The sequence below is a fragment of the Schistocerca cancellata genome, chromosome 2, assembly GCF_023864275.1.
Source record: "Schistocerca cancellata isolate TAMUIC-IGC-003103 chromosome 2, iqSchCanc2.1, whole genome shotgun sequence".
NCBI classification, from domain to species: Eukaryota; Metazoa; Arthropoda; class Insecta; order Orthoptera; family Acrididae; genus Schistocerca; species Schistocerca cancellata.
The window spans coordinates 167446746-167590924 of NC_064627.1; the positions used below are offsets into that span (position 1 = coordinate 167446746).

The 144179-nt window shown below is 40.2% G+C and overlaps 1 protein-coding gene across 1 annotated transcript in view; it reads right to left on the reverse strand.

Moving 5' to 3' along the window:
• The window catches only part of LOC126144313 (uncharacterized), a 16795-nt gene extending 14232 nt beyond the window's left edge, over positions 1–2563 (reverse strand). Inside the window, exon 1 of the mRNA XM_049915484.1 lies at positions 2474–2563. Coding sequence (XP_049771441.1) covers positions 2474–2518 — 45 coding nt within the window. The 5' untranslated portion in view covers positions 2519–2563. The remainder of the gene's footprint in view (positions 1–2473) is intronic.
• Between the last annotated feature and the right edge of the window lie 141616 nt (positions 2564–144179).

A 144179-nucleotide genomic window follows, 5' to 3' on the forward strand; every position in this document is an offset into this window, starting at 1 on the left:
CCAAAGAGGATCCATACAGAAGTAAAGAGGTATATAGTATAAAGATAAACACAACTATGTAGGATGAAAAGATGCGTGAATGGCTAAAGAGGAGAGGGAAAAAGAAGAAGACTGAAGAGTAAATGGGAGTGAGGTTGGTTAATGTAGGTTCAGTCCAGGGGGATGATGGGATGAAAGGATGTGTTGGAGTGCAAGTTCCCATCTCCGCAGTTCCGAGGGACTGGTGTTGGGTGGGAGAAGCCAAATGGCACATACGTTGTAGCAGGTTCCTAGGTCCCTAGAATTATGCTGGATGGCATGCTCTGCTACTGGGTATTGGACATCTCCTAGGCGGACAGTTCATCTGTGCCCGTTCATGCGCTCAGCCAGTTTAGTTGTCGTCATACCGATGTAAAAGGCTGTGCAGTGCAGGCATGTCAGCTGATAAATGACACGTGTTGTTTCACATGTGGCCCTGCCTTGAATTGTGTATGTTTTACCAGTAGTGGGGCTGGAGTAGGTGGTTGTGGGGGGATGCATGGGGCAGGTTATTTAATTTCTCTACCCACCAGTTACCCAGTATGTACCCTAATCCTATACCACATTATTTACATTCATTCCGGAAACATGATTTCACCCTAGCCAAACTGCAGTCCCACATACTTTTCCTCCGGTCCTGCTTAACCTTTTCCTCTGGTCCTGCTTAACCTTTGGAATTACCCCTAAAGGACTTACCTTAAAAGTTCCCATCTCTAGGTGCAGTCCCTCCTTTCACCAGTCTCTCCTGGACTTCCAGAACCTTCAATCCTTAGCCCTTTCCCAACTTGTCCTGAATCTCTACACTACTTCGTGTAACCACCACTCCCAACAGCTCCCATCTCTCTTCAAAGTCCTCCACCTCTCAAACCCCTGCTTGGAGAACACACTCGGGAACATCATCCTAGAAAAAACCTGACCAGTGCTTTCCTCTCCCGTCCTGCAGACCATGTCCACAAACAGATCTCCTGAGCAATACATCCCTCCCTGCCCAACAACAATGTTCCTACCCCCAGACCACACAGAAGCATCCCCCTTGTCACCCAATATTATCCTGGCCTCGAATACATCAACAGATTGCACCGCCAGGGATATGACTTTCTCAAGTCAAGCCCTGAAATGAAATCATCCATTGACAATATTCTCCCCACACCACCCAGAGTTGCCTTTCGTTGCCCCCCTAACCTCTGTAACATCCTTGTCAAACCCTACAATGTTCCCAGACCACCTTCTCTACCCAGCGGTTCCTACCCCTGTAACTGACCCCGCTGCAAAACCTGCCCCATGCATCCCCCCACCACCACCTACTCCAGCCCTGCTACTGGTAAAACATACACAATTCAAGGCAGGGCCACATGTGAAACAACACGTGTCATTTATCAGCTGACATGCCTGCACTGCACAGCCTTTTACATCAGTATGACGACAACTAAACTGGCTGAGCGCATGAACAGGCACAGATGAACTGTCCGCCTAGGAGATGTCCAATACCCAGTAGCAGAGCATGCCGTCCAGCATAATTCTAGGGACCTAGGAACCTGCTACAACGTATGTGCCATTTGGCTTCTCCCACCCAACACCAGTCCCTCGGAACTGTGGAGATGGGAACTTGCACTCCAACACATCCTTTCATCCCACCATCCCCCTGGACTGAACCTACATTAACCAACCTCACTCCCATTTACTCTTCAGTCTTCTTCTTTTTCCCCTCTCCTCTTTAGCCATTCACGCATCTTTTCATCCTACATAGTTGTGTTTTTCTTTATATTATATACCTCTTTACTTCTGTATGCATCCTCTTTGGTTTGAAGCTGGCACAGTACTTAACAGTAGAATATCTTTGGCTTCCCTCTGACAACCATGCCTCCATCCTTGCTACCCTCCCTGTTTACCTTTCCCTGTTGCTTCATGACCTGGGTTATGAGTAACTAAATCCACTTTCCCTTCTTCCCCTTTTCTTCCCCTCTCTCCTCCATGATGAAGGAACAAAGTTCAGAAAGCTAGGAATGTAAATTTTCTGTTCTGTTTTGTGTTATCTATCGGCTGTACTGAGCTGAGGTAAGTACTGGCCAGCCCCTCTATCTCTTTGTTAGTATTTATATAACAGTAATGCACTGTTGACTTAATAGCTATGGCTATAGTTGTTACAGTAATGCACTGTTGACTTAATAGCTATGGCTATAGTTGTTATCATAAAGTCCATTATACAATAAAATACACAACACAGTTGTTCCTGCCTGAACTGAGTACAAAGCTTATGTCTTGAGCAGATATTAACTATATCCGTATCCCTCTTACCTTGTCCTCCTCTCTCTCTCTCTCTCTCTCTCTCTCTCTCTCTCTCTCTCTCTCTCTCTCTCTCTCTCATTTGTAATGGATCTAATTAAATATATTTCAAAATCAACAAAATGGACGATTTTACTGTTATTTTGAAAGCATCAAGATTATTTATACTTACTTTTTCTGATGTGTAAGGGTATTTAATGAAATCAGTTCCTTCCATGTTCCAAATACAGTTCAGAATTGACTTTAGTTTGGCAATTTCATCATGATTTAGACCATGTTGCTTATAGCAGAGGGATCTGTTGTTATACTGAGGTGTTCCATGCTTACAAAATGCTTTTCTTGGTACTCTATGATCTTTTGCATCTTTCAGTAGCTGGGATATACCACTATGTACAGTACTGATACTTTGCCTGTGCAGTTCAGAGTCCATTGAATCTAAGGGAACGGTTTCTTCACATTCTGTTTTAACATCCTGCGTTTTTACTTCTGTAGCTGGTTCTGAAAATGTGCTTCCTGCTGAATGCGCAGTTGTCTGGCTTTTTTCCATATTTGAATCATTGCATACTACGCAGCTCCCTTGTGTTTGCAGATCTGAATGATTTTCTGACTAGGAAAAAAGATAAATTATTACAAACTCAACTCAAATTCAAATATGAAAACAACTACACTTACTATAAATATCATTGACCTCATAACAAAGTTGCCACACTTAGTTCACAGTTTCAGTTGACCTATTTCTATTTTGCAATGGAATGCTCTTGTGGCAATAGTAAGTTATCAATAAGAGATGGACTATATCTACAAAATTATTCTTGTGAATAAGTTATAAACAGTCAAAAATAACTTGTACTAACTAGAGATATCATAGGAAAAGCAAGACACCATGTACATCACTAATATGTAGATGAAACATCGCCACAAGCAATGATGAAAGTCCCCGCTCCCCTTCTGACAGTCATGGTGCTGTAAGTAATGGCCAAGTATGAAGGTCTGTGGGATTTTTAGATTTTCATGTGTTGGCTTTCCAAATCAGGAATTTCCAATAGATCTTACTTTCATCTGTATGTCATGTAAACAAAAATTCTGCATCCATGAGGAGAGAAGAACAATGTATTCACAATCAAAACCAACATCCCAAGTGACCAATTGGACGTGAAATGCTTAATAATGGACATAAATTAAAACCAGACATTCTGAGCAGTAGAACAAGAGATGTTATCTTCTACTCAGAAAGTCATGAAAGAGGATTAGCAGAAATGCTATGATATCAGAATGGACCCAAAGCTTCAGTTTTATTAAACAGGGTGCATGTATGAAAGAAATTTTCAAAGACTAATTATAGTAATCAGGTATTGCAAAATTAGTTCATAGTAACATTTTGTAGTGCAAAATATATATACATACAAGCTTAGAGAAACTGCTCAAATACTGAAGACAGTCTTAAAGAGAATAAAATATCACACAGTTATTGTAATACAACTCACAGACATGATCTAATGAACTGTTCATGTGTAAACAAGGAAATCCAGAAAGCAAATATAGTCTACAAAAACATTGCAAAGCTATAAATAATGTTTCCTTTCTTAACACAATTGATTTGGAAAGAATGTGTTTCACAAGAAGTGAAATGAACTTACACAAGAAAGGCAAATCCTATTCATGTAAAAAACTTGGCGAGTTCATGAAAACTATCTTCGCAAACAGCAAAATAAATGATTGAACACCATGAAGGCAGCAGCAGATCCAGACAAAAGAGGCTACCCTCAAGAAGGCAAGCAGCAACTGACAAATGAAGACAACCCTGCCTTCCTCCTCAAGATGTCATAGAAGTAGCAGTTGCAAGTGGAACAATGTTGATATCATTTACAAAGGAGAATGGTATCAACAGCTACTACAACATCAAAGGAATGTGAAATGAGTAACAATGATGATCCAGGATGCAATGAAGTGGGCAAGAAAAGAACAGTATCCACTTCTCATATCACAGATGACCCAGGAGAAGCAATGGTAGTGACACCAATAACATTACCACACACAGCAGTAACATTAGCAGCAGCAACAGGAGAAGAACCAAACGTTGTGAGTAAAAGGACTGGCCTCCCTCCCAGTTGAAGGATTTTTTTAAAAGGAGAAAGGATGCAGAAGTGCCAAAGATAAGAAACATTATTTTACAGTGTTTCACCAGAATGTTCAATCAATAAGGAACAAGTGCAACAATTAGAACTTTAACTGGAAGCTATTGATAGCTTTGTAGTATACATTAATGAACACTAGTGTATAAGAACTGAAACCAATACATCTTATGAATTAGTGAGTTAAAATAGCAGATAATTAAAAAAAGTGTAGACTCACTTATTTATGTTAAGGATTCATAGTTAGAAGTGATATGATTTCTTTCAGTGAAGGAAAACATTTTGAGCTTTTGGTGGTAGAGTTAACGAACAAAATACACATAAGAAACTGACTATACTGTGCCTGTATAAATTTCCCAGTGCTGATGTCAATGTCTTTTTCATAAAACCAATGCAAGTGCTAGACAAGATATTTACTCCTACACAAAATATTCTAGTATATGGAGATTTAAATATCATTATGATGGAAGTGGATGAAATTAATAACAGGTTCTTGAATATCTTGTACAGTTACGGCATCTCACTGTGGGTAGCAAGCGTAACAAGAGTAACCAAATACTCATCCTCATTGATGCACTTATCAACTGAAAATATTGTGAGGTAGCTGCAGAAAACCTCAAGGTATCAGACCATTTTGTTGAAACTGCGAAGCTTAATATCACCACAAAAAAACCACATGGTTAGCAACAGAAGGGTGTACTTCATATTTTAAAAAGTTTGAATTTTCAGTGCAGATGATCGGCTTACCACAGTAAGGGGTATATTCAAGAAAACATGTAAATGAAAAGTTCTACAAATTCATGACTATGTTCACACTAAAATATGGTAAGGCATTTTCTAAAATAGTATATTCTGTTGACGAATCCAGTAATAAGACCTGGGTAATGAAACATACTAGAAAATCCTCTGAAACACTCAAATATCTCAGTTCTATCGAAGATAATGGAGTAACCCAGTCTTCTTACAGTTTGTTCTCAGATGTAAAAGGACATACAAGAAACAGCTGCAAGATGAATAAAGAATCAAAAATGATAAGACCATACAGAATTAAAACAATAAAATCAAAGCAATTTGGAATATAGTAAAACAAGAAACATATAGCATGAAACCAAAACAGATAAACCGAAATAGTGGAAATGTTCTATGTCTACATCTATACTCTGCAAACCACCATGAGGTGCATGGCAGAAGGTACATCCCATTGTGCCAGTTATTAAGGTTTCTTCCTGTTCCATTCACATATGGAGTATGGGAAGAATGATTGTTATCCATGACTAAACCTATGTGATTTTTCCATTTCATATCCCTTCAAAGTGTTTCACTCAGGTATTTGTAAGAGTTTGCCAATAGCAACAGTGACTCACTAATATTATAATCATAGGATATTATGGTTTTTGTTTTGTTTTGTCAAGTGCACAATTTTACATTTTTGAATATTTAAAGCAAGTTGCCAATCTTGAACCGCTTTGAAATATTATCAAGATCTGATTGAATACTTATGCAGCTTCTTTTAGATGGTACTTCATTACAGATAACTGCATAATCTGCAAAAAGCCTGATGTTACTATTAATATTATCTTCAAGGTCACAAATATGCGACATGAACATCAAGAATCCCAACACATTTCCCTGGGGCACACCCGCAGTTACTTCTAAATCTGACGATGGCTCTCCATCCGTGATGCTGTGTCCTCCCAACCGAAAAGTCCTCAATCCAGTCACATATTTCACGTGATTCCCTGTATGATCATACTTTTGACAATAAGTGTAGATATGGCACTGAGTCTAAAGCTTTTCGGAAACCAACAAATATTGCATCTACCTGATTGTCTTCATCGAGAGTTTTCAGAATGTCATGTGAGAAAAGTGCAAGTTGTGTTTCACATGATCAGTGGACATTGAGGAGGTCATACTGTTCAAGATACTTCATTATGTTTGGGATCAGAATATGTTACAAGATTCTGCAATAAATTGATGACATGGATATTGGACCATAGTATTGTGGATCACTTCTGCTACCCTTCTTTTAGATGCAGGAGACATGCTTCTTTTTTCCAAGAACTGGGCACAGTTTTTTGTTCAAGGGGTCTATGATAGATTATAGTTAGAAATGGAGCTAACTCAGCCGCAAATTGAGAAGAATCTGACAAGGATTCCATTGGGCCCTGACCTTTGTTCAGTTTTGACAGTTTCAGCTGTTTCTTAACACCACTGACACTAATACTTATTTCATTCATCTTTTCAGTGGTATAAGGATTAAATTGTGGCAACTCTCTTCAGTTTTCGTTTGTAAAAGAACATTTGAATTTTAAGTTAAGCACTTCAGCATTTGCTTTGCTACCCTCTATTTCAGTTCCTTTCTTATGTTTCTTCACAGTGATTGTGTACGATGGATGTTCCCTCCCATTACAGGCTATACTAGGGGTATGTATCTATACAATGCATGGGCAACTATTCTTTTAAACTTGAGCCACAGTTCCTCTACCTGCTCCTGTCCTCTGCTGAAAGTTTCAATTCCCTCATTCAGATATGACAATACTGATTTTTTATCCAGTTTACTGAACACATTTATCTTCTGCTTGTTTCAGGTGTCCTTAGAACTTTGGTAATCATTGTTTCCACAAGCACGTCATGGTCAGTGATACCAATTTTGATGTGGAAATCCTCAGTGAGGTCAGGTCTGTTTGTTCCCATTAGATCTGATACATTTCCATCATGACTGGGGCTCCTAACTATCTGTTCTAGATAGTTTTCAGAGAAGGCATTAAGAAATGTTTTGCAGTATGTCTTATCAGGCCCATCACTAACAAATCTGTAATTTTCCCAATTAACTGTTGGATGATTAAAGTCTCCACCGATGATTACAGTATGAATGGGGAACTTATGTACAAGGAAACTGAGATTTTCTCTAAAGTTTATGCTAACATCAGGTGATGAGTATGGAGGGCAACAGCATGATCCAATTATCATTTTATGCCCAACCCTGACACTGAGTCTTGCCCAAACAAATTCATATGCAGCTTCTGTTTCTTGGTGACTTTGAGTTTGTTGTCTGCTGCAACAAATACAGCACCTCCATTTTCCATCTGACTATTCTTTTGATATACACTTAAATTTTTTCTGCTAAAATCTAATTGCCTACCAATTTCAGGTTTCAATCAGCTTTCTGTATCTAGTATTATGGGGCCTCCACTGCCTTTCATGAGTGCTTCAAATTCTGGCACTTTGTTGTGAATGCTTCAACAGTTTACCATTAGTATTTTAATACTCTCACCTTTGAGAGGCACTGCTGTTGATCTTACACTGAAACTTCTGGGTTTCCTACAGCTGTTGTTATCTGGACTGGGTGGAGAGTCACCTAATCTAAATAACCCTTATGTGCACCCCACACACAGTCAGCTTATCACAGAGCCATCAAAGTCTCTGGTTCAGTCCTTCCACTCAACTCAGGGCCACATCTACATCTACATCTACCTGGTTACTCTGAAATTCACACTTAAGTGTCTTGCAGAGGGTTCATCGAACCATTTTCATAGTACTTCTCTATCATTCCACTCTCGAATGGCGCATGGGAAAAAAGAACATCTAAATCTTTCTGTTCGAGCTCTGATTTCTCTTATTTTATTATGATGATCATTTCTCCCTACATAGGTGGGTGCCAACAAAATATTTATGCATTCAGAAGAGAAAGTTGGTGACTGAAATTTTGTAAATAGATCTCACCGCAAAGAAAACTGCCTTTGTTTCATTGATTCCCTTCCCAACTCGCGTATCATATCAGTGACTCTGATATGGCCGTGTGGCATCGCCCGCTCTGCCTGTGAGTGGACATGTGGCTGCTCCTTCAGCAAGGTCCGAGCAGGCACACGGGGGAGGGGTTTATTAGTTATTGGGAGCTCCAACGTTAGGCGGGTGATGGAGCCCCTTAGGGAAATAGCGGGAAGGTCGGGGAAGAAGGCCAGTGTTCACTCTGTCTGCTTGCCGGGGGGTCTCATCTGAGATGTGGAGGAGGCCCTACCGGCGGCGATAGAGAGCACTGGGTGCACCCGACTGCAAATTGTTGCTCATGTCGGCACCAATGACTCATGCCGTCTGGGTTCAGAGGTCATCCTCAGTTCGTACAGGCGGTTGGCGGAATTGGTGAAGGCGGAAAGCCTCGCTCGTGGGGTGGAATCAGAGCTAACTATTTGTAGTATCGTTCCCAGAACCGATCGCGGTCCTCTGGTTTGGAGCCGAGTGGAAGGCTTAAACCAGAAGCTCAGACGATTCTGCGGAGATCTGGGGTGCAAATTTCTCGACCTCCGCTATTGGGTGGAGAAATGTAGGGTCCCCCTGAATAGGTCAGGCGTGCACTACACGCCGGAAGCGGCTACAAGGGTAGCGGAGTACATGTGGAGTGCACATAGGGGTTTTTTAGGTTAGAGAAACCCCTCCTTAGGCCCGACAAGACGCCTCCTGAGACGCGGCAAGGTAGGAGTAGGCAAAATGCAACAGGCAATAACAATATTAATGTGCTAATAGTAAACTGCAGGAGCGTCTATAGAAAGGTCCCAGAACTGCTCTCATTAATAAACGATCACAACGCCCATATAGTACTAGGGACAGAAAGTTGGCTGAAACCAGACGTAAACAGTAATGAAATCCTAAACTCAGATTGGAATGTATACCGCAGAGACAGGCTGAACAGTGAAGGAGGAGGCGTGTTTATAGCGATAAGAAGTGCAATAGTATCGAAGGAAATTGACGGAGATCCGAAATGTGAAATGATTTGGGTGAGGGTCACGGTTAAAGCAGGCTCAGACATGGTAATTGGATGTCTCTATAGGCCCCCTGGCTCAGCAGCTGTTGTGGCTGAGCACCTGAAGGATAATTTGGAAAATATTTCGAGTAGATTTCCCCACCATGTTATAGTTCTGGGTGGAGATTATAATTTGCCGGATATAGACTGGGAGACACAAACGTTCATAACGGGTGGCAGGGACAAAGAATCCAGTGAAATTTTTTTAAGTGCTTTATCTGAAAACTACCTTGAGCAGTTAAACAGACAACCGACTCGTGGCGATAACATATTAGACCTTCTGGTGACAAACAGACCCGAACTATTTGAAAAAGTTAACGCAGAACAGGGAATCAGCGATCATAAAGCGGTTACGGCATCGATGATTTCAGCCGTAAATAGGAATATTAAAAAGGGTAGGAAGATTTTTCTGTTCAGAAAAAGTGACAAAAAGCAGATTTCAGAGTACCTGTTGGCTCAACACAAAAGTTTTGTCTCAAGTACAGATAGTGTTGAGGATCAGTGGACAAAGTTCAAAACCGTCGTACATTATGCGTTAGATGAGTATGTGCCAAGCAAGATCGTAAGAGATGGAAAAGAGCCACCGTGGTACAACAACCGAGTTAGAAAACTGCTGCGGAAGCAAAGGGAACTTCACAGCAAACATAAACATAGCCAAAGCCTTGCAGACAAACAAAAATTACGCGAAGCGAAATGTAGTGTGAGGAGGGCTATGCGAGAGGCGTTCAATGAATTCGAAAGTAAAGTTCTATGTACTGACTTGGCAGAAAATCCTAAGAAATTTTGGTCTTATGTCAAAGCGGTAGGTGGAGCAAAACAAAATGTCCAGACACTCTGTGACCAAAATGGTACTGAAACAGAGGATGACAGACTAAAGGCCGAAATACTAAATGTCTTTTTCCAAAGTTGTTTCACAGAGGAAGATTGCACTGTAGTTCCTTCTCTAGATTGTCGCACAAATGACAAAATGGTAGCTATCGAAATAGACGACAGAGGGATAGAGAAACAATTAAAATCGCTCAAAAGAGGAAAGGCCTCTGGACCTGATGGGATACCAGTTCAATTTTACACAGAGTACGCGAAGGAACTTGCCCCACTTCTTGCAGCGGTGTACCGTAGGTCTCTAGAAGAGCGTAGCGTTCCAAAAGATTGGAAAAGGGCACAGGTCATCCCCGTTTTCAAGAAGGGACGTCGAACAGATGTGCAGAACTATAGACCTATATCTCTAACGTCGATCAGTTGTAGAATTTTGGAACACGTATTGTGTTCGAGTATAATAGCTTTTCTGGAGACGAGAAATCTAATCTGTAGGAATCAGCATGGGTTTAGAAAAAGACGGTCATGTGAAACCCAGCTCGCGCTATTCGTCCACGAGACTCAGAGGGCCATAGACACGGGTTCACAGGTAGATGCCGTGTTTCTTGACTTCCGCAAGGCGTTCGATACAGTTCCCCACAGTCGTTTAATAAACAAAGTAAGAGCATATGGACTATCAGACCAATTGTGTGATTGGATTGAAGAGTTCCTAGATAACAGGACGCAGCATGTTATTCTCAATGGAGAGAAGTCTTCCGAAGTAAGAGTGATTTCAGGTGTGCCGCAGGGGAGTGTCATAGGACCGTTGCTATTCACAATATACATAAATGACCTGGTGGATGACATCGGAAGTTCACTGAGGCTTTTTGCAGATGATGCTGTGGTGTATCGAGAGGTTGTAACAATGGAAAATTGTACTGAAATGCAGGAGGATCTGCAGCGAATTGACGCATGGTGCAGGGAATGGCAATTGAATCTCAATGTAGACAAGTGTAATGTGCTGCGAATACACAGAAAGATAGATCCTTTATCATTTAGCTACAAAATAGCAGGTCAGCAACTGGAAGCAGTTAATACCATAAATTATCTGGGAGTACGCATTAGGAGTGATTTAAAATGGAATGATCATATAATGTTGATTGTCGGTAAAGCAGATGCCAGACTGACATTCATTGGAAGAATCCTAAGGAAATGCAATCCGAAAACAAAGGAAGTAGGTTACAGTACGCTTGTTCGCCCACTGCTTGAATACTGCTCAGCAGTGTGGGATCTGTACCAGATAGGGTTAATACAAGACATAGAGAAGATCCAACGGAGAGCAGCGCGCTTCGTTACAGGATCATTTAGTAATCGCGAAAGCGTTACGAAGATGATAGATAAACTCCAGTGGAAGACTCTGCAGGAGAGACGCTCAGTAGCTCGGTACAGGCTTTTGTCAAAGTTTCGAGAACATACCTTCACCGAAGAGTCAAGCAGTATATTGCTCCCTCCTATGTATATCTCGCGAAGAGACCATGAGTATAAAACCAGAGAGATTAGAGCCCACACAGAGGCATACCGACAATCCTTCTTTCCACGAACAATACGAGACTGGAATAGAAGGGAGAACCGATAGAGGTACTGAAGGTACCCTCCGCCACACACCGTCAGGTGGCTTGCGGAGTATGGATGTAGATGTAGATGTAGATATTGCGCGATAACACGAAACGAGCTGCCCTTCTTTGCACTTTTCCGATGTCCTATGTCAATCCTACCTGGTAAGGATCCCACACTGCGCAGCAATATTCCAGCAGAGTACGGACAAGTGTAATATAGCCTGGCTCTTTAGTGGGTTTGTCTGCCAACAAAGCACAGTCTTTGTTTCGCCTTCCCCACAAAATTCTCTACGTGGTCTTTCCAATTTAAGTTGCCCGTAATTGTAATTCCTAGGTATTTAGTGGAATTGACGGTCCTTAGATTTGTGCGATTTATCGTATACCCAAAATTTATCAGGTTTCTTTTAGTACCCATGTGGATGACCTCACACTTTTCTTTGTTTAGTGCCAATTGCCACTTTTCGCACCATACAGAAATTCTCTCTAGATCATTTTGTAATTGGAATTGATCATCTGATGATTTTACTAGACAGTAAATTACAGCGTCATCTGCAAACAATCTAAGGGGGATGCTCAGATTATCACCTAGATCATTTATGTAAATCAGGAACAGCAGAGGGCCTATGACACTACCTTGTGGAATGCCACATATCACTTCTGTTCTACTTGATGATTTACCATCTATCACTATGAACTGTGACCTCTCTGAGAGGAAATCACGAATCCAGTCACACAACTGAGACGATACTCCATATGCACGCAATTTGATTAATAGTAGCTTGTGAGGAACAGTATCAAAAGCCTTCTGGAAATCTAGGAATCGATCTGAGATCCCTTGTCGACAGCACTCATTACTTCATATGTTGCACAAGAAAATATTTTCTGAATCCGTGTTGGTTATGTATCAATAAGTCATTTTCTTCAAGGTGATTCACAATGTGTGAGTACAGTATATGCTCCAAAATCCTACTGCAAATTGAGGTCAGTGATCTGTTCTGGTTCGAATTCTTTAATATTTACTTCACTTTCTTTCGTGAAGGAATTACGGAAAACTGTATTTAGTAACTCCGCTTTAGTGGCATCATCATTGGTAATATTTCCATCACTATCGCGTAGTGTCGGTATTGACTGTTTTTTACCACTGGTGTACTTTACATATGACAAGAATCTCTTTGGGTTTTCTACCATATTTTGAGGCAATGGTCTCAGTCAATAAGGAAATTGTAAGCTTCGTTGAAACTCCATGCACAAGGCTGGTCTTCTCAATCTCTGCTGCCATTCACTGGAATGACCCAAGAATGACCTCAGAGCCCAGACAACAGGCATCATTTGTTCCAACGTGTGTCACAATCTGCAGTTGGTTGCACCCTGTTTCCTCTGTGGCTGCTGGAATAGCCTCTATGAGGTCCCCAGGCATACAAACTGAGTGCACTTGGTGTTCTTTTCTGTCTCTTGCTGCCATTTCCCTAAGGAGTACTATCATTCACTGTAAATCTGAACTGCTGCTGATTAACAGATGCCTACACTTTTGCGTTTGCCTCCTCCTGACATCAGACAAAACAGGTTTCCCCAAAACAGATGAATTGAGTTCCACTGGCTCAGTTTCAGTTTCAGTGAAAGATAGCACCTCAAATTTCTTGGTTAGGGTGATCGGTACAATGCACTGAGTACTCCCTGGTTCCCGTCAAACCCTATAGAGGATGCCTAAATCTACCATTGGTATGGCACTCACAGTCAATTGGACAAGTAATGACAGATCCAATACTTCCTGCAGAGGGGACAGGATCCAGAGAGGATACTACTTGAGGTACCTCTGGTACCAGTATCACAGGTACATGATTCTTGGGAGCTCTTCCACAACACTGATTCACAACAGCTCCAATCGTTAGACAGTAGTCAGGGTGATTTTCATCTACTTACAAATGTCAACCAACACATCCCATATTCAAGAACAAAAATTGTTTAATAGATAACCCTAAGGACCTGGCCATTTTGTAAACTATTACTTTAGTTATTTAGCAACCACCGCAAGAAAAGCTTAAAAAAACATATAGTTACAAATAACTATGTATCTTATACAATGCTGCTGGTACCCACCATCGGCAATGAAAACTGGACAGTGCATATCCACAGGGTCCAATATGTCTACTAAAACATTGCATTAGCAGTGTAAAAGAACCCTTAACTAACATTATAAATGAGGCAGTTACATTTGGTTGAATTGCTTCCCAGGTTACCTGTCTTCTTTTTCAAACATAATTGAAACTATTATGAAAAACACACTTAGGGATTATTTTAATATGGCGCAAATGGCTCTGAGCACTATGGGACTCAACTGCTGTGGTCATAAGTCCCCTAGAACTTAGAACTACTTAAACCTAACTAACCTAAGGACATCACACACATCCATGCCCGAGGCAGGATTCGAACCTGCGACCGTAGCGGTCGTGCGGTTCCAGACTGTAGCGCCTTTAACCGCTCGGCCACTCCGGCCGGCTTATTTTAATAAATACCAACTTCCGTGCAAAGAACAATTCTATTTTAAATCTGAAAAGGGAACAAATGTTGTTGCAACAAAATTCACAATAGTAGTTTTAGAAGCCCTAGATAAAGGAGAACATGTAACAGGTATTTTACTAGATCTCAATAAATTGTTTGACATAGCTGATCATGAAATATGTATAGGTAAACTTGAAGCACTGGGGGTAATAGAGGTTATAAATAAATTGTTTTGACCTTACTTAGCAGTATCATAAAATGAAGAAACCATATAACAGATGCTGAATAAACATTTTTTTTTTAATTTGAGGATCCCCTCCCACTATCTTGTAACACAATGTTTTCTTTATTACAGTTTACACAGATGAGATGGAACTTCAAGTGTTCCAAAACCAGTTATGCAGACAATAAAAAATTGTTGTTTCAGCAACTGTTGTACGGTTTCTTCATTTTACAAAATTGATGTATAAAGTTGCAGCTTACCCACATAAAGAGCTCTTTGTGCTTCATTAGCAGAGTTCAGGGGGTAGGGATCTCTCAAATTACAAGTGGCTCACAATATATGGTAAATATCTTTCACATCCAGAATATTTTAACTCTGGAGTCCCTTAAGAGAGTGTGTTAGTCCCAGTACTGTTTCCCATTTACAGTATTGATTTCCCAGTGTGTATCACACAAGATGAAACAGTGTTATTTGTTTGTGACAGTAATATAGTAAATAAGATACCAGAAATGGTAGGACTAATAACATTAACTTCTATATAATTAAGGAACCTAATACAACAAGACTTAACGTACTTATGAGAGCATAGCATGTGTAGCCAGCACAAAAACATATCAGAATATGTGTAAAAGCAATTAGTAAAGTATTCTGTGCCCTACAAATATTAATAGCTCATGCCTAAGAGCAACATTCTTTGCACATATAAATTCTACCACATCTGTTATCGCATAATTTTCTGGGATTCAACTGCTCAGAATATGGAAAATGTTTTATGACTGCAAAAATGGGCCGTCAGAATAATGGGCAAGTCACAGGAGGGTCAGCTGCATTGAGCTATTTAAAAAATGGGAGTATTCTGACAGTTACAAGTGAATACATCTTTCGGACTACTCTTTTTATACAGAAAAACATTGGGTAATACACAGCAAACAGCTCCATACATCACCACCAAATCAGATACAATGGTTGCTTTTGCCTGGACAGAAGAAATAAAGTTGAAACCCAAACCTGTATGTTTTACCATGGAGTGAAATTATGTAATAAAGTGCCAAAAGATATCAAATACATGAGTGAACTGTGTAAATGGAAAAATGGAAATGAGCGTTTGGCGTCATTGGCCAAGAGACCCCTTATGGGGCAGGTCCGGCCGCCTCGGTGCAGGTCTTATTACGTTTGACGCCACATTGAGCAACCTGCGTGCTGGATGGGGATGAAATGATGATGAAGACAACACAACAACAAGTCCCTAAGCGGAGAAAATCCCCGATCCAGCTGAGACTCGAACCCGGGCCCCTTAGGATGGCAGCCCGTCATGCTAACCATTCAGCTATCAAGCTGACACTGTGTAAATATAAAACATATAATAATAAAGTATATTTATTAAAAATAATTTTTATTCAGTTAAAGGGTTCATGCAATAAAAATTATTACCAATAAATAATCAGGCTGATAAACAACAAAATAGCCAAAGTGGATCAAACATGTTTGTATGCAATGCAATACATATCTAGTTTGTATATTTTTTTGTGTAATCTAAAAACTGAGGTGTATTACGAGAGGTGTAGGGATTTGGTGGCAGCTGTCAAAGTGGAGGTATTCCTTGTGGTTGGTTGGTTTGCTCTGGACGGAGGTAGTTATGTAGACAAAGGTAGTGTTTAATAGTGGCAAGACCTTGGGCATTAGGGATGTTAGTGTAAAGGAAGGTGGCACCAATAGTGATGAGCAGGGCAGTGTGGTAAAGGAACAGGAACTGTAGAGAGTTCCATACCAAGAAGTCCCTTCCATACACCCTAGCCACCAGTGGCCATCGCATCTGTAGTGATGAGCAGGCCCTCTCAAAATATACCAAGGGTCTCACTGAGGCCATCACAGACTTTAATTACCCTCCAAACCTTGTACAGAAACAAATCTCCCATGCCTTATCTCTCCAGTCACCTACCATCTCCCAAAGTCATGCTGCCCATCTACAGAAGAGTTCCCCTCATCACTCAGTACCACCCAGGACTGGAGCAAACTGAATCACATTCTCCACCAGGGTTTCAATTACCTCTCGTCATGCCCTGAAATGAGGAATATCTTATCCAATATCTTTCCCACCCCTCCCGCTGTGGTATTCGACTGCCCACCGAACCTACACAGTATCCCTGTTGATCCCTACTCAACCCTTGCTCCCAACCCCTTGCCTCATAGCTCCTATACCTGTAGAAGACCTAGATATGAGACCTGTCCCACACATCTTCGTGAAACCAGTCATGTGATCTACAAGCTCAGCTGCAACCACTGTGCTTTGTTCTATGTGGATATGACCACCAACAAGCTGTCTGCATGAATGGCCACCAACAAACTGTGGCCAAGAAACAACCGGACCACCCAGTTTCTTAACAACAGAAAGTTCATCATTTCAATGACTACTTCACAGCCTGTGCCATCTCGATCATTCCTACCATCACTAGCTTTTCTGAATTGAACAGGAGGGAACTCTCTCTGCAATACATTTTACATTCCTGTAACCCTCTTGCCTTAATCTTTGTTAGTGACTGTCATTCCCATTGCAGCACTACACAGCCATCTACTGCACACCCACAGTCTTTTTACTTCTTCCCTCTTCTGCAACCCCCACCCCAGCCTCCCGCGGTCTAACCTCTTGACTGCTCCTCCTCTCCGCCCCATTACCTTCCTTACCAACACAACCCAGACTGCTTCTCCCATCATGCACTGTTGCTTGCAGTAGTCTGGCGTTGGCATCCAGAAACAGTGGTTATGTATGAGTTGTGTTCGCATGAATGTGTGTGTATTTATGTTGTCTAATTCACAAGATGGCCTTTCAGCCGAAAGCTTACTTGGTTAGCAGTCTTTTCCTTGTGCCTGCCTGTAACTCAACATCTGGACTATATGGTGAGTAGCAGCCTATCCTCTTCATAATAATCTACATCTACGTTTATACTCCACAAGCCACCCAACAGTGTGTGGCGGAGGGCACTTTTCGTGCCACTGTCATTACCTCCCTTTTCTGTTCCAGTCGCGTATGGTTCGCGGGAAGAACGACTGTCTGAAAGCCTCCATGCACGCTCGAATCTCTCTAATTTTACATTTGTGATCTCCTCGGGAGGTATAAGTAGGGGGAAGCAATATATTCGATACCTCATCCAGAAACGCACCCTCTCAAAACCTGGCGAGCACGCTACACCACGATGCAGAGCGCCTCTCTTGCAGAGTGTGCCGCTTGAGTTTGCTAAACATCTCCGTAACGCTATCACGGTTACCAAATAACCCTGTGACGATGATGATGATGATGTTTGGTTTGTGGGGCGCTCAACTGCGTGGTTATCAGCGCCCGTACAATTACCCAATCTTTGCTCAGTCCAATTTCGCCACTTTCCTGGATGATGATGAAATGATGAGGACAACACAAACACCCAGTCATCTCGAGGCAGGTGAAAATCCCTGACCCCGCCGGGAATCGAACCCGGGACCCCGTGCTCGGGAAGCGAGAACGCTACCGCGAGACCTCGAGCGGCGGACCCCTGTGACGAAACGCGCCGCTCTTCTATGGATCTTTTCTATCTCCTCCATCAACCCGATCTGGTACGGATCCCACACTGATGAGCAATACTCAAGTATAGGTCGAACGAGTGTTTTGTAAGCCACCTCCTTTGTTGATGGACTACATTTTCTAAGGACTCTCCCAATGAATCTCAACCTGGTACCCGCCTTACCAACAATTAATTTTATGTGATCATTAAACTTCAAATCGTTCCGCATGCATACTCCCAGATATTTTACAGAAGTAACTGCTACCAGTGTTTGTTCCGCGGGTTCGATTCCCGGCGGGGTCAGGGATTTTCTCTGCCTCGTGATGACTGGGTGTTGTGTGATGTCCTTAGGTTAGTTAGGTTTAAGTAGTTCTGAGTTCTAGGCTACTGATGACCATAGATGTTAAGTCCCATAGTGCTCACCGCCATATTTTTTGTTTGTTCCGCTATCATATAATCATACAATAAAGGATCATTCTTTCTATGTATTCGCAATACATTACATTTATCTATGTTAAGGGTCAGTTGCCACTCCCTGCACCAAGTGCCTATCCACTGCAGATCTTCCTGCATTTCGCTACAATTTTCTAATGCTGCAACTTCTCTGTATACTACAGCATCATCCGCGAAAAGCCGCATGGAACTTCCGACACTATCTACTAGGTCATTTATATACATTGTAAAAAGCAATGGTCCCATAACACTCCCCTGTGGCACGCCAGATGTTACCTTAACGTCTGTAGACGTATCTCCATTGATAACAACATGCTGTGCTCTGTTTTCTAAAAACTCTTCAATCGAGCCACACAGCTGGTCTGATATTCCGTAGGCTCTTACTTTGTTTATCAGGCGACAGTGTGGAACTGTATCGAACGCCTTCCGGAAGTCAAGGAAAATAGCATCTACCTGGGGGCCTGTATCTAATATTTTCTGGGTCTCATGAACAAATAAAGCGAGTTGGGTCTCACACGATCGCTGTTTCCGGGATCCATGTTGATTCCTACAGAGTAGATTCTGGGTTTCCAAAAATGACATGATATGTGAGCAAAAAATATGTTCTAAAATTCTACAACAGATTGACGTCAGAGATATAGGTCTATAGTTTTGCACATCTGCTCGACGACCCTTCTTGAAGACTGGGACTACCTGTGCTCTTTTCCAATCATTTGGAACCTTCCGTTCCTCTAGACTCTTCCGGTACATGGCTGTTAGAAGGGGGGCAAGTTCTTTCGCATACTCTGTGTAGAATCGAATTGGTATCCCGTCAGATCCAGTGGACTTTCCTCTGTTGAGTGATTGCAGTTGCTTTTCTATTCCTTGGACACTTATTTCGATGTCAGCCATTTTTGCGTTTGTGCGAGGATTTAGAGAAGGAACTGCAGTGCGGTCTTCCTCTGTGAAACAGCTTTGGAAAAAGGTGTTTAGTATTTCAGCTTTACGCATGTCATCCTCTGTTTCAATGCCATCATCATCCCGGAGTGTCTGGATATGCTGTTTCGAGCCACTTACTGATTTAACGTAAACCAGAACTTCCTAGCATTTTCTGTCATGTCGGTACATAGAATTTTACTTTCGAATTCACTGAACGCTTCATGCATAGCCCTCCTTATGCTAACTTTGACATTGTTTAGCTTCTGTTTGTCTGAGAGGTTTTGGCTGCATTTAAACTTGGAGTGAAGCTCTCTTTGCCTTTGCAGTAGTTTCCTAACTTTGTTGTTGAACCACGGTGGGTTTTTCCCATCCCTCACAGTTTTACTCGGCACGTACCTGTCTAAAACGCATTTTACGATTGCCTTGAACTTTTTCCATAAACACTCAACATAGTCGGTGTCAGAAGAGAAATTTTCATTTTGATCTGTTAGGTAGTCTGAAATCTGCCTTCTATTACTCTTGCTAAACAGATAAACCTTCCTCCCTTTTTTTATATTCCTATTAACTTCCATATTCAGGGATGCTGCAATGGCCTTATGATCACTGATTCCCTGTTCTGCACTTACAGAGTCGAAAAGTTCGGGTCTGTTTGTTATCAGTAGGTCCAAGATGTTATCTCCACGAGTCGATTCTCTGTTTAATTGCTCGAGGTAATTTTCGGATAGTGCACTCAGTATAATGTCACTCGATTCTCTGTCCCTACCACCCGTCCTTAACATCAGTGTGTCCCAGTCTATATCTGGTAAATTGAAATCTCCACCTAAGACTATAACATGCTGAGAAAATTTATGTGAAATGTATTCCAAATTTTCTCTCAGTTGTTCTGCCACTAATGCTGCTGAGTTGGGAGGTCGGTAAAAGGAGCCAACTATTAACCTAGCTTGGTTGTTGAGTGTAACCTCCACCCATAATAATTCACAGGAACTATCCACTTCTACTTCACTACAGGATAAACTACTACTAACAGCGACAAACATGCCACCACCGGTTGCATGCAGTCTATCCTTTCTAAACACCATCTGTGCCTTTGTAAAAATTTCGGCAGAATTTATCTCTGGCTTCAGCCAGCTTTCTGTACCTATAACGATTTCAGCTTCGGTGCTTTCTATCAGCGCTTGAAGTTCCGGTACTTTACCAAAGCAGCTTCGACAGTTTACAATTACAATACTGACTGCTGCTTGGTCCCCGCATGTCCTGACTTTGCCCCGCACCCATTGAGGCTGTTGCCCTTTCTGTACTTGCCCGAAGCCATCTAACATAAAAAACCACCCAGTCCACGCCACACAACCCCTGCTACGCATGTAGCCGCTTGCTTCGTGTAGTGGACTCCTGACCTATCCAGCGGAACCCGAAACCCCTCCACCCTATGGCGCAAGTCAATGTTGTTGCTGCAGTCTTCAGTCCGAAGACTGATTTGATGCAGCTCTCCCTGCCACTCTACCCAGTCCAAGCCTCAAAGCCTCTTCATTCCCCAATAACAACTGCAAACGACATTCTTCTGAATCTGCTTACTGTAGTCATCTCTTTGTCTCCATCTACTATTTTTACCAGTTGCACTTCTCTCCAGTACTAAAGTGGTGATCCACCGATGTCTCAGAATGTGTCCTATCAATTGATCCCTTCTTTTAGTTAAGTTTTGTGACAAATTTCTTGTCTTCCCAATTCTGTTCAGTACCTCTTCATTAGTTATGCGACCTTGTGACCTACCCATCTAATTCTCAGCATCTCCTGTAACACCATGTTTCAGAAGCTTCTATGCTCTTCTTGTCTAAACTGTTTATTGTCCATTTTTTCACTTCCGTATATGGCTACACACCGCATGAATACCTTCAGAAAAGACTTCCTATCACTTAAGTCTATATTCAATGTTAACAAATTTATCTTCTTCAGAAACACTTTTCTTGCCATTGCCAGTCTACATTTTACATCCTACTTACTTCAGCCATAATTAGTTATTGTGCTGAAGAATGAGATTTTCACTCTGCAGCAGAGTGTGTGCTGATATGAAATTTTCTGGTGGATTAAAACTGTGTGCCGGACTGAGACTTGAACTCGGGACCTTTGCCTTTAGTTATTTTGCAGTCCAAATAACAAAACTCGTACTTTAAGTGTCTCATTTCATAATCTAATTCCCTTGGCATCACATGATTTAATTTGACTATATTCTGTTATCTTTGTTTTACTTTTGTTGATGTTTATTTTATATCCTCCTTTCAAGATACTGTCCATTCTGTTCAACTGCTCTCCCAAATCCTTTGTTGTATCTGGCAGAATTACAATCACATTGGCAAACCTAAAAGTTTTTATTTGTTCTCCCTGAACTTTAGTTCCTACTCCAAAATTTTCTTTGGTTTTCTTTACTGTTTGCTCAATATATAAACTGAATAACATGAGGAATAGGCTACAACCCTGTCTCTCTCCCTTCTCAACCACTACATCCCTTTCATGCCCAACAACTCTTATAACTGCCATCTGGCTTCTGCACAAGTTGTAAATATCTTTTCACTCCCTGTATTTTCGCCCTCCCACATTCAGAATATCAAAGAGAGTATTCCAGTCAACACTGTCAAACACTTTCTCAAAGTCTACAAATCCTACAAACTTAGGTTTGCTTTCCTTAACCTATCTTCTGAGATAAGTTGTAGAGTCAGTATTGCCTCATGTGTTCCTACATTTCTCCACAATCCATACTGATCTTCCATGAGCTTCTACCAGTTTTTCCATTCTTCTGTACAGAATTTGTGTTAGTATTTGGCAACAATAACTTATTAAGCTGATAGTTCAGTAATATTTAAACCTGTCAGCACTTGCTTTTTCTGAATAATATCTTTTATCTTATCACACATTTCTTCAGTTTTGTCATCATATGTGGAGCTAGATGGCATATAAACATATATGATGTCACATTTGTACACATGAAAAATATCATCAACAGAATGTTGCTACCTGTCTGCAACTGCCATGCAGCTGACAATTAGTAGCTGCGGAAATGTGAACCAAGGAGGAATTTTATTTTGTGTCAGTACCTTTATTCTCAGTCCAGACTTAACCCTACAAAACATACTAGCAGCACAATAAAATAATTATAGATGATAAATAAAGAATTACGGAGAGAATATTGTTGCTCACCTTAAAGTAAAAGCACTGTTGACAGATATGTAGATGAAAACTGAAGTTGACTGCCACCAAACAATCAAATTTGCATTCTTCTTCAGAACAAGATGATAAGGGGTAATACAGTATGGTAAAGAATGGGTACATAGAGGTTTACTGTTCAGCAAACATGCAATCCCATAATATGAAACACAGTTTACTGCTGGACAGATGAATTTCGCTGGCTGTGAATGTCTAAACATTCAACCAGTAATCATCCATTCTCCAGACCATATACATGCATGATACTTATCGTGTAGTTAACATTAGGATTTTTGAAAATCAGTTAGTTTGTGGTAAATACAGGGTGATTCACGAGGAATGTCACTTGATTTGTAACATGATTCTACATGTGAAAAGCAACTGAAAAAGTCCTGTGAACATGTGTTCGTCCTTTGATCGTTGCAGAACTGCAGTGTGTTGAAGACTACACACATCCATGAATGGATATGAAGACAAGTGTGAAAATTACTTGCCAAAATGCTGTGTGTACACTGTTGTGAGCAGAATAATGTTGGGAGAGATGACTGGTCCATCCTACAAGAGGTATGGGAGTCCTCCATCTGATGGCATATCTGTGACATGGCACCTAGGCAGCAGCTGCATGCATATGCAGTGTGCAATCCTGGGTTGGATGAGTGAGCAGTCATGAGACCATGTGTGTGTCACGCCTGAGTCTTGTTTAATTGAGCATGTCCATAGTGTCTGTGAATACTAACATTCCATATACGTTCACCCATGCAGAATACGTAGACATGTTGGTTGTATACAGGTACTATAATGGCATGCAGCTGTGACAGAATACCAAGGGCATTTCCCTGATTGGTGAATCCCCTGTGCCAGGATATTTCCCAGGGTTTTTCAAACATTATGTGAATCCAGTGTACATGTAACATCAGTATGTGAGGCAGTCCAGTCAGTTGAGGAAAGGGATGATATTACTACAATGGTACAACAGAGTCCCACCACCAGCACACTTTGCATTAGTTGTCAGGGCGATATTCCACAAACAATAATGTGGCATATGATATATTTCAAGGGCTTCTACCCATTCTACGTGCAGCCCAAGCAACATCTGCAGCCAGGTTAATCAGTTAGTAGACAAAATGTTTGTGTGTGGTTGGCTGTACCCACAGACATCATGCAATATGCTTTATTTACAGATGAGGCTACATTTGCATGCAGTGGTATCTTAAACACCCACAAATCTCACATATGGCTGATGGAGAACCCACATGGCACTTGGGAAACAAGATTCCGAGTTAGTTATGAGCAAATATCTGGTGTGGTATGATTGATTGATGACCTGGTGATAGGGCCTGTGTTCCTGCCAAATCACGACAACCACAGCATACACACATTTCCTGATAGAAGATGTACCTGCACTTTTGGTAGACATGACATTATAGCAATGACAGAAAGTGCACCTCCAACATGATGGATCACTGATTCACTGTACCAGACAAGTATCACAGTGTCTGAATAATACACTTCCTCAATGCTGTATTGATTGTGTTAGACCCATTAACTGGCCTGCTAGATCACCTGATCTAACCCCATTAGACTTCTGTTTATGGGGCTGGTGAAAGGGGGATCTGTATACTATTAAATTGGATACAAGTGAAGAACTTGACACTCACATCACTGATGGTGTTGCCTGCATTAAAGTCCGCAGAGGTGATGTTCGATTTGCAGCACAACACATCCTCCAATGCATTGACAAGTGTAATGAGATGGGTGAGAACTTTTTGAAAGCCTCTTGTAGGCTGGGACAGTTATCTGTCTCACCATTATTCTGTCCACCACATAGCTTTTGGTAAGTAATATTTACACTTGTCTCCATAATCATTCATGGATGTGTCGATCTTCAACACGCTCCACTCCTGTAATGATAAAAAATTGGACACATTTTCATAGACCTTTTTTAGTTTATTTTCAAATGTACAGTCACCTCAGAAAGTATGTGACATTCCTCCTGAATCACTCTGCATATTTGATAAGGCAAGTCCACAGAATCTTCTTTACAGTCTGGATGTGACCATTGTCTTGTATAATGTGGGTAGCTTGCCAATAATTCAATTTTTAGTTTGCCTGCATTTCAGAACAGAAATGGAAACTGCATGTCTCTTTTACAACAGCAGTGGGTGACACAATGTGTCTGAAAAACATTTTAGAGGCCATGCTTCGAATGTCTCTGATGAATATGTATCCTTATTTATTTATTTTATTTTGTTATTTATTTATCTCTTGTTCTGGTGATCCATGTTGTAACACTATCACAGGATATGGAACATGTCAATTTTACTAGCTTTTGGCCAGAATTTATGGTACTACATAAACCAAAACAAAAAATACATTTTAGAGATAGATATAGATTACAAAACAAAAGCAGTAAAGAGTAACTTAGGTCCCACTACAAAAAATACATTTTAGAGATAGATAAAGATTACACAAATAATAAGTGTTACAGAGAAATAAATATTGCAAAATATATGTTTACAATAAAAATATTCAGTATTACAAATACAAATTTGGGCATACATTTGCAATTTGCAATACAAGAAATGTTAAACACTGTAGTTCAGGAACTCTTCTATTGTATAAAATGATCCTTGCAATAGGAACTGCCTTAAGGTTTTTTTTAAACAAGAGATCATCATCTACCAAACACTTAATTCTTGAAGGGAGAGCATTAAAAATCTTACAGCCACTGAAATGGACTCCTTTCTGCACCATACTTAAATTTGGCTGTTCATAGTGGATATCATGTTTCCTTCTAGTATTGTGACTGTGATATGCACTATTCAGCTTAAAGGTGGATTTTTCTTTCCTTATGAAGCACATCAAAGAAAATATATATTGCACAGTGGATGTAAGTATTTCAAGCTTCTTAAAAAGATTCCTGCATGTGGCTCTAGGATGGACTCCACACATGATCCTTATGGCTCTTTTTTGTATGCACAGTACTTTTTTAGCCAGTGGTTGATTTCCCCAAAATATAATTCCAAATGCCATAATTGCATGAAAGTAACCATAATACGCTGACTTCATGGTTTCCATATTTCTATAAAAAGAAACAATCCACAATGAGTATGTTGCTGAACTTAAGTCTTTTCATAGATCCAGGATGTGATTTGACAAATGCAGTTTGCTATCAAGATGCAAGCCTAGGTAGTTTGAGGAATCTACCCTGGTTATTGTCTGCTCACCTATTTTTACCACTATTTCCTCATCTTTGGATGTTGTGTGCAACTGAATGTAGTTTGTTTTACAGTAATTTAAAAAAAGACCATTAATGGTAAACCAGTTAGTTCACGATTTCATTTAAAAACTTATTTGCTGTTACCTCAAGTTTATCTACCGAATTATCAATAAGTCGTGTAGTGTCATCAGCAAAAATGGTGAATCTACAATATTCCGTACAGAGATGGAGATCATTTACAAATACACTCCTGGAAATGGAAAAAAGAACACATTGACACCGGTGTGTCAGACCCACCATACTTGCTCCGGACACTGCGAGAGGGCTGTACAAGCAATGATCACACGCACGGCACAGCGGACACACCAGGAACCGCGGTGTTGGCCGTCGAATGGCGCTAGCTGCGCAGCATTTGTGCACCGCCGCCGTCAGTGTCAGCCAGTTTGCCGTGGCATACGGAGCTCCATCGCAGTATTTAACACTGGTAGCATGCCGCGACAGCGTGGACGTGAACCGTATGTGCAGTTGACGGACTTTGAGCGAGGGCGTATAGTGGGCATGCGGGAGGCCGGGTGGACGTACCGCCGAATTGCTCAACACGTGGGGCGTGAGGTCTCCACAGTACATCGATGTTGTCGCCAGTGGTCGGCGGAAGGTGCACGTGCCTGTGACCTGGGACCGGACCGCAGCGACGCACGGATGCACGCCAAGACCGTAGGATCCTATGCAGTGCCGTAGGGGACCGCACCGCCACTTCCCAGCAAATTAGGGACACTGTTGCTCCTGGGGTATCGGCGAGGACCATTCGCAACCGTCTCCATGAAGCTGGGCTACGGTCCCGCACACCGTTAGGCCGTCTTCCGCTCACGCCCCAACATCGTGCAGCCCGCCTCCAGTGGTGTCGCGACAGGCGTGAATGGAGGGACGAATGGAGACGTGTCGTCTTCAGCGATGAGAGTCGCTTCTGCCTTGGTGCCAATGATGGTCGTATGCATGTTTGGCGCCGTGCAGGTGAGCGCCACAATCAGGACTGCATACGACCGAGGCACACAGGGCCAACACCCGGCATCATGGTGTGGGGAGCGATCTCCTACACTGGCCGTACACCACTGGTGATCGTCGAGGGGACACTGAATAGAGCACGGTACATCCAAACCGTCATCAAACCCATCGTTCTACCATTCCTAGACCGGCAAGGGAACTTGCTGTTCCAACAGGACAATGCATGTCCGCATGTATCCCGTGCCACCCAACGTGCTCTAGAAGGTGTAAGTCAACTACCCTGGCCAGCAAGATCTCCGGATCTGTCCCCCATTGAGCATGTTTGGGACTGGATGAAGCGTCGTCTCACGCGGTCTGCACGTCCAGCACGAACGCTGGTCCAACTGAGGCGCCAGGTGGAAATGGCATGGCAAGCCGTTCCACAGGACTACATCCAGCATCTCTACGATCGTCTCCATGGGAGAATAGCAGCCTGCATTGCTGCGAAAGGTGGATATACACTGTACTAGTGCCGACATTGTGCATGCTCTGTTGCCTGTGTCTATGTGCCTGTGGTTCTGTCAGTGTGATCATGTGATGTATCTGACCCCAGGAATGTGTCAATAAAGTTTCCCCTTCCTGGGACAATGAATTCACGGTGTTCTTATTTCAATTTCCAGGAGTGTATAATAAAAAGTAGGGGGCCCAGAACTGAGCCCTGCGGCATTCCAAATGTGATGGTACCCCATTCTGAAGATAATGGGACATCATCTTGACTATCTACTACAACTTTTTGTTTCCTGTTTGACAGATATGAGTCAAGCCATTTCCCTGCTGCACCACTTAAGCAGAGATGTGCAGGTTTTTGTAAAAGAATTTGGTGATTTACACAGTCAAATGCTTTTGTTAGGTCAGAAAATATGCCAAACACTTTCAGTTTTTTGTTGATAGATTCCTAGAGTTTGCCAGTAAATGCAAATACTGCATCTTCTGTTGACAAATCTTTCTGAAACCCAAACTGACTTTTGCTGAAGATATTGTGTTAACTGAGATGCTTAACTATCCTGGCATGCATTGGTTTCTCTAAAACCTTTGAAAAGCTGTCAGTAGTGATATTGGCCTATAGTTAGTTAAATGTGAATATAAATATCCCAGATGCCATGAAGATTCCCTTCAGGAGCTAATTACACATGTTTATATATTTATTTGTTGACAGCAGTATATTACAGTAGCCATACACAAGAGGAAGAGTGGTCATGCGCTTAATAGTAGCCCACTCTTAAATTAAAGTTACACCTGTCCTTATTTGGGCAAGATATATATATGTTGTTGTTGTTGTGGTCTTCAGCCCTGAGACTGTTTTGATGCAGCTCTCCATGCTACTCTATCCTGTGCAAGCTTCTTCATCGCCCAGTACCTACTGCAGCCTACATCCTTCTGAATCTGCTTATTATATTCATCTCTTGGTCTCCCTCTATGAATTTTACCCTCCACACTGCCCTCCAGTACTAAATTGGTGATCCCTTGATGCCTCAGAACATGTCCTACCAACCCATCCCTTCTTCTGGTCAAGTTGTGCCACAAAGTCCTCTTCTCCCCAACTCTATTCAATACCTCCTCATTAATTATGTGATCTACCCATCTAATCTTCAGCATTCTTCTGTAGCACCACATTTCGAAAGCTTCTATTCTCTTCTTGTCTAAACCATTTATTGTCCATGTTTCACTTCCATACATGGCTACACTCCATACAAATACTTTCAGAAACGACTTCCTGACAACTAAATCTATACTCGATGTTAACAAATTTCTCTTCTTCAGAAACGCTTTCCTTGCCATTGCCAGTCTACATTTTCTATCCTCTCTACTTCGACCATCATCAGTTATTTTGCTCCCCAAATAACAAAACTCCTTTACTACTTTAAGTGTCTCATTTCCTAATCTAATTCCCGCAGCATCACCCAACTTAATTCGACTACATTCCATTATCCTTGTTTTGCTTTTGTTGATGTTCATCTTATACCCTCCTTTCAAGACACTGTCCATTTTGTTCAGCTGCTCTTCCAAGTCATTTGCTGTTCCTGACAGAATTACAATGTCATCGTCAAACCTCAAAATTTTTATTTCTTCTCCATGGAAATAATACATACTCCAAACTTTTCTTTTGTTTCCTTTACTGCTTGCTAAATATACAGATTGAATAACATTGGAGAGAGGCTACAACCATGTCTCACTCCCTTCCCAACCACTGCTTCCCTTTCATGTCCCTCGACTCTTATAACTGCCATCTGGTTTCTGTACAAATTGTAAATAGCCTTTCGCTCCCTGTATTTTACCCCTGCAACCTTCAGAATTTGAAAGAAAGTATTCCAGTCAACATTGTCAAAAGCTTTCTCTAAGTCTACAAATTCTAGAAATGTAGGCTTGCCTTTCCTTAATCTATTCTCTAAGATAAGTCATAGGGTCAGTATTGCCTCACGTGTTCCAACATTTCTACGGAATCCAAACTGATCTTCCCTGAAGTTTGCTTCTACAAGTTTTTCCATTTGTCTGTAAAGAATTCGTGTTAGTATTTTGCAGCTGTGAATTATTAAACTGATAGTTCGGGATTGGAATTATTATATTCTTCTTGAGGTCTGAGGGAATTTCGCCTGTCTCATACATCTTGCTCGCCAGATGGTAGAATTTTGTCAGGACTGGCTCTCCCAAGGCTGTCAGTAGTTCTAATGGAATGTTGTCTACTCGCTGGGCCTTGCTCCGACTTAGGTCTTTGAGTGCTCTGTCAAACTCTTCGCGTAGTATTGTATCTCCCATTTCATCTTCATCTACCTCCTCTTCCATTTCCATAATATTGTCCTCAAGAACATCGCCCCTGTTAGACCCTCTATATACTCCTTCCACCTTTCTGCTTTCCCTTCTTTGCTTAGAACTGGGTTTCCATCTGAGCTCTTGATATTCATACAAATGGTTCTTTTTTCTCCAAAGGTCTCTTTAATTTTCCTGTAGGCAGTATCTATCTTACCCCTCATGACATAAGCCTCTACATTCTTACATTTGTCCTCTAGCCATCCCTGCTTAGCCATTTTGCACTTCCTGTCGATCTCATTTTTGAGACATTTGTATTCCTCTTTGCCTGCTTCACTTACTGCATTTTTATATTTTCTCCTTTCATCAGTTAAATTCAGTATCTTTTCTGTTACCCAAGGATTTCTACTAGCCCTCGTCTTTTTACCTACTTGATCCTCTGCTGCCCTCACTATTTCATTCCTCAAAGCTACCCATTCTTCTTCTACTGTATTTCTTTCCCCCATTCCCGACAATTCTTCTCTTATGCTCTCCCTGAAACTCTGTACAACCTCTGGTACTTTCAGTTTATCCAGGTCCCATCTCCTTTAAATTCCCACCTTTTTGCAGTTTCTTCAGTTTTAATCTACAGTTCATAACCAATAGATTGTGGTCAGAGTCCACATCAGCCCCTGGAAATGTCTCACAATTTAAAATCTAGTTCCTAAATCTCTGTCTTACCATTATATAATCTATCTGAAATCTTCTAGTATCTCCAGGGTTCTTCCATGTATACAACCTTCTTTCATGATTCTTGAACCAAGTGTTAGCTATGATTAAGTTATGCTCTGTGCAAAATTCTACCAGGCGGCTTCCTCTTGCATTTCTTAGCGCCAATCCGTATTCACATACTACATTTCCTCCTCATCCTTTTCCTACTGTTGAATTCCAGTCATCCATGACTATTAAATTTTTGTCTCCGTTCAGTACCTGAATAAATTCTTTTATCTCATCATACATTTCATCAATTTCTTCATCATCTGCAGAGCTAGTTGGCATATAAACTTGTACTACTGCAGTAGGCGTGGGCTTCGTGTCTGTCTTGGCCACAGTAATGCATTTACTATGCTGTTTGTAGTAGCTCACCCGCCTTCTTTATTATTCATTATTAAACCTACTCCTGCATTAGCTCTATTTGATTTTGTATTTATAACCCTGCATTCAGCTGACCAAAAGTCTTGTTCCTCCTGCCACTGAACTTCACTAATTCCCACTATATCTAACTTTAACCTATCCATTTCCCTTTTAAATTTTCTAAGCTACCTGCCAGATTAAGGGGTCTAACATTCCACGCTCCGATCCTTAGAACGCCAGTTTTCTTTCTCCTGATAACGACGTCCTTTTGAGTAGTCCCCGCCCAGAGATCCAAATGGGGGACTATTTTACCTCCGAAATATTGCACCCAAGAGGACACCATCATCATTTAATCATACAGTAAAGCTGCATGCCCTCGGGAAAATTTACGGCTGTAGTTTCCCCTTGCTTTCAGCCGTTCGCAGTACCAGCACAGCAAGGCCATTTTGGTTAGTGTTACAAGGCCAGGTCAGTCAATCATCCAGACTGTTGCCCCTGCAACTACTGAAAAGGCTGCTGCCCCTCTTCAGGAAACACACGTTTGTCTGGCCTCTCGACAGATACTCCTCCATTGTAGTTGCACCTATGGTACAGCTATCTGTATTGTTGAGGCATGCAAGCCTCCCCACCAACGGCAAGGTCCATGGTTCATGGGACACACACACACACACACACACACACACACACCAGATAACTCTTCAGTCTGAAGGAAACAATAGCACACTCTTTAGTGTCTAGAGCTCATGGCAACTCTTTGCTGCACATCAGTCTTACCAGTTCCATATTTCCCTAACTTGCTATGGCTGTCTGCTAATGCAGCAAGCTTCTTTCTTCATGCACCTACTTCCACCCCAAGCTATCAATCCTGCCATGCGACGGGACACCCACACACTATGGTCACTGTCTACCTGTACAAAGAGAATAGCTTGGTTCCTAGTGAGGCTTCCGTTGACCTAGCCTCATCCTCAGTCCCTGTCTTGTCCTCACAGCATCAATATAAACTCCAGTCCCATGTCTGCTGCTCAACAGACATGCCCTGCCATTATGTATTTCATACCAAGACACTAATCATTTTAAGACTTACCCATCCCACACTGTCTCTAAGCCTACTATGCAGCCCAGTGTGTACATATCAAGACATTCCGACCAGTGAGTGTGAGTGCTCACATGGATACAGTCTGTGTTCCCAGCTCCATCTGTTAGTGCTGGTACACTCAAATGACAACTGTGTGCCTTTTCTTCAGATCTTACCCTGGCATTTTCTCCCATTAGAGATGATTAATTCTGTGTCTCACATTGACAAGTTTATCTTTGTTTTAGGGAGAAGAGAAATTTGTGGCACATCGTGACTAGAAGAAGGGATTGGTTGGTAGGACATGTTCTGAGGCATCAAGGGATCACCAATTTAGTATTGGAGGGCAGCGTGGAGGGTAAATAGTAGATGGAAACCAAGAGATGAATACACTAAGCAGATTCAGAAGGATGTAGGTTGCAGTAGGTACTGGAAGATGAAGAAGCTTGCACAGGATAGAATAGCATGGAGAGCGGCATCAAACCAGTCTCTGGACTGAAGACAACAACAACAACAACATCTTTGTTTTATTGATTTACAGAAGGTTTTTGATAGTATTCAGTTAACAGATGTAGTAAAAATGTTCTACAATCAAGGAATCCCTTCCAACGTCAGAAAAACAATTGAGAACATTTATTCCAACAACTACATCCAGGCAAAAATCAATTCCAGGTTAACTAGCTGCACAGCAGTTAATAGTGGTATTAGACAAGATGACTCTTTGAGCCCATTACTTTTTAATATCATCATGGACAAGGTGTTAAAGAAGGTACTGGCTAGTAGTGATTATAGAATCAGGGACAAAGAAATAAAAGAAACATTTGTTATGCTGACGATGCAGCCCACAACCTAAATATGGTTGTATCCACTCAAAAAACCAAATGTAAGACCACATCTGTGGAACCAGTTAGATGCTAACTGGATGTAGATGGGAACATTATTCAGCTGGCACTGACATTTAAATATCTTGGTAAGGAACTGTCCAGGAGTGGAAATGTCATAAAGACAGAGAACACACAGCAAAACCAAATAAAGAAGATAGGTGTTTAAATAACACTATTTGGAAAAATAAACATATAGCAAAAGATGCAAAGGCAAGAATATATAAAACAATAGTGAAAAGTGAGAGCAATTATAACATACACAGCTGAGACAAGACTGGAAACATAAAAAATTGATTTACAGAATCAGAAATTTTGCAAACCATAGAAATAAAAATGCTGTGAAGGATTACAGGGAAGATACTGTAAGGTAGAAAGAGAAGTGAAAGCGTCAGAAAAGGATGTACAGTGGACCCCATTAATGAGTGGGTATATAAGAGAAAGCATGAACAGAAGCAACACACAGACAGGATAGATGAATAGAAGGTTGTGATAAGAAATAAATTACCAGTTGGTAAAATAAATACTGAATATCCAAAGAAAAGATGGAGTGACAACCTCAGAGTAGACCAAGTGGTGTTTACCCCTTGGGCAATCTAGAAACCATGGCTTCTGCCTCTTGCCTATCCAATACCTCGCCACACATGGTCCAGTGCCTCATGACATCATTGCCAACCTGATACAAGCCTCATGGAACTGGAAAGCTGCAACACTAATCTGCATGCACAACTTGGGATGCCACGATGGCCAGCAGCCCAGCCCCCAGTGCCAAACACCATATGGATGCCCGCACTCACCCTTGGGTCTGCTGCACTGCCATTCCTCCCGTTCTCAATGCACTAACACCTGATACCCCACCTGCTGCCACCACTCCCACTGCAGCTTATCTGTTACTCTTCAATCTCCAGCACCTATTCCTGTTGTTTACCTTGGCAATGCCATCTTTACTGGCTGTGTCATCACCAAGGATGCCACTAAGTTCACTGTGGTTATCAGTCAGCTCAAGCTGACATAAGCAATGGTGGTATGCCACAAGACACATAGTTACACCTTGTGATGCAATTCACATCTTCTAAGATGCAGCACACTTACTGCACCTCCACCCAGCACAGTCAGCTGGCTGTTACGCTACCAGCCACCCCACCATGAGCTCCTGCCCACCACTCAATGCAGCACTAATGATGTCACCAGCCACTCCCCTCCATACTGGCCCACAGCATAGTGCCCAGCAGCCAGTACTATACAGCATCCTTGTCTGCCTCAGTGTCAATATGGCAACACTGCAGGTGACTGTGGTCTGTCTCAACTGCAATTGCCACCATATGTGCAGCTCTAACTGCCAATGCAATGACAGCTACCACTGCCACAACTCAAGCCACCCCACAACGTCTCTCGCAATGTAGCCAGTCTCTGCTGGTATCGTGAGCGCTTTGGCCCAAATGCTTCTAACTGCAGGAACCCTGCACTTGACACCAAATGCCAACAGCCCCCAGGATTAGATGCACCCAGCTGTTGCTCAGTCTCCCAGCACCTGTTCGTCCATGATACTCACTCCATTATGCCATTCCTGACTGGTATCAGCTCCATGTTATCTATCTTCCCACAGCAGCTGGTATGGGATCCTGGCACTACCTCAGCCGTTCTCCTGACAGCAGTGAATAACTCCACCATTACGATCTATGGTATACGTTATTGCACCATCACCACCTATGGCGTGCATCACTGCATCACCATTGCCACCTGTGGCACACATCATTGCATTCTCGAATTCGGCCTAAAACAGGATCTCCCCTGGACCTTCACCATCACCATTGTCACTGATCCCATTGTTGGAGCAGACTTCGTCATGCACTGATGTTGCCAACCAGCACCTCATTGACAGCGATACCAGGAGAATAATGACTCTTTTCACCATTTTCTTCAAAGAGTCATATGCTGACCTCCTGGTGCAGTTTCCTGCCACCTTCACCCACAAGCCTGTCCAGCACGCCTCTGGAGGTTCGCCATTCAGCTATCCACTATATTGACGCCATGACTGTACCACCCATCTTCTGCAGGCCCGGCCCCAACCACCAGACTAGCTCAAGATTGCCAATGCCACGTTTGAGGGGTTACTCACTGACAGCATGCTGCACCCTTCAAAGACACCTTGGGTGCCAAGGAGAATGGCTCTTGGTGCTCATGCAGAGGTTTCCGGAAACTAAGACACCCATACCATTCCTTGCTGATATCCAATGTCACTCCCATATAGCAACAATAAAGCACTGGTGGGGCCTACAATCTTCAGCATGATAAACTGCATCAAGGATCTCTCCGAGATTCTGGTTGCACTCGAGGACACACAGAAGACTGCCATCTTCATGCCATTTGGCCTGTACAAGAGTGCATTTATTAACTTTGGCTTTTGTAATGCTGCTAAAATGTGGTATCATTTTCTGGATGGCATGTTGCACAGCTTGCCCTGGTGTTTCACCTATTTGGACAATATGCTCATTTTCTTTACAATATCCAGTGAACACTGCAAGCACCTATACATTATTCCTTAATGCCTCAAGGACACCAGCACCATCGCAAATGCAGTAAAGTGCATCTTCTGTGCCATTGAGAAGGTATTCCTGGGCCATACCATCTCCACTCCTGGCTCATATCCCCTGCTTGACAAGGTACAAATCATCCTCAACTTTCCATGCCCAGATACATGAGAGGACCTCCACTGCTTCCTCGGCATGTTAAACTTCTTCCACCACCATCCAACACATGCCATTGCTACGCACGAGCCACTCATAGCTGCCCTTTGTGGTGCCAAAAAAAGGGGAACAAACTGGTGCCGTAGACAGTTTATCTGCCACCAAACGCGACTTGGTTTGCCCATCCCCACCCCTCTTGACATTTTGGTTGACACCAGCCAGAAAGCCCTTGGCACTGTCCTGCAGCAGCACGTTGGCGACACCTGACAGCCACCCACTTTCTTCTCCAGGAAACTCTCTGTTGTTCAATGGTGCTGGACAAATTGGGCACATAGCACCACCCAGGAACTCGGCCTAGAACTTGCCTACCTCCACCTGGACACCACTTCCAGACTCCATCTTCAACATAGGATGGCCCCCAGCTCAAGACAGCAGTATCTGGTGCCCCAGCTGAGACACAGTATCTGGTGCAGTGTATCCACCACCTCACTGCACCTGTTCTTACCTGCTGCCTTCTGCAAGACCACATTTGACCGGTTACACAACCTAGTGTGTATCTGCCACTCTGGTGGTGCAGCGTTTCGTGTAGCCATGTATTCAGAGTGACAGTAGGGCTTGGACCCGCACTTGACTTGCCTCTCAGTGTGTCAAGGTCAGCCCCCAATTACATGTCCCTGTCACAACTTTACCAGACATCAGACATCACTTTGCCCATGTTCAGGTGGGTATCAGCCCTCTACCTTCCTCTAACAGCTGCTGCTAGCTCCTCATCATGATGGACAGTTCACCCACTGGCCTGAGGCCACAGAAGTACCCAATGTCACCCACAGTAGCCACTGCCTTCTTCTTCACATGAATTGCATTTTGGTTGCCTGCACCACTTCACAACATACCATAGGCGCCCGCCAATTTACATCTGCTCTTTTCCGTGCACTGACAGACCTCTGCAGGGCCGACCTGCATCCAACATCAAGCTAGCATGTGTCCACCAATGGTGTGGTGAAATGGCTCCACCGTACCTTAAAGGCTGCAACTGTCTGCCACAACAGTAGGTGGACCACTGCCCTGCTGCCCCTACTGCAAAGCCTCTGTGTAGCTCACCTGCCTGCCGACCTGCCCCACCTGCCTGCCGACCTGCCCATGGATGATGTCGTGCTTGAGTTCATCGCTGGCTTGCGGGACAGTATGGTTAGCCTGCAGCCCATGGTGAAAGCAGGGCATTCATTCATGGTGAGCTCATCTCATGCACTCATATTACACTGCACATCATATCTATGCTCACAAGCCTCCACTTTGCCCAGACTACTATGGCCACCACTAGGCCCTGAAGTGGGATTTCAAGACGTTTACACTACATCTTCATGGCACCCCCTACCACCATTTTCATTGATAGGCTGGAGTCCACCTACATACCACCCAATCTCACACCACCCAGCCTAACTACCATTTAAGTTAACACCCTGCAAAAGAAGCTGCTGTTGATGCCTGTCAACCACACTATGACCGAGTACATCTTGGGAAACCTACAGTGCTATGCTGGTGCGACACCCAACCCACCAACCCTTGTCAACACAGGCGTATCCCCAATACACAGAATGCTCACAACCTTGTCTCTCCAACTCTCCTGCAACATATACCCAACACAGCACCTTTGCCTTTTGTATCCCCTAGTGGAGTCTCTTACTCCCTCAGTGGCCAGAAGGCATCCTCAGCTGCCACATCAGCCAACTCATTACCCTAAATTCCCCTGTACCCTGATACCCTGAATGATGATATCTTCTCCTCCTTCTTTCTCTGGAATAAGTAAGCTGGTTAGCTTGCAGTATGTTCAAAGGAGACTACATTCCATGATACAAAAGTGACTGTGTTGAAGTTCACAAAAGAGAAATATATCCAACCAAGAGGAACATATTTGGTAAGAATAACTATCAATAACAGAACACAGCCCTTTGAATTTATCATTTTAACAGGCAGTAGCCATGACGTCATTCTCAGAAGGGACTTACTTCTTGCAGACATCAAAAGCAGTCATAGTCTGTGGAAGATTGCCACAGCTCTAGTTGCCAAAGTTATTTGAACACGCACACATAACAAAGATTCCTTTAGATGGTTGTTTGCCATCGAAGATGTTATCCCACCACCATCAATGAGACAAATCCCAGTCATCAATCGAGATGCTCAGTTAAACTGTGTGTTGTATTAATAAAAAAAATACGTACATATGAATGGAAAAAAATTGAAAGGATAATACAATTGCATTATTAGAAATGATCTGCTTGTATGAATTTATTAGGCTATTCTGACTTCCTCTCTTACATTTCAATTGTAGATGCAGGCAGCCAACTTCAAGGATGCCAGTGTGTATCAAAAAATGAAGAAAATCCTCCTTACTTGGCTCCACTTAACTTAAATAAAAATATATAATACTGCTGTTAAGTTGTCTCTTATTCATACACACATATAATACATAACACTTGTAATACTTCATACTTTAAGCAATACATGTACAAAATTATGTACTAAGAAAAATGAATGATTTTTTTTTTCATTTTCTGCACATTACTGCGCATTCACAATTAATGTATTTGCTGATGCTTATGGTTGATCGCTGTTTCAATAAATTTTGACCATACCATTTCTGGGGGTCTTTCACCATGTACCTACACAACTGCCAAGTTTTTGTTGATTGCAAGAAGCTATTCAGGGTCAAAAAAGAAATGTACATGCAAGTGATGATTGGAAGCACTGAAAGGACTCAAGAAGACCTAACCGTTATGAGCAGCCACAACTCATCCTTACAGGTGAGTACATAGGAACAGCTGAAATAGTCCAGAAAGAGCAGCTTAGTGTCGTCAATGAAGACTCATGATCTGATACCACTACAGACAACACAGGAGAAGAAGTTACTATCAAACTACTAATAGAAATTGTCCTGACTGAGGAACAGTGTCAGCAAGTGTTAGCCAATCTACGTCAGTTTCCAGATGCTTTCAAATCTGGAATGGAGAAAAGACAGACCAAATGGCTCATGGCAAAACACCATATCAACATTGGGGATCATCCACCAATTAGCAACCATTAATATAGAATGTCACCATCCGAATTATGGACAATCCAGGAGGAAGTGGAGAAGATCTGCAAGATGATGCATAATCCAGGAGGAAGTGGAGAAGATACTGCATGATAACACTGAAGCTTCAGTGTTATCATGCAGTATCCTTGTTCTTCTATGTGGTCCTTGTGAAGATGTTGAATGGTAGGTTACATTTCTGTTATGACTACTGATAACTGAACAAGATCATGAAGAAAAATGTCTTGGCTTTCCTGTGATGACTACTGATGACTGAACAAAATCACGAAGAATAATGTCTATCAGTTACCTTTCATTGATGACCCCATCAATGCTGCCTGAAAGGAGCAAAGTATTTTGTAACTATAGATGTGGACAGAGGCTACTGCCAAATCAAGCTGACCAGGAAAAGACTGCTTTCATAAATCCTGATGGCCTTTATGAGTTTAAAATTATGCTGTTTGGACTGTGTAACACTCCAGCCACCTCTGTATGTATGATGGACACCCTGCTTGGACACCATAAATAGACAATGTGTCTTTGCTATCTGGAAGATAATGTCATTTTTTGAAGACATTTGAAGAACACTAAGCAGCCTGACAGTTGTTTTGAAGTGTGCTCACACTGTGGGCCTCTGCCTGTATCTAAAAAAGTGCCTCTTCAAAGCCCAAGAAAATAAAAAACTTGCAGACTCTAGTGAATTATGATGGGGTCCATTTCAATTCAGAAAAAATAAGAGCAGTCATAGATTTTCCAATTCCTTGGCATATTTGTGATGTCAGAAGTTTTCTTTGAATGTGCTTGTACCAATGGTGATTCATAAAGAACTTCTGCAGTTTGGCTCATCCCTTGAAAGAATAACTGCAGGAAGCTGCCAGATATTCCTGGAGTGAGGTGCAAGGAAGAACTTTCCTTATCATTAAGGAGGTGCTGACATCTTCTCCAGTCCTAGTATAGTATGACAATAATGTCAAGACAGAGCTTCACATTGATATTAGCTGTTATGGGATAGGTTAGCAGTTATGATGTAGGTACAGCAGTAGTGCAAATTCAGGAAAGTGCTAGAAAGGTGATATCTTATGCTTCCAGAGTATTCTCCAAGTCAAAGATGAATTACTCTGCAACTGAGAAAGAGTGCCTTACAGTTATTTGGACCATCAAAAAGTTCCTGCCAAATTTATTGGCAAATCATTCATCACTATGACAGTCCACCAGTGACTAGCCTGAAGGACTGGCAAGATGGAATACTTGGGCTTCAGGAAAATGATGTCCCGGAGTATACAAAAGGGGTCACAATCACAAGATTGCCACCTGCCTTTCAAGGAATCCTTTGGTGAAACACAGCAGCATGTTTGAAATCTTAGTCATGACTGCATTAAACAACACTGTTGCTAAACAGAGGGAACATCCAACACTGCTGAAAACCATAGAAGCCTTGAAGAAGGAATAAGAGGTCAAAAGCAAAATTAAATTAATAAATGGAGCATTGTACAAGAAGATCTATGATCCAGTGGAGTGGAAATGGTTGCTTATCATCCCAGCTCCTCTGTAGCCATTATCCTAAAATATGCCCACAGTGCTCCTGGGATTCACAAAGATGCTAGAAATAATAGACACAGGTATCACTGGCCATGTTTCTACTGATCCATTAGACGCTATGTGAGCCGGGATGACAAGGTGAAGCACATGCCACTGTCACCTCTGGGACATTGGGTATGAATGCCAGCTGCAGCAGCATCATTCCACCAAGTTAGAATTGACCTCTTCGGGAGGTTCCCAGAGTCATCAAATGGAAATCAATGGACATAGCCTCCCCCTTACACATTCACTAATGCAGTTCTAGTTGCCAAAGCCCCAGAAATTACCTAGTTCCTTGAAGAAGACATCATTTTGAAGCACAGACCACCCTGTATGATGATCTCTGAGAGTGTAAAAGTTTTCCTGTTAGAACATGTTAATGAGACTTTAGTAGATATGCTCTTGATTTATGTCGGTGTTGAACAGAGGGGTTGGGATATGATACTGCCCATCATGACGTTTGTATGCAATAGTGAAGCAAGAAACTATGGGCTTCACAACAATGGTTCTGCTCCACAGTCAAGAGGCAAAATCAACAATGTACACACTGTTCTTATTTCAACTGGAAAGTACTCAGGACAGTTATGTGAAACACCTCATCATGAGTGCAGAAGGAGCAAGGAAACTGGCTCACATCTGGACACTGAACATGCTGGTGAAACACCAAGAGCACTGTCAGTGAGGTAATACCTGGGATGTGGTATGGATTTTTACACCTGTGCGGAAAGTGGGACTATCGGAAAGGTTACAAGTGCTTCACTTTGAGATATATCATATCCTTCATCGCTTGCCTGATGTCACACATGAAGTCAAGGATTATGACCATTCATCAGCAAAACATAAGCATAGAGAAGTCATCGATGTTCTTTGTATAAAGCCCTACTACAATCCAGAGTTGCAGACTGACCATGAAAGGTTCAAGTAAACAATCATGGACCACTGAGATCTATATCCATGGTGCTGTGCACTCCTACAGGAGGAGCAGTAATGCCACAAGCTGTGGATCTTGTAGTGTGACATAGTGGTTAGCATTTCTGGTAGGCATGTTGTGGGTCACCATTTCAAACCTGACTACCAGCAATTGTTTGTTATTAGTATGTATCATTTCTTAAAGTTTTTGATTTATGTTTTTAATATGTATTCAAAAATATTCTATGTTTCTATAACTACCAGCATTCTGAAATATTTGATGTTTGTATAAGTAGCTGCACACTCTGTCCAGGAGGTCAGTTCTGTTCTGGCTATACAATGATGTTCAAAATAAATGTGTTTTCGGTGCTGAGTGTTGTATTTCATTGACAACTATGCTTTTGGATTTGGACTTGAGTACAGTTATGAAATGACAAGAGCTTCTCATGGATGATATTATCAGAAGCATGAAATGTACTCAGAGTTGCACATATGGGCAACCATCAGCTGTGTAATAGAATGACAACAATGAAAATTTGTGCTGGACTGGTACTCCAACCTGGATTTCCTGCTTACTGAAATGGATCGCATTACCATTAGCCTATCCGAGCACACTCCACAGCCAGACCCAAACACCCATATGTTATCAATCATATGTCTACAACCTGCACTCCTACATTCATTACGTATATTCCCATACAGGGGAGACTTTTTAATTGACAGTCACTTGCCTGGTGTCGATGAACAAATGTGTTATTGCAGTGCCTGTGTTGTTCAGAAGTACAATGCATCATACTTTGCATCATACTTCTCAACAACACAGGCCCTACAATATCATATTTATCCACCAAAACCGAGTGAATGCAGTGTTCCTTTGGAAATGCGTGCATGTCTTTGGACATGCAAATATGGACAATATGAGCTTTGCATCATACTTTTCAACAATACAGGCACAGCTATGCCATATTTATCCAGGGCAAGTGACTTTCAATTAAATTTTTTCTTGGTAAGGGAATATACATAATGGATGTACAAGTGCAGGTTGTAGACACATGGTTAATGGCATACAGAAGTTTGGGTCTGGTCGTGAGTCGCACTCAGGTATCCTATGGTAAGGTGACCACTCACAATAAGTGAGAAATCTGGGTTTGAATCCCAGTCTGATACAAATTTTCATTGTCATCATTTATTATACACCTGATTGTAGTTCATATTCACAGCTGCAAATACATTTCATGTGACTGTTAATGGCTGCAGTCGCTGCAGTGCCTGTTCCTTCAGAAATGCTTGCATGTCCAAAGGAACATAGCATTGTACTTCTGAACAACACAAAACTGCAATACCTTATTTATTTGCCAACACCAGGCATGCAACTTAAAATTAAAATATCTTCTCTGTAAGCGGATATACATAATGAATGTATGAGTGCAAGTTGTAGATACATGGATGACAGCATATGGAATTTTGCGTCTGGCTTTGAAGTGGGCTTGGATAGACTAATGGTAAGGTGGCTGTTCATGATAAGCCGGAAAACCAGGTATGAGTCCAGGTCCAGCACAAATTTGATTGTCGTCTTTCCATTATACAGCTCATAGTTGTCCATATTTGTAACTGTGAATAAATTTCATATGTTTGTTAATGGCTGTGGTCTACACTGTGCCTGTTCCTTTGGACAAGCATATATGCATGTCCAAAGGAACATTCCACCATACTTCTGAACATGACAGGTGCTGCAATATCATATTAGCAGAAGTGGTAGAGGTAAGGGTGTAAAGGTGGAAACCCAGTTTGTTTTTGCTGTATAAAAGAAATTTTAACTTCTCTTTCAGCTTCAAAAATTAGCCAAAGCTAATTCATAATGTTTTAGCAATGAACGTAATATTATGAAACACAAAAACTAAATATGTTAAAAATTAAAAAAACATTTTCTGCTTGCACAACAACTCATTAATTTTTCAAGACGTGCGGGTAATGTGGAAACACCTTAAAATTGTGGGAAACTGACTACTTCAAACGAAAACTATTAAGAATGTTAGACACTATTTTATTTTATATTAAATTTAAATTACACAATTTTTTTGTTAAATGCAACTGTAATAGAAAAATGCTTCATAAGCTAAGTTCACTTGCACAAATCACATATGTAAATATCTCCATTTCTGGCACACAAAGAGTGACTCCACTCCTCACACACTACACACTTAATCTGCAACTCTCCCTGAACGTCTTTGGAAAATGCGCCTCCACAAAAAATACAAATGGCATCTTCTTACAGTAGGTTTTTCTTCCTCAACTGGGAGATCCAAATCTGACTCGCATGAAGAGACAGTTGGTGCATTGGGCTCTTCATCTGAATCCTCAGATAACTTAAGCCATTTTTTGCATGGTTTTCTAGGAGGAGCTTCACATTTTTTCTTGCTTTTGGCAGGTACCTTAGGAGGCTTCTGTTTACCCTTCAGTAAGGAGTCTTCAAGGCGTGTTTTATAAGGCAAAGATGTCAAAACAGCTGATAAACCTGGCTTATGACCCCTGTTGGAAACCGTCCTCTTTAGAGGAGGGATTGGCATGATATCTTGTGGAGACACACACGTGTTTGATGAGGTATTTGACAACGATGTTGACCTTCTGCTTACTCTTTGGCCATCTTCATTTGGGCTGTCAGTTGTCACAGGTCTGAATGTGTTCTGAGTGTCTTCTTGTCTGAGGTCATTCCTTCCACCTGGAGATGCTGGATTCTCATAAGTTCCTCTCAGATTTCTGATCTCACCTAAAGCTGATGTGGCAGCTATAAAGTCTATTTCTGCAAAAACAGTCCTGTAACATGGGAAATTTCCAGTCTCCAAAAATCCTTTTGCAGCAATAGAGCCAGTCTGGCACTTTAGGTAGGCTTTCCCAAACAACTCAGATATGCCATATGGTTCTAAGGGCCGGCTGCTGTGCTGAGACCATTTGTGAACATACTCAGCATAATAGGTTTTTAGAGTTCCCATAAAGGTCTTATCAAGTGGCTGAGATTTATGAGAGGTGTGAGGCAGGACGCTCACGATTGTAACATTTTTCTCCCTTGCAAGTTCTATAACTTGAAGGTTTCTTGCAAGACTGTTATGCCCATCCAGAATTAACAACACAGGAGATTCTTTTGAGGGATGTGCCTTAGAAATGAAGTGGTCAAACCACTTGGAGAAGTGCTCAGTTTGAATCCAGCCTGAAGGATGGCATTTACCAATTATTCCAGGTGGTGCTCCTTTCAACAGAGTATCAGTCCAGGTCTTCCTGGGGAAGATCATCATTGATGGTATGAAAGTACCACCAAAACTCCTACAGCATATGACAGTCACCAGGGATCCTCGCTCTGCTGATGTGAGGGCACCTACTTGACGTCTACCTTTCAGTCTAGTTACATGTGGTATTCTGCTCTGGACAACAGAGAGCCCAGTCTCGTCCACATTGTACACACGATCAACACTATAGGAGTATTTACTGTACTCAGCTTTGAAATGTCAGAAAACGTGTCTACAGCATCTTTGTTGAACCCGTTTGCTCTCGAGAATGAGGTCCCCATAGGTTTGTGGATTGTGCGTTTATTTCTGTGTTGTCTAAGAAAAACATCAAACCAAGCTCTATCTGCAGCCATTGAAGTGAAAGGATGATAAATATCATTTCTTTCCGCTAGCTTACATGCCATTATCTTGACATCTAATCTGGTAAGGCCATAGAAGCGATTGTCCATTTCAATGAGATACTGTACCAACTGTTTCTCAATAGCATCAATTAGTACAGGCTTACATCCAAGTCTCAAAGAAACACATTCTTCAGGTGACATATCACTATGCACAAACCTTTGAAGTGTCATCTGAGGAACACTGAAAGCTTTTACTGCTCTTCTTAATCCCATCTGCTTTTCCCTTAAGGCTATTATGCCTTAATCATGTTTTCAGCATCCCACTTCTTCACAATAACTCTTGGTTTCAGTTAGCTTTCTTGGCATCTATAAACAGACGCAAAATGTATTAGATGTAATGTATTTGATGTTGGTATAGTGGGAACGTTTCCACAATGCCATCGTATGTATGCTTCCACATTACCTACACAATGGCATTTTTAAATTTCGGTAGATTACATTAAGCAACTACCCGTTTAAGGTTGACAAAGGACTGCTAAAACCTTCTATGCACCTCCCTTTATAAGCCATCAGACGTACAGAAAGATAACTACAAACTAGATAAATATAATATCACAACTTACCTCGAAAAATGTTTAGAAAACGTGTGAACGTAAATTGCATCACTGTCATGGCGTCTGTTGCTCAACTGACTGCTAACCCTCTACTGTGACAAATAGGAACTATTGCAACAATTTCTGGCTGCCCCACTAGAGTGCAGCACTCTGCAGGCCAGATACTAGACGTTTCCACATTACCCACACGCTTCCACATTTGCACCTCTACCTCCATGTATTCTGCTTTTAGTAGACTATGCTTGAAGAACACTTGAAAATACAATATTAGAAGCCTTACTGGAATCATGGAGGGAATATTGCTACTATGATGGACATACATGTCCATATTTGTGGGAACATTGAGAGTGTATGTAGCTGCCAGAGTAAAAGAAAATGCGGGTAACTCCAAAAGAGTTGATACTGAGAAAATAGAGAATCATTAGAATAATGAATGCTTGAAGGTGTGCAAGATTTTTAACATATGGTGACTGCTATGAGAAGCTAGCCACTAAGTGACTCTTAGCAGAAATTAGAATGAAGGGATAAAATCAAAACTCTCTAAACAATTAAACTGAGTACAGTACCCATCATCTGTAGTTCAATTGAACTGAAAGTTATGTAACTGTGAAAGTCAATACATAATGTTTTTCCCCAAAGAGAACATGAAATGGTGAAAATTGTAAAAAGATTGGCAGTCTCACTGAAAAACATATTGGTGATTTGTAGTTTAAAGACTCTGAGGTGGAGCCACTCAAAATTAATATTAAAAAAATATATTTCTATTATGTATTAGAGAACTGAAATTGGCAGGAAGTGTACTGAATACTTTACACACTGATTTAAATAATGACGGTCAACTTTTTTTAGAACTGTTACTACACAGCAATGTGTTCTTTTTTTTTCATCTTCTTCAAACAGGTAGCAGTCAGCCATAAAGCTGCACCTTGAAATGCCAGTTAGTTTAATGTACCAGAGGTATGGGCCATGAGTTCTATGTGGTACAGTTCTTATGAACTTCTAAAACAATCAACTAGTCAAGCCTAAGAAAGTCATGCAAACCTTCACGATTTCCTTGGGGAAATGGCATCTAGGGATGGAAAGGAACACTAAGTACACTCACATGCTCTGTGTTCATGGCAGGATGCCTCATTCAACATGCTGAAGAGGATATTCCAGCAGCCACTGAGGGAAGATGGTGCAACCAACTGTGGACTGTGGCACATGTTGGAACAAATAATACCTGTCATCTGGGCTCAGAGGTAATATCACGCCAGCAACAGACATAGAAGGTTGACAGGACAGGCCTTGCTCATGGATTGTCAACAAAGCTCACAATCTGAAGCACTGTTCCCAGTATTGATTGTGGCCTCCTGAGCCAAGTGCAAGAATTGAACCAGAGACTTCAAACACTCTGTGACAAGCAAGGTTGTGACTCCTTCGATTTGTGCCATAGGGTTTAGGATAGTAGGGTTCCCCTATATGGGTCAGGTGCGCCCCTCCCTCTCCTCCATGCCACAGTCGAGAGTATACAAATTGTAGTGATAAACTTGATAAATTGCTAAAGCATTCAGAGCAAAGTGCTGGAGTTTGAATTGCTTCTAAAAAGCAGCAGAGGTCATAAAATAGAGGTATGGAAAGCTGGTTAAAACATGAAATTGTAGCAGTGAGATTTTTGGGGGAATTTTAAGCGTATATGGAAGGGATAGGCAAGGGTTAAAAGGAGCTAGCATATTTGCTGCAGTAGACAAGAAACTTAAATTCACCAAGACAAAAATTGAAGTTGCCTGTACAATTGTTGGGGAAAGACTTAGTATCAGGGGTGGGCACAAACTTGTAAATGGATGCTTCTATCGACTACCAGACTCATCCCCAGATGTAACTGATAACTTTAGAGAAAATCTCTGTTCTATAGTACGTAAGTTACCCAATCATATTGTCCTTGCCAGAGGAGATTTTAATCATCAAATGATCAATTGGAATAATTACAGTTTTGTATGTTGGGGGTGAGACAAGACATCTGGCAAAACATTATTATATGCCTTTCCTGAAAACTACCAAGGGGGGATAGTTTGGAAATATCATGGTGGAGAATGAGGACATGGTGCCATAGGAGAGGAGCTAGGATACAAGCCTAGCGAGGAAGAGAGCTGGTAAGTGTGAAACTGTGTCTTCACAACACTTCTCATTGGCCAACTCTAATTCCCCTAAGTAACAATTTACAGCTTTTGTATTGGCTGGTAGAAGGACACTTTTAGGCATCCCATGGTCAGCAATGCCTTCAAGATAGCATTCCCTGTCAGCAGTACGTGAACCGAGCATGGGCAGGGGCGAATCAAGTAACATCCAGTATGTAGCAGCCAATGCAAAGCCATTAGAGTGGAGATAGTGCCAAGCCTAAATGTGTGACGGGGTTGTGGCGGTATCCAACAGCGATGATGTTGCCACAGGAAGACTGGCAGGCATGGCAAAATGACCTTGAATGTGGCAAGGGACTGCCACACTCAATCATAGAGGTGCTTCAGCAGAGGCTTGTGGGGAAGCATCAATATGGGGGGTTACAGATAACTGTGGCATCAGTAGACTTACAGTGTTTCCTTCTGGGTGTTCAGTGCATAATAAACTAACAACCGAACTGGATCACTTTCAGTTACATTGCTTACCTATCAGAAATATATCAATCACAGTCCTGGGTATTACTGGTGAAAATAATAAATAACTGCTGCATTTGTCAGTGGCAGGGGAAACCTCTTCTTAAACAATCAGTTAACAAAATTTATGGAAAGGTCTTCAGGTGTAAACACTATATCAGGCTTCATGCAATTCTAACAATGGAGAATGTTCAAATATAATCACAAATCTTATCTAAGAAACTAGTGTAGCATCAACATCTTCATGCAAGGTCCAGGACTTTGCTCCTCTTCTCATGCAACAAGTGGAAATGCATATCCTACTGGCACCTTGCTAAAATATGAACCTCCTGCTATGGATGATGGATAAAAGGCCCCAGGTCTGCCATATTGCTGACTGCTTATAGTCAAAAAAATTGTTAGTGTTGCTACAAAAACATTGGAGGGAATATCCCATGTAATTAATGAGAAGTCTGGCCAAAATAAATTCATGACTGCCCCCCCCCCCCCAAAAAAAAAGAGAAAGAGAGAGAGAGAGAGAGAGAGAAAGGGCCTTTACAAATGTCTGCTTGTGTCTGTATATGTGCGGTTGGATATGTGTGTGTGTGTGTGTGTGTGTGTGTGTGTGTGTGTGTGTGTGTGTGTGTGTGCGAGTGTATACCTGTCCTTTTTTCCCCCTAGGGTAAGTCTTTCCGCTCCCGGGACTGGATTGACTCCTTACCCTCTCCCTTAAAACCCACATCCTTTCGTCTTTCCCTCTCCTTCCCTCTTTCCTGACGAAGCAACCGTTGGTTGCAAAAGCTTGAATTTTGTGTGTGTGTGTTTGTGTTTGTTTGTTTGTCTATCAACATGCCAACGCATTTGTTTGGTAAGTTACATCATCTTTATTTTTAGATATATTTTTCCCATGTGGAATGTTTCCCTCTATTATATTCATATCCATAGGTTAGTTATGTTTAAGTAGTTCTAAGTTCTAGGGAACTGATGACCTTAGCAGTTAAGTCCCATAGTGCTCAGAGCCATTTGAACCATTTTGAATGTGTACAAGTAGTGGAGGAAGGAAGTGTGTGTGTTGAAATCAGTAGCTTACAGACGGATTTGAGGGACCTCTGCAAAAATTACCCAGTTATTGAAAGTACACGAATATTTTGATCCAGTAGTCATGAAAGTACTAATTGAAAGAAAACTACAACTCATAAAAGTATGGTTAATGCTCACTATTTTCTGTAAATGCAAACACCGACAAGTGATAAAACGGATAACTTAATGATTAATGGGAAATCTCATATAAAGATGTGAAACAAATACTAACAAAGAGATAGAGGGGCTGGCCAGTACTTACCTCAGCTCAGTACAGCCGATAGATACCCAAAAAACAGAACCGAAAATTTACGTTCCTTGCTTTTGGAACAAATGTTCCTTCATCAGGGAGGAGAGAGGGGAAAGAAAAGGAAGAAGGGAAAGTGGATTCAGTTACTCACAACCCATGTTATGAAGCAACAGGGAAAGGAAAACAGGGAGGGTAGCAAGGATTGAGGCATGGTTGTCAGAAGGAAGCCAAAGATATTCTACTGTAAGTACTGTGCCAGCTTCAAACCAAAGAGGATCCATACAGAAGTAAAGAGGTATATAGTATAAAGATAAACACAACTATGTAGGATGAAAAGATGCGTGAATGGCTAAAGAGGAAAGGGAAAGAGGAGAAGACTGAAGAGTAAATGGGAGTGAGGTTGTTTAACGTAGGTTCAGTCCAGGGGGATGGCGGGATGAAAGGATGTGTTGGAGTGCAAGTTCCCATCTCCGCAGTTCCGAGGGGCTGGTGTTGGGTGGGAGAAGCCAAATGGCATGTACGGTGTAGCAGGTTCCTAGGTCCCTAGAATTATGCTGGAGGGCATGCTCCGCTACTGGGTATTGCACATCTCCTAGGCGGACAGTTCGTCTGTGTCCGTTCATCCGCTCAGCCAGTTTAGTTGTTGTCATACCGATGTAAAAGGCTGTGCAGTGCAGGCATGTCAGCTGATAAATGACATGTGTAGTTTCACACGTGACCCTGCCTTGAATTGTGTATGTTTTACCAGTAGCGGGGCTGGAGTAGGTGGTGGTGGGGGGATGCATGGGGCAGGTTTTGCAGCGGGGTCAGTTACAGGGGTAGGAACCGCTGGGTAGAGAAGGTAGTCTGGGAATATTGTAGGGTTTAACAAGGATGTTACGGAGGTTAGGTGGGTGACAAAAGGCAACTCTGGGAGGTGTGGGGAGAATTTTGTCAAGGGATGATCTCATTTCAGGGGTTTACTTGAGAAAGTCATATCCCAGGCGGAGTAATTTGTTGATGTATTCGAGGCCAGGATAATATTGGGTGACAAGGGAGATGCTTCTGTGTGGTCTGGAGGTAGGAACATTGTTGTTGGGCGGGGAGGAATGTATTGCTCGGGAGATCTGTTTGTGGACAAGGTTTGCAGGATAGTTGCGGGAGAGGAAAGCACTGGTCAGGTTATTGGTGCAATTGTTGAGGGATTCGTCACTGGAGCAGATACGTTTGCCATGAATACCTAGGCTGTAGGGACGGGAGCGTTTGATGTGGAATGGATGGCAGCTATCAAAGTGAAGGTACTGTTGTTTGTTTGTGGGTTTGATATGGACAGAGGTGTGGATGTGAGCTTCAACAAGGTGGAGGTCAACATCCAGGAAGGTGGCTTGGGGTTTGGAGAAGGACCAGGTGAAATTCAGATTTGAAAATGAGTTGAGGTTATGGAGGAAATTAAGGAGTGTTTCTTCACCATGAGTCCAGACCACAAAGATGTCATCTATAAACCTATCTATACCAGGCCAGGGGAAGCAGCTGTTGGGTCTTCAGGAAAGCCTCCTCCATGCGGCCTATGAAGAGGTTGGCATAGGATGGAGTCATCCTGGTTCCCATGGCCATTCCCCTGATTTGTTTGTTGGTCTGGCCTTCAAAAGTGAAGTAATTATGGGTGAGGATGAAGTTGGTAAGTGTGATAAGGAACGAGGTTTTTGGAAGATCTTCAGGTGGGCGTTGGGAGAGGTAGTGCTCAAGGGCAGAGAGACCATGGGTATGTGGGATGTTTGTGTAAAGCAATGTAGCATCTATGGTGACAAGAAAGGTTTCAGGTGGGAGAGGAGTGGGAATGGATTTGAGGCGTTCTAGGAAGTGGTTTGTGTCTTTGATGTAGGATGGGAGTCTGCAGGTGAGAGGTTGGAGGTGTTGGTCTACCAGAGCTGGAGTACTGATCTGAGGTAAGTACTGAGCTGAGGTAAGTACTGGCCAGCCCCTCTATATCTTTGTTAGTATTTGTTTCAAATCGGATAACTTAACATATTTGAAACTAATACTGTAAATTTTTTTTTTGTAGTTTATATTCATATTTCTTTTATGTGTGAATATTTGCATATTTTTACCTATATTTTGTCTGTTCATAGAGTGGGGGTTGAGAAGGGAATATTTGAACATTTGAGTATGCTTTTACCTGGCATAGATTGGGGGTCGCTTGATATTTATGGAGGACCATTTGAATTTGTTATTATTTGGACTTAGGTATGTGACAGCTGAAATTGTGTAGATAACCTTAATCACCCGTTTAGCATCATGATATTTGTTCTTTGATATTTGACACACCAGTGGAAATTTATTTGTTATGCATCTTACTTTACACAGTCAAGATCATACTATATACTTTAACAAACTTTATGGTGAGTACTTTAGCCCAGTGAAAGTGAAATAATAAGAGAAAATTTATTTTTTACTTTTGTTATCACTGAATATTTAAACCTTTTTTTTTAATTCTTATGAATTAAATAGTGATTTGAGTAGTTGAAATAGTTGAGAATACATTCTGTGCACTGTATAGTCAAGGCAAAATCTTGGGGTGAACATTTTTCAGTAATTTTGTGGTGAAATTTAACATGTAGGGGATCTGTGGTACTTTCATAGATACACCATGTGCCATATGGTGCCTTACCCCAACCAGTGACTCCACATTTATTTTCTGGGATCACTCCCCTTTTACTATCCTATATTGTTAGTAGAGCAGTTAGGATCCTTCTACTATCCTAGAGTATACAGTGTGCACTTTGTAAGACACAAGACTATATCTTGATCAGGCACTTAACATAGAGTAAGGAAGAACAAAACAACACTAATTTCAATGTTTTTAGCGACCTGTATCTTCAAAATTATACATTTTTCTTATTAAGATTTATCATGTAGTAATTTGCTTCTGTGTACCAATAAAATATGAACAGAGTAATTTAGTATATGGTTCTTCAATGAGAAGGAAAGGATTTATTACATGAAACTTTAAAAAAAGCCAGATGATGTGACTGACTGTTTGTGTGGTATGGATATTAAATATCTGACAGATGATGTTGGAAAATATTGTGTGATCCTATCAAAGCTATGAATTCTGAAGAAACATATAGTGACAAGCATAAAAATTGTGTGAGGACAGTAAGAACAGATGCTATTTCAAATGATGACAACTTCAAATCATTCTAACAAAACATTCCTCAGGAGGTTGCAAGCTCTTTTTGCAATTTGGGGGTGGCAAACCCAAGGCTCCGAGCTGGTGTGACTCTTTTCTTTTCATGTCACATCCTCTCTCACTTTTCTGAACAAACTCCCCTTCTTCCACTTTCTGATTTAGACAAATAGTTACAGACTGGATGCTAAAAGGAACTGGTGCACATATTTTATACTAAGCAAGCTGACTTTTTCTGGTTATCTGGATACGAGTAAAAACTTTGGGCGGGTTTAATTATGTATGGTTTAATAATGCAACATATGTAAGACTTTTGAGGAGAGTTGGTGTAATATTTACTTATCAAGTCTGTACAATTATTCTCACTATGCTGATAAAGTTATAATCTCATTGTGCTGATGATTTTGTGAAAAGTTGAGAAAATGTTTTGAGCTGGTGTGAAGTTTACTAAAGATATCTGTTCTGTTATAGTGACATTTTATCACTTTACAACTGAGATGTGATTAAAATTAGGTTAGACTGTTTGTACCCTTATATATATGTTCTCATTTGGATTGACCTGTTATGTGTAAGTCACTGGACAGAGGTTGATTCACTATCAAGTATGAAAATACTCTATGTCATTATCTTGTCCTTACTACTGTGTAATTGGCAAAGGAACATTTATCAGAAAGAAACTTATTATGTTTGTATTACTTCTGTAATCAGTGTTTGGAGCATAAAGAAAATGGAATTTTATGTTGGAAATAGTTATTGGGACAGAAGTGTTCTGATTCCCAAGATTTAAGACTCACACAGTTTTATTTTCATGTAATTTCTACCACTTCAGTGACCATTATGATCAACCATTGGTGGTCTTATTTAATTATTCTTTTGCCATCTTAGTACTGTAAGTACTATAAGATAGGGATGATGTTTGCTATATGTTTGGCATCTATATAAGTCATGCTATATCCTTAGTATAGATACAGTGTGTTCTTAGTCACAATGTCTACACAAATCTGAACTGTTCAATACTGCTGTATGTTACAGCAAGTCAATGCTTTTCAATATATACAAATGTTAGCTTACAATATTATTCTTAATGAAAACTGGTTAAATTTCTCCAATATCTTATTGAAAATACTCTGGTGACCACTAATGATTCATGAGTAATGAGTAGCAGAGTAGAAAACTAAAGATTGAGGATTTGTATTCATGGTATAGTTGTGGTTCTTGCAGACATCTACTTTCAATTGAAGACTAGTTGATTCATTAATATGTAATTGATGAGGGAATATATATTTATCATACCTTTAGAGGTGCTGAACCAACCATTTCACTCCTAATATTAACCCATTTATATTTAACCAGTGGTACTTTACCCTTTGCCTTAACTTATGTTGGAATTTACCTTATCTGTGCCCAATTTTATTTATTGTCTGATCTGATGTTGCTACATCATGTCTAATGTGGTGATGACCAATGAGAAATCTGTCAACTAATTGTTGAGCAGTATGTAACCTGCTAGTACTTAATATACCAATGTAAATCTGATTCTACAGTGGCATGTGGCCATGTTGGCTCTCAGTCTCTACGAGACTGACAAGTTTGGTTCTTTGTAGTTTTTTTGTTTGATGCTTATTTTGTGAGATATTGGCTCAGTCACGATCAATGGACCACCCTTTGTTTGTGTGTGTGTGTGTGTGTGTGTGTGTATTGTCTTTGCCTTATACAAAATTTTGTAACATTACGAACACATGAAATATGTCCTTCAACTTAATGTAAGACTTATACAGGGTTATTACAAATGATTGAAGCGATTTCATAAATTCACTGTAGCTACATTCATTGACATATGGTCACGACACACTACAGATACATAGAAAAACTCATAAAGTTTTGTTCGGCTGAAGCCGCAATTCAGGTTTCTGCCGCCAGAGCGCTCGAGAGCGCAGTGAGACAAAATGGCGACAGGAGTCGAGAAAGCGTATGTCGTGCTTGAAATGCACTCACATCAGTCAGTCATAACAATGCAACGACACTTCAGGACGAAGTTCAACAAAGATCCACCAACTGCTTACTCCATTCGGCGATGGTATGCGCAGTTTAAAGCTTCTGGATGCCTCTGTAAGGGGAAATCAACGGGTCGGCCTGCAGCAAGTGAAGAAACGGTTGAACGCGTGCTGGCAAGTTTGACGCGTAGCCCGCGGAAGTCGACGAATAAAGCAAGCAGGGAGCTAAACGTACCACAGCCGACGGTTTGGAAAATCTTATGGATAAGGCTAAAGCAGAAGCCTTACCGTTTACAGTTGCTACAAGCCCTGACACCCGATGACAAAGTCAAATGCTTTGAATTTTCGGCGCGGTTGCAACAGCTCATGGAAGAGGATGCGTTCAGTGCGAAACTTGTTTTCAGTGATGAAGCCACATTTTTTCTTAATGGTGAAGTGAACAGACACAATGTGCTAATCTGGGCAGTCGAGAATCTTCAAGCATTCGTGCAGCAAATTCACAATTCACCAAAAGTTAACGTGTTTTGTGCAATCTCACGGTTTAAAGTTTACGGCCCCTTTTTCTTCTGTGAAAAAAACGTCACAGGACACGTGTATCTGGACATGCTGGAAAATTGGCTCATGCCACAACTGGAGAGCGACAGCGCCGACTTCATCTTTCAACAGGATGGTGATCCACCGCACTTCCATCATGATGTTCGACATTTCTTAAACAGGAGATTGGAAAACCGATGGATCGGTCGTGGTGGAGATCATGATCAGCAATTTATGTAATGGCCTCCACGCTCTCCCGACTTAACCCCATGCGATTTCTTTCTGTGGGGTTATGTGAAAGATTCAGTGTTTAAACCTCCTCTACCAAGAAACGTGCCAGAACTGCGAGCTCACATCAACAATGCTTTCGAACTCATTGATGGGGACATGCTGCGGGAGGAACTTGCTGTGGGAGGAACTTGATTATCGGTTTGATGTCTGCCGAATCACTAAAGGGGCACATATCGAACATTTGTGAATGCCTAAAAAAACTTTTTGAGTTTTTGTATGTGTGTGCAAAGCATTGTGAAAATATCTCAAATAATAAAGTTATTGTAGAGCTGTGAAATCGCTTCAATCATTTGTAATAACCTTGTATATGCCATGAGAATTGGAAAGGGAACTTATACCAGGTGCTCAAAAAGTCAGTATAAATTTGAAAACTTAATAACCCATGGAATAATGTAGATAGAGAGGTAAAAATTGACACACATGCTTGGAATGACATGGGGTTTTATTAGGAAGAAAAAAAAAAACACCCCATATTGCTAGACCCGTGAAAGATCTCTTGCATGCATCGTTTGGTGATGATCGTGTGCTCAGCCACCACTTTCATCATGCTTAGTCTCCGAGGTCCCCAGACCTCAGTCCATGCAATTATTGGCTTTGGGGTTACCTGAAGTCGCAAGTGTATCAATGATCAACCAACATCTCTAGGGATGCTGAAAGACAACATCTGACATCAATGCCTCACCATAACTCCAGATATACTTTACAGTGCTGTTCACAATATTATTCCTCGACTACAGGTATTGTTGAGGAATGATGGTGGACATATTGAGCATTTCCTGTAAAGAACATCATCTTTGCTTTGTCTTACTTTGTTATGCTAATTATTGCTATTCTGATCAGATGAAGTGCCATCTGTCGGACATGTTTTGAACATTTGTATTTTTTTGGTTCTAATAAAACCCCATGCCATTCCAAGCATCTGTGTCAATTTGTACCTCTCTATCTGCATTATTCCATGATTTATTCAATTTCAAATTTATACTGACTTTTTGATCACCCAGTATATCACTTGGCTGAGATTCCAGTAACTTTAATTTTATATCTCTGATGTACCTCTTGCTTAATTTTGAAAATGTAACAAAAATTTTCTTTTGTCATTATCACACTTGACTCTGTGGTGTTTAGCAAATGTAGTGATGCATATGAAAGTATTTCACATAATGTAAACATTGTAACACTTGGATGATCTGCCCAATGAGGTAGTTAACTTTGTTTATTTTTGCTGTAATTCATTGCATTTGGTTACCTTATTTCTATATTATTATGTTTTATATAATAATTTATGTTTGAGTAGCAACAGATAATAGAGGAACACAGTAATTCTGTACCTCGCTTTAGTAATTTTCATGTATATGTCTCAGATATGTCACAGGTTTCAATATTTTATGCTTATGTAATTGATTATGTTTGATCGAACCCAGATACTAGAGGGACTGCTTGTAAGTCAGCTGGTAGGATCTAGCATTTGTTATTCTGTAGCTCGCTTTTGTAATTTTCATGTATATGTCTCAGATATGTCACAGGTTTCAATATTTTATGTTTATGTAATTGATTATGTTTGATCAAACCCAGATACTAGAGGGACTGCTTGTAAGTCAGCTGGTAGGATCTAGCATTTGTTATTTGGTTAACCAATACAGGATCATATTTGTCATTTACTCTGTCCAGCAAAATGCTATTTGTTCACCCTTCGTTGATCAATCAATAGGGAGTGTTGGGGTTAATTTTTGGGGACTGGGAAGGTGAAGCTGTGGTAAGCCCATTCTGCAGGGAATGCCGAGAACTCTTCTCCCTCTGGCACCACAGTGTAGTACTGGAACAGTGGGGGTCCTGGGTAGGGGGGTTTCCTGTCTTTGGGGTCTATCATCATTTCTTCTTCAACTCCAACACTCCAAACCTTCTATTTCATTTCTTACTTCTCATTAGAGTACCAAGCTATCCTTCCCTCTGTCCACATGCATACGTCTCTAATGCTGAGACCCTTCTAATTTACCATGTCTGCTTTATGAAGCGACTAAAACCTATTTTATAGGAGGATCCGGGGAACGAGCTAGCATTTCTGCATTATTAGATGTAACAATGCTCTGTCATACTATTATGTCTGATTTTGTTCTATGTTATCACAGAATTGATAAACATTTTACTTATGTATTTATTTTGCTACATACCAGCACTCAAAGTTGTGAACATTTACTAATATTTGTAATTATCGTGAGGAATGGCTCACTTACACTACTCTCTATATTTATCAGTGTCTAAGGTTGTTGTATGTAATTTCTTTCGCTTTGTACCAGCACTAATGCTGTTCTAATCTGTGGGGTGTATCATCTTTTCTTCTTCAACTCCAACACTCCGAGTTTTCTATTTCATTTCTTACTTCTCATCAGAGTACAAAGCTATGCTTCCCCCTGTCCACATGCATATACCTCTATTGCAGAGATCATTCTAATTTACCGAGTCAACACTTTTAGTTGTTGACTAAAGCCTATTTTATAGGAGAATCTGGAATACAAGCTATTTCTGCACTGTTGAAGATACTGAATTTACTGAAAATACTCAAACCAACTTATCAATGTGTAAAACCTATTCATATTATTGTCATGATGTATGTGTCACTTGTGTACCAATTTACCAATGTATAATACTCAACCATAATTCTTGTGATGTATCTATAACTTATGAACCAATTACCATCGTATAATGTTCAAACATATAATTGTCATGATGTACTAATTATTTATGATTCATTTATCATGCATTCACACCTAAGTAGTGAACACTTACCAATGAATAATACCTAACCAAGTTTTGTCATGATGTACCAATCATTTAAGATTCATTTATTGTGTATTCAAACCCAAGTGGTGAACACATACCTATATATAAGGCCCAACCACATAGTTGTTGGTGCCGTTTCAATCACTTATAAAACATAACTAATGTGATGTATCAGTCACTTATTCAAGTTATTGTATATTGTCACTCAAAGCAATACATAACTGCACTCTTATGTCTCATTCTGTTGTTAGCACTTACTGTGAAGGGAAAAGCAACAACTGTGTTGCACAAATATTCCTGAAAAAATACATCAACTAATGTTTGAATGATTGTAAAGATGAGAAAGTGAACTGTTGGAAGTGTCTGGACAAATGAAAAATGGAAAGATTGGATATTGCAAGTGTCTGGACAAATGAAAAATGGAAAGATTGGACATTGGTCAGACATTTCATTCTATATAAGTAAGGTGAATTATGTTAACTGCTGAGGAATTGTATGCCAAGAATTTACTTGTACTATATTATAATAATATATTTGTTATTCAGTACTATATGTAAAAGAATTTACTTGTACTATATTATAATAATATATTTGTTATTCAGTACTGTATGTAAATGTCAATATAAACTGCAGAGAATAGTGCCTTAGCACTTAAAAATCTTGTACTAGTATGATTTCAGTGATATGTTATCAAACAACAAGTTAAAATTACATTATGGGGTTTAAGACAGGAAATGTTTAAGTATGAACAGTTGGAATTTTGCTGAATTGAACTATTCTATTAAAAACAATCAATTACACAATATACTGATGGTCATAAGGAGTGGAGTATGAGCCACATTTCAGGTTTTGCAATGAACTTCCGACAAGCAGAGATCTACAGTGTACTTCAGTTCAGTGCTCTTCATTGCACATAGAGGAGATATAACACTTTGTTATATTATGGTCTAATACTTGGTATACTTGCCAAAGATAGGAGGTGGCTAAATACAAACTAATATGGATTTTGAGTATGGTAGTATCCGATACTAATATTCGTTCCACAATGCTTCGCCAATATTGAGAAAGAGTTATACACGCCAGTGTCTCCATTGCACTCAGCAGAACCTGGAGGATCTAATGACAGACATAAATATACAGAAACAAGACCAATTCAGCTAACTTCTAATAGATAATTTTTCTGATTGAAATAGATTTACCTCATATTCATGTTGTAATACATGCTACAGACAAATTCTGCGAATTAACTTGTTCTTCCTTTGTGCTATTAATTAATATTTTGTTTAATCTAGTTGGATCTGATACAAAACAATTTATGATAATTTTACATATTTTTCGCAAATTGTTTGTTCATCCAATTGATTGTAAAATGAGGACTGTTACATAGGTCTGTCAGAAAAGGTTTTGTTCTACTTTCAGTTTCACAAATCCTTTTGGGGGTTGTTGAAATGTAACAGTCTAATTGAAACTAATTTAAACACGTAAATTTTAACTACAAATAAGTAATTTCTGAAATTGAGATGTATGGAAATATGTACTTGTGAAAAAGTTATGAAGAAAATAATTATGAAATCTTAACTACACTAATGTGTAGAAGCTCTGTAAATGAAGGGAACATTTTCCATTAAGGGAGTCTCTAGTAATTAATAAAAAATGTAGATGTATTATTGTAATTTCTTATTCGAGAATTTATTCTTGAATAAAATAACAGACGTACTACTATTGAGGTGTAGTAGCTGTTCTGGAGTAAATATACAATCAGATATGTATTTTCAATCATTTTATGTCCATTTTAATTGTTAATTAATGAAAAGATGTTTCTAAACAATGCCCAAGATTGTTTGGGATTGTTAAGAAAGTATAAATAGTTACAGCCATGTTGGCAAGGGAGGTCAGTACTTTGATTTTGAACAGAGATCATGTAGCTTGTTGTCCATAGTTTATTTCATTATTGTAAGTATGTTACAACTTATTTCAGATTTGTCAAGGTGCCTTTATTTTGAAACTGTAATAAATATTAAATGAAACACTACACTTGATTAAATATTGTTTTTGCTTTATAGTAAAAACCTACAGTTACTGTTCCAGGACATCTGCCGCAACAGATTACCAGCTACAATGAGTAAAAGTAACCCATAAGAATGTTATAGTTCCTATTAGGAACTCTATTTTTCCAATACTATTTCCATTAAATATGTTACGTAACAGCACTAATGAAATCAGAACATACCTTAATTGGTTCCCTAGTTCACAAAACAGATGCTGTCCACCCATAAAATCATTAATTAGTGTCTGTATGAAAACCTGACCATCACTAAATTGTTACATTATGTACTGATCATTTCTTGTATGAGGACTGAGAACTGTGTTGACTCCTTCAATTAATGTTTCATAAATTGCTCTCTAATGTATTCAAATACGTACAGCTGTTCTACCTGATTTAATCTCAGTGGTCATATTTCGAATAACTATTTTATTCCTTTTTGGTGGCTATAAATGTGTGTGATGATTTTCATTTTTACCAAATGAAACAGGAAATCCCAATAGTGTGATTTCTTTTCCTCCACAGTCTAATACTGCTAAGTAAGGTTTCCCTTGACAGTATGATACACTCTCTAAAAGCAAATTATAAACCGTGTTATAGTGTGACTTCACATACACCATGCAGATGCAGATGAGTGAAAGGCAGAACAGCTTAGTCTTCTAAAACAATGTTGTGTTTAGTAAGCATTTCAGCAGTGATCAAGCAAAATAGTGTAATCTGTTTCCCTCTTGTTTTTAAGGTTTTATGAGAGGAGCAAACTTTGGTGAAGTCTCTGGTAGTGGCCAACACATAGTGTTTGTATATAGGTGAGTACTTAAGGGAAACTTTAGCAAAAAATACTTATCTTTATATACATTTTGTTTTAGGTAAGCATTTGAGAGTCACTGCATTACAAGTTTAAACAACTACCTTTTCTTAGAACTGTACAATAAACTGATATTGCAAAATGTTCATCTGTTTCAGAGGTATTCCCTGTATCACACAATTTTTAACTAATTAAACTCAAATTTTAATACTGAAAATGAGTGTTTGAAGACCTAACTTTCATGGTGCATAAACTATACTGAATGAAACTCAATTTTGCTCACTGTCTACCATATTATACTGGTGTGTTGCCTAGCCTACCTCCAGTGTCCTTTTACTGGTTTACTTCAACTCCTGTTTGTGTAATTCTGATGGTAACTTCACATCTTTTTCCTCAATGGGATGAAATCAACATAATACAACTGTTTGTATCTGATTGCTTGATTGTTCTTTACTTAAGTTGTTACTTCTACTTCACACTGAAACAATTGCATTAAAAATTACCACTGCCTGGTTGCTGACACTTAATAAAACTTATAGTAAGCACTGCACACTTTCACTCTATAGGGCAGTGCAAACAGTTGTCTAGCAATCAAAATAACAAAATCAGGTAACAAGTCACTTCAACTGAAAAGAACGCTGTCAACCTAACATATTAGCTCTGCAGACACAGAATGATAAATGCAAAATGATTAACTGAGACACAAAAACAAAATAATACCCTCATACACTATCACTACTCTTCATACCCACTAATGAATCATTTCTCAACACTTCCACAAATCTGACAAGAAATACCTATTCTGTACACAAAATGCAGTTAGTCACTGGACCTCAGGACATGGGGATGCTTCTTTCCTAAAGCATACCTGGGCCCTTTGTTGTTCTTCACCTTCTTCACATTTTCCTTACCCTCCTCTGAAGTATTTGAAAAGAGGACTTGGTAAGGACTTGGTAGTATTGGATGGTGCGCACAGCTGTGCCATTGTATGGCTTTTTTTTTTACCAAAATGTACTACCAAAGTATGATCAGACAACTGGATCTCTGCTTTCACAGGAGAAGTTACCCATGTAATAGGATAGAGGCCCTCATACTGAGGTGTGAATTTCTTACTTTTTCCTTTCTTGACCAGCAGATTTCAGAGCAAAACAAGGCCTAAGGGTTGTACTGGGAAGTGTAGTTCCTTTATTTCTGTGTTGCAACTGTTTCTGAGTAGCCTCAGAATTGTTTTGTTTACCGTGTTTCCAGATGGTGTTAAGGCAGTGGGGCAGATCAACGCCAGGTGCAACTTATCAAGTTCAAACGGGGAATTCATGAGTCTCCCATAAATTGCCTCACAGGGCAGACATCAAGTTAATTAGTGTATACGACTATGGTATGCAGAAGCTACATATCAGTCCCAGTCCAAATGTGCTACATTTACATAACAGAACAGCATTCAAATGACTCTTTCGTGGACACTTTCAAGACAACCGTTAGCTTTGGCTTGAAAAGGCGTCATGTATCATTTTTTGACTGTCAACAATTTGCACACTTGTAAAACAAGGCAAACATGAAACTGGCTCCTTGGTTAGTCAAAATAGTGTCCAGATTTCCATATGGTAGATGTAAATGATTGACAAAGGCACATGTAATAGTTTCTGAAGTCATATCTGCAAGTGGTACTAATGTAAGGTACCTGGAGAAGTGATCTATGATAGACAGGAAGTATTTGTTATTCTGGGTGATTTGGGGAAAGAGGTCAGTGATGTCTAGGGCACCATTTTGGGATGGTTTATTGGTTTCTGAGAGAGAAATTTTGGTCCTTGGCGGAGATGCATGGCAAACAATACTGTATGTATTTCTGAATATCTGCCTGTCTAGCTTTCCACCAGAAACAGGAAGCTATCCTAGTATTTGTGGACATTGCCCATTATGCCTGGAAACTTTCACGAGTGCACCTTGATGCACTATTCTGTTACCCAGTGGGTTCTTACTGTATAAGATAACATCCTTGATGGTGAAATCTGAATGGGAAGGATACAGGTGACATTCTACATCTCTTTCATGTGCTTATTTTAGCTCTTCTGTAGAAGTATCATATGTCTTAACAACCCTTACATTACAGCGTAGTCTATTAGCATTCTGATATAAACAACCTGGCTTCTGGCAAATGTCATAAATGTATTCCAGTAGTTTCAATGCTAGCATAGTTAAGTGACTACTGGGGTCCTAAAGCTTAATGTCCACATAAGGGTGGCATGATCAGTGACCATGGTGAATTTTCGCCTGCACAAACAGCATTTGCAATAGTTTACTTCGAAAAAAAGGGTCAGCAACTCTTTCTTGGTAGTCTTTGCTAAGTTCATCTGCCTTGAAGCATGCCTTTCTTCTCCATTATACTCCTGACTAAAGACAGCTCGAGTGCAACAACCTGAAGTGTCCATTGAAAGAAGAAAGGGTTTTTTAAAATCTGGGCAGACCAGAAAAGGCGAACCTGTCACAACATCCTTAATTTTTCTCTTGGCTACCTCCCACTCTTCTACCCACTCAGCAACTTTCTTCAACAACTTTGTCAAAGACTTGTCACCATGGCATAATCCTTTATGAAATAACAAAAGTAGTTAAATAGACCAATAAATGACTTTAAGTCCTTAACATTTGTGGGGGCTGGAAAATTGTCAACTGCTTCTGTTAGTCATGGGTCTGGCTTAATTCTGCACTAATAATATGCCCCCTGTACTGGAACTATAACTCTGCAAAAGAACACTTTTCTACTTTCAAGCTTAAATGGGCACTTTGCAGGCTGGACAACACACTTCTTTACTTCCACAGATGTTCCTTAACTGTTATTGAAAAAATATTACGTCATCTAAATACACAGGACACATATTGGACTTCAAAATTTTCAATAACACGTCAGCAAATCTTTGAAAAGTGGCAGACACATTCCTTAGACCAGAAGGCATATGGAGAAATTCATACAGTCTGGAAGGAATAACAAAAGCGGTCTTTTGTTGATCCGGTGCTGCAATTGGAATTTGGTGACAAGGGTGGCAGTTTTTTAATCTGTATAGTGTTTTGTAGAGGGTAAGTATTTACCACTCTAATACCGACACACAGATGATAGGTTTTCTCTCCACTGACTGACTTCTTTGGAACTGGTGATGACCAGGGAGTTGCAGAGGGTTGAATTATACCTGATGTATAGTTTCCTCAACAACTGATTGTAGATTAAATGGTAGCCTGTACAGTTTCTGAGTGATTGATCTAGCATCTCCTATGGGGATTTCATGTGGAACGAGATCAGTTTTGGTAAATACCACCATTCCTCAAATAGCCACACATATTTCTCCAGAACTGGGTACAAATGATTGTTCTGGCTAGGTAAATGAGCTAATTTCTCTCATAACTGATTCCACAATAAAGGTATAATTATATGAACCTTTCTCTGTGCCAACTGCTTCTTCCTACTCTGCTGAAACCATTTCTCATTCTGAGTGACTTCTCCAATTGCTTCCTCTCCACTAGCCAATAAAGTTCAATGTGGGATCTCTACATCTCTCTGACCAAAATCGTCAACACACACGAGTACTCGAATCCTCTTTCCTACTGCTTCTGCTTTACTTATGCTTCCTTTGACATGGATTTGCAACCAGTCAAGATTGTCATTCTGGTTGACCACGTCAGCTAGAAAATGCAATCTTGGAAGCATCAGAGTTTTGACATCAATCCACAGAACTTTTTCTACACCTCTGCCAATTCTGACAGGGATGCTAGTTTTTAACACCCACGTATGCAGTTCTATCGGAACCTGTGGAGGAGGCCTCACAGCGCAGGTTCCTCACGACTGAGGTGCACACCTACTGTCAAAACAATGACTTATTTCAATGAACTGCACAGTTCATTACCTGAAAACAGTTTAGTAAGTCATTCCCTAAAATGACAATGAAATCCCGTCTGCATTTCCTCACCTTTCTATGTCAAATTCTTACTTTCCCCTATCATTCTGCAAATCTACCAGTCACGTACAAGCAGGAATTCTCTCTTCACCTAAACTACTTATGTTATAACTTGGAAGCCCGAGAAACACTTATCATTTTGTGAAACAAATAAACACTAATCTGAGCTCCTGTATCTATTAACATTTTGACAGTCCCTCCTCTGAGCTTGCCTTCTAATACTATGTTTGCCATCTTATTCATTTGTCCCTTTCTCACTGCATTCACTGTTCTTGTGGGGGATGAGGGCAGGTGGCAGGGCTTGCCCCATGCTTGTTTCCCCACTGCGCACCTGCTTTTTTCCATTGCGACCTCTCATCCACCCATTAATTTGCAGTGTATTGTACTATGGAAAGCTCCACCTATAATTCTGCGAGCAGCCATCAATTGCATGCCCTATTACATGACATTTTGTTCAACAAGGAAAACAACACTCAGCTGTATGGCTCAGTTTTGCACACCACTGACAGTATCGTTTCTACAGCATAGCCAGTCTCATGGGTTCATGTAATGAAGTGGGAGATGCCATCTTAACCTCAGTCTCCATCTGTGGATATATTCCATGAATAAATACATGAATAACTCTTGCTTCAGCCTCTTCAATTAGAACTTCATCATATGTGGAATCTTTGCCCAGTGCACATGTACAGCAACACAGCATTCATATTCTATCTGCAAAAGACTCGAAATCTTCACTGTTTCTCTGGTGCACAATGGACAACTGATCTCGGTAATAATTGATGACTCTTTTATCAGAGTAGCACTCTGCTAACCCCTTTGCCAGGACATCAAAGACTGTTATGTCTCGCAAGGCATAAATGAACTCTACAAAAATGTGGACAGAGTTTCAGTTTGGTAACATTTACTAAAAAATTATCAGGGCAGGAGCAGCTGTGTCCAAGATCACAGACATTCTACAGAAAGGCAATGACACTTTGGCCAGGTTTTCCCAGAAAGGAAGGAAAAAGTAAGGAACAAACAAGGCTGCAAGAATGGTACTAGGAACATTTGGTACATATGTCTCAGTTTCCACTGCAGTTGCTCAAAAAGTGCTTGCAGTAATTTGGCTTGCTGCCTGTCTAGTTTTGCATTTGTGTTGATGTACTAGGGTAGCAGTCTGTTACTGTAACTATTTTGTGTAATAACAATTCATTAGCCTTTTCTTGGATAAGACTGGCATTATCTGTCTCACCACTACTGGCAGTAGCAGCTTCTTGCCATCCCTGCGGTCAATTCAGCCCACAGCATTTACCACGCATAGTTATAAAATTTAAGGCCAAAACTTCTAGAGACCAAAGGCATCACAAAACAAAAGAAGGTCTGAACATGTAACAACACAGAAACTGAACAGGGATGATGTCCAGCAGCAGCAGAACACTGAAGAATTGCAGTATGAAGTAAGTGTGTGTAGCAGTGGAACTTTATTCATCTTTCCATCATTAGAGAGATGCGGCGGTGGTAACATTGGAGACAGCAGAAATTTGGGTTGTGGTGTCAGCAGCAATGGAGTCATGGGCATTGGCTTCAGTGCAGAACCCCGGCAGACAGTGCAACGACAATGAGATGGAGCACCAGCCCCCAATGACAGTGGAGTTGGTGAGGACTGCACTGGGTTGCTTAGGTGAAGTGCAGGCAGTGATTGCTGAGTCTCATTGTGGTAAGGAAGGAACTGATGCGGCCAGACACTTGGCAGCACAAGTAGCACCTATCACCCATGCACATACATGTGCAGTGCAGTGTGAAAGAGCGTTTAAGTGCTAAGTGAATGAAATGGTGCAGCGTATGAGCTCTCTCTCCCTTTAGATTATTAGGTGGCAAATAATCACAAAAGGTGTGTCAACCCACATCAAATGGTACGTTCTATCCCACAGATAATACTAGTTTGTGTAGGGATGGCTAAGTGAGAATGGAGGTGGGATATGGGCACACTGGTGTGTTAGGAAGATTCCTTGAGATTGAATATCATAACAAGAAAATTTAGCTGTCACATCTGGAGTTTATTGTCTCCTAGCACTAAATTTATTGGATACAGATGACATATGCTGTTGCTTCAGGAGGCTGCTGCAGCCAGATGAGGGCATGATGCCCTAGGCGAGAAACTAGGAAACATGTCTAGCTGTAAGGAGAGCTGTTAGGAGAGAGAGCATTGGTGTCTTTCGAACACTCCTTGCTGGCCAGTTCAACATCCCCCACGTGACAATTTCCAGCTTTCCTATTGGCCAGTAGAGGGGCACCTTTAGGTGTCCCTTGGTCAGCAATGCCCTCAGGATAGCATCCCATCAGTAGAACTCCTGAACCGAACATGGGCAGGAGTGCATCGAGTAACATCCAGTATGCACCAGCCCAGGTATGGCCATTGCTTCGTCATAGGATGTTGTACCAGAATTGTAAAACAGAATGGCACAAAGGATTTTGAAAAAATTTCCTCAATCCTTTAGATATCTCGCTGAGTCTGACTGGTCAACGCTGAGTCTGACTGGTCAACATGCTTATTACATTCAGCAAACTAGGTAAAGAGGCAGTAGCATATTATTGCAATGAGGAACTAGAGATATTTAGCTCTGGACAGGGGCCTGTACAAGAACTATGGCTCAAACTTAAAAGAACAGTTGACTATGCACTGGCTAGATATGGACCTAGTAGAAAAATTAATCATTAATGATGGGAAGGACCTACCATGGTATACAGTAACTGTGAAGAAACTTCTAGAAAAGCAGAGATACTGCATTATAGGTGTAAAATGAAGCATAAGGCTAGAGATAGAGAGATGCAGAATGAAATGCATTTGGCTATCAAGAGGACAATGTGTGAAGCCTTCAATTACTGCTGTAGCAGAATATCAAAAAATCTCCCACAAAACCCAAAGAAATCCTATTCATATGTAAAGCTTATTAGTGGCACCATAGTTAGTGTCCAGACACTAATTGATAACACAAGAACTGAAACTGATGGTAGAAAGGGAAAAACAGAAACACTTAACTCTGTTTTCAAATGTTACTTGACAATTTAAAATGCAGGAGTATACCCCACTTTACTCCTCATACCACTGCAAAGATGAGTGAAATAGATATTGTGTCAGTGGTAGTGGTATTGTGAAAAACCCTTGAGATAAGCTCAAAGACTGGATGGAATCCCCATCAGATTCTATAATTTGCAGCTGAATTAGTCCCTCTTTTAACCATAGTGTACTGTAAATCGCTCAAGCGAAAAACTGTGCTCAGTGATTGGAAGGAAGTGGAGGTCACACCCATTTAAAAGGAGGGCAGCAGAGAGGCACAAAAGTGTCATCCAGTATCCTTGACATCCATTTGTTGTAGAATCTTAAAACAATTTCTGAGCTCGAATGTATTGAGGTACCTCAAATAAAATCACTTCGTCCATGCCAACCAGCATTGATTCTGAAAACATCAATCCTGAAAAGCCACAGATCAAGATAGTCAGATGCAGTATTTCATGCTTCTGAAAAGCATTCGACTCAGCACCACGCATGTAAGTACATGGTATGTTGTATTAATGTAAATTTTGGAAATGTGTTGAGCATTTCTTGGTAGGGAGGACACACAGTAATTGTGTAGAATTAACTTCAGGGAAGTGTGTTGGGACCGTTGCTGTGCAGAAAATATTAATAATAATGCAGACTTTTTGCAGATGATGCAGTTGTCCACAATGAAGCACTTTTTGTAAAAGGCTGTACAAATATTCAGTCAGATCGTGATAGAATTTCAAAATGGTCCAAAGACGGTCAATGTGCTTTAACTGTTCAGAAATGTAAAATTTTGCACTTCATAAAATGAAAAGAAAGTATCTTATGAATACAATATTAATGAGTCACAGTTGGAACCAGGTAACTTGTATAAACATCTGGGTTGAATAATTTTCAGGGATATGAAATGGAATGAAAACATCTGGTCAGTTGTAGGTAAACTGACGGCTTCATCGACTTCCACATTATTGATATATATAGTATTCCTTTATTTTAATTAAAGATTATCCAGTAGTGATTGCCAGTACATGAAGTACTTATAGGCATTTTATTTGTTGAGAATTACATTTGGCTGAGCTGATAATTTCACAGACAGCAGATCAAAGTGGGCTGAAGGGAACCACTAACTTAACACAGTTTGCAAAAGGCATTGCCGATTCCTGATAGGATAGCATTTGGTGAAAGCTGTTGTCTGTACTGGACAAGGCGATGGGATGCCCATTGCGAGCCAACACAATGTGGACATTAGGTAACTCTGCAGCTGTCCAGACATCTGCAGAGTCGTTGAACTTCTGAATGACTGCCGCTCCCACAGTCATAAAATGTTTTTCTGTGATGAGGTCATTGCAAATTACAGTAAATGTCCTGGGAAGGAGGGCAAAGAGAATGCAGAGAAGATGGCACCATGCTGCTGATAGGACAACAATATACTGGTTGACACTGTGAAGGCTCTGTGAAAGCTACAGGTATTTATGGCTTTGCTCTCGGCAGAATATGGCAGGTGAAGTGTGAAGATTCTATAAGAGTGAGACTAACTTTACTGTCCCAAAAATACATGTAGATAGCTCCTCATGTATATAAAGCAAACAGGAATTTTAAGACGGTTGTAGGAAGCAACTTGCTAATGTGCTCCTTTAAGGCACCAACAGGACAGAGCCAAAACACGTTCCTTTCCTTAGCTGTAGACCTATGGGCATAAAATTTGGGAATTTCATTGGTCAATCTGGTCTCATGTAGTAGTTTTGGAAAATTATTGAGAAGTGGGAGAACACTTCAGGAGAATTGACCCTTGTTATTGGATGACTGTTCTTGAGAGTTCAGGATTTACTCTCAAAGAAGGGGCAAGGGGCAAACATTACAAGGGAAGACAGGAGGAACTAAGGTGGCTCTTCATCCACTGCTAGTGGGAAAATAACTTAAAAAATTCTGCTCAGTGTGAGAAATAGTCATTTCACTTTGCTCCTCTAACTGGAGCATGATGTAAAGTTTGCATTAGGTAACTTTACAGGATTTACAAGCATCATCCAAAAGTGGTCACCGACAGCAGCACTGGCGGACAACACAACAACACGTATTTAAAAAAATGTTAAGATATGCAATTGGCTTTTGCATGTATAGGTCACAATATACTCATTAAACATTGGCATGTTAATGAGTAGGAGGAAGATGTCCTTCTGGCTTGCACACTTTCATGAACTGAAATTTTGGCAATCACTGTCACTAGATTGTGAAAATTGATCAGAGTGCTAATTATGTAGTAACCTACTTATTGGTTCCTCGTCTTGATTCTCCACCAACCTTAGTTACTTGTAACAATGCTATGAAAAGGATAGATGCTACTCACCACGTAGCGGAGATATTGAGTTGCACATAGGCACAATGAAAAGACTGTCAGAAAATCAGCTTTTAGTCAATAAGGCCTTCTTCAAAGAAAGCTCACTTTTTGTTGCGCCTATCTGTGACTCAGAATCTCCACTATATGATGAGTCGCAACTCTCCTTTTCATAATATTGTTACATTCTACCCTGGACACTGTTTGCTTACTGTTTTTCATGCTCTTGTGATAATTATCAGTGACCAGATTGTTATTAAACATGTTAGTGTTATACTTCAGTGCAACTAGTGCACTTGTTTTGTGTGAGAATTTATAATAAACAATAGAACTTATGGTAACTGTGACTTTCATTACATACATAGTTCACCTGGTCACAAAATTAAATTAAAATGTCACTATTCCACCACCCTTTTGAAGTCTGTAGGGCCATCATTCAGGATTAATAAAAAAATTCTTGCACAACAAATGATAGTTTACGATCTTAATTGTATAGCTTCATACTAATACAGGTTAATTAACTAAAGGAGTAGGCACTAGGGCAGTACAAAGGAAGTTACAGACTTCCGTTTATTGCTAGATTTCTAGGGAAATGAAATCATTTTACAAAGAAACTGCTAACAAATCACTCATTTGACCATTGCCAGATAATACTCAAGTGTATGGGACCTGTGACAAATATGAATAACAGGTATGCAAGAATGGCCATAGGTTTGTTTGATCAGTGGGAGAGCACTAAGAGATGTAGAAAAAAACTGAGCATGAAAATAAGATCCCATGAAACGTACTTCATAAAATTCAAGAACCAATTTAATTTATGAATCTAGAAATATACTACAACCTTCTACGTCTTCTGGGGACCATGAGGACAAGATTAGACTAATTACAGCAAGCCCAGAGGTGTTTAAACAATCATTTTTCCGATGCTCCATATGTGAATGGAATGGAAAGAAGCACTAATAACTGGTACAATGGAAAGTACCTTCTACTATGCACTTCACAGCAGTTTGCAGAATAAGAATGTAGAAACAGATTCTGACATTCCACTGCTTACAACAAAGGCAGATTAACAGAGTGGTTCAACCTTCACTCTTGAAGCCCTGTCTCTGTACCTCTCCACAATGTTTTGATGTGTCATTAGCCCTTTAAGTGTCCATGACAGATAAATGTGTCCATTGCCTGCTTGTTCTCAGTGGGTTTGATGGATGTATCCATCCACAAAGTGGTCTGTAGCAAGCTACCAGGCAAATTAAGTTTCAGGCTGGCAGGCGTTTTAATGCAGTTAATGCTTCCATCACTAGATGGTACCTCTCAAAAGTCATATTTCTCGACCAGTTACAGCATTTCTCTCACATGTGTGCTTCATGTATGACATCAATTGTCAGACAAAAACTGTGCTTTTTGTGTTTTTAATTCTCTGTTTACTAGTTAATGACTCTTTGTCATGGCAGAATAAGCTGTTTGAGATTTAGAAATGGAATGGATCTTTTTAGAAAGTGATGACAACTTCAGTGAGAGCTCTGTAGCTGGTATGGCAACTGGCAAAAAAAATGAAATTGAAGTGGATTCATTGCAGCACTGCAACAGGTACTATAAAGTGATTTTGTACATGTTAGTTTAGCTCTTTAGGGCTTTTTGTTTACTGGTAAGTGTTGCGAAAATGATTTGATGAGTTGTCTTCGATGTTTTATAGATAACTCTCTGTGCAAAACAACAGCTGACTAAACAAACTTATATACACAACAGTATGTAACTTCCACTCCCAAATTAGCACCAAGATCTTGAATTTGCTGCTGGCAAGAAACAACATTTGATGAAGTGAAGACACACTGGAATATTCATTTCTCAGGGAATTCTGCACAAGCCAAAACATAAATTGTACTTTTTCTAGCCGGCACAACTGATACATAATCCTTTAGGAATCTAATGAAAGGAAAAAATTCCTCTTTTGTTGAAATTTCTCCACTTTGCAGACAATACATTGTATGAACCTTTTGGTATTGTGCATAGAAAATTATTCGAAGTTCAGATCTGTTTATATGCCACAAAGGGACATTACTGTTGATAAATCTCTGTTGTCTTGGAAAGGATGTCTTAGATGGAGGAATTTCATTCCTTCAAAGGTTAGGAGACTGGTATCAAATTTTATAAATTATGTGAAAGTTGTGTGCCTTGATTGTTTATACTGGTAAGGACACACAATTACATCTACATGCATAAGAATCAAGAATCTTTATTCACCGTAAATCATTTCACAATGTTATGGGTTTCATCAATTTGAAACAAGATAAAGTATATATAATGCACAGTAGTACAATGTGTAGCATTAAATATCAGTTCTATAAAGTTTATGGAGTACATAATAATACAATTAAAAGTAACAGTTTTTAAAAGTTAATATAATAATCTGGTAAATCAAAGTATTCTTTAATACTATAAAAAGGGTTATCTGTTAACCAGTTGTACCACTTATGTTTAAAATTAATTATATCCATGGTCCGAGCAAAGACTGGTAACTTATTGAAAATTCTGAGTGGGTTTACTTCTGCAACACACAACAGTAAGTATTTTGAGCCTGATGAAGAGTGAACGACAATGTTCCAAATGACCTGTCTTACAAATTAAACGCAAAACTTTCTTTTGTATTTTTAAAATGTTATGAACATGGGGAGAATGTCCCCATATAATAAGGCCATAAGATATATGCGATTAGAGATTAGAAAAGTCCAAAGTATGTCATTCGGAGGTAATCCATGCTTACTGCATCCCTTAGTTTCAAAAAGAGGTATGCTACCCAAGATATCTATTTGCAGACATGATTGATATGTTCTTGCCAATTAAATTTGGAGTCAATGCGAAGTCACCATATACCGCATGGCAGAGGATACTTTATATCACTACTAGTCATTTCCTTTCATGTTCCACTCGCAAATGGACCGAAGGAAAAACGAATATCTATATGTCTCCATACTAGCCCTAATTTCTCTTTGTTCTGTCTTCACATTCCTTACACAAAAAGTATAGTGGCGGCAGTAGAATCATTCTGCAGTCAGCTGCAAATGCTGATTCTCTAAATTTTCTCAATAGTGTTTCATGAAAATAGTATCATCCTCCCTCCAGGGATTTCCAATTGTGTTCACAAAGTATCTGCATCATACGTGCATGTCTGTCAAACCTACCAGTAACAAATCTAGCAGTATGCTACTGAATTGCTTTGATGTCTCCCTTTACTCTGACCTGGTGGAGGTGCTAAGCACTTGTGCAAAACTCAAGAATGGGACACACTAGTGTTCTATATAGATGAGCTACACTTCCCTAAACTTCCCCAATAAACCAAAGTCAACAATTAGCCTACACTACTACAATTTTTATGTGCTTATTTCATTTCATATCATTTTTCAGCATTAATCCAGTATATTAATCGAGGTGACTGTGTCATGCAGCACACCACTAATATTATATTCAAACATTACAAGATTGTTCTTCCTGCTCACCTGCATTAACTTACATTTTTCTAAATTTAGAGCAAGCTGCCATTAATCACAACACACAGAAGTTCTGTCTAAGTCATTCTGTATTCGCCTACAGTCACTCAACATTGATACTTTCCTTTATACTACTGTGTCGTCAGCAAACAATCACAAATTGCTGCTAGCACTATCCATGAGATCATTTATGTATACAGAGAACACAAATGGGCCTATCACACTTCCCTGGGGCACTCCTGATGATACCCTTGTGTCTGATGAGCCTTCACTGTTAAAGACAACATACTGGATTCTATTACTGCAAGAGGTCTTACAGCCACTCACATACCTGGGAACTTATTCCGTATAATTGGGCCTTCGTTGACAGTCAGCAGCAGGTCATGTGTCAAATATTTTCTGGAAATCTATGAATATGGTATCTGTCTGTTGTCCTTAATCTGTGGTTTGCAAGATATCATGTAAGAAGGAGACACACTGAGTTTTGCATGAGAGATGCTTTATGAATACAAGCCAATCTATGGAGAGAAGCTTCTCTGTCCCAAGGAAATTTAATATTTTCAGACTTAGAATACGTTCATGAATTCTGCAGCAAACCAATGTTAAGGATATTAGGCCATAATTCTGTGGGTTCTTCTTTTTACCCTTCTGTGTTTGGAAATTCCAATTAAAAACTTCTAGAACATGCAGAGGGGAGTGAGTACGTATGTAACATTTTGAACAGAAATCCATGTCTGGAAACATAACATTTCCATTCTACAATGATTTCAATTCAGATTTTTAACTCATCAATTTCTGTTTGAGGAATGGAATTAGGTGTGACACAGTATAATTGATAGGTAACAATTCGAAAGGAAACATAAAAAACATCCATTCATCACTTAAGCACAAGCAACTCTGAGACTTTTCTCTTTCCCTCATCAGACATGGACACATTACACGTCTGAATAGAAACAGTACATTTCTGCAGACAAGTTCCCATTCAAAATATTATGTTCTCACTCACAACTTACAGTTCTAAAAGTTTGTAACGAGAATTTCCAAACAACCTGTATAGGAGTCACCTGCACACTTTTTAGTTACTTAGGATGCTGTGCTCGGCTATACATTCACAATAAATGCAAGCTAAGTAAGAGGCCAACTGGGATGAAGATAACTCTCTATGATACCAAACTGAGAGTCCATCCAGACCTGGTGTCTTACTTCTTTTCAACTCATTCATTTTGTTCTCAATTCCAGGAATGCCTGTTACTATGCCTTTCATAAGGGAGTAAGTGAAACTGTCAAACGATTGTACAGTAGCACAGTCCTCCTGCAAGAACTATTTCTTAAATGAGAAGTTTAAAACTTCAGTATTCCTTTTGCTGTCTTCTATTGCGACACCAGATTTGTCAAAAAGTGATGGGATAGAAACCTTCAGCATACATAGGACCAGAACTTTCTTTAAGATCAACCCTAAGGTATGATGGTGGATGTTGTATGCTTCGCGCATTGGTCTTTTTATGAATACATGAAGTTCTACTAGCTTCTGCATCCTGACATTTTCACATTATTTTGAACTGAGAGTGCAACAATCTCTGATTCCTCAGCATTTTCCAAATTCTGGTATTAAACAAAAGTGGGTCTTTTCCACCATTAACCCACTCACTCAGCACAAACTTCTTCAGAGCAAAATTTACAATCACTTTAAATATTTTCCATAATTACTCTACATCCATTATACTGGAACTAAATAATGTCCATTCATTATCTAAGCAGGATGCTAACAATTGCTCATCTGTTCTTTCAAGCATAAATCCTCTTCTATTCTTCTTGATGGGTTTATTGACTTCAGTAAGCACTGTCGTTATGGTATCATGTTCCCTAATCCCTGTCCCTATACTAACACTCTCCATAAGGTCAGACCTGTAGCTACAAGGTCTAAAGTATTTTCATTGTGTGTGAGCCATTGAACAATCTGCTCAAAGCAGTTCCTGAAAAAGATATTCAGAACTACTTCACAAGATTGACTGTCTGTATAACCTACAATGAGTCCACAGACATCCCAGACAGTGCTCAGAAGGTAAATGTCGCATGATTGGGACTACTCAGCATAGACTCTCTCTGAATGATACTACAGCTATTACAGCCGTGACACTTGTAAAGTAAAAACATCTGACAATTAAATTGAATTTTGCTGGTTACTTGTGTCCAGATGACTTCACTGTCAGACTCGATGTCAACCTCTACAGAAATAATATTTTTGTAAACTGTAGTGAACACTCACCTTCCTTTGGAATCTAACCGTTTTTTTTCCGATACCTGTTCAATGCCTCATTAAATATTTTGGAGCTTTCTACTTCAGGTTTTACCAAGCTCTGAATATAATTTGAGTGAAACAGCTCTCCTGGAGGGTCGGAACTCAGGAACTCTGTTATGAATGTTTTGGTAATATACTGTTAAAATTTATTCATTCAATGTGTCTTTACTTTTATGCAACCTGATTTCACTCTTTCATACTGACTGGCACATATTCATCAGAGGATCTCAAATATTGCCTAGCCTATAAAAAGTCTCATGTGCACTCCACAAGAACTCTGCTCCCTAAGTAGCTGCCTTCTCTGTTTAGAGCATCTCTCCTCTATCAAGAGGAGTCCTACTACTCACCATCCCATAATGCGTGCCAAAAATAAACAGGCAAAACCATCACAGAGTTGACAGACTCTTGTTGAGACCCTCCACTCAGCTCCAAAGCATAGGACCCTGATTAATTCTGGGTACAATACTGCAAACTGTAAGTTCTGCTTGCATCCCATGAGTGAGGCTAGCAGTCTTCACCAGTATTGCCAGCTGCCAGTACAAAATGAGAATAATTTTTGGACAACATGGTTGTGGAGAGAAGCAGCGATTAGTATGATTAATCAATAATTCAAGAACAGTCTTAATCACATTTATTATTGTTATAATACCACCAACCGGTTTCAACCCAACGTAGGGGGTCATCTTCTGGGCGTTTACATGGTCGACTGCTGGTGGTGACACTCCTGTCTACATAACAGCAGGAAACTATCCAGAAGATGACCCCTATGTCAGGTTGAAACCAGTTGGCAGTATTATAACAATAATAAATGCGATTAAGACTGTTCTTGAATTATTGAAAATGAGAATGGCCTCAGAAGCAACAGGCATCATTCATGCCAACATGAGCCACAAATTGACGATGACTGCAGCCTGCACTGTTGATAGCTATAGGCAGACATCAAATGAGGCCTCCCGACAGATATACCAAGCATACATTGGATTTCTTCCAGCCCTAGACACTATTTCCTGAAGAATTTCAACAACATACCTAACACTGGAGCCTCCAATAACTAGCAAACACTTTCCCCTACGTGCCTGCTTGGACCCAGCTGAAGGAACAGCCACTTGTTGACACACAGGATGAATGGTGGCCAGTCCTCACACCGACTCTTCACCTCGAGTGACATGATAATGAATCACTCCTGTTGGGTACACTGTCAGGTGCCTCAGCAGCAGAGCCTATGGGCAAGGCAAGAGACACCTGAGGCATTCCATGCCTTGGACCACTTTCTTTGCCACCACTGCACACACCAATGCACATGGATGACCATGGGCAACGGCATTTCCAGCTGTTCCCAAATCATGGCCAGCTCTTCCTTCGTCCACACACAGCATATACACATCCTATCCATGCTATAACTAAAATTTGAATGAAAACAACATGTACACAAAAAAGATGAAAATGAGCTATGTTGCCTCAGACAAGGATTTTCATTACCAAACTTGTTAAAAACAAAAACACAAGTTACATGAAAACTCTGAGGCTATTGCTGACACTAGTTCACTACACACTGGAAGACACAAACAAATGATCTACTCTCCTGGTCGTTCAGGAATGGATGGTGGCACCTGATTGTGCTGTCTGCAATGATTCTTACCTGTTCAAAACAAACAACAACTGCACTGCAGATGGCGAAAGCTATCCTACAGAAATACTAAAGCATGACACTACACTTCCTAAATATCCTAAAATATAAGGAACTTAGGAGTTAAATACAAAAGCACAGCAGAAAAGTTAAATATGTAACTTGAAACTCTCCTATTGGGTCATGAACAGAGGCAGTCCCTAACTTTCACTGGCTGTTCAAAACAAATGAAACTGTACTACAACTGGTGTAAGGCTACACTACATAGCTATTAAAACATGAAAATATATCTCTCAAATACACAAACATGCAAGGACTTTCTTGTGTTGGTAGTTCCACTCACTGTAGTAAATGCATGCTAATGTTGTAAATGTCTTGTTAGAGTGCATCAGAATACAGTAAAATCACTTTCATCACCTTGTGAGGGTTCCACATATGGTTATATGAAATCTCATTGTTGCTAATTAGTTCTTGTAGTCTTTTATTTAAGAAAATTTGTATTGCCACAACTTGAGGTTCACTATGACATTGTACATTAGACAATATTGCCAAAAACATTGGTAGGACTCTTGGGTACTTAAGAATTTGATCAGACTGGTAACAGCACCCAATGAGGGAACTATCATAGGACACTGTGCCACCAAGCAGCATTATAAGCTTTATCTCTGAAAAGAAAATACATACTTAAGAGTTTATCTGGGTAGGATAGTCATTTGCATAGCTCCCACCAATAAGCGTATCTTATAACTGATAGAATACCTCCTGAACCCAACTTGAAAGTGAGTGGAGATTTTTGGGCTGCAGAACTCAAATTAAATCATTGGATCAGCAAACAGTCCATGGTTTTTCTCACAAAGCTATTAATATCAATGCCATAATAGCTGATTGGGGCTGTGCAGTTCTTCCTTGCTGTGAAAGAGGAATTTGATTGTTGCCATGGAATAGTTCATTACCACTGTTCATGTCTAGAGCCAATGACAGAACATACTCCAGTTGCAACATGACTAGGGGGCAACTACATGACATGCCAATAGACCATCTTTGATATATTTTTGTGGTGACTGAAAGCTGTGTCATGGTTAGGTGGTACAGTAATGCTAACAATTATCTGTGATTTTAACACTAATGACTGTGGGGTCCCTCATGAGTCTTCCTTGGCTGATAGCCTCACACTTTTGTGGGCCTAGTGGTATGCTTCAATGCACCCAGAATCTCATACAAGATCTTTTGCTTCCCCTAATAATGAATCGGGTTTTTGCCTGTTGTCGGTGCTGTTGTGGTCTTCAGTGCAGAGACTAGTTTGATGCAGCTCTCCATGCTACTCTATCCTGTGCAAGCTTCTTCATCTCTGAGTAACTACTGCAACCTACATCCTTCTGAATCTGTTTGGTGTATTCATGCCTTGGTCTCCCTCTATGATTTTTACCTTCTGCGCTTCCCTCCAATACTAAATTGATACTAAATTTTTGCCTACACAAGTTAAAAAACTGAGAGGTTCTCTGCAGTAGGCCGCATCTGAACACCCATAGTGTCTGCTGCCCCTGATTACTAAAGTGGAGCAAGTGCCCCAGAGGTTTCCAGCTCATGACTGTTTTGCCTCAACAGCTCTACAACCCACTGGTGTGCAACTCTCCTGCGGAGTCGGGTGTTATTTTTTTATTTTTTACAGAGGTTTGCACCATTCACATAATGTAGCCAAATAACCCAAGATCTCCATTCTCCAAGACACCAATTTTTCATTGTCAGGCTATACTGTAGTCACAAGAACGTGCCCATAGTTTGTGTTGGTAGATGACAACTCACCAGCTTCAGAGCCTATTTAATGCCACACCAATGGTTACCTTGATCTAGCTGAGTTCCTTGTGATGCTCATCTTTGGGTATGAGTGAGGAAGTGTATGTAGCTTCAAGGGTGATATGAAAGCGGCAACCATTTCCCTCCCATTCACTGTTTTCAAGGGATAGAATGTTGTGTCTTGTGCCATAATATGTCTCATGCAGGCCACCTCAACTTTTGTATTTATTACAATTTGTTCCTCCACACACCCATATGCACTGGTAGGCACTGAACAGTACACCATTCATTAGACTATTTAAAAAAGACTAAAAAAAAAAGGACTATGTAATGGAAAAAACTTTAATGTGTTGGTAAATCTCTTCTTTAATCCTTCTAGTCAATAAAATATTTGTATCATCTCCATATCCAATATGCTTATCTAATGGATTGATTGACTTTAGTTGATTTTCACTTTACAAAATAATATTTTATGTTATTTCACAATTACAGTTAGCACTGTAACACAACAGACATTCACAATGTGATGTCATTTAATTGTATTTCACTTAAATGTATTTAGGCAAATTCTTCCCTCATTCCATAGGCCCCTCTCTGCATGTGTATAGGCTACAACTAAGATAATGTAATGTAAAATGTAATATAGGTTTTATAGACAGAGAGCGTTCTCCAGTAAGACATGGACTGAAGGCTTTAAGGAGACTCAGATCTTATGTGAAGTTTATGGCATGAATGTTTTTCATCTGCATCTGTATTACCTTGATAGCACCTAATTCTGTATTGAACTGATGCGAGAAAATGAAAATGAAATAGCAATGGCAACCAAGACTGCATACAACTTACACCCACACTTGCGTAACATTTAATTCTATTCATTCAACATTCTCTAAAATAACTGCAGGCTTCTCACGCAGAATTGTGGCATTCAAATCCACCCCTTTGTAGGGACTGATATTTTTCCAACAAGGGCCAAATTTTACATGGATATCAAATGGAGTCATTATTTGCAGATTTGAGAGACTAGGTACCTTAATAAAGTGAAAAACTGTGCACTATGCCACTAATTGTCTAACAGAAAAATTATATATTTAATGTACAATAAGGTGTTGATACTGGAACTGAATGGTTTACTTCCCAAATCATAACAGAGACCAAACATAAGTCTGGTTAGCCTTACCCCCTCAATACAAGATTGTGTCAGTTGTCTCAGGTATGTGTGTTTTGTTGAGTTGCTCACTTTGCTCCCATAATACAACTAGGATCAAACAGTGGCCTCACAGAACCTGAACTGATCCACACTATTGTGGTGGCATTTGAGCACAAAATAGATGGTTTTCCTGGTGATGAAAGAATATTTCATTACTATACCTGACTATCAAGGGAACAAAATGTGCTCATGTAAATCTCTGATCATTAGACTTTGCATCAATATCTTGTATTAAATTTCAGTCTTTTGTATGGTGTGCACCTGAGTGAAAATATGAGACTCTGCTAATGATAGTCTGTCAATCTTATGACCAGTAGCCCTATAGGTGCTAGTCAAGAGGACCAGACAGCATATTTGCATCAGGTTTAACCCTCTTCCATGTCTGTCACCACAAATAATAAATGTTTTTCCTTACAGGAAATGTTAGGCTAAAGCTCACATATGCTTAAAGGAATCAAACAATGGAAAATCCAGGATGAATGTAACACTATGAGAGAAGGAAAGTTACTAGTCACCTTATAGCGGAGATGCGGAGCCGCGATAGGCACAATAAAAAGATTCACACAATTGTAGCTTTCAGCCATTAAGGCCTTTGTCAGCAGTAGACACACATACACACACACATTCATGCAAGTGCAACTTGCACACAAATCTGCAGTCTCAGAGAGTAGTGTAGTTTCAGCTCTCTGAGACTGCAGATGTGTGTGCAAGTTGCACTTGCATGAGTGTGTGTGTGTGTGTGTGTGTGTGTGTGTGTGTGTGTGTGTGTGTACTGCTGACAAAGGCCTTAATGGCCGAAAATGGATTGTGTGAATCTTTTTATTGTGCCTATCTTGGCTCAGCATCTCCACTATATGGTGAGTAGCAACTTTCCTTCTCTCGATATGCTTAAAGGAAGTAGACAATATGAATTTACTAATGAAAAAATCCATTGACTAACACAAGGATGAAAGCAGGAGCTGTTCGTGCCCACACACACACACACACACACACTGCCCACACACACACACACACACACACACACACACACACACACAAACTGGATTCATAGAAAAAATAGAAATACACAGATTACACAAAATCCCAACGGCATTGCCATATCAGTAACACAGGTTCCTGCCTATCACCAAGTTAGGCAATGTTGCACCAGGCTAGTACTTTGATGGATGACTGGCAAAAACTGGGTGCTGTTGGTTTTAAGGACACACAAGTCACCAGAGTGGCATCCAACTGAAAGACATGCACCCAGCTGTGGCGACACACAACTTTAAAAAAAATTTATTTTACAAAGTTTAACAATACACATTTCATTCTAACTCAGTCACGCACAAGCATTAGCCCAACTGAGGCTGCTGTTTACAAATCCATACAGCTAACCTTAGTTCGTATCATACTGACTAGCCAACACCCTTTATTTCTTTGCTATATATAAAAGAATAGGTTAAGTTAAAAGAATTGTAGATAAAAATACAGAGAATTCAAAGAATAATTATAATAAAATACAATTTTGTCCGGAGGCATATAAATTATTTAAAAAAATCAAAAAATCACTGCAGCATGTGTTGCATTACACCATAATGGACAGCCAATGCCCTCTATTTTTATTGCTCACTTTATGTTAACCCATTCTTTTACATAAGTGCAGTAAAAACACAGGGCATTGGCTGTCCAGTATGATATAATGTAAAACTGGTCATGATGATTTTTTGAATTTATATGCCTCCAGACAAAATTGTATTTTATTATAATTACCAATTGAATTCCCTGTATTTTTGTTTTTATGTATACAAAAAAAAAATTTAGCTTCAGCCATTCTTTTACATATGGGAAATAAAAGTAGAGGGCAGTATCTATCTAGTATGATGTAATATAACACTTATCATAATGATTTTATGAATTGTGTGATTCCAGACAGATTTGTATTTTATTACAATTATTATCCGAATTCCCTGTATTTTTATGTATAATTTTTTTAGCTTAACCTATTATTTTATTATTATTTTTATTATTTTAAATAAAGAGCACTGGCTAGCCAGTATGACATAAAATGAGGTTAGCTGTATGGCTCTGTAAACAGCAGCCTCAGTTGGACTAATACTTGTACACCTGAGTTAGAATGGAATGTATGTCATTATAATTACATTCAGTCTGCATGACTACGTATAACAGTATGTAACTGTGAATTTGTAATTGTGTACAACTGTGACATGGCATTTGATCAGCGTGCTGTTTCTATGTCTGATTCTTGTATTATTTGTATTTATAACACTGACGATAGCTCCACTATCAGCTGAAGTCTACATCTGCAATGCAATAGAAAAGACAGAGGCATTACGATCAATGTTGACCTTCTGTCCTGGAAAGCAAGCCTCAATCATACAATGCTACAAAAATGCTTTAGTAGTCTACAGCTTGTTGTCTATAAACACATATTTAATAAAGTTTCTGTAATGATGTTTTCATCACACATGTCCACACCGTATTTGTCATCACATAATTTAGCATAATCTATGTCAAAATGCACTAATTGATTTATGACACTCTAAAGTACAACACATGAATAACAAGGACACTTGTCTCCTAATAGTACAATAAACTCTGAGTTGTGATCTCAGCTCTGAAGGAAAAAGATGTATGCCTTACTTGTCTGAGCATATAATATATTAATTATTATATCACTAACTTTTTAAAGGCTTTCCTCAAGCTAAAAACTTATTACACTTACCTTTATTTTGAGCTCATTTCTTTCATCACTGCTTGATGAAATACTGAGTGAGCTTGCTACCTCTGTAGCTGGTATCTCAGAACTGTCATGTAACTTTGGTTTCTCACCACTTTCTTTCAAATCAGATGACAAACTTTGATTTTTACATGAGACATCAAAACCGTTCCTCTCTTGGACCATTTGTAGAAAAACAGCTGCTGAAGCACAAGCTGTCTTCCATATTCTGTCATTGTTTGCATTTTCTCTGTTGCCAACAACACTAGATTCATTTTTTGGAGTAATCACTTGAGATATTGCATACTGTGGAATAAAATCTCTCAAGTCTTGTACATGTTTCATAGGAACAACATAACTTCCTGGTTTCATATAAACTGCTTCATTATTTTCATCTGAACTATCTGAGTCCAGTGGAATTCTAACAGGAAATGTTTTACTTTTGTTGCCTCTAACATTTGATTTTTTGAAATTATAATTTCTATTGTATGAAGTTGACTTTGTATTTGCTACTGTGCTGAATCTGAATCTGTGATACTTTTTTCTGTTATTTGAAAGTTTTTTTGTAATAGGTAAGAAGGACGCATTATACATGTCATTTGTCTGAGGAAAATGTACATTCAAACAATAACCATTATTGTTGTGTGGATAGTGTGCAGAATTGCTATGCAAAACTATGGGCTGTTGATTTGTACTTTTTATCCACAAACTTGAACCTTCTGCTGCCTCTGCAGCAAAGTAATTTTGTTCTGACTCATTTAAAGATTCTGTATTTGTATGCAGCATTCCCAACATGTCATCTGGTGCAGTTTGTTGCCTTTGCATTTGCAAGTAAGATTCTAAAGTTTGCTGATTCAAATTCCTCCAGTTTTTAATAGGAGTGTCATTAGTCTGAAACTTTGAGCTTTTATTATCAGAATTGGATGACATTTCATAAGGTAAGTTGATATTTTTTTCTGATTGTTCCTTACCTGGAAATAAGCCAGGCAGTTGAAAATCTACATTTTTATTAACATCTAATGTTTCTGGATTCAAAGAGTGAGCTGTTTTATTTTGTGCAATACTATTGAATTGTGGTAGTTCCTGACTGAAAGTTGGAGCTCCTAAATTATTTTCCTTCTGTTTGTCACCACTGAAATGACTTAATAAATCAGATTTAAATGTATCAACTCTCTGTGTTTCACTTGCCAAGGTATTGTCAACGTTACCAGAAACCGTACCACTGCAATCAAATAAAAATTTGTTATGTAATTTAAGATCCTCATTAAATAATTTTGTGCCTTGAGTAGAGAGATTAACCGATGTGGTACTATTGAAATTTGTTGATGGATTATGATTCATGTAATTTGACTGATGCATCATGCTTAACACATTACAGTTACCCTCTGACTGCTTAATAACACCATTCAAAATTTGTTTATTCCAGCTATTTGCCACTGACTTTCTAGTCTCTGATATAAAATTTATCATATAATCCAGAAGTGTTAATGAGTTAGCTTCCCATTTATTAAAAATTATGTTCAATGGAGGATGACAAAGGTGAACAATACTTTTTAAACCATTACAAGATGACAGGAACATCCAACTACTTGCCACATGCAAGAAAGATAAGACTAAGTTATTCATAACATTTTCAGAGATATTGCCCTTTATGTTATTCTCTCGAGCACAATTTTTCATACTTAGGCATATTTCAGCAATTGCTTGAACTGTGGGTGAAGGAGGTATAGAAGAGAGTGTCTGAAGTATTTCCTCACTTAATTTTGCTATTTTTTCTGTATACTGTAACTCATTATGCACATCACTGTGTTCTGTCTGGCAAGACACTGATATTTTATGCCCATATTCATTTAAGCATACAGTGTCACACTGATTAGGGACATTCAAAACATCACCTGATGGGTTTGACGTAAGTGATTCACATTTTGATCCTACACTGAAAGAAGATGCTTCTTCAGCACATCCAGAATCTGATAACATGGGTGACGAACACTGCTTGGTAATTTTATAATTCTCTGGAACAAAATTATCAGTTGAACTAAAAACTAGTGATGCTGATGGAACTGAACTGGAAGCATCAGTGACTACTTCAAAGGAACCAGCATCATCAGGTTTCTCTAAGAAGCCTTCAGGTTTGTTGCAGTTGCAGTTGCCATGTAAGTTAACACATGATCCTGCATTTTGTAAAATAACACAGTGTTTTCTCTTGATTGTTTTTTCACTTTGCAATTCAACAGTATCTTCCTTTGTATTTGAAGAGTTACAGAGTGAGGACACCATTTTTTCAGCATCAATCGTATAAGTATAATTAGGGGATGAATCCAACTGTACAGTGCAAGAGTCTTTAACAGATTTTTCTGAGTCCCGAATGCCCACTAAACCATCAGTTGCTTCTGATTCATCTGATTCTTTATCTTTTGATTCTGGGTACAAAATAGTTGTTTCTCCTTGTTTTTCAGCCTGTATTAATTGATTACTTTGCTTTAAATCAATTCCAGAAACAATACTGTTTTCATTTACTATAAATCCGTATGACATTCTATCACAAACAGTTGCATTTACTAATGATGTGCAGGTAGAAGAATCATCACCTTCTGCATTAACATCAATGTTTAGATCACAAAGCTCCTCTTTATTATGTATAAGCAGCTGCAGATGTGAAATTTCTGTACTGTTGTGACTATCTGTTGTATAGTTGCTAGTATCAATTGAAGGTGGCAAACACTGTACTGGGCTATAGAAAGATAACTGAGAAGTAATGGCAGTCATCCTGTTTCCTGGACATATACTTTGTGAGGTACCAATGTCACTGATACAACTGTGTTGAAAATCATCCACAGTGTGGTACGATTTGGTTCCTGCAAAACAAAAATATTAATTAGAATCTTAGACAGGAATTATATTTTGAAGCTAGGAATACTAGCATATATTCATAAACTGTTCTAACAACCAGAATACAGTGTATTGCATATTTAAATATTTCTTGTTGTAACAATCTCGGTCAATGAAGCACCCTCATCACATCCAAACTGAAAATCAGGTACAGTAGGCCTCATGAACATCAAAAAGTACATTACTAACATGGGCTTGAATCTAAAGGAGACACAATGATTGACATCAAGTAAGTTGGTTTGTCATGCTATGATATTTTCTCAGGTGCAGACAATCAGCTATGACAGTGACAGATATATGGAACCAGAGGGTTGCAAAAAGTGATGAGTGAGTGTAGAACCACACAATCTGAGTCCATCATGGGACGACCATCAGCTGGTCTGCTTAGCTATAAATGGATGTACAATTTCACTCATGGTGTAAGCTTGACTATGAAACAATTCCATAGATGTGGCTCTGTCTACTTCAACAGCCTGACATTCTCTGTTGCCGGTTGAACTGGTGGCACATATGCTGTTGCATCAGCCTGCATTATCCAGAAGAAACAAACACACCAGACTCTAATGGGATGTGAATGCTGTTGCTGCCATACTGAATAACTAGTGTAGTGCTGACTTACAGGTTGGTTGTCACAGTGACTGCAGTGTGGAAGGCTGCATTGCTAAATGGAATAGCAAATAAATCCCAATGGCTTCCAGAATGAGTTTTTCACTCTGCAGAGGAGTGTGTGCTGATATGAAACTTCCTGGCAGATTAAAACTGTGTGCTGGACTGAGACTCGAACTCAGGACCTTTGCCTTTCGTGGGCAAGTACTCTTGCAGGAGAGTTTCTGTAAAATTTGGTAGGTAGGAGACGAGGTACTGGCAGAAGTAAAGCTGTGAGGACGGGGCGTGAGTTGTGCTTGGGTAGCTCAATTGGTAGAGCACTTGCCCGCGAAAGGCAAAGGTCCCGAGTTCGAGTCTCAGTCCGGCACACAGTTTTAATCTGTCAGGAAGTTTCAAATCCCAATGGTAATCATTTTGGGCTCCACTGGACACAACAGGTGATCTTGATTCCTACATGTTGAGGGCATTGTGATCTCTGAATGCCATGTCATGAAGGTTTTAGTGAACTAGGAACTGCCACTCCTTCGTGCAACACTATGTACAATTTTCCAGTAGGACACTATGTGACTATAATGGCAAGGAAATCGGGAGGGGAGTACACAATTCTCCTTTGAAGAATTATAGACAACACAACTTCTCTGCACTCCTTGGTAACCTGGCTATCATCCATCAAACAGATCAAGGGGAACTGTCTGTTGGCAACTTCTTCATAGTAATCTCTTCCAACCACTGTTGGTACTTTGTGGATTTGTTTGCAGACCATGGGGAGAAACCCCAGGGCCATATACAGGGCCTCTTTGATTTCATGCTACGTTGTTTAGAGATTCTGCAGCTCATGAAGGCTTCACACCATACTGAATTCTCAAAAGTCAAAGATTGTATGCAATCCTGTTATCCTAAACTGTGTTTTGTTATGTACCTAATCTGTGGTATTTAGTTCATTTCAGTCAAATGTATTCTACTAAGGAGTGAGATTTTCACAAACATTAGTTTTTTTTATTCAGAAAAGTCCTAGGTCCAAAAACTAATGATGCTACAGATTATGTGATGTCTGCATGGGGCAATGTTACATGATACGGAATATCAAACACTCTTCCATTAATTTATTCATTAATTCACAATGTTCTGTTGGATTCTATCACAAAGAAAAACATTTAAACCTCTTTAATGAGTCTATAAAACAAATAATGTTCATTATAATAATGTAATTGATCAATTCTCAGTAAGAAAAAAAAACCTAAATCTTACAGACCTAATAAGAACTTTATAGCTGTAAAATTCAATGACTTTTTTTACTGCTGAAACCTCCTTAAGACTTGCATGAGTACAAGAATAGTTTTAGCTCAACATTAATTACTGAGGCAATGTGAAAATCAGAACATAATTACAACAAGCATTATTGCTTGCCCTAAAAGAAATACACATTTTCAATGCTTGTATCTGACTGATCAGACAACTTAAATACAGAGTGACAAATAAGATAAGCTTTTAATTTGGTTTTGAACATGTGGTGTTTCACAATTTCTTGCCTTATGTTACACGTAGTACCTTGAAGATGCAGCAGAACATACAAATACACCATCAACACCAAAACAGTCTACATAGACACTACTTCCCATGTAATATTGTGGGTTCATCTTTATTATTATTGGCCTAACTTTCATTAAAAAGGGAATTTGAGGAATTAGTATAAGCCTCTGGTTTCCTTAAGGTGAGCCTCTTAAGATGATTGTTTTGTCTATTTACACAATACTCTTACTACTCATATCTGAAATTTGAGATGTTAGAATGGTTATGGAAGTAGACCTGGACTCTGGAGTAGTACAAGTAGCCACACAACCATGTAAATTTAAGTTTTCCTAGCTTCACTGAAACAATGAAGGCAATGATTTCTTTGAAAATCAAGTCCTGTTTCCTGCCCCATTCTTGTCTAGTCCAATCAAGGGCTCCATATCCAATGAGGTCATCAACAGAACACTAAATCCTTATCATCCTTCACATATTATGAATTTATATTTGTTCACTTTTACCTGTAAATTCTCTAAAGATGATTCTAGTGTTCAACAAGTAGTGAAAGAACACAAAACAAGCCAATGTCTTTGTCTGCATTTCACTACGATGAGAGATAACTGTAACTGCCAAACACATTGTGCTTATATTGTGTTTTTTTTTCGTAGTATCCATCTTTAGTGCAATGAGTAACACTTAAGATTAAACTGAATACATTTTGCTTTTTATTTTAAAAAAACCATCAGTTGCACGGCACCAACATGCAATCAACAAGAGGGTTGCATGTTTGAATATGGTCATAACTGATGATTACAACTAAACAGAAAAGGTTTACGCTTAAAATTTAAAATATTTATTCTTGGTCTGTACACAATCTGCACATCGTTACCATAGTTTCTCTTTTACTTGCAATTTTTGTTGTTTCTATTTCAAATATATGATGCCTGTTGGATAATACACTAGAATTGTTGAAATGACTACATATATTACATCTGAGAATAATGATATGCAAATAATGGTTTGATTTAAAGTATAACCTACCATTCATTTGCCTAGCTACATGTCCCTTCAGAAACCAGATCATTTTCATTGCACACATAATTATGTCTTCTGCTCAAGTCTCTTCCCTAGCCCACTGGTGTTTTCCTATGTCTTCTTAAAATTCCTGCTATGTATCCCTGTATTGCAACCCTCATTATGAAATATATTTTTGTGGTTTTGCTGCCTGTTAAAATTAGTCATTATTTATTGTTATCCACCTTTTTTTATTTTTTAAAATAAAAAATGGAAAATCCAGGGTGGAATAACGACAATAATATGTACAGGATAGATTGCTACACAGAGCAGACACTGAGTTGCAGACAAGAACAACAAAAAGACTGCTGTACTTCTGAGTTTTCGACCACAATGCCTTCTTCTAAAGCAGAAAATACACATTCTTATAAGCACAACACATTAACACTTGACCACTGTCTCTGGCCACTGCTGTCTTTGGCCACTGCAGCCCTTAAAATTTTTTCCATACATTTCCCTTATCTGCCGATGAGTTTAAGCTGCTTTTGTGACTTTAGCACTAAGAAAATAAATCACGATATGTTTCACAGTCAGCGGTATCCTCCATCAGAGGAAGCATTTCAAATACTCATGAACGAATGTAAACACACAAAATAAGGGTGGGAATTATGCAGGAAAGTAGATTAAAGTACAGACTTTTATGTAAAAATATAATTGCTAAGAAAACTCTACTTGCTTTATTTATTTATTTATTTATTTTTTCAAAATGCTACTTACTTCAAAAAAAAAAAACTAGCCTCATATATGAGATACCTGAAGAACTGATCTTCTTGAAAGCATTAGAGGAAACATTTTTTGCATCCTCACATTTCCTGATAGCACAATGTTATGATGGTACTCCTGTTGTGAGTGGCCAAAGAAGTGGAGTTCATATTAGAATTAAGGACTGCATGAAAATGCTCAGTCCATTCACTACTATGCACAGAAATTTGATTTAACTGTTGTACATTGTTTGACATGCAATAAGCAATTGCGTAAATTCTTCAGCAACTTGGACAGAATTTCTACTACTTTTATCAAGTCTCCTAATACACAACCATGATAATGAAGAAGTGTTTTCTACCTGTCCTCAGTTCATCAGATAGAATTTCAAATTGTGGATCATAACCTCTATATACAAATACCAAAATGACACAGTTGAGTGGATGGAAAAAAATATGAATGATGACACTAATGATTACAGAACAATAAACAAGGCTACAGGACTGAAGGTTTCTTGCAAGATGAAGGTTTCCTCTTCTGGTTACAATTTCTTAATTAAAGTCACATCTCATTGTGACATTCTATTCAATAGACTGCAACCAAGGCATAATGATGCAGTGAAAACTTGAATATGTATATCACTTTCCAGCATTTGTCTAGCGTGCTTAGGCTCACTTGACACTGACCATCACGGGGAATATGACATGATGAATCAACTGCAAAGTGGGAACATTTTACAGAATCAAGAAAGGTGTGTGTGCACAAGATGTCTATGACTGCATCATGTTTCAGATCAGTGAATGATTCAGTTTTAATGCTCGCTTATCAACTGCACAGCTGTTTGAGCCAACATTGTTTTCAAAACAGTGAATTGTTTTCCCAGATAAAGAAACGACAGTTGTTGTTGTTGTTGTGGTCTTCAGTTCTGAGACTGGTTTGATGCAGCTCTAGGTGCTACTCTAACCTGTGCAAGCTTCTTCATCTCCCAGTACCTACTGCAACCTACATCCTTCTGAATCTGTTCAATGTATTCATCTCTTGGTCTCCCTCTACGATTTTTACCCTCCATGCTGCCCTCCAGTACTAAATTGGTGATCCCTTTATGCCTCAGAATATGTCCTACCAACCAATCCCTTCCTCTAGTCAAGTTGAGCCACAAATTTCTCTTCTCCCCAATTTTATTCAATACCTCCTCATTACTTATGTGATCTACCCATCTAATCTTCAGCATTCTTCTGTAGCACCACATTTTGAAAGCTTCTATTCTCTTCTTGTCTAAACTATTTATTGTCCATGTTTCACTTCCATACATAGCTACACTCCACGCAAATACTTTTAGAAACGACTTCCTGACATTTAAATCTATACTCGATGTTAACAAATTTCTCTTCTTCAGAAACAATTTCCTTGCCATTGCCTGTCTACATTTTATATCCTCTCTACTTCGACCATCATGAGTTATTTTACTCCCCAAATAGCGAAACTCATTTACCAATTTAAGCGTCTCATTTCCTAATCTAATTCCCGCAGCACCACCCGATTTAATTCGACTACATTCCATCATCCTTGTTTTGTTTGCTTTTGTTGATGTTCATCTCATATCCTCCTTTCAAGACACTGTCCATTCCGTTCAGCTGCTCTTCCAGGTCCTTTGCTGTCTCGTAACAGAATTACAATGTCATCAGCAAACCTCAAAGTTTTATTACATCCCCATGGATTTTAATTCCTACTCCAAATTTTCCTTTTGTGTCCTTTACTGCTTGCTCAATATACAGATTGAATAACATCGGGGAGAGGCTACAACCCTGTCTCACTCCCTCCCCAACCACGGCTTTCCTTTCATGCCCCTCGACTCTTATAACTGCCATCTGTTTCTGTACAAATTGTAAATAGCCTTTTGCTCCCTGTATTTTACCCCTGCCACCTTCAGAATTTGAAAGAGAGTATTCCAATAAACATTGTCAAAAGCTTTCTCTAAGTCTATAAATGCTAGAAATGTAGGCTTGCCTTTCCTTAATCTATTCTCTAAGATAAGTCATAGGGTCAGTATTGCCTCACGTGTTCCAACATTTCTACGGAATCCAAACTGATATTCCCCGAGGTCGGCTTCTACCAGTTTTTCAATTCGTCTCTAAAGAATTTGTGTTAGAATTTTGCAGCCGTTGCTTATTAAATAGTTCGGTAATTTTCACACCTGTCAACATCTGCTTTCTTTGGGAATGGAATTATTATATTCTTCTTGAAATCTGAGGGTATTTCGCCTGTCTCATATATCTTGCTCACTAGATGGTAGAGTTTTGTTAGGCCTGGCTCTCCCAATGCTGTTGTTAGTTCTAATGGGATGTTGTCTACTCCCGGAGCCTTGTTTCGACTTAGGTCTTTCAGTGCTCTGTCAAACTCTTCACGCAGTATGATATCTCCTACCTCATCTTCATCTACATTCTCTTCCATTTCTATAATATTAACCTTAATAACATTGCCCTTGTATAGACCCTCTACATACTCCTTCCACCTTTCTGCTTTCCCTTCTTTGCTTATTACTGGATTTCCATCTGAGCTCTTGATATTCATGCAAGTCGTTCTCTTTTCTCCAAAGATCTCTTTAATTTTCCTGTAGGCAGTATCTATCTTACCCCTAGTGATATGTGCCTCTACATCCTTACATTTGTCCTCTAGCCATCCCTGATTAGCCATTTTGCACTTCCTGTCGATCTCATTCTTGAGACGTTTGTATTCCTTTTTGCCTGCTTCATTTACTGCATTTTTGTATTTTATCCTTTCATCAATTAAATTCAGTATCTCTTCTGTTACCCAAGAATTTCTACTAGCCCTCGTCTTTTTACCTACTTGATCCTCTGCTACCTTCACCATTTCGTCTCCAAAAGCTACCCATTTTTCTTCTACTCTATTTCTTTCCCCCATTCTTGTCAATCATTCCCTAATGCTCTCCCTGAAGCTCTCTACAACCTCTGGTTCTTTCAGTTTATCCAGGTTCCATCTCCTCAATTTACCACTTTTTCACAGTTTATTCAGTTTTAATCTACAATTCATAACCAATAGATTGCCGTCAGATTCCACATCTGCCCCTGGAAATGTCTTACAATTTAAAACCTGGTTCCTAAATTTCTGTGTTACCATTATATAATCTATCTGACACCTTCCAGTATTTCCAGGCTTCTTCCATGTATACAACCTTCTTTTATGATTCTTGAACAAAGTGTTAGCTATGATTAAGTTATGCTCTGTGCAAAATTCTACCGGGCGGCTTCCTCTTTCATTCCTTAACCCCATTCCATATTCACCTACTACGTTTCCTTCTCTTCCTTTTCCTACTATCGAATTCCAGTCACCCATGACTATAAAATTTTCATCTTCCTTCACCATCTGAATAATTTCTTTTATCTCATCATACATTTCATCAATCTCTTCGTCATCTGCAGAGCTAGTTGGCACATAAACTTGTACTACTGTGGTAGGCGTGGGCTTCATATCTATCTTGGCCACAATAATGCGTTCACTATGTTGTTTGTAGTAACTTACCCGCATTCCTACTTTTTTATTCATTATTAAACTTACTCCTGCATTACCCCTATTTGATTTTGTATTTATAACCCTGTATTCACCTGACCAGAAGTCTTGTTCATCCTGCCACCGAACTTCTCTAATTCCCACTATATCTAACTTTTACCTATCCATTTCCCTTTTTAAATTTTCTATCCTACCTGCCCGATTAAGGGATCTGACATTCCACGCTCCAACCCGTAGAATGCCAGTTTTCTTTCTCCTGATAACACTGTCCTCCTGAATAGTCCCCGCCTGGATATCCGAATGGGGGACTATTTTACCTCGGGAAAAATTACGGGTGTAGTTTCCCCTTGCTTTCAACCGTTCGCAGTACCAGCACAGAAAGGCCATTTTGGTTAGTGTTACAAGGGCAGATTAGTCAGTCACCCAGACTGTTGGCCCTGCAACCACTGAAAAGGCTGCTGCCCCTCTTTAGGAACCACACGTTTGTCTGGCCTCTCAACAGATACCCCTCCATTGTGGTTGCACCTACGGTACAGCTATCTGTATCGCTGAGGGACACAAGCCTCCCCACCGATGGCAAGGTCCATGATACATGGGGAGTAGTTGTTACTTTGTTTAAATTACAGTCTTCAGACTGACATCAAGAACTGAATGTGTTGACAGTTGGAAAGATTTCATGAAAGCATCATGTACTCTGACCTCATTGAACTTTCTTTAAGAATAGAAGTTGGTGAAGCTTTCCTGAATGTGTTCAATTTCTGCAGATAATGTGAGATTTCCAATGATGACCAAAGAAGTAGAACACTGCTTCTCTATGCTATAACAAGTGGAAAGATTTATGAATTACAGCATACAAAATGTGCATAGTAGGTAATAAGATGCAATTACATTGTTTTAACTATCTATTAGACTACTAAATAAGAAGCATAAAAATGATGGTAACATATTTAGCCTCTGACGACATATTTTCCGACAATCGAGCACAATAGACCATATGAACAATGATGCAGCCGGCCGAAGTGGCCATGCGGTTCTAGGCGCCGCAGTCTGGAACTGCGAGACCGCTACGGTCGCAGGTTCGAATCCTGCCTCGGGCATGGATGTGTGTGATGTCCTTAGTTTAGTTAGGTTTAAGTAGTTCTAAGTTCTAGGGGACTGGTGACCTCAGAAGTTAAGTCCCATAGTGCTCATAACCATTTTTTGAACAATGATGCAGTTTGAAGAGATCTTTAATGCCATATAATTACTTAAACTGCATAGTTTTATAGTACCAAGTATAAATATAAAAACTGACATTTGAACTTTCTGTGACTATCTAGACACTTCCTGGAATTGCTCCATAGGGTTGAGAACTGTTGGGTCCTCCTAAATGTGTCAGGTGTTCACTATACATCACAGGTTGCTACTCAGGCAGCTGATCATGTGTGAGGTGCACACAAGGTTTTTTTAGATTAGGCAATTCTCCACCAAATCCAGGTAACGATAGCTGTAGGAAATCCAGAAATATCAACGTAAGATCAAAAGAAATGCCTCCCACAGGTGAGAGTATTAAAAATCTAATGGTTAACTGCTGAAGCATTCACAACAAAGTGCCAGATTTTGAAGTGCTCCTGAAAAGTTGTGAAGCTTAATAATACTAGGTACAGAATGCTGGTTGAAACCTGAACTTAATAGCAATGAGGTTTTTGGGGAAAATTTAAGTGTATATCAAAAGAATACTCAAATAGAAAATAGAAGTGGTGTATTTGTTGCAGTAGACAAGGAATTTAAAGCCAATGAGAAATTGAAGCTACATGTGAGATTGTTTGGGCAAGACTCGATGTCAGGGGTGAGCATAAATTGATAAGTGGATCCTCCTATCTCCTGCTAGACTAAACTCCTGATGTAACCAAAAACTTGAAAATCAGTAGTGTCATATATCGACGAGGAACTTGAAACTTACAGCACAGGGCAGGAGCATGTAGATGTAGAGGAACTATAGCTCAAATTAATTCAGCACAGGACAGGAGCATGTACAGGAACTATAGCTCAAATTAAAGAATAACTGGATATATATGTATCTGGTAGAACAGTTCATAATAGGAAAGAAACTGTAAAGAAGGTTCTATTTACGAAAAGCATTTGCCTCAGTACCACACCTGTACTTATTTTCATAACTATGATCATATGGCGTCTCAAATGAAATCTGTGACTGGATTGAGGACTTTTTTGATAGGGAGGATGCAGCATGTTATCTTGGATGGAGAGTCATCATTAGACGTATAAGTAACTTTGGCTGTGCCCCAGTGAAGTGTGTTGGGACCCTTGTTGATCAAGTTGTGTATTAATGATTTCACAGACAATATTAACAGTAACCTCAGACTTTTTGCCTATGATGCAGTTATGTGTAATGAAGCACTTTCTGGAAGAAGATACATAAATATTCTGTCAGTTCTTGATAGGATTTCAAAGCAGTGCAAATACTGGAAACTCACATAAAATGTTCAGAAATGTAAAACTGTGCACTTCACAAAAGAAGACAAAAGAAAAAAGAAACATAGTATCCTATGACTATAGTATCAATGAGTCACTGTTGAAATTGGCCAACTCATAAAAACATCTGGGTGTAACATTTTCTACGAATGTGAAATGAAATGATCACATAGGTTCAGTCACGAGTAAAGCAGGTGGTAGACTTCAGTTTACTGGAAGAATACTGGGGAAGTGCATACAATCTATAAAGGAGATTAATTACAAATCACTCGCATGACCAATTGTAGAATATTGCTCATGTGTGTGGGACCATACCAGATAGGAATAACAGGGGATATTGAAAGTATACAGAGAAGGGCAGCACAAATGGTCACACGTTTGTTTGATTTGTGTGAGAGTGTCACAGAGATACTGAAGAAACTGAATTGACACTCCCGAAGATAGAAGTTAACTGTCCCAAAGCAATCTAGTAACAAATTTTCAAGAATCAACTCTAAATGATGACTCCAGCAATATATTACAACCCCCTTTGCATCACTCTCATAGGGATCATGTGGATAGGATCAGGATAATTACAACAGCATGCACAGAGGCATTCAAACCATCATTCTTCCTGCACTCCATAGATTAACAGAACAAGACGACACCCTAATAACTGGTACAATGGGGCATACACTCTGACAGGAACTTCACAGTGGTTAACAGAGTACAGATGTACATGTAAATTGTAGTATGTTAGCTTTCCAGACATTAATTAACATAGCAGCTGCTTGGTTTGCTTCTGTCAGCCAATCACAGCACAAGAGCAGTGACATCAAACAGCATCACTTTTTCACCTTGTGAACTCATAAATGCCACAGACCGAACACACACAAAACATTAAACATCTCAAGTTTAGAATTGAAAACACAAAAAAGAAATTAAGCAAGCAGTGGATCTAACATACTCAGCATTAAAGATCTCTCCAAAATGCATCTTGATTTGTTGCAATAAAGCATCAGGAAATGTGATGTCAGCAGATAAATATGCTACCTATAGATTTTATCTTTGAGTTAGCTTTTTTATCTTACAGTTAACTTTTGTTATTATTTAGTAGTTGACCATGAAATGGAGATCCAGTATGTCAGCTTATAGTTAGAGTGTAGTACTGCCCTTCCCCCTCCCCCCTCCACAAACCCCCTCCCCTCTCTTTCTTACAATCTTGGTTGTTGTGACAGACTGATCTATAGTGTAGCCCGAGTCCTAGGATACTTCTGATTAGTAAATGTCACTGCCTTAACCAGTATGGAAACCACAAGATGCACCTGGGTCTTAGATTCAATGGCATGTCATTTTCCGTACAGAAACATAGGGCTTCTGCTGAAAGTATAGATTATGTGCAGATGAAAATTACTCTGCCATTTATTTTTCAATCAATAATTCATCTAAAACATTTGTTTACAGGAACAACATTTGAAATCTTGCTGTGACCAGAACAGGCCGCTATGCATGGGTGTTGTAAGTACCACCCATCTGGGACACTTCTTGGTCTGTGTTGATAGTATACAATGGATGTATACAAAGAATAGTACATCCCATTCACTTGACAATACTCAACAGGTAGCTTTACTGTCCAAACCTGGAGAAAACAAGTAACACCATAGTTATGACCCACTTTGTTTAGATGAAGTAGATCCAAGAAATCTTTATAACATGACCTTTTTTTTTCTTTTGAGCTACAGAAAGAAAGTCATATCAAAGAACAAGGAGGAGAGCCCTCACCCTTAATCACATCTTAGTAAGTATTAAGGGAAGTAACCACAGTTAATGTCACTGTGTAATTCAGATATTCATTCCACGCAGCTGTTTCTTCTCATGTTGACTGATCACTTTTTGGGGAACAAATATGAACAGGCTGCTCACCACCTTCACTGCAGTCAACGTAAGTAAAAGTCTGCTACTCTCTCAGCCAAATGTATTGCAGGCGAAATACAGACTTTAGGACTCTGATGGCACATGATCAGTACTCAAACTGACAGTGTTGATCTCAGCCTCAGGGACTGAGAAACACTACTCACGTCCGAGGGTGAGAATGCTCTGACCATATTACGCACTGGCAGGATACTATACCATGGGTAGGGTAGTGGAATGTCCTACTGACACATATAAGTTTCTGGGACATCAGTAATCCAGCATGAATGAGACATAATTGGGGAAGTGAAGCAGAATTCAAATTTTCAGAGATTTAGTTTCAAAAGTGCTTTTGTAATTAAATACGAGGGCAGGTCAATAAGTAATGCAACACATTTTTTTTCTCGGCCAATTTTGGTTGAAAAAACCGGAAATTTCTTGTGGAATATTTTCAAACATTCCCGCTTCGTCTCGTATAGTTTCATTGACTTCCGACAGGTGGCAGCGCTGTACGGAGCTGTTAAAATGGCGTCTGTAACGGATGTGTGTTGCAAACAATGGGCAGTGATCGAGTTTCTTTTGGTGGAAAACCAGGGCATCTCAGATATTCATAGGCGCTTGCAGAATGTCTACGGTGATCTGGCAGTGGACAAAAGCACGGTGAGTCGTTGGGCAAAGCGTGTGTCATCATCGCCGCAAGGTCAAGCAAGACTGTCTGATCTCCCGCGTGCGGGCTGGCCGTGCACAGCTGTGACTCCTGCAATGGCGGAGCGTGCGAACACACTCGTTCGAGATGATCGACGGATCACCATCAAACAACTCAGTGCTCAACTTGACATCTCTGTTGGTAGTGCTGTCACAATTGTTCACCAGTTGGGATATTCAAAGGTTTGTTCCCGCTGGTCCCTCGTTGTCTAACCGAACACCATAAAGAGCAAAGGAGAACCATCTGTGCGGAATTGCTTGCTCGTCATGTGGCTGAGGGTGACAATTTCTTGTCAAAGATTGTTACAGGCGATGAAACATGGGTTCATCACTTCGAACCTGAAACAAAACGGCAATCAATGGAGTGGCGCCACACCCACTCCCCTACCAAGTAAAAGTTTAAAGCCATACCCTCAGCTGGTAAAGTCATGGTTACAGTCTTCTGGGACGCTGAAGGGGTTATTCTGTTCGATGTCCTTCCCCATGGTCAAACGATCAACTCTGAAGTGTATTGTGCTACTCTTCAGAAACTGAAGAAACGACTTCAGCGTGTTCGTAGGCAAAAAAATCTGAACGAACTTCTCCTTCTTCATGACAACGCAAGACCTCACACAAGCCTTCGCACCCGAGAGGAGCTCACAAAACTTCAGTGCACTGTTCTTCCTCATGCACCCTACAGCCCCGATCTCGCACCGTCGGATTTCCATATGTTTGGCCCAATGGAGGACGCAATCCGTGGGAGGCACTACGCGGATGATGAAGAAGTTATTGATGCAGTACGATGTTGGTTCCGACATCGACCAGTGGAATGGTACCATGCAGGCATACAGGCCCTCATTTCAAGGTGGCGTAAGGCCATAGCATTGAATGGAGATTACGTTGAAAAATAGATTTGTGTAGCTAAAAGATTGGGGAATAACCTGGTGTATTTCAATGCTGAATAAAACAACCCCTGTTTCAGAAAAAAAAAGTGTTGCATTACTTATTGAACTGCCCTCGTATATCAATAATAACGTTCATCACCTATGTCAAAGCCTTGTGGGTTGAATTTCCAGAAACACCGAAACATGTATTTTTTAATTTCTAACTTAGAAGTCAAATACAAATTTTCATAGATGTACCTTTAAAAATGCTTTAGCAGTTCTTTAAAAATGATTTGTTTAAAAAAGGAAAAAATTTTTTTCGCCCGCTGTTTCACCCAACGGGTTTAAATTCCCAAAACTACTGAAATACATTTTCTTTAATTCTGACTAAGAAACCATAAACCAATTCTCATATACCTAGCTTCAAAACTCCCTTAATAGCAACATACACATAAAAAAAAAGTTTTGCATCACCTCGGTTCCAAGAGTTCCGAAAATAGTACAGAAAATTGGAATAGAGATCAACATAAACATCATTTCCACCCTTTTTATTGCTCACGAAAACCACACACTGCACATTGTACCATCATACAGCGAGACCTTCAGAGGTGGTGGTCCAGATTGCAGTGCACAACGGTACCTCTAATACCCAGCAGCATGTCCTCTTGCATTGATGCAAGCCTGTATTCGTCATGGATTACTATCCACAAGTTCATCAAGGCGCTGTTGGTCCAGATTGTCCCACTCCTCAAAGGTGATTCGGGGTACATCCCTCAGAGTGGTTGGCGGGTCACGTCTTCCATAAACAGCCCTTTTCAATCTATCCCAGGCATGTTCAATAGGGTTTATGTCTCGACAACATGCTGGCCACTCTAGTCAAGCGATGTTGTTATCCTGAAGGAAGTCATTCACAAGATGTGCATGATGGGGGCAAGAATTGCTGTCCATGAAGATGAATGCCTCGCCAATATGGCTGCACCATCGATCGGAGGACGGCATTCACGTATCATACAGTCATTATAGCACCTTCCATGACCACCAGTGGCATACATCAGCCCCACGTAATGCCACTCCAAAACAGCAGGGAACCTCCACCTTGCTGCACTCATTGGACAGTGTGTCAAAGGTGTTCAGCCTGACCAGGTTGCCTCCAAACACGTCTCCGACAATTGTCTGGTTAAGGACATATGCAATACTCATTGGTGTGGAGAACATGATGCCAATCCTGAGCAGTTCATTCGGCATGTTGTTGGGCACATCTGTACCACGCTGCATGGTGTCATGGTTGCAAAGACGGACCTCGCCATGGATGCCAGGAGTGAAGTTGCATATCATGCAGCCTATTGCACACAGTTTGAGTTGTAACACGACGTCCTGTGGCTGCACGAAAAGCATTATTCAACATGGTGGTATTGCTATTAGGGTTCCTCTGAGCCATAATCCGTAGGTAGTGGTCATCCACTGCAGTAGTAGCCCTTGGGCCACCTGAGCAAGGCATGTCAGCGACAGTTTCTGTCTCTCTGTATCTCCTCCATGTCCAAATAACATCGCTTTGGTTCACCTCAAGATGCCTCGACACTTCCCTTGTTGAGAGCCCTTCCTGGCACAAAGTAACAATGCAGACGCGATCAAACTGTGGTATTGACCGTCTACGCATGGTTGAACTACAGACAACACAAGCCGTGTAGTTCCTTCCTGGCAGAATGACTGGAAATGATCGGCTGTTGGACCCCCTCTGTCTAATAGGCACTGCTCATGAATGGTTGCTTACATCTTTGGGCGGGTTTAGCGACATCTCTGAACAGTCAAAGGGACTGTGTCTGTGATACAATATCCACAGTCAACGTATATCTTCAAGAGTTCTGGGAACTGGGGTGATGTAAAAGTTTTTTTGATGTGTGTATTTTCAAAAAACCTTTCAGCCCCCATTTCAGCCCCTTAGGGCTGAAATTTCAAAAAATCCCTTCTTAAACAATGCCTAAGGTATAAGATCAACACTTTCTTTAGATTTGAAAGTTTCTATCCTTTGCTGTTTGGGCTGAGTGAATATGATGAAATTTTGGCACAACACTCTAATAAAGGCATGTTTTTAGGTACCTATTTTTTAAATATTGATATATAATACATATAATGTAAGTTTCTGAGATTATTTCCCTATTTTTAAATTAATAAAAAATTATAAATTATATTAAAAATTAACTATATAAAAGACGTGTATAACAATGGAACATTGCGTCAAAATTTCAAATCAATCAGTCAAAAACTTTCAGAGATTTGCCATTACGAATATCTACATTTTCTACATAAGTACAAAAACAGATGCTCATTTCTTCAAAATCTCAAAACTCTGAAAGTTCTTCGTGGATTGCTTTGAAATTTTGACACAACATTGCATTTGAATACTCGCATATTTTATATACCTACTGGAACACCACCCTGTATATAAGCAATAAAAGGGTACACACAAAAATGTAAATATTCGTTTGTTCAGAATCGTTAATCTCTGAAGTTTTCGACTGACTGCTTTGACATTTTGCCAGAACATTCCACTGGTAGATGCACTTGTTTTTATTTACATATTTTTTAATATATGTAATATGTAAATTTATGATGATGATGAGTCCCATACTTCTTTACAGAGCGTAGAGGAGCGACGTGGGAGACCCGCGCCGCCTTACTAGGCAAGGTCCTAGTGGAGGTGGTTTGCCATTGCCTTCCTCCGACCGTAATGGGGATGAATGATGATGATGAATGATGATGATGATGAAGACGACACAACAACACCCAGTCATCTCAAGGCAGGAAAAATCCCTGACCCCGTCGAGAATCGAACCCAGGACCCCGTGCTCAGGAAGCGAGAACGCTACCGCGAGATCACGAGCTGCGGACTTATATATAAATTTAATAATAGGAAAATGTTATAAAATATACAATAGCGAAATGTTGTTAGCAAACTGGAAAGTTGTATCTATAGCTTAATGGTTCATGATTAGGATACTACTACAGAACCTGAATTTGCCAAAACAATAAACAAGCCTGAAGGTCAGAGAGGCGTGGGAAGATAAGATGGACAGAGGGATGGGAGGAAATGGACATAGAAAACATGAAGGAGATGGACAGAGAGGGGAAGGAGATGGACAGAGGGGAAGGAGAAGATGGACAGAGAAAGGGGAGAGGTGCTGACGGACTGAGAGAGGGGCAGAGAGAGAGGGTAGGAGGAGATGGAGAAAGAGGAAGTTGTTTTGTTCAAAATTATGTATCTATGAAAGTTCTTGATTGATTGCTTTGACTTTTTTTTACACAACATTGCACTTTATTACAGTTGTGTTTTACAGTAACTATTCCTTTGATACATTTTTGCAACGTTCCCCTATTATTAAATTTATGAAAAATTATATATTACATATATTTAAAAATAGCTACATAAACACACAAGTGTATTCCAGTGCATCATTGTGTCAAAATTTCAAAACATTCAGTCAAAAACTTTTGGAGATTTGAAATTGGAAACATTTTCAGTTTCTCTACAAATATAAACACAGATGTTCATTTCTTCAAAATCTCAAATCTCCAAAAGTTCTTCATGGATTGCTTTGAAATTTTGACACAACATCGCATTCAAATACTCAAGTGTTTTTATACACCTCTTGAAATGCCATCTTACATATGTAATACACATGTAATAAAAGCAGAAACATTATAAAACTGGTTGTTCAAAGTCATTAATTTCTGAAAGTTCTTGACCATTTGGATTCAAGTTTTGACACACCAACAAATTCTAATAAGAGTATGTTTATAGGTACCTAATTCTTTAATATATGTGCATTTTCAATGCATGTAATACATCAATATAAATATGTTATATGCAAAGGTAAAATATTGTTTCCAAAAATCTCAAGTTGTACACACACACACACACACACACACACACACACACACACACACACAAATACTGAAATGTTGTTGGTAAAGGGGGAAGTTGTATTTATGCATTATTGGTTCATGATTAGAATATTACTACAGATTCTGGATTTGCAATAACAATAAACTTGGCTCAGGGTCAGAGAGAGGGGGGGAAGAGGAGACAGACAAAGGGGTGGGAGGAAATGGACTTAGAAAGCAGGGAGGAGGAGCTGGAGAGTGAGAGGGGGTGGGGGAGGGGACTGGAGGAGATAGAGAGAGAAGGGGGGAAGGAGAAGATTAACAGAGAAAGGGGGGAGGAGGTGATGGACTGAAAGATGGGGAGAGAGATGGGGTAGGAGGAGACAGAGACAGAGAGGGGGGAGGAGAAGATGGACAGAGAGAGTGGGAGGAGGTGATGGACAGAGAGAGGGGGAAAGAGGAGGATATGAACAAAGAAAAGGGAAGGGGAAGGTGGACTGAGACACGGGAGAGAAGGAGATTAGGACATGTATGCAATTCCCATATATTTTAGAAACATGTGCTCTCCTTTTTTTCTTTTCTCTTTAAGCAGACCCCCAGACCTTGTCGTTGGTGGGGAGGCTTGCGTGCCTCAGCGATACAGATAGCCGTACCATAGGTACAACCACAACGGAGGGGTATCTGTTGAGAGACCAGACAAACGTGTGGTTCCTGAAGAGGGGCAGCAGCCTTTTCAGTAGTTGCAAGGGCAACAGTCTGGATGATTGACTGATCTGGCCTTGTAACAATAACCAAAACGGCCTTGCTGTGCTGGTACTGCAAACGGCTGAAAGCAAGGGGAAACTACGGCCGTAATTTTTCCCGAGGGCATGCAGCTTTACTGTATGATTAAATGATGATGGCGTCCTCTTGGGTAAAATATTCCGGAGGTAAAATAGTCCCCCATTCGGATCTCCGGGCGGGGACTATTCAGGAGGACGTCGTTATCAGGAGAAAGAAAACTGGCGTTCTACGGATCGGAGCGTGGAATGTCAGATCACTTAATCGGGCAGGTAGGTTAGAAAATTTAAAAAGGGAAATGGATAGGTTAAAGTTAGATATAGTGGGAATTAGCGAAGTTCGGTGGCAGGAGGAACAAGACTTTTGGTCAGGTGAATACAGGGTTATAAATTCAAAATCAAATAGGGGAAATGCAGGAGTAGGTTTAATAATGAATAGGAAAATAGGAATGCGGGTAAGCTACTACAAACAGCATAGTGAACGCATTATTGTGGCCAAGATAGATACGAAGCCCACACCTACTACAGTAGTACAAGTTTATATGCCAACTAGCTCTGCAGATGACGAAGAAATTGAAGAAATGTATGATGAAATAAAAGAAATTATTCAGATAGTGAAGGGAGACGAAAATTTAATAGTCATGGGTGACTGGAATTCGAGTGTAGGAAAAGGGAGAGAAGGAAACGTAGTAGGTGAATATGGATTGGGGCTAAGAAATGAAAGAGGAAGCCGCCTGGTAGAATTTTGCACAGAGCACAACTTAATCATAGCTAACACTTGGTTTAAGAATCACGATAGAAGGTTGTATACGTGGAAGAACCCTGGAGATACAAAAAGGTATCAGATAGATTATATAATGGTAAGACAGAGATTTAGGAACCAGGTTTTAAATTGTAAGACATTTCCAGGGGCAGATGTGGACTCTGACCACAATCTATTGGTTATGACCTGTAGATTAAAACTGAAGAAACTGCAAAAAGGTGGGAATTTAAGGAGATGGGACCTGGATAAACTGAAAGAACCAGAGGTTGTACAGAGTTTCAGGGAGAGCATAAGGGAACAATTGACAGGAATGAGGGAAAGAAATACAGTAGAAGAAGAATGGGTAGCTTTGAGGGATGAAGTAGTGAAGGCAGCAGAGGATCAAGTAGGTAAAAAGACGAGGGCTAGTAGAAATCCTTGGGTAACAGAAGAAATATTGAATTTAATTGATGAAAGGAGAAAATATAAAAATGCAGTAAATGAAGCAGGCAAAAAGGAATACAAACGTCTCAAAAATGAGATCGACAGGAAGTGCAAACTGGCTAAGCAGGGATGGCTAGAGGACAAATGTAAGGATGTAGAGGCTTATCTCACTAGAGGTAAGATAGATACTGCCTACAGGAAAATTAAAGAGACCTTTGGAGATAAGAGAACCACCTGCATGAACATCAAGAGCTCAGATGGAAACCCAGTTCTAAGCAAAGAAGGGAAAGCAGAAAGGTGGAAGGAGTATATAGAGGGTCTATACAAGGGTGATGTACTTGAGGACAATATTATGAAAACCTGCTGCATCATATATGATGTTTAAATGTATTACTTCTCTGTTACCAACTCTACTGGCAATAAATTTCACAAACAATATCCACACATTCCACTAAATGCACCTAAAAAATTATATCATGGTACCAAAATATTTCAGGAGATACATTGTCATAAACACTGAGATGCGTGAAAGGCTGCTGCAATGTACATGATGTTTCAATTTATTTCTTCTTTGCTATTAACTCTATTTGCAACACATTCTGCAGATGTATCCACATATGCCTCTGAATGTACCCACAAAATTACATCATTGTATAACAATGAGAACAGGGAACAGGACATCATAAACACTGAGATGTGTGGAAAAACTGCTGCATCATGCAAGACATTTAAATTTATTACTTCTTTGCTAATACCACAATTTGCAACATATTTTGCAGATGGTATCACACACGCCACTGAATGTACCTACACAAATATATTCTAGTATGAAACATAGTTCAAGAGATATGATGTCACACAAACACTTGAGATGCATGAAAAAATGCCACATCATGTATGAAGTTTTAATAAATTTATTCTTTACTACTAGTATACTCCTACAGTTGAGTCAACATACGGAACCTCTTGACACCTGCCAGTGCTTTTGATAGCTTTCATCTGCAAAGCTCAAATGGTTGTTGGTGAAAACAAATAACCACCTATAGAGTTACGAAGAGGCATTGCCACGGAGTCATTTACAAAATTTCGTTGTAGATAAGAAAAACAGTTGTCCCCAGTGTACATATACTGCGTATTTATAGCAGAAAAGTGACAAAGTGAATAACCAGTTTTGCTGGATTTGTAGGCTAGTAATGTATAAATATATTTGTAAAAATTATAGCGGAAATCTATACAAAAATGCAAATGTTCATTTGCTCAAAATTTTAAGTGTCTGAAAGTTCATCACCAATTGCTTCAAAATTTTGACAGAACATTGCATTCGAATATGTGGGTGATTTTATATACTTATACCTCTGTCATGGGCATGATGTTAAAATGCATCTGCAGATTAAAAAAAAGTAAATTCTTGACACCTGCCATTAGTACAGGGTGACACAGAATAACAGGATTACTTGAAATGAGTAGTGGCAGCCATGGGCAGGCGGCAGCACGGTGAGTTCGTACCAGTTACTGATTAAATACTCTGCCATTTCAATAATCATGGATCAGTGGAATGGAAAGCAGCGTATGTTAGCCATAAAAATGTTTTATAAAAACAATGATAGTTTGGTGGCGGCGAAGAGGGAGTTTCGATATTTTCATAATTTAGGACCTCATTATGCTGTTCTGTCGAAACACGCGATAAAATGTTGGATTAATAACTTTGAAGAGACTGGATCTGCCCTCAAGAATAAACCAACAGGACGAACAAGAAGTGTGTGTTCTCCAGCGAACACTGATGTTGTATGCAAGTCTGTCCTACGGAGCTTTCAATGTTCAGTTCAAAAGAAAGGGGCAGTGGTTGGAAAGTTCCAGGAGAGTGTTCACAGAAATCTCAATCTTGATTTAAAATTTCATCCGTACAAACTACAGATCATGCAACAATTGAAGGACAGCAATTGCCGGTTACAATTAGGATTCTGTCAACAAATGATAACAAAAATAAACAATGACAATCAATTTCTAAACAAGTTGTGGATGTCAGATGAGGCACATTTTCATCTCACAGGTTATGTGAATAAACAGAACTACCGTTACTGGGCAAACACAAATCCTAATAAGGTTCATTTACACTCTATTAAAGTCACAGTGGGTGTGGTGTTTCATCACATGGGATTATCGGACCGTATTTTTTCGCAAATGAACAGGGAAACACAAAAACTGTCAATGCTGATCATTATGTGGAGATGTTACGAACTTTTGTTACACCTGCATTGAACAAAATTCCAAATGTTCAAGAAGCCTGGTTTCAACAGGATGGAGTGACATCACACACTGTGCGGCAATCAATGGCATATGTGTGAGAATTGTTTGGCAACCATATGATCTCATGATTCGGTAACATTCCCTGGCCCCCTAGATCACCAGTTTTATCAGTTTGTGATTATTTTCTTGTGGGGCACCTCAAGAGCAAAGTCTACACAACTCAACCAAGAGCCCTGGATGATTTAAAACAGAGAATTCAGGATGCAGTTCACAGCCCCAGCTGAAATGTTGCAGCAGTCAATGAGGACTCTCAACAGCAGATTTCATGAATGTATTTGTACAGGAGGACGCCATCTAAAGGACGTAATTTAAAAAAAATGATAAATGTCATCAATGTTTCGTAAATGGCAAAGTTGTAAGGTTTCAATTACTATGAATGAAATTTCTTTACTTCATCACTTCTAGTTTTATTGTATTGTGGAAATGTTCCCGTTTTTCTGTCTTACACTGTTTAAGTGACCATTAGTAAATGGAGTGGTCCCCCATGCCCCTCTCCCCCTCCTCAACCAAGTACCAATAGCCTCCTCAGACGACAGATGAATGGGCAGAGGCATAGCGCACTCTCTTGCCCTTGGGATGGGAAACTGTTCTTAAAGGAAGAAGAGCCACTAGAAGGTCGACAACACAGGATGAAGAAGGCAATGGAAAACTACAGTCCCCCACTCAGATCACCGGATGGAGATAGCTTGAGAAGATATATCAGGAAAATACAACAACGAGAGGAGAATTTGTACGTGGAATGTAAGAACCTTACTCAGACTCAGAAATTACAGAACTTGATAACAGAGATTTATCAAGTAATCCATTATGATACAGCAGACAATATAACATGATATGGTACATAAGAAGCTGGAAGACATAGTCAAGGGATTTGTCAATACAATGAATGACTAATTATCGAAAAAATTGAAAATAAATCAGAAGACAGTCAATATGCCAACAACAGAGGAGGACGAAGAATTGGGAGAAAATGTTATGAAGAGCTAAGTGAATTGATAGAGAAAATAAAGAATGAAGGAAACCTTATTTTACTTGGTGATTGGAATGCAACAATAGGAGAAGGTACCGAAGGAAATACAATTACTAGATATAGATTGGGACAAGGAAATGAGAGAGGAGAGAGATTTGAAGAGTTCTGCATACAACAAACTTAGTTGTAACAAATATTGTAGTCTAACATCATCCAAGGAGGAGATATATATATATATAAAAGAAAGATGATGAGACTTACCAAACAAAAGTGCTGGCAGGTCTGCTTGTGTCTGTGTATATGCGGATGGATATGTGTGTGTGTGTGTGTGCGCGCGAGTGTATACCTGTCCTTTTTCCCCCTAAGGTAAGTCTTTCCGCTCCCGGGATTGGAATGACTCCTTACCCTCTCCCTTAAAACCCAAATCCTTTTGTCTTTCCCTCTCCTTCCCTCTTTCCTGACGAGGCAACCATTGGTTGCGAAAGCTAGAATTTTGTGTGTATGTTTGTGTGTCTATCGACCTGCCAGCGCTTTTGTTTGGTAAGTCTCATCATCTTTCTTTTTAGATATATTTTTCCCACGTGGAATGTTTCCCTCTATTATATATATATATATAGTTATCATAGAAGGAAACATTCCATGTAGGAAAAATATACCTAAAAACAAAGATGATGTGACTTACCAAATGAGTGTGCTGGCAGGTCGACAGACACACAAACGAACACAAACATACACACAAAATTCAAGCTTTCGCAACAAACTGTTGCCTCATCAGGAAAGAGGGAAGGAGAGGGAAAGACGAAAGGATGTGGGTTTTAAGGGAGAGGGTAAGGAGTCATTCCACTCCCGGGAGCGGAAAGACTTACCTTAGGGGGAAAAAAGGACGGGTATACACTCGCACACACACAAAAGCTTGAATTTTGTGTGTATGTTTGTGTTCGTTTGTGTGTCTGTCGACCTGCCAGCACCCTCATTTGGTAAGTCACATCATCTTTGTTTTGGGTATGGGGAAAATCCCAAGAGACATACAAAGGACACAAATAGACTTATGTCCTGGTAAGAGAAAGACTGAAGAATCAAACGAAGGACAGCTGAAGCTATCCTGGAGCTGATAACAGTGACCATAATCCAGTTATGATGTATTGTGAACTAAAGTTCAGAAGATTAAAGGTAAAAGAAAGAAAACAGTGGGAGGTATCTAAGCTTAATGATGAGTCTACCAAACATTGGCAAACGGCACAAACAAACAGTACCATTGAGGATCCCTGAGAATACATGGGGATAGAACAGAAAGTGAGTAAAATAAAGAAATGCATTTTAAACTCAGCAGAAGTGGTATTAGATAAAAAGAAACAGGAGAATAGGAAAGACTGGATAAGTCGTGAATTCATGAATATGATTCAGGAAAGAAGCCAGTGTAAGAACTTGAAAGATAAAGAATGAATGCAGAAATACAGGTTATGTAACAAGGTTAATAAGAGGGTAAAACAAGATAAAGAATAAGGAATACTTACAACAGGTATATGGAGGAGGCAACAACACTCTGACAATTGAAACGGAAGAAGTAGAAATGGATGATGTAGCGGCACCTATTATGAAAGAAAGGTATGAAAAACCACTACAGGGTCTTAGAGAAGGGATGGCTCCAGGAGCTGATAGCATACAAGAAGATTTATTTAAAAATTTGGGTAATAAAGTGAAAATGGCACTTTATGACACAGTAGGTGATATTTACAGGTCTTGAGAATTATCAGAAGACTTTGTTTAATGCATATTAGTACCATTACCTAAATAAAACAGATGTAAGGACATGTGAACAACACTGAACACTGAGCCTGATGTGATATTCATTAAAAACTGTCACCAAAATTATTCTCATAAGAATGGGAAAACAAACAGAGAGACAATTAACTGATGACCAGTACGGTTTCAGAAAAGCTGTGGGGACAAGGGAAGCAATACTGGCACTGAGACAAGTGATAGAGAAACAGTTGAAGGGCAAGAGGTACTACATTCATAGCGTCTGTTGATCTTGAGATAGCATCTGACAACGTCTACTGGAGTGTATTATTCAATATCTTTCACCAGTCAGGAATCAGTCTTAGACAGAGGAGACTTATACAAAATATCTACAAGGGTGAAATTTGAGTAGTTTGCCTTGGTGATCAACAAGAATCACCTAGCATTTAAAAGGGGGTAAGGTAAGGTTGTTCCATATTCCCATAATTATTTAGTATACAAACAGAATGCAATCAACAGGGTGAGAGAAGAAGTAAATATAGGCGTAACAGTTCATGGATATAAGGTAGACATGCTGAGATTTGCCAATGACACAGCATTAACAGCAGAAAGTGAAAGGGACATGCAAAAAATCCTGAACACAATGGATAGGACAATGGAAGAGAAATTCGATACAACAACACACATAAAATGTAAGTTCTAGTCTGCAGTAGAAACAAAACAAGAAATACAGTGGTAAAGTTGAAAAATGAAACCACTGAGGAAGTGAATGAGTTCCATTTCCTGGGAAGTAAAATCACGAGTGATGGCAGAAGCTACAATGAGATGATATGCAGAATAATCCAGGCCATGAATGCTTAACATAAGTAGGAAAATATATTCACTACAAGGAATCTAAGCCTTGACATGAGGAAACAAATGTTGAAGAGCACTGCAACATACTGCAGCGAAGCTTGGATGACAGGAACAAGAGAGGAGAGAAAACTCACTGAATTCAAAACACGGTACTATAGCAGACTGATGAAATTCAGCTGGAGACATGTGATCATGAATGGTGAAGTTTTCATTAGAACAATGAGAAAAGATGCTTCATGAAACACTAAAAAGAAGAAGGGCTTAACTGATAGGCCACATACTCTGACATGATGGTCTGCTGAAAAGAATAATTGAGGGAGCAGCAGAAGGCAGAATTTATGGTGGAGACCCAGGCTATAGTTCATGAACAAGTAATGGAGGATATGAATAATTCTTCATACTGCATGTGTGTGTGTGTGTGTGTGTGTATGTGTGTATGAGAGAGAGAGAGAGAGAGAGAGAGAGAGAGCTGAGGGGGGACATAGAAAGAGGGAGGAAATGGACAGAGAGTGAGGGGAGGAGGTGACAGATAGAGAGAGAAGCACGGAGGAGGGAAAGGACAAAGAGAGAGGGAGGAGGAGATGAGCAGAGATGGAGAAGGAGGAGGTTAGGACACACCGGTATATCCATTTCCCATTTGTATCAGAAATGTGTGCTTTCTCTTTCCTTTCCTTTCCATTTAACCAGACTCAAAACAGCAATGCGTGGCCAGGAACAGCTAGGTGTTACAATTAAAATGCAGCTACTCACAGAGGACTAGTGTGGGCTGTAACTGTCATAAGGCAGCAAAAGTAGGTAGATATGCAAATGCGTTCATGCATTACACTGGAAAAAAAAATCACCACACACACACACACACACACAGAGGAGCAGATGATATACACTTTTAGTGAAGTAAGCGATACACTGCACAATTTTTTTCATGTTGATTAATATTTGTGATTATGTTTCTTTCTGTCATACATTTTAATCATTATTTAACATCATTAGAAGTAATCTAATGACAAAGTTTATCGTCTCATTTTTTATACAAAGCTACAAATCTATACAAACTAGAAGTTCGCATAAACATATTTCTTTTCAGTTAAGTCAATAGTTTCAAATATAGAAACTTGATCATACAATACTATTTTTTGAATAATACATGTAGAATTATCAAACAGAAAACATAGTGACATTTCATGTAAGCATTCCAAATATTAACAGCGTTTAACATAGTTTTAAAGACAGTTCTTTGTCGGAATTAATAAAACCTTTAAATTATAACAAATATTATACTCACTGTAAAGATGAACCACTGAGATGCAGACAGGCACAATGAAAAGACATTACAGCTTCTGGCCAAAGCCTTCTTCAGCAAAGGAAACACACATTCACACAAGCAAGCACACCTCTCCCACATGACTGTTACCAGCAACAGCTCCAACCGGATTGTGACTGACATGTGAATAGCAATTTGGAGTGGGGAAAAGAAGGGGAAGGGACAGTAAGGGATTGGGGGGGGGGGGGGGGAGGCAAGAGCACTGTCTGGTGAGACATGTAGGGACTAGAGACCGCAGGCACAGTGACAGGGGATAGGATGTGGAGGGGGAGTAAAAGGGGAGGAGCAGAAAAGATGGACAATTACAATGGCAGAGAGCGCCATGTAAAGAGGGTGAGGGAATGTGAAAAGGGAGGAAGTGATAGGACAAGGAGCAAAAACTGTTGGGTGGAGAGTGTGGGAGCAGTAGGTTACTATAGGCTGAGGTGGGGATAATTTCAGAAGTGGAGAATGTGTTGTGAAGATAACTCCCATCTGCCCATTTCAGAGAAGCTAGTGGTGGAGGGGAGGATCCAAATGGCCCAGGTTGTGAACATACTTGATTTCAATGGCTGCTTATGTTCAGCTGGATGTTGTGCCACAGAATTGTCTACTTTGCTCTTGGCCATAGTTTGGCATTTGCTGTTCTTCCTGGTGGACAGCTTTTTGGTAGTTATACCAATATAAAAAGCTGTGTAATGGTTGCAGCAGAGCTGGTATGCAACATGGCTGCTTTTGCAGGTGGTGGGGCCTTTGATGGGGTAAGACAGGTTTGTGACAGGACTGCAATAGTAATTGTTGGTTGGGTGGATTGGTCCGGTCTTGCACCGGAGTCTTCCACATGAATATGATCTGAATGGCAACGGGGTGGGATTGGGAATGGCATAGTGATGGACTAGGATGTTGTGGAGGTTGCATGGGTGATGGAACATGACTTCAAGAAGGGTAGAAAGGATCTTGGGTACGATGTCCATCTTTTCAGTGTATGATGATAAGATTATTAATGCCCTGATAAGGGATGTGGTTCAGTTGTTCCCATTGGGACTTGGTGACAAAGTGGACACTTTTTTGTAAGTGGCTCGTAGGGGTTGTTTGCAGAATTGGGAGTGTATGGGGAAATGGCATGGTAAACCTGTTTGTGGACTAGTTGCAGGGGATAGCGCCTGTCAGCGAAGGTCTTGGTAAGACCTTCAGCATACTGGCGAAGGGAGTTCTTACCACTGCAGATATGCTGATCCCAGGTTGCAAGGCTGTACAGGAGGGATTTTTTGGTTTGGAAGGAATGGAAACTGTCAAAATACATGTACTGTTGGCGGATTTAATGTGGACAGAGGCATGGATGGAGTCATCAGAGAAGAGGAAGTCAAACTCTAGGAACATGACATGCAGGATTGAAGAGGACCAGGTGAAGCGTATGGAAGAGAAGGTGTTGAGGTTGTGAAGGAATGAGGATAGGGTATATTGGCTCTGAGTCCAAATAATGAAGATATCATCAATGAACCTGAACCAGACCAGTAGTTTGAGAGGCTAGGAAGGTTTTCTCTAGATGGCCCATAAACAGGTTGTCTTAGGAATTTGTGTTTTTCAAAGACAGTTGTTTGAGCTGAAAATTTTATGAGATTTTGTACAGGAATTAATTATTTTTGAAAATCAGCTGGAGAAAGTGATCAAAATTGTATAGGAATGTTTTCTGTTTAACAAAATCATTATCTCAGACGTATTATTTGTTTGTGGAGGTTATGATGTCACGTGGATGCCCATGGCTGTGCCAAGGATTTGTCTGTATACCTTCCCTGGAAAGGAGTAGTTACATGGTAGGACAAAATTAGTAAGATGAATCAGGAATGAGGTAGTAGGTCTGAAGTATGTAGGGAAAAGTAGTGTTCAATTGTGGCAACACCATGGGCATGAGGGATGATGGCATATAGGGAACAGACATTAACAGTGACCAACAGGGAACCAGGAGGTAGAGGGATGGGGTGGGGGTAGTGGAGAGTTGGTGAAAGGAATGATTGGTATCTTTGATGTGGAATGGAACATTGTGGACAATTGCTTGGAGGGCTGATATCCTTTCAGTGTGAGCACAATAACCAGCTGCAATGAGAGTCCAGGATTGTTGGGTTTGTGAATTTTGGGGAGCACATAGAAGGTGCATGTGCATGGTGTCGTAGGGGTGTGGAGGGAAATGGATTTAGGGGAGAGGTTCTGGGATGGTCATAAGGCTTTGAGCAGGAACTGGAAGTTACGATGGACTTCCAAGATGGAATCACTCTGGCATATTTTATAGGTGGACAAGTCAGACAATTGACAAAGATAGTCACTGCAACTCGTCACGACAGTGATGGAGCCTTTGTCTGCAGGATGGATGATTAGGTCAGGATCTGTTTCAAGAGTATATATTGCTGTCCTTTCCTCTGTGTTCTCAGGAGGGGACCTGGGAGAGGATTGTAATGTAAGGATAACTCTCATCTGTGCATTTCAGAAAAGCTGGTGGCGGAGGAGAGAATCCACATGGCCCAGGTTGAGAACAAGCCATTGAAATCAAGCAAGTTACACTCAGCTGCATGTTGTGCCACAGGGTTGTCTACTTCTCTCTTGGTCACCATTTGAATGTGGCCATTCATCTTGGTGGACAGATGGTTGGTAGTCATACCAATATAAAAAGCTATGCAATGGTTGCAGCTTAGCTGGTGTACAACGTGGCTGCTTGTACAGGTGGCCCGGCCCTTGATGGAGAAAGAGAAGCCTGTAACAGGACTGGAACAGGATGTGCTGGGTAGTGAATTGGGCTGGTCTTGCATCTAAGCCTCCCACAGAGATATGGTATATTGGGAGTGGCATAGGTATTGACTATGATGTTTTGTAGGTTGTGTGGGTGAAGGAACACCACTTCAGGAGGGGTAGGATGGATCTTGGGTAGGATGTCCCTCTTCTCAGAGCATTATGATAGATTATCAAAGCCCTGACAAGGGGTGTGATTTAGTTGCTACAGTTGGGGTGGTATTGGGTGACAAATGGGGCACTCATTTGTAACTGGCTGTTGGGTTGGTGGGAGGACTGGGGGTGTGTGGGGAAATGGCACAGGAAATCTCCACCAAAACTCCACAGTCCTCCTCCCAATTCCTGCAATGGAAACTCTGTTACCAGTCCCTCCAACCTACTGTCTTTCTCCCATTTCCTGCAACAGAACACTTCTTTGCAACCAGTTCCTCCAACCAAAGTCAACTTAATTCCAACACTGTAGCCTGCCTCTTCCAGTTCATACCACCATCCAACCATGATCCATCCACTCTCCCACCCAACCACCTTTGAAGAATTCCTGACCTCTAACTTGTAAGGATAACTCTCATCTGCACATTTCAGAAAACCTGGTGATGGAGGGGAGAGTTCAGATGGCCTAGGTTGTGAAGCAGCCACTGAAATCAAGGATGTTACATTTGGCTGCATGTTGTGCCACAGGGTGGTCTCCTTTCCTCTTGGTCACACTTTGGCGGTGGCCATTCATCCTGGTGGACAGCTGGTTGGTAGTCATACCAATATAAAAAGCTATGCAATGGTTGCAGCAGAGCTGGTGTACAACATGGCTGCTTTCACACGTGCCCCAGCCCTTGATGGGGTAAGATGATCCTGTGACAGGTTTGGAACAGGATGTGCTGGGTAGGTGGATTAGGCTGGTCTTGCACGTGGGACTCCCCCAGGAATATGATCCTTGTGGCAAGAGGTTGGGAATGGGAGTAGCGTAGGGATTGACTAGGATGTTTTGGAGGTTGAGTGGACGAAGAAACACCACTTCAGGAAGGGTAGGAAGGATTTTGGGAAGGATGCCCCTCTTTTCAGAGCATGATGATAGATTATCAAAGCCCTGACAAGGGATGAGGTTTAGTTGTTACAGTCGGGGTGGTATTGAGTGATGAAGGGGGCAATCTTTTGTAGCTGGCTGTTGGGGGTGGTGCAAGGATTTTGTGTGTATGGGGAAATGGCATGGTAAATCTCTACCAAGACTCAAATCCAGAGCCTAAACAACCACAGAACACATTCTCTGCTCCCGAAATTATTGCGGCCTCAACTTACAGTAAACTACTGTCCTCACATTCTTTGTCCAATAGTTTCAGCCCTTCGTCCTATAACCTCCTCCCCTTCCACATTCCCTCAACCTCTTTATGTGCCGCCCTCTGCCAATGTACCCATATCCTTTGCCCTTCTCTGCTCCTCTCTTTTCCACTCCACATTTTTCTTTTTTTTTCCATACACCCCCCTCCTAACACTGTGACTAACGGTCTCTAGTCCCTCCATGTCCCACCAGCCAGTGTTCTTCTCTCCCCACACCCATCCTACTAACCCCCCCCCCCCCCCCTATTCCAGGTTGCTTGTTATTTACATGATAGTTCCATTCCGGTTGGAGCTGCTGGTGGTAGCTGTGATGTGTGTGTGTGAGGTGTGCTTATTTGTGTGAAGGTGTATGTGTTTTCTTTTCTGGAGAAGGCTTTGGCTAATATCTATAATGTGTAACAGTCTTTTCTGTTGTGCCTCTCTGCAACTCAATGGTTCATCATTAGGGTAAGTAGCAATCTATCCTGTTTGTACCAATTTTGATATTCCGACCTGGAGTTTCCATTGTTTAATAAAACCTTAGAACTGAAACATCTGTAAACGTAGGTAAATACACTTAAGTGCCAAAGAAACTGGTATAAGCATGCGTATTCAAATACAGACATATTTAAACAGGCAGAATACAGCGCTGTGGTCAGTAACACCTATTTAAGACAACAAGTGTCTGGCACAGATTTTAGATCAGTTACTGCTGCTACAATGGGAGGTTATCAAGATTTGAGTGAGTTTGTATGTGGTGTTATGGTCGGCACATGAGCAATGAGACACAGCATCTCCGCGGTAGAGATGAAGTGGGGATTTTCCTGTACGACCATTTTGTGAGTGTACAGTGAATATCAGGAATCCGGTAAAAAATAAACTCCCTGACACTGCTGTGGCCGGAAAAAGATCTTACAAGAATGGGACCAACGATGACTGAAGAGAATCGTTCAACGTGACTGAAGTGCAACCTTTCCACAAACTGCTGCGGATTTCAATGCTGGGTCATCGACAAGTGTCAGCGTGCGAACCATTCAACGAACATAATCGATTTGGGCTTTCTGAACCGAAGGGGCACATGTGTACTCTTGATGACAGCACAGCACAAAGCTTTACACCTTGCCTGGGCCCGTCAATACTAACATTGGACTGTTGATGACTGGAAACATGTTGCCTGGTCGGGAGGGTCTTGTTTCAGATTGTTTCGAGCGGATGGACATGTATGGATCTGGAGACAACCTCATTAATCCGTGGACCCTGCATGTCAGCAGCGGGCTGTTCAAACTGGTGGAGGCCCTGTAATGGTGTGGGGCATGTGCAATTGGAGCGGTATGGGACCCCTGATATGTCTAGATACAACTCTGACAGGTGACACATACGTAAGCACCCTGTCTGATCACCTGCATCCATTTATGTCCTTTGTTCATTCCGACAGACTTGGGAAATTCCAGTAGAATGCGACAGCCCAAACGTCTAGAATTGCCACAGAGTGGCTCCAGGAACACTCTTCTGAGTTTAAACACTTCCGCTCGCCACATAACTCCCCAGACATGAACATTATTGAACCCACCTGAGATGCCTTGCAACATGCTATTCAGAAGAGGTCTCCACCCCCTCATACTCTTACAGACGTATGGACAGTCCTGCAGAATTCATGGTGTCAGTTCCCTCCAACACTACTTCTGGCATTAGTGGAGTCTATGCCACATCGTATTACAGCACCTCTGCATGCTCGCAGAGGCCCTACATGATATTACGCAGGAGTACCAGTTACTTTGGCTCTTCACTGTAAAACAGTTCAATATTATAACTGGAATTTGTATTTTTCAAAGAAAGTTGTTTTGTATACACACACACACACACACACACACACACACACACACTGGTCATACCGGACTCGAGAGTCCATTACCGCAGCAATGTATTTCCACCACCTGTCCCTGTCTTGGGCTATTTCCTTCCATTCACCTTCAATGCCTCGGTCTCCCCACAGGTCATTTTCCCTCAATGCCTCAGTCTCCCCACAGGACATTTTCCCTCTAAGTGCCCTACCAGTACTCTGTGCACTGCCCTGCCCTCATCCATTCGAGCTACGTGACCCGCCCATCGTGATTTAATAATACTGATTATGTCAGGGCTTGAATAGAGTTCGTGAACCTCTTCATTATGCAGTTTTCGCCACTCTCTGCTAATGTCATCCCTTTTTGCTCCTAAAATTTTCCTCAAAATTTTGTTTTCAAATACTTGAAACGGCTTTTCATTTTGCACTGTGAGAGACCAAGTCTCACACCCATACAGCATAACTGGTAGAATAATAGTTTTCTAATCTTTAAATCCCTAGACAATATCCGTGATGAAAGTAATCTATTCAGTGAGAAGTAGCATGCATTTCCCGCCCGTAATCTCTTCTTCAGTTCGGATTCAATCTCATTTCTCGAAGTGATGTCCACGCCTAGATACTTAAATGTGTTCACTTTTTCAAATTGCATGTCTCCAACTCTTAACATTTCCTGATCTACTGCTGTTGGCATTCTAGTAGCAACCAGGTATTTAGTTTTGCCTTCACTTATCCTTAGACTTACATCTTCACTAGCCTTGATTAATGCATTCGCATTTGCTGTTACAGATTCTATCCTATCGCTAATGATGTTTAGATCATCTGCATACCCTAATATCTTAATATTTCCATTTAACTCCACACCCTCTGAATTATCTGCTGCCATTCGTACAATAAATTCTAGGACTAAATTAAAAAGTAGCAGAGACAGGGCATCTCCCTGCTTAAGTCTGTTCTTTATTACAAATTCTTATGACTCCAATTTCCCCACGTGTATAGGAATTAATTATTTTTGAAAATACTGCTGGAGAAAGTAAGTGATGAAACTTGTATAGGAATGTTTATCTCAGATGCATTATTTGTTTGTGGAGATTATGTTGTGAGACTTAAAACTTTATGAATGTTTATTTCTTCATTGTACATGAAAACAGATTAAAATTATAATAACAACAAACTTATTTGTAATTGTTACTCATTCATGTAATGCTTGGTGCAAGGCCAGTAGTTGAATGGTTGTTGAGAAGCTGTCAGTTGATGTGACAGAGTTTGAAGGTGTACTATTTTTCAACCCGTTTTTCTGTTTTAAAATTGATCACAAGTCAATATACATTTTCACGACACAAAAGATGACATTTTATTCTATAATTTGAAATACAACCTGGACTTCTTACTGACCTAAGACAGCATGCCAGCTTCAACAGTTAGGTATTTATTAAGTTTCATAACATTATGAACCAATAAAATTTCCTTGCATTAATGGCACTGTTGCAGCTGTAAATTTAGCAGTGAGTGAATAATGCTGAAGCAAGTATGAACATGATTTATGGAACATAGTACTGTATAGAGAAACACGTAAGATAAAAGGAAGTACAGGTTGTGTGTAGCACTGAAGACACTGACTGGCCAACAATAATACAGGTTACAGAATAGGCCAAGCACTCATTTTCAATCACTTAAATAATACTGTTTCTTGAGCAGCTCACCAGAGCATGCCAGGGGCCCAACCCAGATGGCTTCTGTAAACGGACCTGTGAACTGTATGGATACACGATCTCTGAAATCGCTTCCAGGGATGGGAAAACCACATACATAAAAACACTGGGCACAGAAAAATACATGTTACTGTAAAAATTCAAAATACGGAAAAAACATACAGGTACTGAAAAAGCACTGGTACTGTGGGGAAAAAAGGCACTGATCTCAAAAAGCACTGAGATTATGAATCATGAAAAGTAACAATAGTGCTGACATCCATTTCACTGCCAGACAAAGGTGGCTCCTGCAGCATGTGGTAGGCAGGCTCCAGCGAGTAGGGGCAGCAGAGCTGAGGGGGCAGTTTGGCATGCCATCACCTCTCTCATGAGAACAGACCCCGCAGTGCACAGCTGCAGCTACTCAAAGTGATAGGATGTTTGCCCGTCAGGACTGTGGATGACAATGCGCAGCCACCAGCCCTGGAAACGCTCGATGAAGACAGGAATCCAGTTCAACTGGTGGCCAAAACCAGGAGTTCAGGCACGGCACATCTGGCCAGAACTGTCGTGGAGCCAGTGACGCCAGTGGACACACCATCAGATGCAACATATGAAGGAGGGTCTGTGGTTGGTGTCCATGTAGCAGCTCCGCACATCTCTTTACCCCATGTAATCTACCCCCTCCTTCCTATTTGCAGCTATTTTCCACATTAGTCTTTCATGAAGATTTGAGAAGAGTGAAGATTACTATAAACTTTCTAGTTTACCTATGTTTCCACATAGATTTTGCTCCAGTTCTTCTTGTCTAGGGGTCTGATTCTTGAAGCTGAAATTCTCAAATTATTGGGTCCTTATGGTTGAATTGATCCAAACAAATTTGAAGATTGCTGTTGCAAAATTTTTGTTGTTACGTTAACATATTTTGTCAAATTTTAACATATTTTGTCAAATTTTTAGTGTATCATACAGTCTTTTGATTTTTCACAATAACTAAGCTGAAATTACATTTCATGCTTGAACAGTCCACAGGTGTACTGCCGGTCCATAGTGTCCAAGGGGCACAATATTTTGGCGATCAGACATGTCACCATCGTCAGGTGCGCTGATGAACTGAGCTCCTGAGGGCGGGCAGCCATCTTCATTGCCTCCCCTGCAAGGTGTTCTCTCTGAGGTTCACGCCCGCACATCGGCGGTCGCTGAGACGCTGGAGTCGGCGTCTGTGGTGGCATCGGTGTAATTGCCTCTTCTGTCCTTGTTGCCTGTTCGCTTTCTTTTCTGAGCGTCTTTTTAATTACACTCAATGCTGGTTCCCATGCCTTGCTGAGGTTATAGCCACAATCTCGGTTGATGAGTCTGTCTCTGGTACGAATTTCGATAACCTCTCTAACGACGATGTCCTAGTATTTAGATGTCTGTGCCAAGACCTTGGTATGTTGGTAGCCCATTTCATGATTTTCAGACAAACAGTGTTCTCCGACTGCCGACTTGTTGGGATACCTAAGTTAAGTGTGCCTCTGATGTTATCGGCAATGATCTTTGATGGTGCAAACTGTCAGTCCAATATAAGTCTTCCCACACTTACACGGAATCTGGTATATGCCAGCCTTCCGCAAACCGAGATCGTCTTTGACCCTTCCCAATAATGCTCATGTTTTTTTGGGTGGGCAAAAGACAGTTCCTACTCGGTGTTTGCTCAATATTCATCCGATTTTCCCTGATAGAGTGCCAGTATACGGTATGTAGGCAGTAGCTATCTCTTCCTCCGTGACTTCTTCCGTCTCCACACGTTGTACTGAAGAGGTGGGGTGGAGAGCGTGTCTGATCTGCCATTCCAAATACCCGTTTTTCTGGAATACAGTTTTGAGGTGTTCCAGCTCATGAGGCAGACACTCTGTGTCAAGAGATGGTGTGCGCCCTGTGCACCAGTGTTTTTAGCACCCTATCCCTCTGCAAAGGGTGGTGGCAGCTATCCACATGCAAATACAGGTCAGTGTGCGTTTTCTTCCTGTATAACTCGTGGCCCAGGGTGCCATCTGCTCTTCTTTTGACCATGATGTCCAGGAATGGTAATCTTCCTTCTGCTTCAGTCTCCATAGTGAATTTGATGTTCAGATGCAAGAAGTTCATGTGTGTTAGGAAGTCTAGGAGCTTGTTCCTTCCATGGGGCCATATCAAAAATGTGTCATCCACATAACAGAAAAAACGAGTAGATTTCCATTTGGATGACGCCAAAGCTTCCTCCTTGAAGTACTCCACATAGAAATTCGCGACCACAGGCGAGAGTGGGCTCCCCATTGCGACTCCTCCTGTTTGTTCATAGTATTCTCAATTACAGAGAAAATACGTGTAGGTCAGAATGTGCCTGAAAAGGTCGATCGTCTTAATGTCAAATTTCTGTGCAATAAGCTCAATTGACTCTGCCACCCTGGTGAACAATGAAAGAATGTCAAAACTCACCTGGATATCTGAGTCTTTTAGCTTGAAGTTGTCGAGACATTTTACAAAATCCACAGAATTACGAACGTGATGAGGGCATTTACCTACATAAGGGCTTAGTAATTCTGCCAGGTATTTGGCCAGCAATTATGTAGGTGCCCTAATGTTGCTGACAATTGCTCATAACGGCACCCCTTCTTTGTGGCCTTTAGGGAGTCCATAAAGTATTGGCGATACAGGTCCTTGTGGTGTGAATTTCTTGGTGACACCCTCTGGTAAATCTGCATCTCTGAAAACAGGACTAGTCTTGTTCTCCAACTTCTTTGTGGGGCCAGCGTTGATTTTCCTGTAAGGTTTGTCATTTAGCAGGCTGTGCATCTTCTCAATGTAGTCCTTATAGGAAAGAAGAACCATAGCATTGCCTTTGTCAGCCAGTAAGACAACAATCTCAGGGTTATGTCTCAGGTCTCGAATGGCTGCTCTCTCCCTGCTGGTGATATTAGACTTAATCGTTTTATATATGCTAAGATGGTATCTGCTCTTTCGGACATGTCCAAAAGAACAGATACCATCGGTGACCATGCAGCTCATTAGAATGAAATTACAATGAAATGAACATCCTTAGCTGCTTACAGGCGTTGACATATGTCAACGGGGATGGATGAAAATGTGTGCCCCGACCGGGACTCAAACCCGGGATCTCCTGCTTACGTGGCAGATGCTCTATCCATCTGAGCCACCGAGGACACAGAGGATAGCGTGACTGCAGGCATTTATCTCTGGTACGCCTCCCGCGAAACCCACATTCTCAACGTATTGTCCAAAAGAACAGATAACATCTTAGCATATATATATAGTTAAGGCTCACCGGCCACTTGACCATCTTCTTCTTCTTCTTCTTCTTCTTCTTCTTCTGTGCGAATGCACAAACAGTGCCAGAACTCTTACAGGAATCGGCAATGCGCCGCGAGTAACGAATATAATGGACGGGGGCACTACGAATGTAGTGCGGGACAATACGTTGAGAATGTGGGTTTCGCGGGAGGCGTGCCAGAGGTAAATCCCTGCAGTCGTGCTATCCTCTGTGTCCTCAGTGGCTCAGATGGATAGAGCGTCTGCCATGTAAGCAGGAGATCCCGGGTTCGAGTCCCGGTCGGGGCACACATTTTCATCTGTCCCCGTGGTAGTCGCACAGCAACCTGTTCAACTACACTGACAATGTCCGCTACCAGCATGAACCTAGGTGTGGGAGCAAGTTTGGCACAACCTGATCGGCACGACATCTCTGACAGAAAAGCAAGAGCACTCAGCAAACGGCTCCTTCGGTGGCGCAGCTTGTTTAATTTCTTCATGCTATGATACATCTCCTCCCCACAGAGGTATATTATGTGATTCCTCAGTTTCTCCCGGCGTATTTCTTGCTCGAACAGTCCACCCCTGGACTGTTTGAGCAAGAAATACATTGGGAGAAACTGAAGAATCACACCTGAAATTACATTGTTCACACAAAATACAAAAATATGATCAATCACTTCAGAGGCATGCTTACTACTACTCACTCAGCAGGAATAACAATATTCCAAGGGATTAACGATTTTGTTGACAAATGAATTTCTGTTAGTTTCGATAATTATTCCATAAATAAATCCAGAAATTAACATAATAAACAGTACTAGATTACGTAATTAATAACAGAAATCTTAAGTGGGCCAAATAATTCATAATTTCATATTTTTCAAAAAGAAAAAAGTAATTTCAACTCTACATTCAGAATTAGTATTTATCAATTATAATATCCAAAATAAAGTAATTCCTTTTCATAAATTTTAGCTTGGAATATAACTTTATGTGTATAAAATTATAGGCATAGTCCATACCAATTCAGGTAGGCTAGGAAAAAAATCTTAACTTCATAGTCTCGGAGATTATAGAATTTAGCATGTGTTAAAATGAAGGACTAAGTAAGTAACACGTATTTTTTTGTTTTCTCCAAAAACATTTCTGCTCCGTGATACAGCCCTCCAAAGTTGAAACTGTGCATACCATTTTCAAGATGGGAGTTTTGTAAAAAAATTTTACAATGCTGTATCTCAGGAACAGTTCTAGATATTTTGTTGGCTTTCTTTGAAAGATAATTGCCTTATGATTACAAAGAAGTCCTCCATGTGGACTTACCTGACAAAGTTCTTTTACTCCACTTTTAGGTTGAACATATTTTATAAACAACTGAAATTTTTTCCATTCATAAAACCAGGTTTATTACCACATTATCGCATAACAGGCTCATAGAAATAAAACCTAGCCTTATTTAACATAATTTTAGTTTTGAAAGCTGAGTAAGAGACTCATTTTTTAAGCATTTTAAATGGTTCAAAAATGTATGTGAAAGGTCCAAAGACTTAAAGGTTTCAATTTATACAACTTATGTGCACTCCATTTTGTACTGAAATTAGCCAGTCAATGAACTAAAAATGTGTTCCACTGCTTCAGTATCTTCCTTTGATATAGAGTGATGCCTTCCTGTTGAACCAATAGGAACTGGAACACTTACAATCTTCAAAAACATTGTGAACAGGAAGTGAGCACTGATGGTGTTGTTGCTGTCCTTCAGCTGGAAACCTATATACAACAGCTGGTCCATGTGGTAGCATAAAGTTCACTACAATTTCATTTAACTCATAACTGGTGTCTATAATCTCTGCAATCCACCAGTCACAGTCATACACACACCCCATAAACATCCCCCTTCACCGGTTGTGAATCTGATTATCATCCTGCTGTTTCTGAGGTGTTGGCCAAACGAACAAAATTTCTTCTTTATTGCTCTTTAAAGTGCGTGCAATATGAGTTCTCCCATCACATTTAGTCCAAAAATGTGTCTTCTGAATTCCTTTCACAGGAGTCGTTTGTATGGACTATTCTTCTTTTTTCTGCTCACGGAAGGCTGTGGATGTGTAAGATTTCATGACTCTCATAAAATCCTCAGCATTCTGAATCGCAGCTGCATTTGGTCTGGAACGATTATGTTTTGTAGCATGGCGCTTCAGCAGTGGACAGTGTTAAATTCTTGGGATTACAGCTTGATAATAAGTTCAACTGGGAGGAGCGCACCACAGAACTACTGAAGCGTCTTAACAAATCTCTATTTGCAATGCGAATTGTGTCAGACATAGGGGATATAAAAATGAAAAAGCTGGCATACCTTGCTTACTTTCATTCCATAATGTCATATGGAATTATTTTTTGGGGTAATTCATCAAGTCAAGCTAAAGTTTTCTGGGCACAAAAACGTGCAGTAAGAGTTATATGTGGTGTGAACTCAAGAACATCCTACAGAAGCCTGTTTAGGGAACTAGGGATAGTAACTACTGTTTCCCAATATATTTATTCCTCAATGAAATTTGTCATTAAAAAGATATCACTTTTTAAAACCAACAGCTCAACTCATGGAATCAATACTAGAAATAAGAATAATCTTCACAAGGATTTAAAGTCACTTAGTCTTGTACAAAAAGGTGTGCATTGTTCAGGAACACACATTTTCAGTAACTTGCCAGCAGCCATAAAAAGCTTAACAACAAATGAAATTCAATTTAAGAGAAGCCTAAAGGATTTATTTATTGGTGGCCAATTCCTTCTTATATATATATATATAAACTTCTGCACAATTTCAGTGCAGTAATGTGTTCATTGTAAATAAGTATTATAGTAGTTGTATTACATGTTTACTACCCTATGAATAAATAATAAAACTTTTTATTTTAAATTCAGTGCATCAGTATTTGTAAAATGACTCTTTCATATAGTGTTCATTAAAAAATGACGATCATTCCACTTGGGACCTGTGGAATGGTACATTAGATTATTTGTTTCAGTTGTAAATATTTGTCATGTATTGTTTTTCTGACATGTTGTATATCCTGGAGGACCTCCTCACTACGGATCAATTGAAATGAAAGTAAATCTAATCTAATCATACACCATCACAAGACCACTTCCCCTGCCCAGTAGCACTGTATGTCCAGTCAGTCAGTTGGCACACGTGACACTCCATCCAAACAGCTGGTAACAATTTTTAAAAAGACTAGGAACACCATCAGAAATAATGATGATCTACTCCGCCACTGTTTGCAGTTGAAGAATTTTGTGCATTGCTAGCAAAGCATGTGCTGACTCGTCCTGTGTCATCACTGATAACTGCAACACCTGTTGTCTTTTTTTGAAAATATGTCACTCCTGTAAAAACTGAAACCTGGTTTTTACTCCAATGATACTCTTGTACTTCTTGTGGAGAATTACAGGCCCATTCTCAGCAAAATCACAGTAAAGCACTAAACATAGTTCTTCAGACTGTACATGCCCTTTCACTTCTGCATTGTGTTGTTGCAATTTCTTCAGATGCTGGTGTGTCACTGCTTTCACTGACCATTTACCAAGTTCATCAATGAAACTGTCAAAGGCAACAGTTTTCTTAAATAGTTATCAGCTATGTCTTCCAGGCCAAGGGTCTGTAAAGACAGTCCTCCCTTTCCAGGCAGTCACCACATTCCTGAAACAAACAAGTCTCTCGCTTTACGCCACAGACGCCTATGACTTTAGACGCCCAACCAAGGTGTCATGTGTCACATTCTCCAATAAGTTCTTCAAAGTTACCACACAAAGTTCAAAATTCCTGCAGTACACACATAAACAGACACCTCTAGGTGGGTGTCGAAGTGCATAAAATTTTGATATTCCAATATGCTCTTATAAATCACAAAAGTTACGTTAATACTGCAAGTCATGTACCTCTTCAATTTCACAACTTTTTGATTTTCAGCTGTTACAATTATAGTGTCTTTTTCGTTGGTACTCTGGCCCAGTCCCATTTACCTTCCAGATAAAATGACTGCTCTCTTTGAACTTGAGCTGCTTCTACAGGATAACCATAATAGGGATCTGATTTTCCAAAGACACCTTTTACAGACCTCACATTTCTTGATATGTCTACCATGTACTTTGATACTGATGGAATGTGGTTCAAAACTGCTATCTTTGAAAATGTCTCTCGAATAATGCACACATAAAAAAAAAGTTTTGCATCACCTCGGTTCCGAGAATTCCAGAACCTGTGCAGAAAATTCGAATAGAGATCAACATAAACAACATTTCCGCCCTTTTTATAGCTCATGAAAACCACAGATTATATGTTGTACCACCATACAACGAGACCTTCAGAGGTGGTGGTCCAGATTGCTGTACACATCGATATCTCTAATACCAGTAACACATCCTCTTGCATTGATACTTGCCTGTATTCATCGTGGCATAATATCCACAAGTTCATCAAGGAACTTTTGGTCCAGATTGTCCCACTTCTCAACGCCGATTTGGCGTAGATCCCTCAGAGTGGTTGGTGGCTCATGTAGCCCATAAACAGCCCTTTTTAATCTATCCCAGGCATGTTCATGTTCAATAGCGTTTATGTCTGGCCACTCTAGTTGAGCAATGTCGTTATCCTGAAGTCATTCACAAGATGTGCACAATGGAGCGAATTGTCATCCCTGAAGAGGAATGCCTTGCCAATAAGCTGCCAATTTGGTTGCACTATCGGTCGGAGGATGGCACTCATGTATCGTACAGCTGTTATGGCGCCTTCCATGACTACCAGTGGCGTACATCAGCCTCTCAAAACAACAGGTAACCTTCACCTTGCTGCACTCGCTGGACAGTGTGTCTATGGCATTCAGCCTGACCAGGTTGCCTCCTAACCCGTCTCTGAAGATTGTCTGGTTGAAGGCATATGCGACACTCATCAGTGAAGAGAATGTGAAGTGGTCCATTCGGCATGTTGTTGGGCCCATCTGTAGCATGCTGCATGGGGTTGTGGGTGCAAAGATGGATCTCGCCATGGATGTCAGGAGTAAAGTTGCGCATCACATGGCCTATTGCACACAGTTTGAGTCGTAATGTGACGTCCTGTAGCTGCACAAAAAGCATTATTCAACATGGTGGCATTGCTGTCAGGGTTCCTCCGAGCCATAATCCGTAGGTAGCTGTCATCCACTGCAGTAGTAACCCTTGGGAGGTCTGGAAAAGGCATGTCACCGACAGTTCCTCTCTCTCTGTATCTCCTCCATGTCCAAATAACATTGCTTTGGTTCACTCGAAGACACTTCCCTTGTTGAGAGCCCTTCCTGGCACAAAGTAACAATGCGGACACGATCGAACTGCGGTATTGACTGTCTAGCCATGGTTGAACTACAGACAATACGAGCCATGTAGCTCCTTCCTGGTGGAATGACTGAAATTGATAGGCTGTCGTATTCCCTCCATCTAGTAGGCACTGCTCATGCATCGTTGTTTACATCTTTGGGTGGGTTTAGTGACATCTCTGAACAATCAAGGGACTGTGTCTGTGATACAATATCCACAGTCAACATCTGTCTTCAGGAGTTTTGGGAACTGGGGTGATGCAAAACTTTCTTTGATGTGTATAGGTAAAACTTGCACCTTTTCACTGTAGGAAGCACAATATACAAAATCAGAATTGATATTTGTAAAAAATTCCTGGCAAGAGGTACAAGAGTGCTTTGGTTCATTTTCTTCTGAAGATGGAATTTCTACTTGGAAGTGTGCGGTCAGTTCTGCCGTAGTGTATTCATCCATAGCTTTAGTAATTTCTCTGTACTTTCTTGATGCACAGAGTTTAAGAATCAACTTCACTGACTACGGTTTATTAACAGGACTAACACATACCTCTGCAGTTGACTGAATCAGGGTATTTAATTCTTCCTCTGCATCATCTGCACCATGGGTGGCTTCACCTTGTTCAGATACTATCATTATTGTTATTCTGTCAAAACATTTAGAACACAAAAAGTCGTCACTGGAAACATCTTCACTTTGAAACAGTCTTCAAATGAGAACACTAATTCCCAACCTGAATAAAGTCTGTTTTTTGTTTGTGTTATATATCGCTCTTTTATGTATATGCAAACAGTCAGCACACTTCTCTCTCCTTGGGCCCCAGTCAGAAGACATTTCAAACAGTTCTTTTCCCAAAACACACTGCAAACTGTGACAACTGGCAAATTCCTCAGGAAAACACAGAATTCACTGAATGGTCTCAGATTTCTTAGAAGCCTTTTCGGTAAGCAAATTAGCACTGAACAGCTACAATACAGAAACCTGCAATGAACAACCACGACAAAGAAACTGACAAGAAACTACAACAAAGTGTGGAAGTTCTCCTTTACAGAGAATACGATACTAATTAACAGGAAAAAAATCTAACTTTCCTGGTTTGGCATTTTTGAAAAAAAATTTTTTTTCTGGGAATTATAAAAAAAATTCAAAAGGAGACAGTAAAAGAACTTTGACAGATGCATCCAAATGGAGGATATCATTGTAATCATAAAGCAATTATCTTTCAAATAAAAAGAAACCCTAACAAAATATCTAGAACTGTTACAGATACAGAATTTAAAATTTTTTTCTGAAATTCGCATCTTCAAAATGGTGTTTGCGATGTCATCTTTGGAGTCCTGTATCTCGGGGCAGGAATTTTTTTGGATAAAACAAAAGAATACGTGGTTCTCACTTACTCCTGAATTTTAACATATGCTAAATTCAATAACATCCAAGACTACGAAGGTAACCCCCCCCCCCCCCCCCCGCCTGAAGAGATATATGGATTATGCTTATATGAAAGTTTTCAGAAAAGCAGCTAAGATAATACTGACTTGTCCAAAATTCAACACATAATACTGGTATCGACAACTGCTGTTGAAAAAAGTAATGCTAGAAGAGGATGTCCTGTTACACACATCAGAGTGAAACGGTATGAACTCAAAAAATGGTCTAAAGCAGCTTCAGGGGCCTGCCCAATACATACTTCCGCATCTGAGTTTTAAATGTCCAATGAGGATTAAATGGGGGCAGCTGTGAGATGACAAATATCATTAGCCTGACAAAAAGATACAAATTCTCAAGAGACAGGGTCGAAACAGTGGTTACCGCGGACGTTGATAGACAATGTGCCACATACGGAAACTTGGAATATAGGTGTCCACTACAATGATCTAACACTGATTTAGGAAGGACCCAGTAAAATCAACATGCAGACACTCCCATGCATGCTGCGGCATTGGCCAGATGGAAAAAGACTCACATGGGGCCGCCTGTCACTGCACAGTGAGTGCAAGTGGCAATAAGCGGTGTAATGAAGTCAGGCCAAACAAGCTGGCGGGCCAAAGCTTTGGTATGAAAGGTCCCCCAATGACATCATATTATGGCATAAGGAAGTGGGAATCACAACCCGGGAGCAGCATCCTACATAGCTAATAAAAGAACCCTGTCAAACACACACAGACAGTGTGGGAGGGAGGAGTAATTACACAAGGGATCTGAGGCTTGGCTCTGGGGTTTTTCTGGCCAACTGCACCGCATAAAAGAGAGGACTCAACTATGTACAGGATATATGCAGCGACGGTCGATGTTCTGATGGCAACAGTGATGGGAAAACCATCAACCACATTCTAGTTCTCAATATCTAAACAGAAAAAAAGCAACTTAACTCGATCAAACGTCAGATCTAGCCCGATCGGAAGGCGAGATACGGCACTGGTGTTCGCATGTTGCACCATCGGCTGGTAATGGATCTGATAACGATAAGGTAAAAGGAAGAGAGCCCACAGGTGCTGCCTTGTCCAGCATGGAAGCCGAAGGGTTAAAAAGTACAACCAACAGCTTGTGATTCATAATTAAATACAAGAGATGTGAAATTTCTTGAGGGGGAACACAATCGCTTAGCCCTTCTTTTCAATCTGAGAATGCTGCTGCTGAGCAAGAGTTAAAGTCTTAGAAGCATAAGAAATGGGGTATTCAGACCCGTTCATATATTTGTGCGTCAACACTGTGCCATGACCTTGGCCAGAGGCATCTGTTTATTTTTTTATTTATTTATTTATTTATTTATTGTTCCGTGGGACCAAATTAAGGAGAAGTCTCCATGGTCATGGGACGAGTCAATACATGAAATTATAACACGATATTAGAAACAGATAAAATGAAATATAAAAAAACATATTCAGGTGACAAGTTGTAAGTTTAAATGAAGAAAATCAACAATCTAACACTGGAATTTGCTTAATTTTTTAGCTCTTCCACGAGCTCCTCGACAGAATAGAAGGAGTGAGCCATGAGGAAACTCTTCAGTTTAGACTTAAAAGAGTTTGGGCTACTGCTAAGATTTTTGAGTTCTTGTGGTAGCTTATTGAAAATGGATGCAGCAGAATACTGCACTCCATTCTGCACAAGAGTCAAGGAAGTGCATTCTACATGCAGATTTGATTTCTGCCTAGAATTAACTGAGTGAAAGCTGCTAACTCTTGGGAATAGGCTGATATTGCTAACAACAAACGACATTAAAGAAAATATATACTGTGAGGGCAATTTCAGAATTCCCAGATTTTTGAATAGGGGTCGACAAGAGGTTTTCGAACTTACACCACATATAGCTCGAACCGCCTGTTTTTGAGCCAAAAATACCCTTTTTGAATCAGAAGAATTACCCCAAAAAATAATACCATACGACATAAGTGTATGAAAATATGCGAAGTAGACTACTTTTCGTGTTGAAGTGTCACTTATTTCAGATACTGTTCTAATGGTAAATAAAGCAGCATTTAGCTTCTGAACAAGATCCTGGACATGGGCTTTCCACAACAGCTTACTATCTATCCGAATGCCTAGGAACATGAACTGTTCCGTCTCGCTTATAATATGCCTATTCTGTCTTATCAAAATATCGGTTCTTGTTGAATTGTGAGTTAGAAACTGTAAAAACTGGGTCTTACTGTGATTTAGCATCAAATTATTTTCCACAAGCCACGAACGTATTTCATGAACTACATTATTTGTTACTGTTTCAATATTACACACCAGATCCTTCACTATCAAGCTGGTGTCATCAGCAAACAGAAATATTTTTGAATCACCTGTGATACTAGAAGGCATATCATTTATATAAATAAGAAACAGCAGTGGCCCCAGCACCGACCCTTGGGGAACGCCCCACTTAACACTGCCCCATTGGGACTGAACATCACTACCACTCTCAATATTGCGGAGAATTACCCTCTGCTTTCTGTTGTTAAAGTAAGAGGCAAACCAATTGTAAGCTACTCCCCTTACTCCATAATGGTCCTACTTCTGCAGTAATATTTTGTGGTCAACACAGTCAAAAGCCTTCGTTAAATCAAAGAAAACACCTAGCGTTCGCAACCTTTTATTTAATCCGTCCAAAACCTCACAGAGAAAAGAGAATATAGCATTTTCAGTTGTTAAACCATTTCTAAAACCAAACTGAACATTTGACAGCAAATTAAGTGAATTTAAATGCTCTAGTAACCTTGTATATACAACCTTCTCGATAACTTTAGCAAACACCGATGGCATAGAAATAGGTCTAAAATTGTCAACATTATCAATGTCTCCCTTTTTATAAAGTGGCTTCACTACCAAGTACTTTAATCGGTCAGGAAACCGACCATTCCTAAAGGAAAAGTTACAGATATGGCTGAGAACTGGGCTAACATACATAGAACAATATTTCAGTATTCTGCTAGATACCCCGTCATATCCATGAGAGTTCTTGGTCTTTAGTGATTTAATTATTAACTCAATCTCCCTCTTGTCAGTATCATGGAGGAACATTTCAGGTAACAGTCTCGGAACACTTTTTTCTAAAAGCGCTATATGATTCCCTGTTGGGACTAGGTTTCTATTTAGTTCACCTGCTATATTCAGAAAGTGATTCTTAAATACTGTACATATATGCAACTTATCAGTAACACGGACATTCCCACTATGCACTGATTCTATATCCTCGACCTGTCTCTGCAGACCAGCAACTTCCTTTACGACTGACCATATGGTTTTAATTTTATCCTGAGACTTAGCTATTCTATCTGCATACCACATACTTTTTGCCTTCCTAATAACATTTTTAAGCACCTTACAATACTGTTTGTAATGGGCTGCTGCATTTAGATTTTGACTGTTTCTAACGTTTTGATATAATTGCCACTTTGTTCTACAAGATATTCTTATCCCTCTAGTCAGCCACCCAGGCTGCCTGTTTGTGCTAGTACCCTGTTTTAAACATTCTAACGGAAAGCAACTTTCAAAGAGCATGAGAAAAGTCTTGAGAAAAGCATTATATTTATCGTCTACTGTATCAGCGCTATAAACATCTTGCCACTCTTGTTTCTTTATAAGGTTTACAAAAGTCTCTACAGCCACTGGATCAGCTTTCCTGAACAGCTGATGACTATATTTAACACGTGTTGCAGCACAAAAATCTTTTAAAGTTAAAATTTGTGCATCATGATCTGAAAGGCCATTCACCTTTTTGCTAACAGAATGAGGAATGAACAAAAATGTTGTCTGTGGTTGTTCTACTGTTCCCTTGCACTCTCGTTGGAAAGAATACGGTTTGCATATGATTATATGAATTAAAGAGGTCTACCAGCATCCTCTTCCTTGCACAATCACTTATACAATCAATATTGAAGTCACCACATATAACTAACTTTTTGCATTTCCTATAAAGTGAACCAAGAACCACCTCTAGCTTTAACAAAAATGTTGTGAAATCGGAGTCTGGGGATCTATAAATAACAACAGTTAGAAGTTTAGATCCGTTAAATTTAGCCACACCTGCACAACATTCAAACACCTTTTCAGTGCAGTACTTTGAAACATCAATTGACTCAAATGGGATGCCGTTTTTCACATACATGGCTACTCCCCCACACCGCAAAGAGCTCCTCGAAAAGCTGCCAGCCAACCTGTATCCTGGTAAAGGAAGCCTCTGAATTATCTCCTTATTTAAGAAGTGTTCAGATATACCAATAATTTCAGAGTCAACATCTATAAGCAGTTCACTAACTTTATCTCAAATACCTTGTATATTTTGATGAAATATACTAATTCCCTCATTACTCGGATACCTAAGCTTTGTTGAAAGTGGTTTCTTTGTTAGAGAGACTTCCCTTAAGCAGGAATACCTATCAGCTGACTGACTGACAAAAGGTGCAGCTCTAACACCCACTACTGCAGGAATTTTCCCATGAGTGATCCCACCAACCCCACCTATGCTGTCACCTATAAGCTTTGCCAACATCCCCTTCCCATACCTGTTGAGGTGCAGGCCATGTCTAGTGAAACCCGATTCAAATGGTTCAAATGGCTCTGAGCACTATGGGACTTAACATCTATGGTCATCAGTCCCCTATAACTTAGAACTACTTAAACCTAACTAACCTAAGGACACCACACACATCCATGCCCGAGGCAGGATTCGAACCTGCGACCGTAGCAGTCGCGCAGTTCCGGACTGAGCGCCTAGAACCGCGAGACCACCGCGGCCGGCAGTGAAACCCGACACCACTGAAATGTGACCCACGCTTTCTGTCATCAGCGCACCCCCAAGTCTCATGTTATTACGCCTGACGGCTGTATTAAGATGAGGCAGATCGTGACGCTGAAACAGTACCCAATAAGAGGTGCTGACCTGGCTCAAAAGTGGCCAGGCATGGCGCACATTGAAAATTAGATTTAAGCAAAGCAAATGCTGCATCACATGCTGGGAATCAGAAAAATGGCATGTTTTTATGCAAAAGCGAGTGTAGGGGCTGAGCAGCAGTGGATGCTCCTGATAAAAATTTATGGTAGTACACAACTTCACCTAGAAATGCCTGCAGTTCCTTAATGGAGGTAAGCTGTGGCAAAGCCACAATTGCATCTACACGGTGGTGCAATAGAGTGACCTCTGTGCAAGAAACCTCACAACCTAGGTACTCAATTGACAGCTGAAAAAATTGAGATTTGGTAAGATTGCACTTGAGACCCACAGACTGGAAAACAAAAAACAACTATCTGAGATTGCTAAGGTGGTCTTCAGTGGAAGAAGCCAAAACAATGATATATCAAGGTTATTGATGCAGGTGGGTACAGAGGCTGTCGCTGTCAGCTGTTCTATAAAATGCTGACAAATTGCAGGAATGCTAATGACACCAAAAGGCAAGCACTGATTTTGGTATAGGCTGAAAGGTGTATTGACAATGAGAAGACACCTAGTGGTCTTATCCAAGGGGAGCTGGAGGTAGACTTCTGACAAATCAATCTTGGAAAATTAGTGACTGCCTGACAATTTTGTGAGCAACTCGTTAGGGCAGGGTGAAGGGCATGTATCTATCACAGACTGTGCATTAATCGTGACACTAAAGTCACTACAGAGGCAAAGATCATCCGTTGGCTTCTTAACAGTGACCAGTGGTGTAGCTCATTCACTTGAAGAAATAGGCTGAAAGACATCAAGCAACGTCAAACAGTCTAATTCAGCATTGACAGAGTCATGCAATGCGACAGGCACCTGTCACGCCAGAAAATGAAGGTGGGTGGACTACATCAGGGTAAAGTGGGTCTGGAAACTGGTAGCACAACTGAGCCCAGAGGAAAAGAGAGATGAAAGCTCAAGAGCAGAGGATCTCCAGCTGCTGATATGGAACTTGATCTGGCACTAAATTTACCTCATTGCCAATGGAGGGACTGAAAGCGTTAAATGCATCTAATCCGAACAGGTCTGCATTATGGGAATGATCCACAAGAAGGAAGTCGAGAGGGCCAACAACAGATTTGCAAGAGACAGGAGCGAAGAACTGACCTAGGATTGGAATCTGCTGTTTATTGTAGCTAACCAACTTCCGTGAGAACTGTGTGAGGGGATGGGAGCCCAAGTCATGTACATTTGGGCATTTATTAAAGTCATTGCAGTTCCTGTGTCCATTTGCATTTTTAGTGGTTTATTAAACACACACAAGTCAATAAATAATTTGTATGGGGAAACAATCATTGTAGAGAGACAGTTTATGTCCATCGGTACTACTGTGTCTACCACGGGTGAAGAGGAGTTACGCACTGATACAACTTGGCCTTTCTTTTGACAGTTGTTGCAAATCACTCAATGCTTGGGTATGCAGCACACTCATGTTGGAGGAGGCAGTACAGGTATGATGGAAGGGGGACATGCAGTTGCTGCTGTGCACGTCCTGTTGCTTCTGTCACCGTAGAAGACACTGCCCCATGCAATGCAGAGTCGAAAGTTGTACTGCTGCAACAGCTTCCCCATCATCCTGAACAATTGCAGCATGCTTAACAGGGGTTGACTGAGAAACTTATGATACCTCCCCCCCCCTCCCCCCACAAACACACACAGCAACCTGATCGCCTGCTGTCCATGACACTTCAAAATAACTGTGCTATATTGAGTACATCTGTAAGTGTCAGATTCTCAGATGGAAGCACTTTTTTGTGAACTTCCCTATTCAGGGCCAGACGAATAATAACATCATGCACCATGTCATTGGCTTAGGATTCATGATGGATGCTTGTGACAAATGTACAACGCTGGCTCAACCTGTGTAATTCTGCAGCCCAGTCTTTGTTAGATTGGTTTGGGCGTTTCTGACAATGGTAAAATTCTACAGGCATCACAGTGACATGCGCTCTGTCACAGAAATAGGTTGAAAGAAGCTTGCACATTTCATCAAATTATTGTCCGGCTGATTCTTGCAAAGGACAAGGTGGCTCAACAGCTGATACATGCGCAGTAAAGGCCAGTGAAGAAAAAAGGCCCTACACAGGTTTACATTGTCCATGCAAAAAACCTGGAAATGTTTACGTAACCATGTCTTGTAGGAGTCTCATCTTCAGCTGATTCATCATATACTGGAAAGAGTGACAGCTGCACTGATGGGAGAGTAACCTGTCGAAAACACGTAGAAGCCACTTGATTTACAGCGGTGTCGAGGGCCCGCTGTTGTTCCTGAAAGCTTGCTGCTGAGCAATGATGCCCTGGAGTATTTCTTCCATTGAGGCATTTGTCGGGTGAATTACCACTGACACTAAAACGTGGACAAAACAATGCCCTCGCTTGTCGCCAAGTTTACTATAGCAAGAACAAACAATATTTATGGAATGTAAAACTTTATAGAGAAGCGGATAAGATGCTGTGGAAGTACAGGTTGTGCGTAGCACTGAACACACTGACTGGACAACAGTAATAAGATTACAAAATACGCCGAGCACTCATTTGCAGTCGCATAAATAATACTGTTTCTCTGGTGGATCACCAGAGCATACCAGGGGGCCGACCCATGTGGCCGTACCAGGGGGCTGATCCACGTGGCCGTACCAAGGGGCTGATCCACGTGGCCGTACCAGGGGGCCGACCCACGTGGCCTCTACAAGTGGGCCTGTGAACCATATGGACCCACAATCTCTGAAACCGTGAATGTCATGAGTGAAGGTTGCTGCTGGGCAATGATACATTGGAGTATTTCTTCCATTGAGGCATTCGTCGGGTGAATTACCACTGACACTAAAACATGGACAAAACATAGCCCACGCTTGTCACCAAGTTTACTATAGCAAGAACATACAATATTTATGGAACATAATACTTTATAGAGAAACGGATAAGATACAATGAAGTACAGGTTGTGCGTAGCACTGAACACACAGACTGGACAACAGTAATAAGGTTACAGAATAGGACGAGCACCCGTTTGCAGTTGCATAAATAATACTGTTTCTCTGGTGGATCACCAGAGCATACCAGGGGGCCGACCCACATGGCCTCTACAAGCGGGCCTGTGAACTTTACGGTCACACAATCTCTGAAACCAAGCGTGTCGTGAGTGAAGATACATCAAATAATAAGATAAAAAAACAGGAATGATAGACAATACTTTACATATCTGGCAGTTCAGTAATTTCATTTAACTACTGACTGTACATTTTTAAAATGGCATTAATATGTGGTTATATTTTCTGAAGCAGATTTATAGGTTCCCATGTGCCTCTCTGTTTTCTAACAAGGCTCGCTAAGATTTTTGTAGAAGCAAAAATTTTATATTTGAATTATTTCATTAACGAGCATGTTTATTGGATGTCTGAAGGGTCTGCAGTTTCCAATTAAAAAAAAAAAAAAAAAAAAAAAAAAAAAAAAAAAAAAAAAAAAAAAAAAAAAAACTTTAATAATTATGCAGCCACATTTTAGTACTAAAATTTCCTGAACCACAAAATTTATAAAGAACACATGATTTCCTTTATTAAATAGAGAAGCAGGTGGATCCTAAAACAAACACTTATTAGTCAGGCTGGATTTTCAAAACTTTAAACTTCGAGTATTTCCTTAAATAAAATGTTTCTATACAAAATAATTTATCTACTGCCATCATATACAAGTCAATTATAATATGAGTAATAATATTTTAAAAAACACAGAATGCAAAGGACTGATATTGCATAGAAATGTGGTATGTATTTGTCTGTAAAACGAAGAAGGAACACAACAACCATGTTAGGAGTGATACTATTGCAATTGAAGCCATTTCACCCATCTATGTTTCAGGTGAAAGTGTATTCTTTTTCATTGTTGGAATTGGCATCCTAACTGCTCCTCTCTGCCATCTCTCTGTGGGGATGAACAGCTAAATCCTGACTACAAGTGGCACTGGGAAGACTCTGCCAATGCTCTTGCAAATCACAATGTGTCATGAGCTCTCATGCCTTGGTGGCATATAAAATTTGCAAATTACATTCCCTGGCTACTAGATATCTCCCTAATAGCTTCCCATATTTTGGTGGAATTGGTGGTGCATTTGAATGACACCAGGAACAATAACCACGATCTTCTTTTGCTTTCCTTAACAACACATCTGGTTTTTGTGCTCACTACCCTGAAGTCTGCAATGTTCCCTACAGTTGATTGGCATTTGGACCATGGAGTGCCACACACCTACCACTGATCGCTGAAGGGCACCTGCCACTCTATCAAAGTAAATGTGGTCGTCTTTGTATGATTAATGAACATTATGGAATAGATACATCAATGGCATTTCTATATGTCGCTACAAGGTTGAAATATAGTATCTGGTTATGCCTGCTGAGCATCCAATTCCATAGCTATCTTATGGTCACTGCTAAATCTATCAAATGTTCAGTTAAGCAAGTGGTCACTGTAATGTAGAATGCCAACCACTTCTCACTAAGCAGTATGAGAACACATCAAGAGACCAATGATAGAGAATGACACCTTGGCAATGCTGAGGTACATATTCTGCACTATGAGCAGCAGACATAACACATTTTTTTATAAGATTCTCAACAGCTCTACACTCATGTTTGGTGTTTATGAAGCTCCATACGCATTATGTTTATTGACACTGGCAAAAGAAGTTAATATTCCAATCTGGCAAGTCTCATGTGCTGAATTCTGGAAGAAAGGTTAGGTTTAACATCCCATCGACATCGAGGTCATTAGACACAGAGCACAAGCTTGGATTGTGTCAAAGATGGAGAAGGAAATCGGCTGTGCCCTTTTAAAGGAACTATCCTAGCATTTGCCTGGAGTGATTTAGGGAAATCACGGAAAACCTAAATCTAGTTCACTGGATGTGGGTTTGAACCGTCGGCCTCTCAAATAAGAGCACTGTTTGCTAATCACTGTGCCACCTCACTCAGTCTGAATTCTGGGATAGAACCCTCAAAGGAACTGAAGACCATTTTCCGCTTCGTCTTCGTCTGAATTTGAGCTCCATCTCCAAAAGACCCAGTTATCAACAGATGTTAAACCTTGATCTTCCTTCCTTTCTTTATGAAAATAGTCCTTGTTGAGAGAAATAGTGAAAGGCCTGAATCTAGATGGTCAGACAAAGCTTTGAATGACTACTTCCCCCTTATAAAATCCCATGTCCTTGTTCGGTTTAAATTTCTGAAACAGCGAAATACCCCATAATAATGTTTTTACTGTCGCTCTAACCATAAAGGTGGACGAGTGGCCATCTACCTGAGAAGAAATAACCCAGCAGAATCTTACGAAAATATTGCTTGGGTAAAAGAGTATTGCACTGATTTGCACTGTGAAATTGTAGCAATAGACAAACATGTGGTTCCTGAAGAGGGGCAGCAGCCTTTTCAGTAGTTGCAGGGACAACAGTCTGGATGATTGACTGATCTAGCCTTGTAACACTAACCAAAACAGCCTTGCCGTGCTGGTACTGCCAACGGCTGAAAGCAAGGGGAAACTACAGCCCGAGGGCATGCAGTTTTACTGTATGGTTAAATGATGATGGCGTCCTCTTGGGTAAAATATTCCATAGGTAAAATAGTCCCCCATTCGGATGTCCGGGCGGGGACTACTCAAGAGGACATCGTTATCAGGAGAAAGAAAACTGGCGTTCTACAGATCGGAGCTTGGAATGTCAGATCCCTTAATCGGGCAGGTAGGTTAGAAAATTTAAAAAGGGAAATGGATAGGTTAAAGTAAGATATAGTGGGAATTAGTGAAGTTCGGTGGCAGGAGGAACAAGACTTTTGGTCAGGTAAAAAGAGGGTTATAAATACAAAATCCTATAGGGGTAATGCAGGAGTAGGTTTAATAATGAATAAAAAAAGTAGGAATGCAGGTAAGCTAGTACAAACAGCATAGTGAACGCATTATTGTGGCCAAGATAGATATGAAGCCCTTGCCGACCACAGTAGTACAAGTTTATATGCCAACTAGCTCCGCAGATGACAAAGAGATTGATGACATGTATGATGAGATAAAAGAAATTATTCAGATAGTGAAGGGAGACGAAAATTTAATAGTCATGGGTGACTGGAACTCAATAGTAGGAAAAGGAAGAGAAGGAAACATAGTAGGTGAATATGGAATGGGAGTAAGGAATGAAAGAGGAAGCCGCCTGCACAGAGCATAACTTAATCATAGCTAACACTTGGTTCTGGAATCATGAAAGAAGGATGTATACATGGAAGAAGCCTGGAGATACTGGAAGGTGTCAGATAGATTATATAATGGCAAGACAGAGATTTAGGAACCAGGTTTTAAATTTTAAGAAATTTCCAGGGGCAGATGTGGAATCTGACCACAATCTATTGGTTATGAACTGTAGATTAAAACTGAAGAAATTGCAAAAAAAGTGGGAATTTAAGGAGATGGGACCTGGATAAATTGAAAGAACCAGAGGTTGTAGAGAGTTTCAGGGAGAGCATTGGGGAACGATTGACAAGAATGGGGGAAAGAAATACAGTAGAAGAAGAATGGGTAGCTTTAAGAGATGAAATAGTGAAGGCAGCAGAGGATCACATAGGTAAAAAGATGAAGGCTAATAGAAATCCTTGGATAGCAGAAGAGATATTGAATTTAATTGATGAAAGGAGAAAATACAAAAATGCAGTAAATGAAGCAGGCAAAAAGGAATACAAATGTCTCAAAAATGAGATCAACAGGAAGTGCAAAATGGCTAAGCAGGGATGGCTAGAGGACAAATGTAAGGATGTAGAGGCGCATATCACTAGGGGTAACATAGATACTCCCTACAGGAAAATTAAAGACACCTTTGGAGAAAAGAGAACCACTTGCATGAATATCAAGAGCTCAGATGGAGCAAAGAAGGGAAAGCAGAAAGGTAATTTTGTAATTTTTTGTAATTTATTTGCGTGAAACATGTTATTACATGCATAGCAATCGGTAGTACAATACAACAGTATACAATCTAATTTTACTTTATAATAGGAGATTAAGAATGTAGTCCAAATTATTTGACATAATAATACTTTAGATTTTAGTTTCTACAATAGGCTATAGATGCACTCCTCAATGAGCCACAATTTTAGATGTTTTTTGAATGTCTCTCCAGTTATTACCTTCAGTTCATTTGGCAGGGCATTGAAGTATTTTGCTCCATTAATGTATGGACTGTTTGCAGTTTTTTCAGTCTTCTGTGTATCATATGGTAATTTTGTACTTGTCTATTATTGTGATCATGAATTTCTGCATTACGACAGGTATATTTCTTATATTCTACAGTTAATACTATTGTTTCAAACATATACATTGAATTGATAGTCAGAATTTTAAATTCTATAAACAATACCTTACATGATGTTCTAGTATGTGGTACATAGAAGGTGCAACAAACAAGTGCAAGGCAGCGTGGCAGATTGTAGCACAAGAAAATCCCACACGTCACACACATGAAACTCAGCTCACTCCAAGGGAACTAAATGACTACTTCATTAGCTCAATTAAAGAAATTGAAAGTAAGATAGAAAAAACAGATACATCTGCAAGCGATTTACTTAATGCCCTTCCACCAGTAGATCATGTCTTTAACTGGTATAGTATCACACCTGCTCAGATTAAAAGAACAGTCACAAAATTTTCAAATTCTAAAAGTATGGACTGCTACTGGCTCTCCAATTACATAGTAAAAAAAACTGTAGACTCGATCGCTAAACCATTGGCATTCATATTTAATAAATGTTTACAGTCAGGAGTGTTTCCCGACTCCCTCAAAATTTCCAAAGTTATTCCAGTGTTTAAAAAGGGTGACAAACATCTTCCTAAAAGTTATCGCCCAATCTCAATTGTGCCAATATTTTCTAAAGTATTTGAGTCACTTATGTACACTCAATTAAGTAGCTATTTTGAGACACACAACCTTTTGAGCAATAGTCAGTTCGGATTCCGACAGGGCAGAAATACCACTGCGGCCATCCTGGAAATTGTTGATCAGACATTAACAGCCTTTGAAGACCGGAATATGGTGTCACTTGTCTTGTGTGATCTGAGCAAAGCTTTTGACTGCATTCCCTTTGGCACCCTGGTTGCAAAACTAGAATTTTATGGTGTATGTAACCCAGCATTAGCAGTAATAGAGTCATATCTTCATAATAGAAGACAGTTTGTCTCAGTTAAAAATAATTACTCCCCTGTAGCAGCAGTTAGTACTGGTGTACCACAGGGCTCGGTTCTGGGACCCTTCTTCTTCATCATAGCCATCAATGACCTACCTCATCACATAAATAGTACTACCATATGCTATGCAGATGACACAACCCTCCTCACCTCACATCAGAACATCTCAGCTTTGGACAATAACACACAGGAATCACTCAAATCAGCCATCCACTGGTTCACATCCAATAAATTACTGTGTAACTCAGAGAAAACACAACAGCTTCTCTTAGGGTTACCCAAAACCATAGAAAACAAAACTGTAAAACTATTAGGAATGCATATTGATTCCAAACTTAACTGGGAAGAACACGTAAATCAGGTTTGCAAAAAGCTTTCAAGAGTCTCCTGTCTCCTTTGGAAACTTAGGGACATAATTAGCATGAACTTTCTGAGAACAATGTATTGTGGACTCTTCCAGTCACATATTACATATGGCCTTCTCATATGGGGGCACAGCTCTCACAGTAACAAAATTTTGTTGATGCAGAAAAGAATGCTGCGCATAATGTGTAAAGTCGGTCCCACGGAGCACTGTCGTCCTCTCTTTATAAGGCTAAGACTGTTGACCATTGTAAACTTGTATATTTATATCTGTGTGTTACACATTAAAAACAATGGTATGGAAGGTGTTGTCAGGGAAGAAATTCATAACTACAACACTAGAAGGAAGGCAGATTATGATATACCAAGACACAGACTAACAAAAAGTAGTAACTCACACAAAGTGAATACCTTAAAAATATTCAACAAACTACCGCAATCTGCTCGGGACATGCCCACAAAAATTCTTAAACAAAATTTGTACAATTGGTTATCTGACAATCCATTTTATTCTATGCAAGAATATTATGATCTGAGTAGCACAGAGATAAACCTGTAATTGCATAATTAACTTAATTAACTACTATATATACTGTTACAAAATATTTCATATTTAATACCTTTGTATTTCAACTGTGTTAGGTAACTACTTTATTTGCCAGTGTTATGATGTGTTACGTAACTACTGTGTTT